Raw genomic sequence first — 144,179 nt, forward strand, 5'->3', positions numbered from 1 at the left:
GGCCTAGTGATAGAGTGCTTGCCTAGCATGCATGAAGACCCGGGCTCGATTCCTCAGTATCACATACATAGAAAGAAGCCAGGAGTGGTGCTATGGCTCAAGCGGTAGAGTTCTAGCCTTGAGAAAGTCCGAGTACAGTGCTCAGGCCCTGAGTCCAAGCCCAGGATTGGCACACACACAAAACATTGATAAAATATATAAATGCAATTGAAATTTATTACTTTCCAATTTGAATACACAGCATTTTTTTTCTTTTTGTCAGTTGTGGGGCTTGAACTCAGGGCCTGGATGCTGTCCCTGCGCCTCTGTGGAGCACGAGTGCCTCTTCAATGTTTTAATTTTGAATGGTAAATTGGAGACAGTCTCATGGGGACTTTTTTTTTTTTATGGAACGCTTCACGAATTTGCGTGTCATCCTTGCGCAGGGGCCATGCTAATCTTCTCTGTATCGTTCCAATTTTAGTATATGTGCTGCCGAAGCGAGCACTCATGGGGACTTTTCTGCCTGAGTTGGCTCCAAACTATAATTCTCAAGATCTCAGTCTCCGGATTACAGGCATGAGCCACTGGTGCCCAGCTCAGGTTTTTTTTTTTTTTTTTTGCCAGTCCTGGGCTTGAGCTCAGGGCCTGAGCACTGTCCTTGGACTTTCTCAAGGCTAGAGATCTACCACTTGAGCCTGAGCACCACTTCCGGCTTTTTTCTATGTATGTGGTACCGAGGAATCGAACCCGGGTCTCTTCATGCATGCTAGGCAAGCACTCTACCACTAGGCCAAACTCCCGGCCCGTCAGGTTTTTGTCTTTGTCTTTTTTTTTTTTTTTTTGGTCTCAGGGTTTGAAAAGGCCTCAGCACTGTCCCTGAACTTCTTTTGCTCAAGGTGAGCACTCCACCACTGGAACCACAGCCCATTTCTGGCTTTTCCTTTTTATGTGGTCCTGAGTAGAATTCAGGCATTTATGTATGCTAGGAAGCACTCTATCACTAAGCCACATTCTCAACCCAACGTGCCCATATTCTTAATTAGCGGTAACAAAATATATTGTAGTAATATATTAGCAATTAAGGTCAGGCACCAGGTGGCTTACATTTGTAATCTTAGCTATTCAAGAGGTTCAATTCCTCAGTATCACATAAAATAGAAAAAGCCAGAGGTGGTGCTGTGTTTCAAGTAATAAGAGTGCTAGCCTGGAGTAAAAGAAGCTCAGGGACAGTGTCCAGGCCCTGAGTTCAAGCCCCAGAAATGGCCCCCCTCCCCCAAAAAAAGGAATATGGGTGTGTAATTAATTCCCTACTTTCCTTATATTTAATTAGTTTTTAGTGTCTTTTGTCTCCGGATCACGTCCAAGACAATTTCTAAATTTTCTTTTTTTTCTTTTTTTTTTTTTTTTGCCAGTCCTGGGCTTGAGCTCAGGGCCTGAGCACTGTCCTTGGACTTTCTCAAGGCTAGAGCTCTACCACTTGAGCCTCAGCACCACTTCCAGCTTTTTTTTTTTTTTTGTATGTATGTGGTACCAAGGAATCGAACCTGGGTCTTCGCGCATGCTAGGCAAGTATTTTAACCACTAGGCCAAACTCCCAGCTAATTTTCTTTTTCTTTTTTTTTTTTTTGCCAGTCCTAGGCTAGAGCTCTACCACTTGAGCATCAGCACCACTTCTGGCTTTTTTCTATGTATGTGGGACCGAGGAATTGAACCCGGCTCTTCATGCATGCTAGGCAAGCACTCTACCACTAGGCCAAACTCCCGGCCCCAATTTCTAAATTTTCTTATATCTGATAACATTAAAGGTCTTTAGTACTTGTCAGGCCTTTTCAGTATTTCTCAATTTTGGATTTATCCAATATCTTCTTTCACCACTTGGCTGAGGGAGTTCCACTGCTCTCTACATTCATATATAATAGTTTCAGAATTGTTAATCTGCCTCTTCTCATGTATAATGTGTGTGTGTGTGTGTGTGTGTGTGTGTGCACACGTGCACCAGGACTGGTGCTTGAACTCAGCTTCAAGGCTCTCTACCACTTGAGCCACATCTCCAACTTCTGGCTTTTGGCAGGTTGATTGGGGATAAGAATCCCTAGGATGCCTGTCTTGGCTGGCTTCAAACTTGATGGGATTCTCAGTCTTTAAAGTAGCTATGGGATAAGGAATGTGGCCTAGTGGTAGAGCGCTTGCTTAGCGTGCACAAAGCCCTAGGTTGGATTCCTTGGCACTACATACACAGAAAAAGCTGGAAGTGGTGCTATGGCTCAAGTGGCAGAGTGCTAGCCTTGTCTTCATGGACAGAGCCCAAGCCCTGAGTTCAAGTTGCAGAACTGGCATGCACTAAATAAATAAACTAAGTAGCTGATTACTGGCATGCACCACGAACTTTTAACCAACCACATGCATACACTATCCCACTAGCCTGAACAGTTTGATTTCTTTTGACACTGTAGTTGCTATTTCTTAAGCTTGGGAACTGTCATGTACTTGATTGCTAACTTCTCTCAAACAACTGGCAAATAAACATGATCGTACATTTCCCAATGGCAGAAATGCATTAGAATTCTAGATGGGGGATATTCTCAAAGTACTAACACCTCTTCCAGTCTGCTGCACTCCTTTCACTACTTGCCTGTTTCTTGGGTTTTTACATAGTTTTTGACTCCTCAACAACAAAAACTTGTGATTTTTCTTTTTGGTTGGTTGGGAGATTTGAACCCAGGGCCTGGGCACTATCTCTGAGGTCTTTTGCTCAAGGCTAGTATTCTACCACTTCGGGTTTTGTTTCGTTTTAGAGTCATAGGTTTTTATGTCTATATAGTTATGTTTATATTTCTATTACCATGTCCATAGCATTGGGTATGCAGATATTGAGTCCTCACTCTTGTACTCTTTGGATTTAATAGCCACATATTAAGGATACCATGCGCCTTTTGTTCCTTAGGTCTTGACTTGTCTCACTCAACATGATTCGCTCTAGATTCATCCACTTCCCTGCGAATGCCATTATTTTATCTTGTCTGTTGGCTATGTAGAATTCCATTGTGTATATATACCACATTTTCTGTATCCATTCATCTGCAGTAGAGCATCTGGATTGTTTCCATTGCCTGGCTATTGTGAATAGTGCAGAGATGAACATAGCTGAGCAGGTGTCACTTCTGGTTTTTGAGTAAGTCTCACAGGGACTTTTCTTCTCAGGCTGGCTTTGAACCACAATCTCAGATCTCAGCCTGAGTAGCTAGGATTATAGTTATGAGCCACTGGTGCCTAGCTATCAAGTTCTCTGATCTTTGTGTTGCAGTAGCCAGTTGTAGAGTTCAATACAGGACCATGCCATGTTGCTATAACAAATTCCTCCAAAGCCCTGCCAGGATTTCTCCTACTAGTGGCCTTTGTGGACTCTGGTGACCTCTGCTGGTGTTTTAAGTTAAACTCACTGATGCTGTGCCCCGACAATGATTACTCCTGGAGCCTTGAAGTCCTCTTTCCTTTCCAAGGACTCCTCATCCAGTTTCCACTGAAATATTCCTTTAGCTCAAGACTCTTTTTATTCAGCTTTTGAACATCAAGAACATACCCCATTTTCAGTCTGCGTAGAAGACATTACTGGTTTTACTCCCCCCCCACAGGTACATTCTTAGAACCTTCCAAAAATATGATCATTTACTGGTCATATGTTCAAACATATCCTTCAAACCAAGTGTTTCTTACTGAATAAAAAATTTGAATTCGGCCGGGAGTTTGGCCTAGTGGTTAAAGTGCTTGCCTAGCATGCATGAAGACCCAGGTTCGATTCCTTGGTACCACATATAGAAAAAAGCCGGAAGTGGTGCTGAGGCTCAAGTGGTAGAGCTCTAGCCTTGAGAAAGTCCAAGGACAGTGCTCAGGCCCTGAGCTCAAGCCCAGGACTGGCAAAAAAAAAAAAAAAAAAAAAAAAAAATTTGAATTCTTGGGTGCTCACCTCTATAAAATGATTCACTGAACAGGGCCATAACTGGTCGACATAGTACATCCATACATCCATGCAATTGATCACTTGAAAGCATATATCCTACTGTCTAAAATTTCAGGTGCAGCTGGCTGACATGCATGCACAGAAGACATACTACTGCCACTGAATTGGACAGTATCATATAAGAAACAAAGTGGTAAGACTACATCATGATCAGTGCACACACTGCGGCCACAGCCATGTTTTACTCAGACCATGGATAAACTTTTAAAATAAAACTGTACTGGTTTTAATGTGGAAAAGAATAGTTCTTTCAAATCCATTGCAGTGTGGTTCCAAAACTCAGGCTCCAACTTTCAAAGCTAGAGCTGTAGAGACATTCCTGACATGAAACGCAATCCATGAACTAGTACTCAATGGCAAGGCAGGGTTGAATTAAGCCTTCTATATGTTTTGCAATCTTAAGATAATTTTCTGTTTTTTGGTCTTTTAACTTAGCTTAAAAAAGTTATATTTCAGGGACTCAAGGTTGGATTAGGCTTAAGTTTATTGTTTTAACAGAGCATCAGAGACATGGCAAGAATGGCAAGAGTAGTATGCTGACTCCCTGTATCTCATAATCTTTCTAACCACTCTTCTGGGTTCGTTTTTGTTCTCCTGGTAATGCCTCTAGACAGCAAACCCCTGAATACTACCTATATTAGTTCCACTAAAAGGCTTGTCTTCTCGACGGCAAATATTGCTTAGCTCAGCAGTCAGGGTTACTGGCTCAAAAGCCAATGATAACATGTTTGATATCAATTATTTGAAATTCTCAAAAATGCCTATGAATCTACAGTGGCACAAAGTAGATCTGCAGTGCAGGAGGAAGGAGAGTTACCGGGAGCTCAATGAAACTTCTATGTACTGGGTCTTATGCGTGTATCCCCTCAAACTGCATACCTTCAAATGTGTTTATTGTCAGCTATATTTCCCAACAGCTGATATCTTATCTGCTTGTGCACACACCTATGTATGCTATTGAGTATATATAGACATACATGAAAGACAGTAACTTTGCCCTAGGAACAATCCATTGTACTCCTAGACAGTGATGGTACCGTCACATCACATCTGTTTGCTATGGAGTGACCACTGAAGAAGAAGAAAGAGTGAAATACAGCATGAGGAGTTTTAGAGTGACCTAAAAGAAGATGCAGCAGAAACATTTCCCAAAGAGTCTGTGGTATAGGGCAGGCCTTTTAAACTCTGTATCCAAGGGCCAGGGGGTATCTCAGTGGTAGAGTGCTTGCCTGGCATGCACAGGCCCTGGGTTCTGTCCTCAGCACTGCCAAAAATAAAACAAAACAAAACAAGAAAGTCCCACCACTCTGTGTCTGCTTGGGTACCAACTAAGGCAGTTCAGTTAATTGGGCTAGCTAACCATTCTAGTTCAAGAGGCAGTGAATGGAAGTAAAAACAAACACTGATTAAATTTTAAAAATTGTTTTTTATTTCTCCCCCCCTTTCTTTTTTTGCTGTTGATTTGTTCTTGAGATGGCTAAAACAGCAGACAGAACAGGGCCCTCATATCTAATGGCTGTGCAGGACTGTTCCCCTAAAAACATTAAGATCTGTTCTGAGCTTCCACTTCATCCTCATCCCTCCCCAAATCAATCAATTCCCACACTCCTTAGTAAAACACAATTGGCCCTGTAAACATTTATCCACACCCCATTCTCTTTTGCCCCCTTTTTTCTCTCCTATCTGTAGGTAAGTCACTAAGGAAAAAGAGGCCTAAAAAACAGAAGACACATTTTTATCCTTCCCCATCCACCCTAATTTTGGCTCTTTACCCCAAGGCTGGTGACAAGGCTGTGTGGATTGTAAGTAAATTTAGAGATTAGATAGGGTCAGGGTTGGGTTATACACTGAATATAAATTTTGACTCTGAGGAGGTCCTGAGTATCACTGATGTGACCATGATACAATAGGCTTCTTGTCTGAACAACTAAAGGTGAAAATAAACAGTGGTGTGGGTGTGGGTGGTGGGGGGAAATTTTATCCATAGAAAAGGCAAAGAGGAAGGGAAGAATAAGGAAGAATAGAGAAAGAAGATAGAACATCTCAAGAGATGCCCCTGACCCTTTACTTCCAACTGTAGCAATTTAGTGCACCGGAATTCTCACCTTCCTTACAGGTCATGAGTGTATGTGTATGTCATTTGCTACCAGGGAACACTTCAGTTCTGGTTTTAGATTTCCTCCCCCTCCCCCCTTTTTTATTTCATTAGTTATTTCTCCTTTAAGAAACAAGTTCATCAGGAAACCAGCTCCCCTCCCACCATGCTGGACAGGCTGCAGCCATCTCTTTAAAACCGCACTGATTTTCCCTCACACCCCAAACAGGAACTCCTCGGGATGCCTTGGAAGGCTGGAGTCTCTCCTTGTCTGAGGGATGCCTTGGTGGCAGTGAAGGCCCCTCTGCCGCAACGGAGGTTTCTGATTGTGGGACACAGTCTGGGTTTTGTTTTCTTCCTGTCTTCTAATTCAAAAAGACATTCCTGACCAAAGAGAGTAGACAGTGAATAACAGCTCCAGAAGATAACGCTAAGACTATAGTAATTATCGTTTCAGCCTCAAAGCACAGCTCTCTACCCTTACTTAGGCAAAAAGTTTCATTCTTCTTTGTTAAGAAACTGGCACCCCTCTGGGCACCTGTGGCTCACATCTGTAATCTTAGTTACTCAGGAGGCTGAGGTCTGAGGACTGCAATGCAAGATTGTGATGTAAAGCCAACTAAAGCATGAAAATATGTAAGATTCTTATCTTCAATTAAACAGAAACACACACACACACACACACACACACACACACACACACACACACACACACACACACACACACACACACACACACACACACACACACACACACACACACACACACACACACACACACACACACACACACACACACACACACACACACACACACGGAACTGTGGCTCAAGTAGTAGAATGCTAGCCCTGAGCAGTTCAAGCCCAAGAACCAGAAGAAACTGGTATCTAAACTGTACTCCTCCACTCCTCCTTGGTTCTTCAGCTAAGCCACTTGCTTTCATTTTTTTTTTTTTGGTGGCAGTCCTGGGGCTTGAAGTCAGGGCCTGGGTAATGGAAAATAAGCCATAAACTGCTTTCAAGCTGACCCTGCTGAAACGAACAGCTGAAATATTAACTCTCCTTCTTCCTCTAAAGCAAACTCTTCCAGATAAACATCTTGTCACATCCTGAGTTCTCACACTGGTGGTCAACTGACTCTGTGATCTTTGATCTTACAAAACTCTGTCACTTTGCTCTGGACAGATACTTGTTGATGCAGATGTTATGGCAACTCACAGGCTGCAGCCCAAGATAAGGCTCTCTCACTGCTTGCAAAGATCTTTCTCCCCTTCCCCATCTATATGAGGAGATCTCAGCCTGTAATAGAATATACCACTTTTTCTCCAATTTGGCTAGAAGACTTTGGCATCCCACTCAGGCTTTTACTCCCAAAATAAGTCTATTTGTCTGCTTGTTTTCTGCCCTTCTTACATTCTCATGACTCAGATTATCTATCCTGGGTATTGTCTCTGAGTTTCTTTTGCTCAAAATTAGTGCTCTACCATTTGAGTCACATCTCCACTTTTCTTTTTTTTAATTAGGGGTGGTTGGGTGGGGGGGAGTAGGTTAATGGTGGAGATAACCTGCCCAGGCTGGCTTTGAACCTCGATTCTCAGATCAAAGCTTCCTGAATACCTAGTATTACAGGTGTAAGCCACAGGCGCTGCTTAGCTCCTGCTTTGCTTCTAAATCCAGACAGAAAACTGATAATCAGGAGCCACTTGAACAGACTAAGTCCTTTCCTAGGTACCACCTGCCTTGGTCACAACTTAACATTTCAGCTTTCAGTAATAAAAATGGCAAGAGTGAGCTCTTCAGATCGTTAAATCTAGGACTTAGTATTAAGCAATTGGTGCCATGCATCATACTCAACTTTAGTATAGTAGCCAGGTTAAAGTATTTGTAACCATCCCATGTATCACCTTAGAAGTACTTGAAGGGGAAGAGGGAAGGAGTGTTTTCTGCAACACTTTTCCTATATTCCCCCGCCCCCCGCCCCGCATTCTCACTTTCTTTTTTTGGTAATAGTAGTGGGGCTTAGTTCAGGTTCTTGCTTACAGCAGGCACACAACTATTTGAGCCATGCCCACTGTTTTTTTTTTGCTGATTAACTAGAGATGGAAGTCTCACATTTGTTTTGCCTTAGCTGGCTTCAAATCTCAATGTGTGTGTGCATGTGTGCACACGTGCATGCGTGCTTGTACTGGGTTTGAACTCAGCTTGGGTACTGTCCCTAAGCTTTGTTGCTCAAAGCTAGCACTTTACCACTTGAACGATAGATCCACTTGTAGCTTTTTTGGTGCTTAATTGGAGATAAGAGATAACAGACTTTGGGGGCCGGGAGTTTGGCCTAGTGGTAGAGTGCTTGCCTAGCATGCACGAAGACCCGGGTTCGATTCCTTGGTACCACATACTTAGAAAAAGCCGGACATGGTGCTGAGGCTCAAGTGGTAGAGCTCTAGCCTTGAGAAAAATCCAAGGACAGTGCTCAGCCCCTGAGCTTAAGTCCAGGACTGGCAAAAAAAAAAAAAAAGAGATAACAGACTTTGTTGCTCAGGCTAACTTCAGACTGTGATCCCCAGATCTCAGCCTTCTGAGAAGCTAGGATTATAGGCATGAGCCGCCAGCACCTATTTTTCCTGAGCTTTTTTGCTCAAGGCTAGCTTTCTACCACTGGAAGCACATCTCTATTCCCAGCTTTCTGGTGGTTAATCAAAGAGTCTCATTGACTTTCCTGCAGCTTTGAACAGTGATCCTTAGATCTCAGCCTCCTGAGTAATTAGGATTACAAGCATGAGCCATTAAATCTCAATTCCTTAGGCTTTAGCTTTCTGAGTAGCTAGGATTATAGGTGTGAACAACTGGTGTCTGGCCAACAGTTACCTTATTAATGAAGTGAAATGGCATCCAAATATAGTAACAATCATCTGATTGTCTTGGCTCAAGAAACTCAGCTCTTTTTTTTTTTTTTTTTTTTTTTGCCAGTCCTGGGCTTGAGCTCAGGGCCTGAGCACTGTCCTTGGACTTTCTCAAGGCTAGAGCTCTACCTCTTGAGCCTCAGCACCACTTCCGGCTTTTTTCTATGTATGTGGTGCCAAGGAATCGAACCCGGGTCTTCATGCATGCTAGGCAAGCACTTTAACCACTAGGCCAAACTCCCGGCCCCGAAACTCAAGCTCTTATGCCTCCCAGCTGCTCAATATATCTAAACTGTAAGTCCTTCCCTGACTCTAGCAATGGGATCAGTTGCATTACGGGAATTAGACCTATCTTCACCCCAAGCCTCCCTGAAAGCCTGAGGAAAATTGGAAGCATGTACTACTCACCTTGGTGACAGGTACAGTGCAGAAATGTGAGCTATCGAAACAATCTTGTGAAGTCTCTCAAGGCCCAACAAACTTGCTTGCATTCCTCAGCACTAGAAGAGAAAAGATCGATGGCACTTGACTGATGAAAGTGATATTCCCTGAGAAATAACCCCAATAGTGAGGCAAGACGAGTATGGTCCCAACTGTCAGAAGTTATTCGCTGTAAACTCTTTTTTTGCCTCTTGCACTACCATGCCCAGCTTCTCTTCAGTCAATCACAAATCACTTTCTCTAATTAATGTAAATCTTTCTGTAACTTCATATAAATTAACTATTATGGGGTTAACTCCTGGATCTTGTAACCTCGTGCATGTTTCTAATCTTTGCCTCCTTTTCCTCATCTATTATCCACTTCCTGTTGTTCCAAGTATTAAATCTCTTCATACATGTAAAGCATTATAATAGATAAGTGACAACAATACTACTCAATAAAGTAGGATGCTCTAAAACCATAACCAGTTTCTGACACAAATACAAGGCACAAGAACATGCAAAGTAAGATAGCCGGCATGTTGAGAGCTCTAAGCATTTTAACTCTGAGCTGCATTAACTTAGGTTCCTTATTTTTTCTCCCAAAGACAGATTCAGTTTACAAGTCCAGCAACTAAGTACCCATCAATCATTGATTTTCCAGCTAAACAGTCTGCTCAGGGTTTCCTTGTGGAAAGAGAAAAGAGATATATCATGTAGAAAAGTAGGAAAATGAACAGTACGTGGTTCTCTGGACATCACTGAGATGCCTAGGTGGTCTCAAGATCCTGATATTCATCTATCACCATTTTTTTCAAGATTTCTTTTGTCTAAAACCCACCAAAAAATTCATTTTTCTTCTTTTTTTGCCAATTCTGGGGCTTGAACTCAGGGCCTGGGCACTGTTCTTGGACACTTTTGCTCAAGGATAGTGCTCTGTCACTTGAGCGACAGCGCTACTTCTAGCTTTTTCTGCATATGTGGTACCGAGGAATCCAACCCAGGGCTTCATGCATGCTAGGTGAGAACGCTAGCACTAGGCTACACTCCTGGTCTCTTTCTCCCTCTCTTTTGGTTGGTCGTGTAGCCTCAATTCTGAGCCTAGGCATTGTCCCTGAGCTCTTTCAGATCAAGGCTACTGCTCTAGCCCTTGAGCCACAGTGCCACTTCTGGTTTTCTGGTGATTATTGGAGATAAGAGTCTTACGGACTTTAGTGCCCAGGCTGGCTTTGGACCAGGATCCTCTGATTTCAGCCTCCTGAGTAGCTAGGATTACAGATGTGAGCCACTGGCACAATTTCATTCTTTCATGAATGAAATCATAATTTCACAATAATTGCTAACTGAACCTTAGGCTAAGCAAAGAACGATATTATAAAAGAGCAGTGTAGCCCCCTCTCTGGCTCAGAAAACTCAGGCTATCAGGGTTTATAACCTAGAACTTTTGTTTTTCTTTAAGATGGGGTCTTATTATGTGCCTAGACTTGCCTAGACTGGCCTTGAACTCACTCTTTTTATGCCTCTACCTCCCAAGTGCTAGGATCAAAGGTATATGCTGCTACTTCTTGCTCTAGAATTCACTTGCAGAAAATGATTCACTTTCCTGCTTTAATGGTTAGATAGATAACAGAGGAAGGAACTACTAAGAGTTGTCTAATAGAAAAGAAAAGTACTATTTGGGCTACTCCTTCATGTACCCATTTCTGGGTTTCTCTGTGTATTTATAAGGTCCAAAACATCACTAAGAACCTTGATTTGGACTCTAGGACTTATTTGACAGAATATTCTAGGAACTTTCTCCTAGTTTCTCTCCGTCCTAAAAATGTAATGAAAATGAGGGTATTTTTCTACTTTTATTGAAATTCTTCCATTTCTTCTTTATGGACATACCAAATGTCGACAGAAGCATTATATTTTCAATCTATTTCCAAAGCAACACTGACTTCTATCTACAGAAGCAGCCAATTGTGAGCAGGCTGCTTTCATTCATGTTTCTACTGTCAGGACAGAGGAAGAATATGACCCAGGAGAGGCTGTGCAATGTGTAATTACAAAAGACACTTAGAAAAGTGCTTGTGTTGCCAGGCACCAGTGGCTCCTGCCTGTAATCCTAGCTACTCAAGTGGCTGAGATCTGAAGATCACAGTTCAAAGCCAGCCTGTGAGACTCTTATCTCCAATTTGAACCACTGTGGTTCAAAGTGGTACAACTCTAGCCTTGAGCCAAAGAGCTGAGAGACAGCACCCCAGTCCAGAGTTCAAGCTCTATGACCAACCAAAAGGGGGGGAGGAAGGGAGGAAGGGAGAAGGGGAGAATGGGAGAGGGGGAAAGGAGAGGAGGAGAGGAGGAAAGGAGGTGGGGGGAGTGGGGAGAAGAGGAGAGGGGGAGGGAAATCCAAGTGCTAGAGTCTTTTGCTATTCCAATGTCCTACATTATTATCTTTTTGAGGGGATGGGAAGTAAGCATAGGATTTAGAACTCAGGGCCTGGATGTTGTTCCTGAGCAATTTTGCTCAAGGCTAGTGCTTTACCACTTTGAGCCACCGGGCTACTTCCAATTTTCTGGTGTTTAATTGTAGATAAGAGTTTCAAAGACTTTCCTGCCTGGGCAGGTGTTGAATCATGATCCTCAGATCCCAGCCTCCAGCAATCCTAGCTAGGATTACAGGTATGAGCCACCAGCGCCCAGCCTGCATTTTGGTTTAATCTGGAGAAGTAACTCCATTGTTAGCCTCATTTTTGGTACATGAGAAGGAGTACTGAAATAAAAATCAAAGAATTATACTGAGACATCGAAATGAGATAGGCCATAGTGTTTCAAATTACCTCCACATCTGCCTTGACACTATCAGTGATTGCTCTGTTGTCAAGAGTTTTGGCCAAATGTTGAACCAATCCTTGGGGTAGAAGCCCACAAATATGAGCCAGAAAGTTCCTTGAATGTTAGTACTATTCTTTATTTCCTGCTTCATTTCTCTCATATTTCCTAGTTCCTGCTTTTTATTTTTTTCAACCGCTACTATTTTTTAGGTTCTATTTTCTGGCTTTTAGTCTCACAATTCCAATTCTACCATCATGTGTGTATGTGCACGCGTGCACACGTGTTTGTGAAATGTGCTGGTACTGAAAATCAGGGCCTTGTGCTATAACTTGCTGTTTTTGCTCAAGGCTAACATTCTACCACTTGAGCCACACAACCACTTTAGCTTTTTGATGGAAAGAAGAGTCTAAATGGGTTTTCCTCCCTAGGCTGGCTTTGAATTGGAATCCTCAGATCTAAATCTCCTGAGTACTTATGATTCTAGATGTAAACCACTGACACACTTTTTTCCCCCTTCTTATTTAGTTTATTTTTTTGGCCAGTCCTGGGGCTTGAACTCAAGACCTGGGCACTGTCCCTGAGCTTCTTTTACTCAAAGCTAGCACTCTACCACTTGAACCACAGGCCCACTTCAAGCCTTTTCTGTTTATGTTGTTCTAAGGAATTGAACCCAGCTTCATGCATGCCCACAAGCACTCTGCCACTAAGAAACATTCCCAGCCCATGTCATTATTTCTTAAGCTTCATAATCCTAAGGATGGTCTGAGAAATGTGAGAACCTGAATGCAACTAATGTCCTGATGGGTACTGGTGAATAGTATAGCTTTAACTGATGGCCCAGCTGGGGAGATACTCCTATACTGGTCTCAAATTCCAACATACCTCCCCATATTCAGCATTTTTTGCCTTTAAAGATATTCATGTTAGTGATGAAAAGTTGGGCCAATACAGAGAAATGAGAAACAATGGTAGGATTTCTTCTAATTCAACTGAGTCAATGATGGGGTCATCTGGTGTTCTGAAAACAAATATGATATTCTAGAAATGAAAAGATCTATCTTACTTCATGGTGACCAACTAAAAAAGCCAAGGATGTAATTACTAGTATTTTAAAAAGCAAGCTTGAACTTGCCGCAATAAAACTGAACCAGTTTGTCTTCTTGGTAGGATGGCAAACAAAACAGCAAGTTGTAACAGGAGCTACAGGACCTCAAGACCAAAAGGAGACTGAGTCATAGACAGGTTCAAGGGCAACAGGCACGCTAGAGAAAGAATTACTAAGCCATCTCAAACTCTCTTTTGAGCATCTAAATGTAACCTCTTACTTCTGTTCAGTTCCTACCATCATGTCACAGCCCGTCTATAGGAGAAGCTGCAAAACTTGTTTAGTAGCATAGATCACATATACTAGGTTGGTAGAACACTTTATCTTTCTGCATCTTAGGGCAAAGATCACAGATATATTTGTTCACAAAGCACCACTGCTTTGAGACCTTTTTTCTTGCCCCTTTGTTTAAATTAAGAAATCTTGCCCATAATTGGGACCTCAGATTTAACCCGTTGTTCTGTCATACATCTATCCTACTAAAGCAATCTGAGTTTGGTGGACACTAATTCTAGAATGTGTGGGTGGCTGCCTTCAGAGCTGGTAGGAGACATGTCCCAGCTAGTTTCTGCAAGCACACAGGACATTCTGGCAGTTTCTTTTCTAAGGAGAAAGGAATTCAGACTCACTTGCTTACCTACTATGCGCAAGAAACTTCTTCAGAGATTTCCACTTGGTACATAAAAAGTTGTAGGGTGATCAAATTCAAAGAATCTCCAAGTAGAATGTCAATTGCTAGTGTGTGAAAGGAATGGCGAGCAGGAAACTGCTTGCAAATGGGTACAATTTAAGTTTTGCAAGATTAAAATGTTGTGAAGTTAGGCTGAACAATAACTTAATATTACTGAATTGTAGTTTGGGTATTAAGTACACCCCCAAAGGCTCATTTTTGAAGACTTGGGTCTTAGCTGGTGGTGCTAATAAGAGGTTACTAAATTGCCAGACAATTTTGACTTCATCAATGGATGAATTTACCAATGAATTCCCAGGTAAATGGGATATTGGAAGGAGGGCTTAGATGGAGGAAACAAGTCTTTAAAGGGTGTATTTTGTCTTTGCTCCTTCTACCCCTACTAGGCCATGAGGTCTCTGTTTCTCCACATCTTTCTGCATGATGTTGTGCATCACCACAACCCACCCACAAGAGCCAGTCAATCACGACGGAACTGAAACTATGAGCCAAAATAAATCCTTCCTCTCAAGTTGTTTTCTCAGATATTTTGTCACAACAATGTCTAGCACAACATTTGAAAATAGTTGCCGACATAGTGTCTCAGGCCTGTAATCCTGGCTACTCAAGAGTCTGAGACTTGGAGGACTATAGTTCAAAGCCAGTCAAGTTAAATTTTTTTTTTTTTTTTTTTGTGAGCTCACACCTGTAACCCTAGCTACTCAAGATTCTGAGACTTCAGGATTGTGGTTCAAAGCCAACTCTGGAAGGAAAGTCTGTGAGACTCTTATCACCAATTAATCACCAGAAAACTGGAGTGTAGCTGTGATTCAAAGTGGTAGAGTACTAGCCTTGAGTTAAAAAGTTCAGGGACCGCACCCGGGCCCTGAGTTCAAGCCTTATAACCAAAAAGAAAAAAGTCAGGGCCGAGTGTGGCCTAGTGGTAGAGTGCTTGCCTAGCATGCATGAAGACCTGGGTTCTATTCTTTCGTACCAAATATATAAAAAAAGCCAGAAGTGGTGCCATGGCTCAAGTGGTAGGGCTGTAGTCTTGAGAAGGCCCAAGGCTCTGAGTTCCAAGACTATAGGAGTATCAAAAAGAAGAAGAAGAAAAAAAAAAAGAAAAAAGTTTGTGAGACTCTATTCCAACTAACTAGTAAATATGCTTATGCTGGACTAGAGGCATGGCTCAAATGGTAGAGAGTCAGTTATTAAAAGAACAAATCAAAGGTACTGAGATTTCAAGTTCCAAGACTGGCGCATGCATGCATACACACACACACACACACACACACACACACACACACACACACACACATATCAAGATGCTAAATTTTATGCTTATGTGTATTTACTATAAAAAGTGTTTTAAAACTGTTTTCAAGTTGGGCTAAATGGTACTACTTTTCCCCATTTACAATGTATCATTTAGACTTTTCTTTGTGTGTGTGTATGTTTGTGTGGGTATGTGTGTGTGTGTAGTACGAACATCTCAGGAATTACTTGACCATTCTTTATTGATGGGCGATTAGAATACTTCCATATTTCCCTCGTAATGCTCATTTTGTAGTTCACATTATCTTCCCACAACTATATGAATGAGTCATTGCCTCAAATCTAGCCAAAATTCTAGCCTAATAGCTATCTTTTTTTTTTTTTTTTTTTTTTGCCAGTCCTGGGCTTGAGCTCAGGGCCTGAGCACTGTCCTTGGACTTTCTCAAGGCTAGAGCTCTACCACTTGAGCCTCAGCACCACTTCCGGCTTTTTTCTATGTATGTGGTACCGAGGAATCGAACCCGGGTCTTCATGCATGCTAGGCAAGCACTTTAACCACTAGGCCAAACTCCCGGTCCCTAATAGCTATCTTTGCCTAAATTCAGGCATTTGCACTCTTCATTCCTGAAGCTAAGGACTTAAGAGACACAAACAGATCCCTTAAAGGGAATTGAGCTAGCTGCCTAATGCCTATGCCTCCACTAACCTTTAAGCCAGCTAGTTCATATGTAGACGGGATATAAGTACATACAGCATGCGGATTTCCCCCTCATATTGGCTTTTTGTGTCAATTTGTGCAATTCAAGGCCAAACAGACGCTAAACTGTGAATTTACAAGGGCACTTAAGAAACATAGATGGTTTTTCTACACACCTCAGAGGTGTTCATAATCTTTTTATACACCCCAGCACAACTCACCTAGTAACTTGCTTGTGGAAATCCGTAAGTTGTTTGTGTGTCACTGTGACAGCTCCCACAGTTGTCTCCTTTGGCAAGCCTTTCAAAGAATTCTCTAACCATCGACAAAAAGTCTGTGAAGACAAGAAGGATAAAAGTTTTAAAAGGAAAATTTTAAAAAAGTTTTAAAAGGAGTTTACCTAGGGTACTAACAAAATCCCATAGGTTTTTCAAGTAGAATTTATTCCTATAGAGTTGAAACAAATAAGGAAATTAGCAAAAGGTGCAAAACTGAGGAAGGGGGGGTGTTGAAGGCAACATTTTGGATAGAAGTTTTCTTCATCTTGGAAGTTCTTTCTACATGGGGCTACCAATTCTGTTCCTATCATTAAAATTCTATTTTAAAAATTGCATGAAGTTCTGATGTAAAACCCCAGTATTGTCTCTCTCTCCAAAATATAAAACAGATGGCAGAAAACTCCTGCTAAGGCTGGGAACGTGGCCTAGTGGTAGAGTGCTTGCCTAGCATTCACGAAATCTGGGGTTCGATTCCTTGGTACCAAATACACAGAGAAAAAGATGGAAGTGGTGCTGTGGCTCAAGTGGTAGAGAGCTAGCCTTTATCAAAAGAGCTCAGGGACAGTGCCCCAGACCTAGAGTTTAAGCCCCACAAATGACACCACTCCCTAACTCCCCCCCCCTGCAAAAAAAAGTAGAGGCCAATCCAGGCCAGCCTGGAATGTACTCACTTTCTTTCTTTCTTTCTTTCTTTCTTTCTTTCTTTCTTTCTTTCTTTCTTTCTTTCTTTCTTCCTTCCTTCCTTCCTTCCTTCCTTCCTTCCTTCCTTCCTTCCTTCCTTCCTTCCTCCCTTTTTCTTTTTTTTTCCCAGTCTTAGAACTTGAACTCAGGGCCTGGGCACTGTCCTTGGGCTAGTACTCTACCACTTGAGCCACAGCACCATTTCCTTCCTTCCTTCCTTTTTTTTTTCCCCACAGCACCATTTCTAGCTTACTTTTCTCTTTCCTAAATATGTAGTACCAAGGAATCAAACCCAGGTCTTCATGCATGATAGGCAAGCACTCTATCATTAGGCCAAACTCTGGGCCCTGTGCTCACATCTTTTTCTATCTCAAGATCTTCTCCTAAATAAATGAATAAACAAATGTAAACAAACAAACAAGAAAACCCCCTAACAGACTACTGAAGGAAGGTATGAGTTGAGTACTGATATTTCTAAAGCAACAGTTTCCACAGAAAAACAGGAAATTTAGAATTCAGTAGATAAGAAACTTTTCTTTTTGAAAATCATGACCAAAATGTGACAGTTAATGCCATGTATCATGCATAATTTTTGCTATTAGAATGAACTGTGACAGTTAAAAATATGCTAACAAAAGTTAATTTAACTTTTTTTTTGGGGGGGGGGGTGGATGGTTTGTCCTGGGGCTTGAACTCTGGGCCTGAGCACTGTCGCTGAACTCTTCAGCTCAAGGCTAGTGTTCTACCACTTGAGTAACAGCTCCACTTCTACTTTTCTGGTGGTTAAAGAGTCTGGACCTTCATGCCTTTGCTGGCTTTGAATCTTGATCCTCAGATCTCAGCCTCCTGAGTATCTAGGATTACAGGCGTGAGCCACTGTGCTCTGCTCTAAAGTTTACATTTTTAAACCAGATGATTTTAAAGGTTCTGTGTTTTTTTTTTTTTAAATTTGAAAATGCTAAAAACAGGTTACAGCTACATAAGTAAGACAAAGAACACATTTCCTTTTGGACAGGTTCTTTTAAATAATTATTGCACTAGTGAGTTGGACATCTAAATGATCAATTATTTGTTCTTTTGGAATGAATTAGTTACTAGGATACTAGTATCCCAATTGTTAGATGATTTTGTTAGAATACTAGTCATTAAAAAAAAGCATACTAGGTAAATTTAACGGATTGCATACATATAATACGAACCCAGAATCTTTTAAGAATGTTAAGGCTCTATCTCTGTAGAAGTTATATCCATTCAGTTGCCTTATACTACCCACTTATTCTCTGGGTCACAAAAATTTCATACTTATCATTTCATTCTTACTGTTAAATATAATCTTATATCTGAGTAGTCTCTAAATCTTTTTTTTTTTTTTTTTGCCAGTCCTGGGCTTGGGCTCAGGGCCTGAGCTTTTGTCCTTGGGTTTTTCTCAAGGCTAGAACTCTACCACTTGAGCCACAGCACCACTTCTGGCATATTTTCTACGTATGTGGTACCGAGGAATCAAACCCGGGTTTTCGTGCATGCTAGGCAAGCACTCTACCACTAGGCCAAACTCCCAGCCTCACTTTAAATCTTTTTATTACAAACGTGGTATGGTGATTCGTATCTTTAATCCCAGTAGAAGGAAGGCTGGGGCAAGAGAATCCAAGTTTGAGGATATATACCTAATCCATTATCACACACACACACACACACACCTTTTTTTTTTTCCTTGTCTGTCATGGGGCTTAAACTCTGGGCCTGGGCACTGTCCCTGCGCTCTTCAGCTCAAGGCTACTGCCCTACCCCTAGGCCTGGGCATTGTCCCTGAGCTCTTTAGCTCAAGGCTACTACTCCTCTACCCTGGAATCTCAGCACCACTTCTGGTTTTCTAGTGGTTAATTGGAGGTAAGAGTCTCATGGACTTTAGTACCTAGGCTGGCTTTGAATTGTAATTCTCAGATCTCAGCCTCCTGAGTACCTAAGATTATAGGCTACCAGGAGTGGCTCCAAAACTTTTTAAAAATAAAATGCCAACCCCCAGCGTCTTCTTCTTCAAATTAATCAAAATTCTAGAAATCGCCAGGTGTTGGTGGCTCACAACTGTAATCTTAGCTACTCAGGCAGCTAAGATCTGATGCTTTCAGTTCAAAGACAGCCCAGATAGCAAAAGTCTATGAAACTCTTTATCTCCAAGTAACTACCAAAAATCCAGAAGTGTAGCTGTGGTGCAAGTGGTAGACCATTAGCCTTGACTGAAAAAGCTGAGTGAGACGGGGTGGGGTGGGGGAAGGCTGGGCAGTGGGTACTGCTGCTGAGTTCAACCTCCATATTGGCAATCAAAAGGTGTTAAAGCAGAGCAGAGTACAGGAATTTTATTTCTCAAGTAAACCACTTTTGGCATTAAATTTGTCAGTCTTCGAGGGAATCAGTACTTTCGTATTTTTTAACAAATGACAATAATTTTACTGTATTATATTGAAAAGAACAAATACCCAATAAACAGTAGTGGGAACCATAATACTATCATGTTATCATGTTATTATTCACTTTGACTAGGTCTAATTGTAACCCCTTTGGTACATCACCTTTATAACAATAAAAAATTAAATTAAGAAATAATTTATAGGCTATTATACTTTGCCACTATGTTCAAAAGCTTGACACAATCAGATAATTTATGATTGTGTCAATACATTGATGTAAGGTACAATTTATTTGGATATTACAATTACACATCCTGAAAAAATAATCCAAAACAGAACATATAGTTCAGAAGTTATATGCTTAACATGCTGAGGCCCTGGTTTGTCCCTTGTACTAAATTAAATTTTTTGTTTTCATATTAAGGTGGAAAAAGACCAGAAGCAATCAGATTCCAAGGGAGAAATTAATTCAAGTGATTAATCCAATATATAGCCTACTGCCTACTGTAGGGTATATACTGCAGGGTAGTTTTTTTTTTTTGTGGCCAGTCCTGGGGCTTGAACTCAGGGCCTTGGCACTGTCCTTGGGTTTTCTCAAGGCAAGTGCTCTACTTGAGCCACCACTTCTGGTCTTCTCTGTGTATGTGGTGCCAGGGTTCATGCATGCTAGGAAACATTCAACCGCTAGGCTGTACTCCAGGCCTTTAGGGTAGTTTTGACACTTAAATTTCTGCAAATGGGGCCAGGAGCATAGCCTAGTGGTAGAATGCTCACTAACATGCACAAAGCACTGGGTTCGATTCCTTGATACCACATACACAGAAAAAGTCAGAAGTGGTCCTGTGGCTCAACTAGTAGAGAACTAGCCTTAAGCAAAAAGTGTTCAATGACAATGCCCAGGCCTTGAGTTCAAGTCCCAGGACTAACAAAATAAACAAACAAAAAACTACAAATGCTCTGCCATACAGGATCCAAAGCGAGCACTTCCTGAACAGTTTGTAATTTGACATAATTCATATATGGGAATCTCAGAAGTGAACTAATTTCTCACTGGCCAGCCACACTTCTGGTAATAAACAATATAAATCTTGCAACAGTGATACAAACATGCTTTCAAGAACCTAATAGTTGGGGTTAGAAGCCTGTCTCAGTGGTAGAGTGCTTAGCCAATGAAGGAAAGTGCCAGGCACCAAGTGATGGCATTGAGTTACTGGCATTCTATGAGATCTTTCACCTACTCTTTAAACAGCAATGTCTAAAGTGGATTGAAAAGATATACACAAAAATTAGTTTCAAAGTCAGCTTCGATCAATGCCAATTAGGTTTATGAGACCAATGAGAGTAGAGATCTCACAAAACAATCTTACCGGTCTGTCAACCTGCATGATCTCCCAGAGGACTTCAGCCACATCTGGTAGGGTATAAGGGGGGAGGCAAAAGCAGCAAGTGTGGAGAAGCTGGCTTACAAGCTGCTGCCCAAGCTGGTTCATCACCTGTCCAATCAGTTCTTTCCGTAATTCAAAATCTTCTTCATGCTGTTAAGAAAGCAAGAGCATTAGATGACTTGTAGTTCCAGTCTTTCCTTTGTAAAGTCCAAATATTCTTTCCCCTTTAGTTACAATTTCTTTTTCTAAGGAACAAAGTATATGTGTATGTACATTTATATGTATATATAATAGCTGAATTATAGTATACACAGATAGAAAAAAGTTGAATTTATACAGTCTATTACATATTTTATTAGAAATACATAAATTTAGGGCTGGGAATGTGGCTTAGTGGTAGAATGTTGCTTAGCATACATGAAGCTCTGGGTTCGATTCCTTGGTACTACATAAACGGAAAAAGCCGGAAGTGGTGCTGTGGCTCAAGTGGTAGAGTGCTTGAGCAAAAGAAGCTCAAAGACAGTGCCCAGGACTCGATTTCAAGCTCCAGGCCTGGCAAAAACAAATGGAAGGAAGGAAGGAAGAAGGGAGGAAGGAAGGGAGGGAGGGAGAGAGGGAAGGAGGGAGGGGGGGAAAGGGAAAGACAGGACCACAGAAGAGAAATGATCATTTAAATTAAGGGTAGTGGCCAGGTACCAATGATTTACAATCATAGCTACACAGGAGGTTGAGACCTAAGGATTAAGGTTTGAAGTCAGCCCAGGCAAGAATGTCTGGGAGACACTTATCTCCAATTAACCACCATAAAGCTAGAAATGGAGCTGTGGCTCAAGTAGTACAGCGCCAGCCAAGTCAGAATGTGAAGTCTTGAGTACAGACATACACAAATAATAATAATAATAATGATAATACCAGTGAGTAATTTTCTTAAATTTATTTATTTTTCTGCTACTCCTGGGGCTTGAATTCAGAGCCTGAGTACTGTCCTTGGACTTTCTAAAGGCTAAAGTTCTACCACTTAAGCCCCAGCACCACTTCTGGTCTTTTTTATGTATGTGATACCGAGGAATCCAGCCTGGGTCTTCATGTATGCTAGGCAAGCATGCTATTCCGGGACCAACTGTGTCAAGTTTTTACTTTTTTTTTTTTTTTTTTTTTTGTGGGTTGTGGGGCTTGAATGGCGTGGGAGCTGTCCTGAGCTTTTTCAACTCAAGGGTACTGCCCTACCTGTGGGCCTGGGCATTGTCCCTGAGATCTTCAGCTCAAGGCTACCACCCTACCCTTGAGCAAAGCCCCACTACCCGGTTTTCTATAGTTTTCTAGTGATTAATTGAAGATAAGAGTGCCTTGGGTGGCTTTTAACCTTGGTCCTCAGATCTCAGCCTCCAGAGTAGCTAGGATTACAGGCATGGCCATCTGTCTGGCTAATTGCCACACAATTTTTTTCTGGGGGAAAAATAATTTGTCTCTATTTCTTTTAAAATTTCTCCTCTCCTTGCCATTCCTTGACAGCTTACTTTTTTAAAAACCTTAAGAACTGAAGTCTTCCACCAAATATATACTCTTTTCTATAAACCTTGATTATTCTCTTCCTTCTTGCAGTCTTTAAGTATTCATGTTTCTACTGTCTTAAGAAAAATAAAAACCTTATTAAAATAGCCTCCAGCTGGTGTCAATGGCTCATACCTGTAATCCTAGCTACTCAGGAGGCGGAGATCTGAGGATCAAGGTTCAAGAACCAGCCCAGGCATGAAGGATCAGACTCTTATCTCTAATTAATCTTCAGAAAACCACAGTGGCTCAAGTGGTAGAACACTAGCCTTGAGAATAGCACTAGCCTTGAGCTGAAGAGCTCAGTGCCAGAGTTCAAGCCCCACCACAGACCATCCCCTCCCCCCCCAAAAAGTCAACTTTCTGAAAGACAGATCTCTTGACCAATGGGGAGTGAGAGGAACAGGCAGGAAGCCTCGACTTCTAATTATTTTCTTCTCTTCTCTTCCTGCCAAACTTGTTCAATAATTAGTTCGTTTACATCTTTACTCCTCTCCCCAATTTTAAATTCTACTTCCCATCTAGCCAAATCTACCTTTGCAAGCAGTCTGCCAGTCTCTCTCTGAAAGTCTTGTGAATCGCTTTACTACTATAAAAAGTCTTGTCTTTTTTGGATATGGAACCTTGTACAGGCTAACCAAAAGTGCTTCACTACTGAACCCCATCCCCAGCACCAAATCAATCTCTTAATTATGTAACACCCTTAATTCTATCCTGACCTTTCTCTCTTGTTGTTGTTGTTGATAGTGGGCTTGAACTCAGATTCTGTCCCTGCACTTTTTCACTTAAGATTAGCACTCTTTATCACTTTGAGCCATAATGCTCTTCCAGAAAATTATCCCAAATCCATTTATTTCTCTCTTCTGAACTCACATCAACTACGAGCTATGTAAGCATTCTATCACTTGAATCTCACCTCTATTCCTTTTCTAAATTTCATGTGTTTTGTTTTTTTCCCCTGTTGGCCGTGGGGCTTGAATTGTGGGCCTGGGCATTGTCCCTGAATTCTTCAACTCAAGGCTACTGTCCTAACCCTTGAGCCACAGAGCTAATTCTGCTTTTCTAGTGGTTAATTGGAGACTCACAGACTTTAGTGCTGGCTTTGAACCGTGATCCTTAGATCTCAGCCTCCTGAACAGCTAGGATTACAGGCATGAGCCACTACTTAAACTTCATTTTTTTTATACATATTTATGAAATGCCAAGTGATTTAGAAGCAGGGATAGTTTTAGAATGCTTTATAAAGCCTACAGACAACATTATCATAGATATTTTAGATATAGAAGTTGATAATTTGACTAGTAAATGATCCACTATGGCATGTCCACAAATACAAATCAAGTAAGAATATTCTATAATACTGATCTTCCCTTTAAAATTAGTGGAGTAGAAAAGGTAAACTTTTTTTTTTTTTTTTTTTTTTTACCAGCCCTGTCCTTGGACTTTCTCAAGGCTAGAGCTACCACTTGAGCCTCAGCACCACTTCTGGCTTTTTTCTATGTATGTGGGACCGAGGAATTGAACCCAAGCCTTTGTGCATGCTAGGCAAGCACTCTACCACTAGGCCAAACTCCTGGCCCCCAAAGGTAAACTTTTTATACTTACATCATTGGCTACCCCTGTGTGGATGAGATCTCGTAGGAATCTCATTACACTACAATTGGCATCTCGGTGGTCCAGAGTGGTGGAGGCAATCGCCCACTGTAAGATTGGGATGACAACCTGACTCCTCAGTAAGGTGACAGGGCTACGCTGAATAAACCTGGTATAGAGTACAAATGACACAAGTGGTCAGGATAGAGGACAAAGCCAGAGAGATAGCAAAAAGATGAGGTTGTTAGGGAGAAAGGGATAAATAGAACACGGGAGTTTTAGAGCAGCAAAAATGTTCCATGACATTGTAATGGGAGACAGGTATTATTATACATTTTTCAAAACTTACAGAATGTACAACACTAAAAGTGAAATCTAAATGTAGCACACTTAATAATGAATGTGAATGTAGCTTCACTGATTGTAACAATCGTGCCACTCTGTAGAGGAATGCTGATACTGGGGGAAGCTATGTGTGGAAGGTTCACAAGCAGAGTGCAATTCTGCTGTGAATCTAAAGCTGCTCTTTAAAAAAAAAAAAAAGCCAATGCCGGGCGCTGGTGACTTATGCCTGTGATCTAGCTACTCAGGAGGCTAAGATCTGACGACTGAGGTTCAAAGCCAGCCCGAGACTCTTATCAGGAATTAACCATCAGAAAATCAGAAGTGGCCCTGTGGCTCAAGAGGGAGAACTCTAGCCTTGAGCTGAAGAGCTCAGAGACAGTACGCAGGCCCACAGTTTAAGCCCTACAACTGACGGGGTGGGGAGGGGGGGAAGGCTGTGTTCCCCTAAGTTTGAGAAATATTGGACTATGAAATATTTTTTGCTTATTTAGTTTTTATTATCCAGGGAAAACTTTTGAGGACAAATCCCCACTAGTTTTCTAGCTTATTTTACCATTTATTTGAAGGGGATCTCTAGGAATTAGTTTGTCAAGAAAGACTTTTTCGGGAGGGGTAGGGAGGGAAGGATACTGGGAGAAAAACAAAGGAATGGGTAACAATGTTCAACAATAAATGTACTCATTACTTAATTGCAATTTTAACCCCTCTGTATATCACCTTTTCAAAAAAAGTAATAAAAGACATGTTCTCTTTGGTGTAGGAACTAAGCTACTTTTCTCACAGCTTTTACCCAACATCTCCTCCTCACCTTTGGGTATACTCTAGCTCATACTGTAACTTGGAGTTATAAATCATTCATGTACTTTCTCTAATTACCTTATTTTACAGAGAAGAAAACTGCCAAGTGTCACATGGCAAAAATAAGAATTGAGAAGGAAAAATGATTTTAAAAAGTTTGCTCTTTAGAAGGGCTTACCGAGTGGCTAGCCTGAACAGGTCATCTACAGTATCAGGGTGATTCTGCAGGCCATTCTGCTGCTCTAGTAGCTGAAAGGTGGGGATGCACAGTGCCTAGAAATAAATACCACAAAGAACTTAATATCACTAAGTAATGAATACTAAGCAAATAAAAAATGGAAGCACAGGTGGAAAAAGAAAAAAAATCAAAAGAATTAAATCAGGAAAAGGCAATCTTTCCCACTTGAAATAATCAATTTTCACATATGAAATCCACATTTCAGATTTCAGTTGATGAAAGTGGATGTCATCTCAAAGCTATATACATATAAAATATACACGTATATGTATATTATATATAATATATACATATATTATAATGTATACATATATACATATATTTTATAATATACACACACACACATATATGTATGTATGTTTTTGGTTTTTTTTTTTTTGCCAGACCTGGGGCTTGTTCTCAGGGCCCGAGCGCTGTCCTTGGATTTTCTCAAGGCTAGAGCTCTACCATTTCAGCCACAGCACCACTTCTGGCTTTTTCTATGTATGTGGTACTAAAGAATCAAACCTGGGTCTTCCTGTATGCTAGGCAAGCATTCTACCACCAGGACAAATTCCAAGCCCTATATGACATTTTATTTCACCATTTTTTTTTTTCGCCAGTCCTGGGGCTTGAACTCAGGGCCTGAGCACTGTCCTTGGGCTTTTTTAAGCCTAATGCTCTACCACTAGAGCCACAGCACCACTTTCAGCTTTTTTTTTTTTTTCTATGTATGGACATTTTAATATTAACAAAAGACCAATTTTAGATGAAAAGCTAACTTGAAAAGGTATAGCATACTTTAATTCTCTTATAAATTCCTTCTAAGAGACCAGGAGGGAAGAAAAAAGCATTTATCAAAAAGCTTTCCTGTTGTCTATTAACCCTAAGGACTTAATAAATTAGTTTATTGGCTAAACATATATACAATTACACTTGAGTTTGAAGAGCCTCCACCTTAAATCCTTTTGTCCTCACCTCCTCCATAAAACCTCACTCTAACACTGAGGAAAGAAAATTAGGCAATAATATCTATAATAAATATTACACTTGAGCAATCTCTTAACCTTTCTTCCAAGTAGGTACTTCTAGAAAACAGCTACCAAGATTCTATCTCCCTTTTACTAGAGAATCAACATGCCTGGGGGGGATTCAGGAATAAAGACACAGTAAAGAACACACTGCTTTGTCCTTTAGAATCCTCTAGGCCTGATGCATCTATACACGTAAGAAAAACATACCTGGAGGCTGGGATATGGGGAGGAAATGGGGACCAAGACATGAGAAGGGGTATCAACGTTTGTGAAGTAATGCACCTTCTATCTGGTGAATATAATGTAACCCTTCTATTAATTACAATAAAAATATATGAAAAAAAAAGAAAAAAAAACATACCTGGAGCATATCTAACAGTCCCTGCCTACAGCCTTCTTCCATGCCATACTCATCCACAAGGATACTGCCAAGATACAGGAAACAGGAATGCTGATGTACATGGTACACATTTACCATCTGCCAAGGGAAAAAGAATCAGTTCAATTATTCAACCCATAAAAAATTATCAACTTAGGAAGCTGTCTTAAATTTGGTCTCTTCTGAGTAAAGCTTGTTGGTAGCAACTTGTGAAACATAGGACTCCACTTCTCAGTAATTTTCTTTCTTATTTTTTTTGGTGCCAGTCCTGGGCCTTGAATTTAGGGCTTGGGCACTGTCCTTGGACACATTTTGCTCAAGGCTAGTGCTCTGCCACTTGAGCCACAGAGATACTTCCAGCTTTTTTTGTGTATGTGGCACCAAGGAATTGAACCCAGGGCTTCAGGCATGCTAGGCAAGCTCTCTACCACTAGACTATGCTCCCAGACTTCTCAGTAATTTTCAAGTTCTCTCTTTAGAGTTCTTTTACCCAAGTAACCCAATATTGTCTAATACTTCGAAGTAGAAGCTGTTTATGGGTCTGGGTAATACCTCCAAAATTCTAGAATAGGATACTTAAAATTTTCATCTCGGCTTCCTACGAGCTGCTTTGTTTATATCATAGACAATATTATATTGCCAGCATATGTCCCTGCTTCTCTTGAAGAAGCGCATGAGAGCAGTTTAAATTGAGCTGCTTTTAAGCTCATTTATCTAAATATTTAAAAAAAAAATCTTTCCGTGGTGCTTGAACACTGGGCCTGGGGTGCTGGCCCTTAGCAATTCAGCTCAAGGCTATCATTTTACCTCTTTGGGCCACTTCCAGTTTTCTGGTGGTTAACTGAAGATGAGAGTCTAATGGATTTTCAATTTTTTTAAAAAAATAAATTAACCCATTTATTGTAGGCTAGGGATATCTTAGATGGTAGAGCTTCTACTGGTCTTTTAATTCCTTCTGTCTTCTAATAGCAGACTTGATTGTGACGGCAGAAGTGGTGTTATAGGTCCAGGCTCTACCAGCTACTGTTCTCATGCAAGAACTACAGTGCCAGATGCCCACAGCTCGCCTCTTCATCTTAGTCTTGCCACAAAAGGGGCAGGTGTACTTGGCATGCTGGCTGATTTCAATTTTTTTCACCATCTTCTGGAGTGAGGCACCATAGCGAGTGCCATATCTTCTTGGTGCATTTGCCCATGTTGCCACAACTCAGGTCCAGGAAGAGAGCACACAGACTTTCAACTTTTGAGCCTGGGCTGGCTTTGAACTATGATCCACAGATTTTAGCCTCCTGAGTAGCTAGCATTACAGATGTGAACCATCAGTGCCTGCCTATTTTTTCTTTTATTAGCATACATAAGTTGTACAAAATGGTTCACTGAACATTCCACAATGTATCTCACTGTTCTTTATCACTCCCTTATGTCTTGTTCTTAAAATAATTTCAACAGTAAATTCATCTATTTTATCTTTTAAATAAAAATAGTATTTCCAATCATGATATCTAAAATCTCAATGAAATGAAAGTTTTAGTATAATACACACTTAAATTATTTGCTTATAATTGATATGTGTACATTCTAAGAGTCATGCCATCATAATAACATATCAATTTTAGTGGCTGAGACAGTTATTGTTTGAAAAGTGACTTAAGAATAAAATTTAGAATAAAATTGTACCAGCTGTTATAGTACATACTTATAATCCCAGTTTTTTAGAAGTAAAAATCAGAAGGACAGGGGCCGGGAGATTGGCCTACTGGTAAGAGTGCTTGCCTAGCATGCATGAAGACGAGGGTTTGATTCCTCAGTACCACCAACATAGAAAAAGCCAGAAGTGGTGCTGTGGCTGAAGTGGTAGAGCTCTAGCCTTGAGAAAGCTCAAGGACAGTGTTCAGGACCTGAGCTGAAGCTCCAGGACTGGTACCAAAAAGGAAAAAAAAAAAAAAAAATCAGAAGGATCAAAGTTTGAGGCCTACTCAAGCTAATCAAAATTGCATCATAACCAGGAAGCTTGTCACAATTGTGTATGCCTCTGGCCTCAGCTATTATGGAAGGATGTAGAGAAGAGCACAATTTAAGGCTGACCCTAGATTAAAATGTTAAAAAAAACTCTGGAGCATGATTCAAGTGGGTAGCAAGAATAAGATCCTGAGTTTAAACCTCAGAACTGTTCCCCAACAACAACAACAACAAAAAGTACAAAATCTCACTGGGAAGCTGGGTGTGGTGGCTCACGCCTGAAATTCAAGCTACTCAGGAAGCTGAGATCTGAGGATCTTGGTTCAAAGCCAGCCCTGGCATTACAAAACTGTGAGACTCTTACCTCCAGTTAATCATTGGAAAATAGGAAGTGGGGCTGTGGCTCAAGGGTAGGGCAGTAGCCTTGAGCTGCAGAGCTCAGGGACAGAGCCCAGGCCCAGAGTTCAAGACCCATGACCTACCAAAACAAACAAACAAACAACAACAACAACAAAACTCAGCACAGTGGCAAAGTGGCTTACGCCTATAATCCTAGCTACTCTGGAGGCTGAGATCTGAGGATCAAGGTTCAAAGCCAGCCCAGGCATAAAAGGACCTGAGACTCTTACCTCCAATTAACCTCAAGAAAACAGGAAGTAGGGCTTTGGTTCAAAGGTAGGGTGGTAGCCTTGGACTGAAGATCTCAGGGACAATGCCCAGGCGAGTACAAGCACTATGACCCATAAACAAAACAAAAACAAAAAAACTGACGGGGGGGGGGGGGGGGGGGGGAGGGACGGGGGACGGGAGGCGGCTGGGAGTTTGGCCTAATGGTAAGAGTGCTTGCCTCTCATGCACAAAGACCCCAGGTTCAATTCCTTGGTATCACACACATAGAAAAAGCTGGAAGTGGTGCTGTGGCTCAAGTGGTAGAGCTCTAGCCTTGAAAAAACACAAGGACAGTGCTCAGGATCTGAGTTCAAGATCCAAGACTGGAAAAAACAAAAACAAACAAACAAAAAAGAAATCTCATTGGGATAGGAAAAGGCAAAGTTAATATGATACTTTTTTTCTTTTTTTTTTGCACCACTACTGGCTTTTTTTTTTTTCTATGTATGTAGTACCGAGGAATCGAACCCAGGTCTTCGAGCATGCTAGGCAATCACTCTACCACTAGGCCAAACTCCCGGTCAATATGATACTTTTTACCAAAGGAAATTAGTATGAAGAAAATGTTTACCGTTGGTAAATGAAGGGTGAGCATGAGTCATTTTCTTCACATAATTTCACACTTGAAAATATTGCTATTTCTACTACTAGATATAAGATATTACAGATCATTTCTCTTTATTTTTCTTTCCTGCAATACTGGGGTTTGAACTCAGGACATCACATTTGTTCTTTTGTTGAGTCACACTTTCAGCTTCTAAAAAAAATTCTAGTTAATTTTGAGGTAAGGTCTCACCTTCTGCCTGGGCACTTAACTGGGCCGCAATCTTCCTATTTATACTTCCTGTTCCAATGAGGTGAGAAGGCACATCCTTACCATGGTCAGCTTTCTGTTGATAGGAGTTCCTGCCTTAGCTGGTCTAGAACTTTGATCCTTATATCATCTTCCCAAAGACTTAGAATTACAGACTCAAGACACATGCTTTTCTTATAAAAGGTTTCTACCACAGGCATTTATCTCTTCTGAATTATTTATTTTGTATTTAATCATTCTTTTCATTAACATTTATTGTTCTATGGAATCCAATTTCAAAATTTGTGCACATGGGCTGGGAGCATGGCCTAGTAGTAGAATGTTCACCTAGATGCATGAAGCCCTGGGTTCAATTTCTCAGCACTGCATACACGTACAAAAAGCTGGAAGTGGCGCTGTGGCTCAAATCTAGCCTTGAGAAAGTTCAAGGACAGTGCCCAGGTTCTGAGTTCAATCCCCAGGACTGGAAAAAAAAAATTGTGCATATAACTGTCTCTCACGGGAAACTTACCTGTGTGACTAGTGGCTGGAGCAAGGCTGCAGATCCTTTGCCTACACAACGAACAGCAAAGCGCAAACATCTGCAACAACGTTCTACAATGCGATTATCAGCCCGGTGCTTATTTAGAGTCTCGGATAAAACTGGCCATATCTGAGTTAAAAGTTAGAGATTAAAAGAAACAAAATAATCAACCAAGAGCTAATAAAATTACCCTAAATTGCTGGTAATACCTGATTTGGATAAAACCTGCTTTACAGAAACATATCTGGCCTGATTCTGGCCAGGTTCAATATACTGCTAACTACTAAAACTCAACCATTTGTTAAAAGAAACAAAATGATTCTTAAGATCGGAAAGAATGGGCTGGGACTGTGGTTTAGTGATAAGAGTGCTTGCCTAGCATGCATGAAGCACTGGGTTTGATTCCTCAGTACCACATAAACTGAAAAGGCCAGGGGTGGTACTGTGGCTCAAGTGGTAGAGTGCTATCATTGAGCAAAAGGAGTTCAGGGAGTTCAGGGCCCTGAGTTCAAGCCCCAGGACTGGCCAAACAAACAAAAAACAAAACCCAGAAAGAACACATATAACTTTATTTTAAGGCAAACATACACTTTCCTAAATTTTAGACTTCTTGAGTGAAGATGAATGAGATAGACAAGAAAGTGTTAAAAGTAGGTCCAGGAAGGTTTTGAACAAAAGGGCTAAATTAAAGAATTGTTGAACAAGAAGGATATTTATTTATATAATTTTCTCTCTGAAGTCTGAAAAGCATTTTTCAATGTAATGACTCTTGATACTCACATTATCTCAGTGATAAAAGTAAAAGGAAGTATGAAAAAAATGGAGAAATGAAGCTATTAGCTTTATCTGAAGTATTTTGCTAGATTGATCATTCTCTCTTAGGTTTCTCAGTGCATTTCTCACATCCTCTTTTGTTATCAAATATAACATTAAGAATACTTGAACAGCCTGGAACCAATGGCTCATGACTGTAATTCTAGCTACTAAGGAGGCTCAGATCTGAGGATCACAGTTCAAAGTCCAGTCACAAGTCTATTAGAAAGCCTGGTATAGCTTACACCTGTAATCCTAGTTACTCAGGAGGCTGAGATCTGAGGATTGCGGTTCAAAGTCCATGAGACTCTTATTTCCTATTAATCACCAGAAAACCAGAAGTGGCGCTGTGGCTCAAGGGGGTAAGGCAGTAACCTTGAGCTGAAGAGCTCAGAGACAGCACCCAGGCCCCATAGTTCAAGCCCAATGACTGATACCCCCCACCCACAAAAAAAAAGTCTATTAGACTCTAAATCTCTAACCACCAAAAAGCCAGAAGTTGAGCTCAACGACAGCTCCAAGGCCCCAAAGTCAATCCCCAGGACCAGTAACCCCCAAAAAGAATTAATTAAAAAGAACCTGGAAGACCCTTCTCAAGCAGTTATCCAAAAAGCCTTGTAAGGAAAAGGAAGGCATTGATTCCATGGTAGCCATTAGCACTTACTTCCTGTATGACTTTTTGGCACGGGTGAGTCTGTCCATTTTCCACAATGGGATTGGTGTGTCTGGGAAAAGACAATGGTCCCAAGTAGTAAAAGAGCAATTTCACCAAGGACCCACTATCACTACATCAATCCCTACTTGCTTGCTTAGTATTATTCTTACCAAATAAGATGAGTCATTTACTTATATCAACACCTTCTCCTTCTACTCCATTCACACAAAAAAAATTAAGAATGTAATTTAAATCATCCTTATCATTTTTTACAACCACTAGAATATGCAAAATCCATCCAATTCTGGTTACATGATCTATGGGGACACTATTGCTACTTTTTCCATTTTCTCTCATTTCTAAACCTAAGTATGTACTTTCTTTAAACTTCATAAGAAAAAATAAACAAGCTAACTTAATTCACTATAAGAATCTATCACCCAGTGCTAGTGGCTCATATCTGGAAGCCAGTTTACGCAGGGAAGTTCACGAGACAGCTCCAATTAATCACAGAAAAAACCTGGAAGTGGAGCTGTGGTTTAAGTGGTAGGGCACTAGCCTTGAGCAAAAGAACCTCACGGATGGGGCCGGGAGTTTGGCCTAGTGGTAGAGTGCTTGCCTAGTATGCACGAAGACCCGGGTTCGATTCCTTGGTACTACATACATATAAAAAAGCCGGAAGTGGTGTTGAGGCTCAAGAGATAGAGCTCTAGCCTTGAGAAAGTCCAAGGACAGTGCTCATGCCCTGAGCTCAAGCCCAGGACTGGCAAAAAAAAAAGAACCTCAGGGAGCTGGTGCATGGCTCATGCCTGTAATCCTAGCTACTCAGAAGGCTGAGATCTGAGGATCAAGCTCTAAAGCCAGCCCAGGCACAAAAGGACCTTAGCCTCAAGGAAACAGGAAGTGGGGCTTGGCTCAAGGGTAGGGTGGTAGCCTTGAGCTGAACAGCACAGGGACAACAACCAGGCCTAAGGGTAAGGCGGTAGCCTTGAGCTGAAGAACGCAGGGACAGCATCCAGGTGGAGTTCAAGCCCCATAACCCACAAACCAAAAAAAAAAAAAAAAAGAAGCAGCAGCTCAGGGGCAAGGCAGCAGTCCAGGGAGTTCAAGTCCCAGGACAGGAATGGGGTTATGGGGGAGAAACTGACTATTGCTCCAATCTTTGTATTAACAGACAATAATTTATGAACTGCAGTGCGCTCCAGAACAGTGGCCATCACCTGGGAACTTAATGGTGACACAAGTTTTAGTTCCTACCCAAGAACTAATGAATCAGATAACTGAGCATGGTACCTACCAAACTGTATTCGAACAAGCAAATCCTGAAATGATTCTGATGCATGCTAAAGTTTAAGAATCACTAACTAAGAAAACAAAGTGATAGATAATATTCATAAAGGGTCTTTGACCCCAAGAGTAAATCTTAGAATTTGCCTTTGCTCCAGAAGTTAACATAACTAATCTAATGGAGGGATAAAGAAAATACTCAGAAGTTCAAGGAAAAATGTATGCTTGTTTACTTCAATTATAAAGGTTTTGTTTGAGTTTTTAATCCGTCAAGAATTCAGTCTTCCTTCTTACCTAAATATAACGGCCAGACGATCTAAGAACACAGTGGGGTCTGAGGAGATTCCATTGCTGGGCTCCTGAGATAACAGCTGAAGAGACAGACAGATATTAACACACATAGACCTATGGCAAATACCTTAACATATTCCTTCCCCCCCCCCCACCAATCCCGGGGCTTGAACTCAGGGCCTGACCATACTTGGGCTTTTCCTCAAGACTAACGCTCTACCACTTGAGCCACAGCACCATTTTTTTTTCCCCCTTGGTCATGGGGCTTGATCTTGGCCTGGGTGCTGACCCTGAACTCTTCAGCTCAAGGCTACCGCTCTACCCCTGGGCCTGGGTGCTATCCCTGAGTTCTTCAGCTCAAGGCTACCACCCTACCCCTAGAGCCAAGCCTCACTTCCCATTTTCTAGGGGTAAGAGTCTCAGGTCCTTTTGTACCCCGCTGGCTTTGAACTTTGATCCTCAGATCTCAGTCTCCTGAGTAGCTAGGATTGCAGGCATGAGCCACTGTGCCACACCGGCTCACAGCACCACTTTTGGCTTTTCTATGTATATGATACCAAGGAATCGAACCTGGGTCTTCATACATATGAAGCAAGCACTCTACCACTATGCCAAACTCTGGGCTCCATGTTCCCTTTTTTAATAGTGGGGGATGGTACTGGAGTCCCCAGGCATCATTTTTCAGAGATGACCTTGCTTTTGTCTGGAGTCAGCTCTGACCCACAATTATCCTATTTTCATCTTGGCCTAGCTGAGATTACAGGTGTGCACCACCATCCCACGGCTTAACTAGGTACTCTCAACCTTTGCCTCAATCTTTGTGTATTTCCTAAAGGCAAATCAAATGCTGCAAACTTTATGCTGTCTACTTAATTTCCTCATTTCCTGCATCTTGGCCACCACAGCATATACTATATTCTACTATCAGTTCATATATATGTACACACACATATGTATGTGTATATATGCGTGTGTGTATGATGTTGTTTCGTTTCTTACTCAATTAGACTTACTTTTTTCAGTGCCATAACTTGAACAGAACACAGTTCACTAAGACATTCAGTAATTTTATCCAAAGGTAATCTTGCTAGGACAAGTGCTGTCCCTGAAAAACACAGAAAGAAGCAAATAAGAAAATAAAGACTGCATTGAGGTTAATTCAACTGAGGTCAGTCTCTATCAGATTAAGAGAAAAGGTGGGGTCTATGCTTTTTAAAAGCTTAGCACTATTTCATCTTTCTCTGATTCTGATTCAGTAAGTCTCTCACCTTTGATTTTTTTTTTTTTTGCCTGTTCTGAGACTTGAACTCGGGGCCTAGATGTCCCTTAGGATTTTGTTTTTGCTCAAGTCTAGCACTCTGCCACTTGAGCAACAGCTTTATTTCTCATGAACTTTTCCGCCTGGGCTGGCTTCTAACCAGATTAGAGTCTCATGAGTACCTAGAACTACATGTATGAGCAACAGGCACCTGGCTCCCCTTTATTTTCTTATTTATTTTTGCCACTCCTGGGCCTTGAACTCAGGGCCTGATCATTGTCCTTAGGCTTTCTCAAGGCTAGAGCTCTACCATTTGAGCCACAGCACCATTTCTGGCGTTTTCTATGTATATATGGTACCAAGGAATTGAACCTGGGTCTTTGTGCATGCACTCTACCAGTAGGCCAAACTCCAGGCCTCCCCTTTATTTTTTAACAAATACCTCACCACAATTCTATCAGAAGAGTTGGAGAAACATTGGCATAATAGTTTTAGAAAGAATGAGCCACTCTTGTTCTACCATAACGCATTTTATGAACCTATGTGAGATATACTGAGTCTCAGTTTATCTTAAAAAAAAGTGATTTGAACAGAAATTTAGCAAACAAAATTGCCTTTCTTTTAAAAAAAATTACCTCAAGTCTCCTTTGCTCCATCTCATCTCTAATAAAATCTTAACTTCAAACTCAATAAGTTGAAAACAAACAAAAAGGAGATAGTAAGTAGGACTAGAAGGTCTAGACTCTTCCTACTTAATGTTTCCTTTGTTTTAATCCCCACTGTTTTACCACCAACCACTAACTGTACCCTCACAAAGGATTATGTCTTAATGCCAGTTTCTCCTAAATCAAGATCTCTTTCACAGTGGTTTTATCTCCTTCAATTTGATTCAACAGAACAGCAACTAATCCTTAAATCTCTAAATATAAATAAGAAATGAAGTGACAGGTACATTAGACTTTTCTTTAAAAGTAGGGAATGTGGGAAGGGCCCAATTTCAGTGCTATTCCTTTAAATTCACTTCAACAGAAAAGGATGTTATTTAAAAAGTTCCCTACACATAAACAAGGCATGGTGTGGCTCATGTATCTGGGACAGTCCTGGGGAAAAGCTCATGAGACCTCATCTTTTTTTTTGCCAGTACTGGGCTTGGGCTCAGGGGAGCACTGTCCTTCGTTTTTTCTCAAGGCTAGTGCTCTACCATTTGAGCCACAATACTACTTCTGGCTTTTATCTTTTTATGTGGCACTGAGGAATCGATCCTGGGTCTTTGTGCATACAAGGCAAGCACGCTACCACAAGGCCAAACTCCAAGCCCTGAGACCTCATCTTTAAATTTTTTAAGAAATTATTATAAAGGTAATATACAGAAGGGTTACAGTTAAGTAAACTGTACCTTTCTGGGGGCCAGGAGTTTGGCCTAGTGGTAGAGTGCTTGCCTCGCATGCACAAAGACCTGGGTTCGATTCCTTGGTACCACATACATAGCAAAAAGCCAGAAGTGGTGCTGTGGCTCAAGTGGTAGAGCCCTAGCCTTGAGAAAATCTAGGGACAGTACTCAGGCCCTGAGCCCAAGCCCAGGACTGGCAAAAAAAAAAAAAAAAAGAGTACCTTTCTGGAAGCTGGGAGTTTTGCCTAGTGGTAGAGTGCTTGCCTAGCATGCACAAAGACCCAGGTTCGATTCCTCAGAACCACATACATAGAAGAAAAAAAAAGCCGGAAGTGGTGCTGAGGCTCAAGTGGTAGAGCTCTAGACTTGAGAAAGTCCAAGGACAGTGCTAAGGCCCTGAGCTCAAGCCCGGATTGGCCCCCTCCCAAAAAAGAAAAGAGTACCTTCCTTCTTTGCTCTCTCCCAGTTTTTCCCATCTGTCCCCACCCACAAGTTGTATTGTTCATTTTCACATAGTATCTAGTGAGTACCACTGTTGCGATCATTTGACCTTTATCCCTCCATTTCTGTGGTCCCTTTCCCCTCCCAAAGACAAATAAATGAACAAGACAAAAAGAATACAAAAACAGTAACGAAGAAAAAAACCTCTTGTTTCCATTTCCTGGAGTTCATTTATGATCAGATGCACACAGGCATTGTGCCCTTCTGTTCCTCTCCTAAGAGTATCCTCGTTTGGTCTTACTGAGTGTGAGTGAATGCTGTATAATTTATCAGATCCCTGTGTATTTTACTTTCCTTCCTTCCTTCCTTCCTTTCTTTCTTGCCAGTCCTGAGCTTGAGCTCAGGGCCTGAGCACTGTCCTTGGACTTTCTCAAGGCTAGAGCTCTACCACTTGAGCCTCAGCACCACTTCCGGCTTTTTTCTATGTATGTGGTACCAAGGAATCAAACCCGGGTCTTTGTGCATGCTAGGCAAGCACTTTAACCACTAGGCCAAACTCCCAGCCCCTTTACTTTATTTTTTTTTTGTCAGTTGTGGGGCTTAGAACTTAGGCCTGGGCTCCATCCCTGAGCTCTTTTGCTCTACCACTTTGAGCCACAGTGCCACTCCTGGTTTTCTGGTGGTTAACTGGAGATAAGAGTTTCAGAGACTTTTCTGTCTGGGCTGGCTTCAAACTCCAGCAACTACACAGTAGCTAGAATTACAGGCAAGACCCGCTGGTGCCAGGCTCTGTGTATTTTAGATTAGCTTCTACATTTAGAGAAAACATGTATTGTTTGTATGAGACCTTTGTGAACAGCTACACATAGTGGTATGCATTTGTTATCCCAACCCAGGCATCAGACTGGTGAGATCCTGTATGCAACACAGTCTATGTTTTAGCATATCTGTTACCTAAGCTATGTCAGAAAGTGCTGATGGCTCACGCCTATAATCCTAGCTACTTGGGAGGCTGAGATCTGAGCACTGAGGTTCAAAGCCAGGGCACAAAAGGCAGTGAGAATCTTATCTCCAATTAACCACCAGAAAACCAGAAGTGGCTGTGGCTCAAGTGGTAGAGCACTAGTCATGAGCCCAGGTACCCCAGGCCCAGAGTTCAAGTCCATGACCAATTAAAAAAAACAAAATAAAACAAAAAAAACCCCAAAACATAAATAGTACAATTTTGAGGTTGAAAATGAAATCTCAAGTTCAAACTCCATGGGAAAAAAGTCCCTACATCTAGAAAATATCAGTGATAAACAGGAGACCACATTCTGTTGTTGTGTGGCTACTTCAAGGTTAAACTTCACTGAAAATAGTAAAACTATTTGATTGTGATGATTAATAGCTATGAAGAAAAACATGAACTACAGCATAAACAGACAATTTGAGAAAAAGGTATAGTCACCCTAGCTAGTGAGGAATCTAAGAGAATAAAATTAGTTTGCATAAAGGTCATCTACTCTAACAAAGGCTGCTTAAATTCAATGGGACTTAGAAGACACTACCACTATATTGGATACATTGTAACTAAATTTTTTGATATAGTCCAACCATATGAATTTACCAGCTACCAGAATTTTACTATGTCATAAAGCACCCCAATTTCTCTTCAGAAAGTTTAGTTATCAAGTATTTTCTCTCTAGAACCCAGTAAGTGCTTCTAGGTAAAGTGACTGAAAATGGATTACTAACAAAATAAATATATTTTTTTTCATTTTTAAAACTGTGTTTTATTAAAGGGGCAATGTATAGAGGGGTTACAGTTACACTCATCCATTGTAGGTGCATTACTCCAGTTCAATTTTTTTAATGAAAAAAAATAAAATAAAATCACAACCGAGGTGAATATTTTTTAGATAAGACAAACTGTTCATAGCAATTGCATGCTTAGCATATACATATTAACAAAATAAATATTATCCTTCTTTTTTCTTTTTGCCAGTCCTGGGGCTTGAACTCAGGGCCTAGACACTGTCCCTGAGCTTCTTTCGCTCAAGGCTAGTACTCTACCACTTGAACCACAGCACCACTTCTGGCTTTTTCTGTTTATGCAGTACTGAGGACTCAAACCCAAGGCTTCATGCATGCTAGGTAAGCACTCTACCACTAAGCCGCATTCCCTATGTCCAACCCCACCTTTTTAAAAAGTAAGAGAACCTGGACCGGGAGTTTGGCCTAGTGGTAGAGTGCTTGCTAGCAATGCACAAAGACCCAGGTTCAACTCCTCGGCATCACTTATATAGAAAAAAGTCAGAAATGGTGCTGAGGCTCCAGTGGTAGAGCTCTAGCCTTGAGAAAGTCCAAAGACAGTGCTCAAGCCCTGAGCTCAACCCCAGGACTGGCCAAAAAATATACATAAATAAAAAAAAAAATAAGAGAATCCTGAAAGTGTTTAATAATAGGTGTAGTCCAACTCTTTTCTATCTCTTTTCCTTCAACTTACAACTTTGCTTCTATCAGTTTGATCCCATCAACAATTGGCTGTTTGGCTGTACATAGGCCATCTTTCAGTAGAAGTTATTTGGTAATGACAAAGACTACCTAGAGACCAGATTGTGGATTTTGATTTAGCAATGATCCATATATACTTTCCAATCTCTATTTACCACTTTCATACAGCATTGCCAGTTTACTTAATCTCCCTTTGAAATCCTTCCTCAAGTTTAAAAAGCAATGCTGTTTGGTTCAAACGTATTCTCAACCCAAAACCTAGATTTAAAAGTGGTATTAATCCATTAAATATCCTTAAAACATCATAAGAACACATAAATATATAATTAACATTCTACCATGAATAGAAGAAAAGTCACCTTCACCATCATCAAGCATATTTCAACTGAAAAACTATGATTGATGTAAGATAAGCCCAAATAAGTGGCTTAGGAGAGACTTACTGGTTAGCATCTTAAGTAAATACCTTTTAGCAAGCCCACAGCAGCTTCTGGAGACAACATGAAGGAATCAAGGGAGCGAGCAATCTCTAGGAGTCCATTAAAGTGCTGAGCCATATGATCCCGACAAACCGAGCAAATGTTATGAATGGCTTTGGCTGCAGCAGAAGCCAGTGGTTTTTCACAAAGGCCTTTCATCAAATAGCCCAACACTGGGTCTAAGAAGTCAAAGTAGAAATTACATATATGAAATGAAATTTGCACAACTAGAGCTGAAATTTGCACAACTAGAGCTGATCTCACTGACACAGTATCAGGCAGCTCTGGGCCCTATTTTCATCTTTCATGTCTTCCCTCACATCTAACCTTATGGATTCATGAAACAGCTTGAAAGACACAGAGTTAAGAGCATATATGACCATTTAATTTCAAGAATATAGTGATATATATAAGTATGCAAAGCAGAGTTATCATTATACTTAGAGATGAATCACTAGGTAAGATAAACTACATTAACCATGACAGTGATAACTTTCTAAAGTTGACCCTTATATTTGATTCTGTCTAGTTAGTCTTTTAAAACATGCAAATGAATCTTCAGCACTTCTAAATAAATTAACTCAGTATTTTATTTTTACCAATGTGTTTCAAAAAATCAGAATGTTTTTCTACTACAGAAAACACTAAGAATAGCTAATTTTCTGGGTATTTTAAAGTAAACTTGTAGTATAATATTAAAAAAAAAACATTTAAGAAATCAAAAGAACAATGCCTTTTTTTAAAACTACTATGGTTCTTGGCACTATTAAAAAATTAGCTTCCTAGTCATCATCTAGAAAATGCATGTTCTAGGGGCCGGGAGTGCTTGCCAATCATGCACAAAGACCCAGGTTAGATTCCTTAGTAGTACCACATATATAGAAAAAGCCAGAAGTGGTACTGTGGCTGAAGTGGTAGAGCTCTAGCCTTGAGAAAGCCCAAGGATAGTGCTCAGGCCCTGAGTTAAAGCCCCAGGACTGGCCAAAAAAAAAAAGGGGAGAGAGAAGAAAATATTCTAAAGTAACATGAATGCCTAAGGATAGTGTTCAGTCCCTGAGTTCAGTCCCCCAATACTGGCAAAAAAAAAAAAAAGCATCAATAAAACATAGTCAATACGGTACTACTATGTATCATAAAATAGCTCTTGGGTACTTTACATTTCTAGAGATTACAATTAAAGTTATTATGTGAGTGAGGGAAGGGGTGACACTACCCCCCAAAAAACGTATTCTTTACCTGACTTACTTAACTATGACCCTTCTCTCTCTCTCTCTCTCTCTGTGTGTGTGTGTGTGTGTATATAAAAATTGTTTAAGTCGGGCCAGGCGTTTGGCCTAGTGGTAGAGTGCTTGCCTAGCATGCATGAAGACCTGGGTTTGATTCCTCCGTACCACATACATAGAAAAAAGCCGGAAGTGGTGCTGAGGCTCAAGTGGTAGAGCTCTAGCCTTGAGAAAGTCCAAGGACAGTGCTCAGGCCCTGAGCTCAAGCCCAGGACTGGCAAAAAAAAAAAAAAAAAAAAAAAAATGTGTTAACTTGTTAACTAAGCAACATACACACACACATACACACACATATGCATGCTTGCTCTAGTGTATACAAATATTCTACCTGTCAATAAAGAAGAAAGCAAGGAGTAAAAGAAAGAAAAATATGCGCACGTGCACACACACACGCACGCACACACACACACACACACACACACACACCCCAGAAGTATCAGCAGCAGATGGGAAGCAGTAACACATACCAAGGAACTGAGGATTTCGATCAACCACTTCACTCATTTCTCCAACCAATTCAATGCTGGTATATCGCACAGCCGTATGTACAGTCTCTGGGAGACGGACAACTCCTTCTAGGACTTCCACAAGTGTAGGATTGTTCTCCCTAAGAACAGAAAGCAAACACTAATAACAATTTTCAGACTGTCACAGAAATTCCAAAAGATAGCAAAATGGGTTTAAGAGAAAATACCATAGTATGCAATTAAGGAGAATAGCTTTTGTTATGGCGAGGATATTGGGGCTTGAATTCAGGACCTGACACTCTTGCTTGGCACTCTACCATTTGTGTGACACTTCTATCACTGAAGATAAGAGTCCTCATAGATTTGTCTGCCAAGGCTGGATTGAGCCTCAATCCTCAGATCTCAGCTCCCTCAGTACCTAGAAATTACAAGCATGAACTACCTTCGGCTGGGTAAGAAGAACCGTTTTTACTAAAAGCAAGTTATCTCCTTGAATATTCATTGAATCAGAAACAATGTACTATTTCACCCAGTAACTAAGAAAAGTAGCTAAATTAATATGCTTTTTTTTCGGGGAAGTGGGGAGAGATAGTACTGAGGTTTGAACTAAGGATCTTGTGCTTGCTAGGCAGGTGTTCTTTTTATTTATTTATTTATTTTTTTGGCGGGGGGTCAGTGTGGGGTTTGAACGCTGGGTTTGGGCAATGTCCCTGAGCTCTTCATCTAAGGCTAGCGCTCTACCTCTTTGAGCCACAGCACCATTTCCTGGACAGATGCTCTTACCACTGAAGTCACATCTTTGTGGCTTAGATTTTTGCCCAGGCTGGCTTGACCAACAATCCCCCTATTTACATTGCCTTTGTAGCTGGAATATCTCGTGTCCATTACCAAGTCTACTTTTTTTTTTTTTTTGGGCCGTTGTGGGATTTGAACTCTAGGCCTAGGCACTGTCTCTAAGCTCTTCAGCACAAGGCTCGCACTCTACCACTTGAGCCACAGCACCATTTCCGGTTATTTTTTCCTGGTGGTTAGTTGGAGATAAGATAGTCTCATGGACTTTAGTGCCTGGGTTGGCTTTGAACCACGATCCTCAGATCCGGGTCCCCTGAGTAGCTAGAATTACAAGTGTGAGTCACTGCGCCCAGCTTCTATGCTTACTTTCTATTGGTCAAGATGAGATCCTTGTCAACATTTTTTGTGCAGCATGAATTTTTTGTTTTTGTTTGTTTGTTTTTTGCCAGTCCTGGGCTTGGGTTCAGGGCTTGAGCACTATCCTTGGACTTTCTCAAGGCTAGCACTCTACCACTTGAGCCTCAGCACCACTTTCGGCTTTTTGCTATGTATGTGGTACCGAGGAATCGATCCCGGGTCTTTGTGCATGCTAGGCAAGCACTCTACCACTAGGCCAAACTCCCGGCCAACAGCGTGAATTTTTGTTGCTGTTGATCATGGGGCTTGAACTCAGGCCCTGAGCCCTATCCCCAAGACCTTTCCTCAAAGCTAGCACTCTACCACTTTCAGCCACAGTGCCACTTCAAGTTTACTGGAGGTTAATTAGAGATAAGAATCCCATGAACTCTTTTCATGGCTTGGAACAGTGATCCTCAAATCTCAGCCTCCTGAGATTACAGGCTAGGATTACAGGCCTGAGCTATCAATGCCCAAGACCAGTTTGATTTTGAACTGAGTTCCTCTTGAATCCAAGCTAGGATTGTAGGACTGAGGCATTGTACCTGGCAATATGCTATTTAAATTTACAGTATATATAATTTCTACCTGAAGGACTCAAGTCATAGAAATTAAAAATCAAATTGACATTCAACAAATTTTAGTGGCAATAACTAATAGCTATGTTAAACATAACGAATAACATAAACATCTATAATGATAACTAACCCAAGGCCACAAAAGCAGGAGGTCAAAATTAATGCCCACTCAATTGCTTTTAAGCAAATACTAACAAGTTAACAAATTCTTAATCATGACTAGTTTCAAAAGGGAGCCTCAGGTAGAAAAATAAATCAGCAATCTATTCCTAACAGCAAGGGTAAAATGATTTTTTTTATTAAAGAATTTATTAACATTGATTTTTACATCATATTTCAAATGACATATTTAACAAACAAGTATTCAAGAAGGGAATCTACATACAATCACTGGCACTTAGATTTTAGAACATAATTAAAATTAGGCTGAGGGTTTGTATGCCATAGATACATATTAATCTATGTAAAATGATTTTTTAGGGACCACTTTTTGTTTTTGTTTTTCTGGTGCTGGAGGTCAAACACAGGCACAGTACTTGCTGAGCAAGCACTTTGCTCCTGAGCTATATCCCAGCCAAAGGGAAAAAATGTTTTTGGGGGAGTTTTTTGGTCAGTTGTGGGGTTTGAACTCTGGGTCTGGGCACTGTCCTGACCTCTTCAGCTCGAGGGCCCTACCCTTGGGCCTTGGGTGATGTCCCAGGGTTCTTTAGCTCAAGGCTACCGCCCTAACCCCTTGAGCCACAGCTCCACTTCCCGTTTCCTAGATGTTAATTGGAGTCTCAGGTCCTTTTGTGCCTGGGCTGGCTTTGAACCTCGATCCTCAGACCTCAACCTCCTGAGTAGCTAGGACTACAGGTGAGCCACCATGCCCAGCTGAAACAAACACTTAACTCTAAGAAGTATGCTAAATCATGACATCAGTAATTCAGGCTATGCTGAACTAGACCATAAAGCCAGAAAACTAGACAATACTATAGAAATAAGAAGTTCTCTAACTATATACCCTGTAAGAGAACTATGGTATAATTTTCCTTTCTTTTGATATTTAGAGATCCCAGTAAAAGATTTATCAGAGACTCACGGATCAACACTCTTCGCTATAGCAGCCATGATAAACAGAACCGCTTCTGTCACTTCCCAGGGTGGGTTGCCTTCTTTCAGAGTAGAATATAACTAGAGAAGATGAGGTAAATTATGGATTCATTAAAAGAAAAACAATTAAAAATTTTTAAAAAATGTCGTTAGTTGTAAGAAACCTAGCTCCTTGTTTCCATATCTGTCAGAGCAAGCCAAAAAAAATTCCTAGCAACTCAGGAGGCTGAGATTTGAGGATCACAGTTCAAAGCCAGTCCAGGCATTAAAAAGTCCGTGAGACTCTTACCTCCAATTAATCACAAGAAAACCGGAAGTGGCATTGTGGCTCAAGGGGTAAGGGTGGTAGCCCTGAAATGCCAAATAACTCTTACTAGGAATTAGTATCTAATTATGAAAGTAGAAAACCTACTCTATTTTTCCTGCTAGATCCAAATTTCTGTGTTTCCAGGGAGCTTTAAAAGTTACCTCTGGCCTTCCATTCCATTACAATAGTAGAACAGCTTTCAATGGCAGAAGAGATAGGGAAAGCCACAACCAAATTATCCACAGATTGAAAATGGCTTCTCAGACACTCTTAAGTAAACATAGCTATTATATGCTAGGCACTTGAACATCTAATATCTCATCTAGTCACTGAGCTTCAAAAAATAAGATGGAACATTTACTGAAAATACAGAAGTAAGCACAATTAAGGATCAGTAAAACTGGCCCAAGAACCTCCAAGTGAGCTTACCTGAGCAAAACACTCCATAGACCCAATCAAGAAAATCAAGTCCTTCACCAGGTCTGAAACTCTCATCCGAAACTCCCCAAAGTCATCAGTCTCCTCAGGAACTCCTTCCTGAAATTTCAAATCAGGTAACATTTGTTTTAAACTTACTGAAGCTTTCAATGACCTCCATAAAATCAGTAAAGAAAAAAATCATTAAGCAGTAAAGTCCTAATGGACTAGAGTTGTCCAAATCACAAGGACATTTACTTTACTATAAGAGAGGAGCTCCCAGAGACGTAGTAAAAGAAGTTATAAGTCTGTGAAGATACGATCAGCTATTTAGTACTAACCAAGTTTCTGAAGCTGTTTGTTCAAGATCTATAAAAATCAACCATTATCATCAATTCACATGGAAAATAAAATTTCAGACTTTTAAATCTGTTTTATCCAAATTCTCTTCTCTATGTATACAAAGGGTATCAATTAAATTTGAGATGGTTAAAGACATGTAAAAATCTTCGGCCATTATAGATTCCCTTCTTGAATACTTGTTTGTTAAACACGTCATTTGAAATATGATGTAAAAATCAATGTTAATAAATTCTTTACTAAAAAAAGAAAACAAAAACAGCAAAAAGAATCAAAAAATTATTTAAGAATTATTAAAGAATTAAAAAAAAAAACCTTCGGCCATAAATACCTAGAAAATGGTCCTCAGAACTTTTTTGTTGTTGTTGTTAATGGGGCTTAAACTCTGGGCCTGGTCACTGTCCCTAAGCTCTTCAGCTCAAGGATAGTGCTCTAACACTTTGAACCACAGTGCTACTTCCTATTTTCTGCTGGTTATTAGAAAATAAAGAATGTTATAGGGACTTGTATGTCAGGCTGGCTTCAAACTTCGATCCTCACATTTCAGCCTCCTGAGTAGCTAGGATTACAGGCATGAGCCACTAGCACCCAGCTAGTCTACAGAACTTTTTTTTTGCGGGGGGGGGGGGGGGGGGGGCCGGGAGGGGAAGTCAGTTGTGGGGCCTGAGCACTTTCTCGCTCAAGACTAGCACTCTACTACTCTGAGTCACAGCACCACTTCTGGCTTTTTCCGTTGATGTGATACTGAGGAAATCAACCCAGGGCTTCATGCATGTTAGGTAAACACTCCACCACTAAGCCACATCCCAGCTTTCAAAACTAATCTAGTTTAACTATCTTGCTCTAAGACAAAGAAAATAAGGCTTTGGAATAAAGAGGAAATGGCTTTCTCACATAAAGTAATGAGTAAAATTATAAACATTATATAAATTATATAAAGTACTACACATAGAAGTATGAGAAATACTTATAAGAAAATAATGCTACTAAATCACAAAGAAGGAAATCAAGAAAATAGAGTCAATTAATGTAACAGCCTGGTTTTATTTATAATCTGATCTTCTAAGTAAGATATGGTTAATAAGATTTCTTAGTTTAACAATAATTAATGGAGTGGGGACACACAGGACACAGGACTACTACACTAGACATTCCTAAAGTTCTATGGAGATCCAAAATGCTCAAACACATTTTAACATTAAAACTAAGAAATGAGCATGTCACTGGGGCTGGGAATTTGGCCTAGTGGTAGAGTGTTTGCCTAGCATACACAAAGACCTGGGTTCAATTCCTCAGTACCACATACTCAAGTAGTAGAGCATTAATCTTGAGGAAAGCCTAAGGACAATACTCAGGCCCTGAGTTCAACTCCCAGGACTGACAAAAAAAAAAACCTAAACAACAACAAAAAAAACCCGAAAACAGGTGTGGTGATGAAATGTATGTAATCACAACAGTTGCGAGGCTGAAGTGGAATTGCAAGTTTCAGGCCAGTCTAGATTACATAGAGTTCAAGACTAGTGTGAGTTACATATCAAAACACTGTCCAAAAAAAAGAGGATGAACTGGGATTGGGAATGAGCCATATAACTCAGTGGTAGAGCACCTACCTAGCTAGCATGAAGGTCCTGGGATTCAATCCCCAGACCTCTTCCCACACATGGGCAGAATTTTTGACTTATTTTTCTCAAGGCTAGGGCTCTACCACTTGAGCTACAGTGCCACTTCTGGCTTTTTCTATGTATGTGGTACTGAGGAATTCCAACCCAGACCTTTGTGCTTGCTAGGCATGCACTCTACCACCAGGCCAAACTTCTGGCTGTATTTTCTACTTTTATAGATAATGCTTGATACATATAATAGCTATTATTTTTTTCCTTCTATTGGAATATTCAAACAAATTATTAGGAGAGCCAGGCATGGTGGATCACACCTGTAATCTTAGCTACTCAGGAAACTGAGATCTAAAGATCGCAATTCAAAGCCAGCTGTGGTACTAAAAAGTCTCCAATTAATCACCAGAAAACTGGAAGTGGCACTGTGGTGCAAAGGGTAGGACAACAGCCTTGAGCTGAAGAGCTCAGGGACAGCCCCCAGGCCAGAGTTCAAATCCTATGACCAACTCTCCCCCCCCCCCAAAAAAAATTAGGGGGCCAGGAGTTTGGCTTAGTGGTAGAGTGCTTACCTAGCATGCACAAAGACCCGGGTTTGATTCCTCGGTACCACGTACATAGAAAAAAAAAAAGCCAGAAGTGGTGCTGAGGCTCAAGTGGTAGAGCTCTAGCCTTGAGAAAGTCCAAGGACAGTGCTCAGGCTGTGAGCTCAAGCCCAGGACTGGCAAAATGGAAAGACTTAGAAAAAATCATATTAAGTGAAGTAAGCCAGACTCAAAGGAACTTAGGCTCAATGGTTTCCCTCATTCGTGATAATCAGTAGAAACCTTGGGCTCTACTAGCAGAGATCTGCAATAGAGCAAAATCTTGATACATAAGGCCATATAATGTGAAGCTAATTGAAAGGACCTCCAGGATAGTGAAACAAAAGCCATATAATGAATAATTGTTGTCCTTAATGTACTATGTTGTCTCTCATCTCCTTTGCTATCCCTTGGTTATCTCATATTGGTATAGTATCTCACTTTGTTATCTGATATATTGAATTTATTTGTATTTAGATATTTGAAATTTGATAGGGAAGGGGGGAAAACCAAGACGGGAGGGGGTGTGGGGGGGGAGGGAAATGGGTACCAAGACATGTGAAAGGGTATCAATGTATGTGAATTAATGCACCTTCTATCTGGCAAATATCATGTAACCCTTTTACTAATTACAATAAAAAACAAAAAAGGAAAAAAAATTAGAATTACTGGCAGCAGCTGCAATTTCTTCCTAAATAAGCCAAGTCTTTATTATACTGGGAAGATTTCAATATAAGCTAAAGCTTTTTTTTTTTCTTGCCAGTCCTGGGTTTGAGCTCAGGGCCTGAGCACTGTCCTTGGACTTTCTCAAGGCTAGCACTCTACCACTTGAGCCTCAGCACCACTTCCAGCTTTTTTCTATGTATGTGGTACCGAGGAATCAAATCCGGGTCTTCGTGCATGCTAGGCAAGGATTCTACCACTAGGCCAAATTCCCCGCCCCTGTTTTTTGTTTTTTTTTAAACAGCTTTATTTCTACCTTTTCAAAGTAGCTCTGAAAAGTGGAGAAAATAAGGACCTGAGGTTGAGGGGGAACTTACATGGTCTGGTTCCATCTGGCAATGTCGGGCCAAAGCATGAAGCAGCCTCTGAATGTAAGCTTTAAAGATTCCATGAATAACTTCATCATTAGTTTTGTATAAATGCTCTCCTAGTCGATACCAGAAGTTAAAGGAAATTTCTACCACCTGTCAAAAGAGAAAAGCTGTTTTATTCGAATGGGAAAGAACTGGAATAAGAAAATAGTTTATTACTAAGGCTAGACAAAAGATATACTTTTATATGTTATGTGGAACATTTAAAGAGCCACATTTTTTTTCTACTAAATTACCCTTCCAAATTGCCCCATGCATGGTTAGCCCAAAAACCCACTTAGAATGACAGGTTTTATATCCTTATTTACTTCTCAGATAACTAATTCCCTGAAGTTAATTTCAGAAAGATAGAAATTGAAGAGTTAAGACATTTTTGTCCAATTCTGAAATAATTTCATGATACTGGGAATCATTATTAGGAGTAAGATTTCAATGCTTTCATGTAACTTTAATTTGATTGCTTTTTTGAAAAGAAAAGGAGAAAAAAAGATTAGGATTTTACTTATAGCTGATCTTCCTTACAGCACCATTTATAAGAGTGATTGCTATTGTACAGTGCTATGCTTCTCAAAATGCTTGGGTTTTACTCAAATCTAGATATCCTTATAAAACAAATAATGCCCAACTCAAGAGCACATCACACACACACACACACACACACATTTATATTTTTTGGGGGGGAGGGGCATTGAACTCTATGCTGTCCCTAAGTTTGTTGTTTTTTTTTTTTTTTTTTTCCAGTCCTGGGCTTGAGCTCAGGGTTGGACTTTCTCAAGGCTAGAGCTCTACCACTTGAGCCTCAGCACCACTTCCGGCTTTTTCTATGTATGTGGTACCATGGAATCGAACCCGGGTCTTCGTGCATGCTAGGCAAGCACTTTAACCACTAGGCCAAACTCCAGGCCCTGTCCCTAAGTTTTGTGTTCAAGGATGGTGCCCTATTACTCAAGCTCTTTTGCTTTTCAACTTTTTTGCTTGTTAAGCAGAGATGGGTCTTACGGGTGTTTCTGTCTGGGCTGGCTTCAAACTGCAATCTTCACATCTCAGCCCCCTGAGCAAGATTATAGGAGCGAGCCACAGGTGTCCAGCTCTCACTGTAAGGTACAAACTAAAATCTGGCAAACTTAAAAGCACAGGGTTGTCAGGAGGTTGAGGCAGGAGAATTATGAGTGTTTGAGGTCAGCATGGGCTATATACAGCAAGTTCCAAGTTGTCCGAAACTACATATTGAGAAAAGGTTTCAAAAACTTCATGGACTAGGTATGATACAGTTCAGTAGCAAAGAATTTTTCTAATATGTACAAGGCCCTAAGTTCTTTCCTCAGTAACACACACACACACACATACCACACGACAGGTATCTTGAAAAAAATTTAAAAAAACAAATAAAGCAAGTAACTCAGGCTGACTTGAAACTGATGAGTTTCTCCTGCCTCAGTGTCGGAATGCTAAGCAGGAACCACCATACCCAGCTCTAAAAGATTTGCAAGAAATTCTGAAGTTTAAAATCCCTTTCTCATTTTCCTCATTTGGAGAAAAATTTGAGGTATGAAGACTTGTAGGGGTAAAGTTAGGAGAACTGGTACATGCTACAAGTTTGGGTCTTCAAAGTACTCTCACCGGTCCCTTTTGAGCTGGGAATGTGGTTTACTAGTAGAGTGCTTGCCTAGCATGCATGAAGTCCTGGGCTCATTTCCTCAGTACCACATAAACAGAAAAAACCTAGAAGTGGCACTGTGACTCTCAAGTGGTAGAGTGCTATCCTGGAGCACAGAGAGGCTCAGGGACAGTACTCAGGCCCTGAGTTCAAGACCCAGGACTGCCAAGAAAAGAAAAAAAAAAGAAAAGAAAAGAAAAGGAAGGTTTTTTGTTGTTGTTTTGGTTGTGGAGCTTGAACTCTGGGCCTGGACACTGTCCCTGAGCTTTTCAGCTCAGAACTACCGCCCTACCCCTGGAGCCCCAGCGCCACTTCCAGTTTTTTGGTGATTAATTGGAGATAAAAGTCTCATGGACTTTTTAGTGCTCAGGCAGGCTTTGAACCTTTGAACTAGGATCCTCAGATCTGTCTCCTGAGTAGCTAGAATTACAGGCGTGAGCCACAGTGCCCAGCTAAGGAAGGCCTTTCTATCTGAAGGCTATGGCGCTGATGAGAAGTGGTGAAATCTTTATGGCATGGAGCCTAGTGGAAGAAAATCAGGTTATTGAAAGCAAGTCCTTGGTGGTGATACTGGGACCTAGCCAACCCCTCCTTTTCCTCTTTCACACCTGCCAAGAAGTAAACAGGTGTATTTTCTTCTACCACTCTCTACTATGATTTATTGTCTCCTATAGGACCAAAACAATGGATTCAATAAATCATGGATTAAAACATTCCAACTATTTATCAAAATAAAGCTTTCCTGGGGCCAGGAGTTTAGCCTAGTGGTACAGTGCTTGCCTAGCATGCACAAATACCCGGGTTCAATTCCATGGTCTACCACACACACAGAAAAGGCCAGAAGTGGTGCTGTGGCTCAGGTGGTAAGAGTGACAACCTTGAGAAAGCCCAAGGACAGTGTCCAGGTCCTGAGTTCAAGCCCTAGGACTGGCAATAACAACAATAAGTAAATTAATTAATTAATAAAGCTTTTCCCATCTTTAGGTTATCTCAGGATTTTTGTTTTGTTTGTTTTTTCTGATACTGGGGCTTGAACTCTGGGCCTAGGCACTGTTCCTAAGTCTCTATGCGCTCAAGATGAGCCCTCTACCACTTGAGCCACAATGCCACTTCTAGCCTTTTCTGTTTATGTGGTACTTGAACTCAGGACAGCTAGGCAAGCACAAAGCCACCTTCCCAACCTGTTTGTTTTTTAAACAGGAAAGGACAGTTGTCTAACACAGTATAGTTTTTAACTGTAAAACTCTAAAGAGTAAGTTGAGTAGACAGGGAGTTTATTGGTGGTCCAGAGATTGACTCAAGTGGTAGAGCACTTGCCTCACAAGCTTAAGGCCCTAAGTTCAACTCCAGTATAGGAAGAAAGGAAAAGAAGGAGGGAAGTAAACAGGCTCACTGAATAGTGGAAATGTAATAAACTTGTTTTTCTAATAGATTCTTTGAAGTGTCTAAACACCTCAGAATATCAAATGAGAATGCAAAGTGAAAACCACATACAAACTTTAAAATTATTCTAACACAAAAAATTTTCTATACTTACTAATTAAAAACAAGATTATAAATTTCTCAAGAATATAATAGAATATAGACACTACACGATAACTTGGAGAATGGTCTTAGCACAGTAAGAAACACTACCTCATACTGGGGGTGCCCTGCACAGATAAGAAGCAGTTCCAGAGTTCGTAGATCTCCCAGACCTTGGCCTGGAGTACAAACAATTTTTTCAAGAAAAGTTTCACATAGTTCAGTAAAAATACGGCAGTAATTCAGAACTCTGTAGAAAATAGAAGAATGAGAACACCAAGTCAGAAATCTAGATATACTCACAGACACCATAAATCAAATAAATAAAAACATTCCTCAGGAAATGGTGCTGTGGCTCAAGAGTGGTAGAGCGGTAGCCTTGAGGTGAAGAGCTCAGGGACAGCACCCAGGGCCAGTGTTCAAGCCCCAAGACTGACAAAAAAAAAAATCCTTAGTGTTAAGTGATATTTAGTGGTTATTCACCATGCTATATCACACTCTATGTAGCAGATCACTTTACTGGGATTATCTACTTTCAAACTGATAAGTAAAATGACTTGTAAGTTAGTTCAAATTCTCAATTTTCGAAACATAAAATTTCCCATCAAGTCATATTTGGTATTTCAAAGTTTACTTTTAATTCTCAGTCTTATGTATGTAACTGAAAAACATTAGTACTTTCCCTAATTCTACTTCTACATCCATCTTACCACACTTGATTCAGGTGAGAATATTAGAGCTATAGGATGTACTGTTTATTAAAGTCACTGAGAATCACAAATGGTGAATAATAACTCACTTGTCTAAATCCTCACGTGCCACAGCCATATGATAAGCAGTCTCTAATGTCAAGACTCCCTGAAAAAGTTGCATGGCTAATGGTAAGTTAGTCTCCACATTCTCTATGGCATAAAGAGCTGAGCACACACAATCTGAAGCAGCTTCATGTAAATTAGATGAGGTCTTGTCCTGTTGCTGGAAGATAAAAGGAATACAAAAGCAAGAAATATGGCCTTGTAATCCAAGTAGCATAAACAATTATAGGCTCCTTTGGGATCCTCCACAAGGATCTCGATTTGAGGCTAATTGTAGATCTCAATTGGAGGCTAGTCCTAGGCCAAAATATGAAAGGCTCTGCTTGAAAATGTAACCTATAAAAAGCAAAAGAATGCTCAGATAGGTAGAGCTCTTGCTCTACTGGGTTCAAACCCCAGTATCAAATAAATGAATTTATTCTAAATTAAATAATATATATTATTAAATTTATCATAAATTTTACTAAAAATAAAAATATAGCTAGACACATCTATAATCATAGCTACTCAGAGGATGAGATATGAGGCTCACAACTTGAAGCCAGCTTGGGCAGGAAAGTCCATGAGACTTTTATCTCCAAATAACCACCAGAAAACTGAAAGTAGACCTGTGGCACAAAGTGGTAAAGTGCTAGTCTCGAAAACAAAAGCTCAGCAACAGTGCCTAGGCTCTGAGTTGAAGCTCCATGATCAACAAAAAAATAAAAACGTAAATAAAAATATAAATGTACCATTTTATACTTTTATACCAAAGAAAGGGATCAATGGTTGTTATTTGGCTCTTAACATGGAAATCATTTGTCTGTATGTAAGAATGTTCTTATTTTATTTTCTAAACTCTGAATAGTAAAACTAATACCCTGAGTATGGTACTTGACAGCAAGTCAGTTGTTCAATACACCTGTACTCATAGTGCAAAATATAAGAAAACATTGCTAATGTCATAAATTACTAATACTCTAATAAACCATTACTTACCAAAACCTCAAAAAGGAGTGCTAGTAACTTATTGTTAGCCATGAAGTTACTGTCCAAAACTCCCAAATTAAACCAACTTCCCAAACAGCGAAAGACCTTTATAAGCATTTTCTCATCTGTTCCAGTTTTTTCTACGCAAGTCATCTGAATGGAATAAAAAAAAAAAAATTTAACATTACATATAATACTATTAAATCGTTAAAATTACCATGCAAGTGTTATATAATGTGCCACTGTTCTGCTTTCTCAATAGAAAAAGAGGCATGGGGTGGATAGTCACCCCCAAATAGACATAGTTTAGAAATAATTTAGAATAATTCTTTTTTTTTTTTTTTTTGCCAATCCTGGGCTTGAGCTCAGGGCCTGAACACTGTCCTTGGACTTTTTCAAGGCTAGAGCTCTACCACTTGAGCCTCAGCACCACTTCTGGATTCTTTTTTTCTATGTATGTGGTACTGAGGAATTGGACCCGGGTCTTTGTGTATGGTAGGCAAGCACCCTACCACTAGGCCAAGCTCAGGACCTAGAATAATCCTTTGTTTGTTTGTTTGTTTGTTTGTTTTGCCAGTCCTGGGGTTGAGCTCAGTCAGGGCCTGAGCACTGTGCTTGGACTTTCTCAAGGCTAGAGCTCTACCACTTGAGCCTCAGCACCACTTCCTACCTTTTTCTATATATATGCTACCGAGGAATCGAACCTGGGTCTTCATGCATACTAGGCAAGCACTATACCGCTAGGCCAAACTCCTGGCAAGGGCCATTCTTTTCTTTTTTTAAAGATCTGAGTCTGGAACTAGAACTTGGGACCTGCTGTTTTTGCTCACTGGCTAGTGCTCAACCAACTGAACCACACCTTCAATCCTCTTATTAGGTTCCATATTTCCAACTACTGTAATATATACTCTTACAAATACAATTATTTTTAAAGTGATATTTATTCATTTACATACCAATAAATTAACTTCGCATTCCACTGTGTATTTTCAGGTTAATTGTTATCTCTATGTTCTAACAAGTGTCATAACATGAAAAGTGACACTACTATAAATAAGCTGCCACTGGTAGCTCACATCTATAATCCTAGCTATTCAGGAAGCTGAGATCTAAGGATCATGTTTTGAAGCCGCCTCCCCCCGCCACAAAAGCCCGGTTAAGACTCTTATGTCCAATTAACCACTCAAGAACTGGAAGTAGCAGTGTGACTCAAGTAGTAGAACACTAGCCTTGAGCACAAAGAGGCTCAGGGATAGTACCCAGGCCCTGAGTTCAAGCCCCATAACTGACCCTTCTTCTCCAAAACAAAAGCAAAAACCAGAAAAAAACAGAAATGGAGCTATGGCTGAAAGTGGTACAATGTTAACCTTGAGCAAAAGAGATCTGGAACAGTGCCTAAGCCCCTGAATTCAAGCTCCACAAACAACAACAAAAAGAATTACATTAACTCACTGCTTTTCTTTCTGTGCAGATTGTTTTGGTTTTTTTTTTGGCCAGTCCTGGGCTTGAGCTCAGGGTCTGAGCACTGTCCTTGGACTTTCTCAAGGCTAGAGCTCTACCACTTGAGCCTCAGCAGCACTTCTGGCTTTTTTCTATGTATGTGGTACCAAGGAATCGAACCCGGGTCTTTGTGCATGCTAGGCAAGCACTTTAACCACTAGGCCAAACTCCCAGCCCAATGTGCAGATTGTTTTTGTGGAATGTTTTTGCCCACGTAAAGTATAAGATAACTTCTAGATAAAAATGTTTCATGATGGGACAGTGGCTCTTGTCTGTAATCCAAGCATACTCAGGAGGCTGAGATCTGAGGGTTACAGTTCAAAGTCCAGGCACTAAGGGAACTAAGGTCCTTGAGACTTTTATCTCCAATTAATCACCAAAAAAAATGGAAGTGGCACTGTGGCTCAAGGGGTAGGGTGGAAGCCTTGAGCTGAAGAGCTCAAGGACAGAGACCAGACCCAGAGTTCAAGCACCATGACTACCACCACCACCACCAACAAAAAGTTTCATGACAATTTTGCAGGCAGTGTGTTAGAAACATAACTGCCATGTGGTTAAGAAGGGACATATAAGGGAAGAGTAGATCCCATGTTACTCAGATCATCTCTAAAGGCTGATACTTATTACTTCCAAGGAAGCCCTCTGTTTGCATTATCAGGAAACAATTATTACACAGTATTTAATTAACTTAATGAAAAGAAGAAAAGGAGGACCAGGAATTTGACCTAGTGGTTGAGTGCTTGCCTAGCATGCACGAAGATCCAGGCTCAATTCCTCAGTACCGCATACATAGAAAAAGAAAAAAAGCAGCAGCAGCAGCAGCAGCAGCAGCAGCAGCAGCAGCAGCAACAGCAGCAGCAGCAGCCAGAAGTGATGCTGTGGCTCAAGCAGTAGAGCTCTAGCCTTGAGAAAGCCCAAGGACAGTGCTCAGGCCCTGAGTTCAAGGCCCAGCACTGGCAAAAAAAAAAGGAGAAGAAGAAGGGGAAGAAGAAGAGGAAGGAGAAGGGGAAGGGGAAGGAGAAGGGGAAGGGGAAGGGGAAGGGGAAGGGGAAGGGGAAGGAGAAGATGAGGAGGAAATGATTTACATAAGTTTATAGCAACCAGTCTAAAGAATAAGACTGGGCCAGGAGGGTGGCATAGTGGTAGAGTGGTTGCCTAGCATGCATGAAGTCCCAGGTTCAATTCCTTAGTACCACATACAAAGAAAAAGCTGGAAGTGGTTCTGTGGCTGAAGTGGTAGAGCACTAGCCTTGAGAAAGCCCAAAGACAGTGCCTGGGCTCTGAGTTCAAGCCCCAGAACTGGGAAAAAAAGAAAAGGTAAAACTTATATTTACGTTGTAGATAAAACCTACACAGGAAAAACCTGACTCAATGCTTTCACAGTAATACAATCTACATTGAAAATGACCGCTAATTTTAAGAAGTACTAGATCAAGTGAGGGTTAATATGCAACTATGAACCACACAATTTTACCACAGAACACTACTGAAAATATTAAGGTCTGAAGAGCTACCAAAAAGAAAGAAAGAAAAAAAGAAGAAAATAATCTTTAAACCCATCGTTTCTTTTAATAATGAAAAAAAAGCAAAGATAGAAAAGTAGCACATATATTAAAGTATATAAAGGCACAAATGTGGGAGTGGGGAGAAGAGACATGCATAAACCTGGCTGGGGCACAAATATACTAAAAGATTATTAGGATGCCCGGGTACTGGTGGCTCACATCTGTAATCCTAGCTACTCAGAAGGCTGAGATCTGAGGATTGCAGTTCAAAGCCAGCCCTGGCACAAAAGTCTTATCTCCAATTAACTACCAGAAAACTGGAATCGGTACTGTGGCTCAAGTGGTAGAATACTAGCCTTGAGCTGAAAAGCGTAGGGGCAGTGCTCAGGAGTAGAGTTCAAGCCCCATAACCCACCAAAAAGAAAGTATTAGGATGGATGGACCTTACAAATATTATTTAAAAACATTAGGGCTGACTGCCAGTGTTTCACACCTGTAATATTAGCTTCTCAGGAGACTACAATCTGAAGATCATATTTCAAAGCCAGCTAAGGCAGGAAAAGTCAGAGACTCTTACCTCTAATAGCTATGTTGTAAGTATTAGAGTACTAGCCTTGTGTTTAGAGACAGTTCGTAGGCCTTAAGTTCAAGCACCAGAATCACAACAACAGAAAAAGACATTAGTTTTTGTCATCTGTTTAGCTAGTTTTCTTTACTGTAAGTTTTTCTGAGGCTCTTTGTTCTACTTGTAATCAAGACACAAATATTTAGAAGTATTAGAAGTTGTCTGAGATCACTAAAATGTCCAATTTAAATACTCTTAAGGGAGGAACACAAAGGTGCGATGCCTCTGCCTCTATCATATAACATATTAATGAAGCGAATTCCAGGAAACAGGAGGGGGAGGGAGAAAGACTAAGGCAGTAATATTTTGTAGTAACGAATGTACCAGAAAAAAATTATCATAGTAGGATCTTTTTGAGGTACAGCTCCTGGGTCTTGAACTCAGGATATTTTACTTTCCCTTGGCTTTCAATACTCATTACTTAAGCCACAAATCTATTTCTGACTTTTTTCTGGCTAACTGGAGATAAGACTCTCCAAACCTCAGACTTCAGATCTCAGCTCCTATTAGTATAGTCTACCAGCATGAACCACTGGTGCTCATGTGTAAAGCCTTTTTTTTTGGCCAGTCCTGGGCCTTGAACTCAGGGCCTGGGCACTGTTTTGGGGCTTTCTCAAGTCTAGTGCTCTACCTCTTAAGCCACAGCACCACTTCCAGCTTTTTCTGTTTATGTGGTACCAAGGAATCAAACCCAGGGTTTCATGTTTGCTAGGCAAGCACTCTACCACTAGGCCATATTCCCAGCATTTCAGCTTTAGTACAATGTGGTATTTGCACATAGGATTTGTTTGTTCTAACTACTGAATCAAATTTAAGTATGGAACTCTAATTAGCTGCTATTAAAATAAAAAAATACATCATAAAACTTCTAAGAGGTATTTTCAGGGTTTTTTTGTTGTTTGTTTTTGGCCAGATCTGGGGCTTGAACTCGGGGCCCAGGCACTGTCCCTGAGCTTCTGTTGCTCAAGGTTAGCACTCTACCACCTGAACCACAGTGCTACTCCTGGCTCTTTTAGTGTATGTAGTACTGAAGAACTGAACCCAGAGCTTCATGCATGCTAGGCAAGCACTATCCCCAAGGCACATTCCCAGTTACTCTTCAGTTCATTTAAGTACTTAAAATACTGACTCTTTGAAATAAACCCTCAAAAACTGCCTCATAAGTAAACACATCAGTCCAAAAAAGGCTACCAATAGAAAAAGAATATTAGAAGGGATAAATAAAAATTGAGGCTATGTATTAAATAAACTAAATAGGGAATGGAGAAAGAAAAACAATAATGGCCAGGCCCAGGTCAGCCATAAAAGCAAGAGTTCAATACAGCCAGGAGTCAGTGGCTCATACTTGTAAATCCTAGCTACTTGGGAGGCTGAGATGTGAGGATCACAGTTCAAAGACAGCCAGGGCAACAAAGTTCATGAGATTCTTATCTCCATCTAACCACAAAAAGCCAAAGGTGGTAGAACACTAGCTTTGAAAACAAAAATTCAGGGGCAGCACTTAGGCCTAGTGTTTAAGCCCCAGGACTGGCAAAAGAAAAGAAAAGTGAAAAAAAAAAAAAAAAAAAAAAAAGGTCAGTACAATAGACCACCTTAGCATTTATGGTTATATGGCTCCAAAGAGACTGTGCTGAGGCTAAATTAGTAAATGCTTAGAATGCAGAATTCAATACATACTGTGACTCAATTTCCTATAAAACTACCCAACTTTTGCTAAAGACACACAACCTTTTGACAAATATAAAATTTTTACTTTATCACTTCAGTACATTATATTTTTCCTTGCAATTGGGGCACAACTTTGCTTTTTAGGAAACATATTTTCACCAAATTAATGGCAGGAAAGTAGTCATCCAATCCTACAATTTAAACATACTGATGATAAGGGAACTGAGCAGTAGAGCAAGAATTAAAATTATTTTTAAAATTTCTTTTGATATTTAAAAATGTTATTTGGAGGGCCATACTGGATCATAACTGAATGTAATACAGTAAGTCAATGAACAGGTAGATTTACTACATACTACTAGGAGTGGTGGCACATGCTTGTTATTATGGAGATTAAGGGAGGCTAAGACAGGAGATCCACTGAGCCCAACAGTTTGCAGCCAGTTTAGGCAAGACCCTTTTGCAGGGTGGGGGGTGGGGGGGGATGGTGGTAGAAGGGATTGTCATAGGAACAGATACCTGGATATGTTTACAATTATACTTTGAACCCAGTAACTCACTTTACTGACCAGTCTGCTTTCAGCTAAGCAAATTTTTCTTTTTGCCAGTCCTGGGGCTTGAACTCAGGGCCTGAACACTGACCTTGGGCTTTCTCAAGACTAGAGCTCTACCACTTGAGCCACAGCACCTTTTCTGGCCTTTTCTATGTATGTGGTACCGAAGAATTGAGCCTGGGTCTTCATGTATGCTAGGCAAGCACTCTACCACTAGGCCAAACCCCCAGCCCAAGTTTTCTTTTTTTTTCTTTTTTTTTTTAAATTTAATTTTATTGTCAGGGTGATGTATAGAGGGGTTACAGTTACATACGTAAGGTAGTGAGTACATTATTTCTTGAACATTGCTACCCCTTCCCATGTTTTTCTCCCCTTTCAGTTAAGCAAGTTTTATTTTTATTTTTTTCCAGTCCTGGGCTTGAACTCAGGGCCTGAGCACTGCCCTTGGACTTTCTCAAGGCTAGCGCTCTACCACTTGAGCCTTAGCACCACTTCTGGCTTTTTTCTATGTATGTAGTACAAAGGAATTGAACCCAGGTCTTCGTGCATGCTAGGCAAGCACTCTACCACTAGACCAAACTCCCAGCCCAAGTTAAGCAAGTTTTTTTTTTAATTTTTTTATTAAAGAATTTATTAACATTGATTTTTACATCATATATCAAATGACAAGCTTAACAAACAAGTGTTCAAAAAGGTAATCTCTACATACAATCACTGGAACTTAGTTTTTAGAACTTAATCCAAATTAGGCTAAGGGTTTGTATGTCACAGAAACATATTAATTTTTGAAATAAAACATTATGTCTATGGAGTCATAGGTTTTTATGTCTATATAGTTATGTTTATATTTCCATTACCATGTCCCAAGTTAAGCAAGTTTTTTAAAAACGTTTTTTCTTTCTGCCATTCCCGCAAATGCTCCAGGCAAGACATACCCCCTTCCCCCACTTATCTCATGACCAAAGGGAAAGAAAAGAACATCGAGACCCAGCACAAGGGATACAACTCTGGGTATTAATCACAAGCCATTGAGAAAGTACCCAATCCAACATTCACCCATCCCACCCAGTCATGCCTAAACATAACACATACATTTGTGCACCCTGTTGGGGGTGGGTGTTTGGTTGCTTTTTGGTTTGTTTGTTTGTTTTTTTAATCTTTTTTGGTGGCGGAGGGCACCATAGGGAAGTTAGGACATATATCCCCATCTGCTATGGTGCAGATCTACAAACTGTTGAATATCTTGCTCATAGCTACTGAGCATCAACTTGTAATGGACAAGGCATAGCTTCCATGATGAGAATCCTAAGTCCCCTTACCTGATGATGCCACACCAATGGTGGAACCAATTGGGACTGTAAGACAGATGCAAGAAATACCAGGATAAATCATTATTGGAAGTGCATCCTCGCAGGACTCTGTAGGGAGTGCCCAAGCAGAGGAGCCTAAATAAGATCCAAACAAAAGGCTAGTAAGGACCCTTCTGAATTTTGAGACATTTATCAGGTTTACAGGAAATACACAGATTCTGACCCAGGGCCTCTAAGAACCTACATATAGTTAATATAACTTTTGGCGGGGAGGGCTGTACTGGGGCTTGACCTCAGAGCCTAGTTGCTGTTCCTGAGCTTTTGTGCTCAAGGCTGAGATCTGAAGATCCAGAGTAGCTGGATTTACAAGTATGAGCCAATGCCCAGCTTAATAGGACCTTTATTAGAATGAGTGCTCTGGCATTTAGAAAATTTTAATAGGTGGAAAGAACAATTAGCATAAATTGTTCACAATTTGGTCACTGCTTCAAGGAACAACAGAAATGGGAACCAATTCAAAGAAAGTGGGTCCAAAAAAAAAAAAAAAAAGGCTAACACTGGTAGCATACACTTGTAATTCTAGCTACTCAGGGGTTTGCAATCTGAAGATTACAATCTAAGCTAATGTGGGTAGAAAAGTCCATGAGACTCTTATCTCTAGTTAATCACCAAAAAGCTAGAAATGGAAACTGTGACTCAAGTAGTAGAATAACAGCTTTGAGAGTAAAAGCTCAGGGACTATACCTAGGCCCTAAATTCAAGCCCCAGTACCAAAACAGCACCCAGGCTTTAAGTTCAAGCTAAACCAAACCAAATAAACAACCAAAAAAGATGACAACGACTAACCCAAAAGGACACTGGAGGATTTACCCTTCCCCAAAAAAGACCAAAAAAAAAAAAAAAAAAAAAAAAAAGAAGACCTGAGATCAAATGGCCTTCAGAAGGTCTGATGAGTTCTAGAGCCAAAGACTTGGATGATAAATGACCAAACCCAAGGCTTCAAATTAAATATGGCATCTACCATCAAAATAGCTCGGTAAGAACCCTGGGAAACACTGAGAGTGGGACCACAATTAATTGACAACCTACTAGATAACATCACTTAGTAACATTACCATTGTCATGGTAGAGATAATAGCATAAGTCCAAGAACAGCCCATGCTACTTACTGTTTCTGGAATATAAATTAGGATAACAAACTCTGAGATACCACTTTCTGTCCATGTTAGATTGTCTTATTCCTAGACAAGATTTACTATGTAACTTAAATACTCAAATAAACTTTCCACATAGAGAGCAACAGCTCCACCTGTAGGTACCTCCTGAGAAAGTCGGCTGCCTACCAACACTAAAATCCTGCAGACTGAGTTTGGTTGTCTATAAAAATGTAGACTTAACCTGACCAGTCTATTCAGACTAGGATTTATTTACTAATGGCAGCAACTTTATGAACAATGGCCAACAGTGGGTTGCATATACAGTAGTCACTAGACAGTAGATAAGAAAGCAGCTATTCCCAGAAATTGGTCCAAAGACCGATCATTGTAATGAGATCCTACATCTCTCATACAAACGATAAAACATACTAGTTCAAAATATGCTTTAATGATGGTACACTGATGGAGACATGGGAAAAAGAGGACTCAATGACAGGGAACAAAGTCATTGAATATGCTTCAGAAATCTAAGCTCTAATACAAAGCTATGGTTGAACCTAAGTAGGTTGTAATTATGCATTGTCCTGTCCACCAAATACTGGATATATAAGTGCTGGTGGGAATCAGGTTGCTGACAAGGCAGCCAGTGCCAAATATAAAAGAGTCCTTGACACCCAACTATATTTAGATCTATATAAACCTCAGTATACTAATGGAGTTTGGTTTGGGGACAATACCTCAATACAGAACAAAAACTCTCAGGGGAGGCTAGCAGTGTAGCCTAGTGATAGAGTCCTCACCTAGCATGCACGAAGTCCTTGGTACCACATATTCAGAAAAGCTGGAAGTGGCACTGTGGCTCAAGTAGCAGAGCACTAGCCTTGAGCAAAAGTGTCCAAGGACACTGCCCAAGCCCCAAGTTAAAGCCCCAGGACTGGGGAGTAGGGAGAGGGGAGGAGAAGGGAGGAACCTCTCAGGGGCTTACATTTTTGCATAGGTCACTGAACTCAGCCACTGGTAAAACATCTATCTGCATGAAGGTATACATTATGGTTATGATATACTCAAAATTTACCTCACCTTATTTGTAGGGACCTAATTACAATAATGACACAATAGAGGACTTAAAAACAACCTCTTATTTGACCAGAATAACACTAAAGGAAAGAAAACCTTTAGAAAGGGGAACAGAATACATAGGAGAATATCCCTTTGAAGACTAGAAAGTAGACTTCATTCAAGATGCCAAACTACTGGAAACTTTAAATATCTGTTAATATTGCTCATCTATAACTGACACCTTTTACAGATGATTGAAGGCTCTCCTACTCAAAAACATCAAAGTAATAAAGATTTTGCTAAAAGAGATGATTCAAAGATATAGATTCCCATCTTCAATTCAGAATGACAATATACCTTCCTTTGTGGCTAAAGTTATTCAACAAGTAAAGTCTTAGACATAAAATAGAATCTACATGTATCATAGACATCTCAATCCATTAAAACAACTGAAAAGATAAATCATATGTTTAAAAAAAACAACTCTTATCAAACTGTGCCAAAAAACTCACTTAGAATGGGAAAAGTACTGCCAACTGCCATTCTTCAAATATATTTGGGCTCTAGTAATAAGTTGAACCTTTCTTCTATGGAACAGTACATGAGAGCCCCTTATTTGCCTCTAGATTAAGAATATATACATGTAAATCAAATACTAACTACTGACACAAGTTTGCTTCTTCCAGATTACCATCTCAGCTAGAAATACCCATCCTTTTTTTTTTCCCTTGCCAGTCATGGAGCTTGAACTCAGGAACTAAACAATGTCCTTGGACTTTCCTCAAGGTTAGTGCTCCACCACTTGAGCCACAGCACCACTTCCAGCTTTTCTAAGTATGTGATACCAAGGAATTGAACCCAGCTCTTTGTGCATGCTAGGCAAGCACTCTATCACTAGGTCAAATTTCCAGCCCCCCATCCACCCTTTTAAAACAAGAAATTGGGTGCTTCAAAAAATCTGGAAGGAGCAAGGCCCTAAATAACTCACATTTTGGAAACTATCTGGAATCAAGCTGTAGATACACCTCATATGGGTAAAAAGTGTCTTAACAAGAACTGGAATCATGGCTGAAGTGATAAAGCACCAGCCTATAGTGAAAAAGCCAAGCAAGACCAAAAGGCCCTGACTTCAAGCCCCAGTATATACATACATGTACACATATGTACATACACATGTACATACGCGCGTGCACACACACACAACAACATATACATCCAGCAGAGGCAACTCCACCAATCAGAAAACCTGTGGGACAGCCAGTCACTACAGACCTGATTTCTAATCAAAGGAATGACATAACTTTCTAAGTCTATTATTTGTCTTTGTAGCCCCCTACAGGATAGAAAGATAAGTCACTGTTCTGTATTACTCAAACACTGGCTTCTTCAATGCAAACGATCAGCTCACAGGGCAAACTCTCTGAAGCTCTTTTCTAGAGTAATGATTCACCCAGAATTATGCCAGATGGCTTGAGTCTCATTTTGTCTTCTCTCTTTTTGCCCAGTGATATGTGGCTGCTCACCAAAACTTATCCTAAATTCTATTATAGCTAAATAGCTAATGCAACTGCCTAATCCCTTTCCAATCTGTAAAACTAGTGCTGGGTAATCAAATGGCTCTGAACTATTTTCTGCCTGAACAAAGGGAAATGTGCTATTGCTAATATGTCTTCTTGTACCTGTATCCTTACTTTCAGGTAAAAGCTAACACAGAAAAATATTAGACAAGCCAGGCACAGTGGCTCATGCTTGTAATCCTAGCTACTCAGGAAGTAGAAATTGGAGGATTATTGTTTGAGGCCAGACTGGGCATAAAGTTAGAGAAACTCCATCTCAACAATTGGTGGATGTAATGCTACTTGCATTTCATCACAGCTTCAAGAGGATGCACAAATGGGAAGATTGCAGCTCAGGCTGGCCTAAGCATAAAAGCAAAACCTTATCTCAAGAAATAACTAACGAAGCTGGGCACTGGTAGCTGGCCCCTGTAATCTGAGCTACTTAGGAGGCTGAGATCTAAGGGTCATGTTTCAAAGCCAGCCCAAACACTAAAGTGCACAAGACTCTTATCTCCAATTAACCACCAGGGGAAAAAAAAAGGTACTGTGACTAAGGTGGCAGAGTGCTAGCCTTGAGCTAAAGAGCTCAGGCAAGGACAGCACCCTGGCCCAAAGTTCAAACCCCGCAATTGACCTACAAAATAAGTAAATAAATAACTAAAAGGGCCTGTAGAATTGCGCAAGTGGTAGAGTACATGTCTAGCAAGTACAAGGACATGATTCAAACTTCTATTGACACCTAAAATAAGATGAGACTGATAGCAGGAGTAAGACTGATTGGAATATATTGTCAGCACATGTGGGAATGTAACAACCCCCTCACCACATAACTAATGTAAGTGGAAGGTGTATGTGTGTGTGTGGGGGGGGGGTGATTAGGCAGCAGGCAAACCAAGTAAGTTAACAATAATATTGAGCTCCCAAGACATTCTACGTCCAAGTTTCTGTTATCAAGAGAGGTAACTTGTCATAGTGTCTAAAGAGAACAGTCTTCTTCAACTTAATAGCCCTCTGATAATCTCATCTGACAAAGTGCTTGAAAGGGATGTCCATTCTCAAAACCTCATAATCACACATCACTATGCTTAAACCTCAACAAGTTGCAGAGGACAGATACCCAGAGAAGCAAGCAACTTACACACAAAGAAAATTGTTAAACAGTGCTAATTTTATGAGGTAAGTTGAGGTTATAATATCCTGTGTAAAGGAAGGAGGAAATAGTTATGTAAGAGACTGTTCATAAAGGTTTAAAAGATAAAAGTAAACTGCATGAATAGGTGATTTAGACTTCTTTGAAACCATCTCTCCTTGCAGTGACTCTTGTTCTTAATCCATGCCTATCCCCCTCTTAGAGTGGTCCCTATGACCTAAAAAAGAAAACAATTCAAGATCTGTTTACAGATGGGTATGTATGCAATGCTGGTACCACCTGAAGTGAATAGCTGAGATGTTATTAAAGGCCCACACAGGAGCTTTAGGTGAAGGACCCCTCAGATGACGAAGAAAAATTTTCCTAATAGGCAAACTCCAACCAGCCTATTTGATTGTCTATCATGTCTGAATGAGAGATAGCTGCAACTATGACCAACTAATAAACTGTAGTTTATTAACTAGTAACAGTTGGCTAAATGGTGAGGCACCAGGAAACAAAGTGAAGATTACTAACAAGTAAGTATGAAGAAATAGTTTATGAATGGAACTCTCTGAATGGGAAGATTATGGAATATTTATACCTACTGCTCATACCTATACTAAAGGAGATCTAATACAAAGGAATTTCTCAGTTATCAGACAGACAAATGATAAACTGATGTCAGTCTGTGACATCATTCAGTGCTTGCTCACTGGCTTGTGACCAGAGTGGTTACAGTGGCATGGATAGAGATTATACATGGACTATAAGTATACCAAGGCAAACCATACTGCCAAATGTCTATCTGACATTTAAAGATCAATGCTGAGTCCCTTAATGGGTACCATTCCACTTGGGGACCAGGTTGATTATACTGAACTTCAGTCATGAAGGACAGAGAATTGCCTTTACAGTAGTGAACTCATATTCTAGATAACAATTTGCCTTTCTTGCTTAAAAGAGCTTAAAGAAAACTTCACCCATCCTTATAGTAGCTGATTAAAGGATTAACACCAAAGTATATCAAAAGTACCACTATGTCCAGTTATTGAGAAGGTGGAGACAAGAGGATTGCCAGTTTCTTTTCTTCCTTTTTTTTTTTTTTGCTGTTGTGAGACTAGGACTCAAACTTAGTACCTAACACTTTGTTCAATGGCTGCAGCTTTACCAAGAGCGCCATGTTTCCAACCCAGAATTGCCAGGTTCAGGTCAGCCTCGGCAAAATTAGTGCAACCTTACCTCAAAACAAAAAGGGTGAGGGACATGGGTTAAGTGTTAGAATAATTGCCTAGCATATGCAAGGCCATAGCTTCAATTCCCAGTACAGGGGTGTTAAAAGAGGAGTGAGCTGGAGATGAGACTATAGTCTGAATATGGGGTTTCTATGATCTAAAGCCACGAGAAGAATTTAATCTACAGGAAAGGTTAATCTGAAATCCAGAGAATTTGGGGGGGAACTGCTATCTAATTCTGCACGCATGCATTCAACACTAAAGAGTAATAGAAAAGTATGCAAACAACATCAATAACAAAAAGCAGGATGATTGAGGGCTAAGATTCTTTGCGAATAGAAATTTGATTACTAATGGGTGCCAGTAGCTTGTTCCTACACAGGAGACTGAGATTTGAAGGTTCCAATTTAAAGCTAGACTAGGTAGGAAAAGACCAGGAGACTCTTACCTCCCATAAACTAGCCCCTCCCTGCAAAAAAAAATGGAAGTGGAGCTGTGGTTCAAGTGGTAGAGCACAAACCTTGAGCACAAAAGCTTAGGGACAGTAGGAGTTGTTGGCTCACGCCTGCTGAGCACTAGCCTTGAGCAAAACAAGGCTCAGGGTATGAGTTAAAGCCCTCCAACTGGTACCAAAACAATGAGTCTCTTGACCAAGTAAGAACTATGACCATAAAAAGTTCTTATCCATGCATAAAGATGAAATGTGTTGTAGTATAAAAACATACACATCATTCCCTAGGACCCAGCCATACCATTCCTAGGCATCTACCCTGAGCAACATGAACCAGGATATAACATGGACATATGCATATCTGTGCTGCACTATTCACAATAGCCAACCCAGATGCCTCACTACAGATGAATGGATCCAAAAAATATGGTACCTATACACAGAAACTATAAAATAATGGCATTCACAGGGAAACAGATGGAACTAGGACAAATCATGTTGAGAATACATGCCAGGATCAGAAAGACAAATTACACATGGTTTCCTTGACATGTGGGTGTTAGATTTAAAATGTTAACGAGGAGCCAGGAGTTTGGCCTAGTGGTAGAGAGCTTGCCTAACATGCACGAAGACCTGGGTTCAATTCCTCAGTACCACCTACATGGACAGTGCTTAGACCATGAGTTCAAGCCCTGGGACTGGCAAAAAAAAATTTTTTTAATTTAAAAAATGAAAATGTATTTGTGAGTGATAAGGGGCCTTGGACACCACGTAGTCTCACACCAATATCATGGAAAGGATAGAATTGATATTTAGCCTTTTATGTAACAGTTTATGTCCCAAATCAAGATTTAATGTTTATCATGTTCTAAAATTGAAAAGTCACTAATGTTTGCAAAGCAACTACATTTTGCAATTTAAATGATGCAAATCATTGAGAGTAAACTGGAATAAAATTTAAATACTTATCATTGCCAGAAGGAAGTGTTATGATTTATACAAATGTAAAACTTTTCATGTATGTGTCAAGTTCAAGCACAATATAAAAGGAAGCACTGTAAGTGTTTGTTTTTGGCTTCAAATAATCACAACATAATGACACTGGGAGGCTCATTACAAATCTATATGATCTTTTATTTTATAGCTAATGAAAAGAAGACACAGTGAGGCTGAGACATCTATCCAAGATCATATTGCTGATTAATTGCTGTGAATAGATTAGAATGCTGTAATATGTAATGTGATCACATAAGATGGTGATCTATTATGCTATGTGGTTAGAAAGTATATTTTATAGAACCAAAATAATATGTAAAACCATCAGCTTTGTCATAGATTTGAAGGTGTACTCTTATTAGAAGAAAAAATATTTCCTGGAAAAATTAACTCCTAATGGAAGATTTTATATGTGCTATTTTGACAAAATTTATTGTGTTAGCTGCAATTCTTTTACATGGTGTAATTGTAATGCCTCTGTATATCACCTTTACAATAAAAATTTAAAAATTAAAAAAAAATGAAAATGTAACGAGACATAGCAAAGTAAACAGGACTCAAGACATACATACACAGTGAGACCAAGAGGACAGTCTCAGGAGAAAAACACAAAATTATAATACCCAAGTACCCCTTCATATGTACATGAAATATACAGAGTGAAAAGTACCCCCAAAGATAAGACAACAAAGGACCTCCTCTTAATTTGTCCTACTGTTTTTAGATGACTCTGTATTTTTTACCTCATACATGGTACAAACAGGTGCACATCCAAAGGAAGATGGGAGGGCACCGAAACAGCAGAAAGCCAGTGAAAAAGTAGGGCCCATCAGTTGCACTAGACATCGATGAAAGTGAACTAAGCAACTCAAGGGCAGCAAGGGGAGGGAGGAAATGGCAGAGAAAGAGGAACATCTGAAACTAAATAACAGGAAAGAAATGTACACATAATCAGATCAGGAAGACATTTTTTTTCTTTTCGGCTTGTCCTATGGCTTGAACTCAAGGCTTGGGCACTGTCCTTGGGCTTTCTCAAGGCTAGTGTTCCAACACTTGAACCATCACTTCCAAACAACTTTTTTTATCATCAGATTCATGAAGTACTCTTTCTCCAGCACTCTCAGTGAATAACAAGCAGCAGCTTCCCCTGGGTATTCTGAAACTTAAAGCATTTTTCTTTTTAATCTACTTTATTGTTATTACAGAGGTGATACACAGAGGGTTACAGTTACATGTATCAGGTAGTAAGTACATTTCCTTTAGTACAGTGTCATCTGTTCCATTCTTTCCCATTCCCTCCCTCCTATCTCCACCCAAGAGTCGTATAGTTCACTTTCATTAATGTCCAGTGCACTCCACTGCTGCACTTTTTAATCCTTGTTTCCCTTGGTTTCTGTGCCCTACCATTAAGCATTTTTGCAGAACTATTTGATAAGACATTTCAATAATTTTTGTAGGCTTCCTGAAAAGCAGATTGCTGGCAAACTCAAGAGTGTAGAATTTTAGCAACATGCAACACAGTGACTACTTTACCATTCAGTAAGCCATGGCCCTGGTATAAAAGACTCTTCCTTGGAGTCTATCTTGACCCAATACCCACCATCTTATTTCTGTATTCTTGACATTACCTTTCTTCTTTTTCGCCAATCCTGGGGCTTGAACTCAGGACCTGGGTGCTATCCCTAGCCTCTTTGTGGTCAAGGCTAGTACTCTACCACCTGAACCACAGCACCACTTCCAGCTTTTTCTGGGTAATTTATTGGAGATGACAGTCTCACAGCCTTCCCTGCTTGGGCAGGCTTTGAACCATCATCCTCAAATCTAAGCCTCGTGAGAAGCTAGGATTACAGACATGAATCCCTGGCATCCGGCTTCTCTTTAATTTTTACTAGACAATCTCTCATTGTTACAGTTCTCATTATAGTTAATAATTTTTCATATATAAGCACTCAACAAAAACCCTAAGTCTACACTACAAATAACTAAGTCACACCAAAAAAGTAACATCTGATACAGCTTTAAAACTTTATCTTATACCTGGGAAATTGTAAATAAACATTCTTCCTATCTTTCTAATAGGAAAGAAAGAATACCAACTAAGCCATATGGATACTAAGACAAATATAGAATGCCTGAGTAAAATATTATTTTGAAATTATAGTTTTCACGAAATTAAGGTAAAAATTGTCAACTAGAATTTAAAACATCCAAGTAAATTAAAAACTGAATAGTTACAAAATATCAAGCTACAACTATACAAATTATACAAAAATGGGAATTATACAAATGGAATTATACAAAAGGAAAAGAAACTTTGGTGGTTTTTTTTTGGCCAGTCCTGGGCTTCAACTCAGGGCCTGAGCACTGGCCTTGAGTTTTCTCAAGGCTAGTGCTCTACCACTTGAGCCACAGCTCCACTTCCAGCTTTTTCTATGTATGTGATAACCGAGGAATTGAACCCAGGTCTTCATGCATATGAGGCAAGCACTCTACCACTAGGTCAAACTCCTGGCCCCAAAAGGAAAAGAAATTTTTAAAAGGGGAATACTCAAAGTCAGGTGCCAGTGGCTCATGCCTACAAACCTAGCCTGCCACTCAGGAGGTTCTGATCTGAGAATTATGGTTCTAAGAACTCAGGACCTAGGCCCTGTCTCTGAGCTTCTTTTTTCTTTTTGCCAGTCCTGGGCTTGAGCTCAGGGCCTGAGCACTTTTCTTGGACTTTCTCAAGGCTAGAGCTCTACCACTTGAGCCTCAGCACCACTTCCGGTTTTTTTCTATATGTGGTACCTAGGAATCGAACCCAGGTCTTCGTGCATGCTAGGCAAGCACTTTAACCACTAGGCCAAACTCCCAGCCCATCTGAGCTTCTTTACTAAAATCTAGCACTCTATCATTTGAGCCATAGCTTTATTTCTGGGTTGTGTTTTTTGCTTTTTATTTTTTTTCTTCCTCCTAGTGGTTAATTAGAGGTAAGAGTATCATGGACTTTCTGCCCAGAGTGGCTTCAAAACATCATCTTCAGATCTTCAGCCTCCTGAGTAGTTAAAACTACATGCATTAGCTACCAGCGTCAAACTTGTTTTCTCTCTCTTTTTTTTTTTTCATTCTTTAGTAGTAAAGTTTAAATTGAAGTCTTCACATTTCCTAGACAGGTGTTCTAGTGTAAGTCACATCTCCATACATATGATATTATATAAAATTTTATTTTAGCCAAAACTATTCAACATTTTAAAACTAATCCACCAGGCCTCTCGGTTTTTCTCGATTCTGGGAAAGAATTAAATCATGAAGAAAATATCTGAGTGATTATTCTCATTTAGCTAAAGATGGTGTACAGTTATTACGATTATCAATGAAGAGTAAAGGATGCATTATATATGATGGATGCTTTGTGACAGTAAAAGCTAATGCTTTCAAGGAATCCTCACCAAGAAGACAGCTTTGGATATAATTCCAAACAGAAAAAAATAAAGGTAAGAGAAGCATTTCTGAGAAAGGAAGGAGAGCTATGACTATAGAACCAAAACAAAGGCACTATTCTCCACCGGATGGTTTGTAATAATTCTAAATGATTTTTTTATTGGAGGAACAGTGATACTAGAGTTTAAACTAAGTGCCTTTTGCTTGCTAAGCAGGTATTCTAACACTAAGCCTTACCTCCAGTGCAGACTTTCGTTTCTCAAAACTTGTTTATATAACTTGAATAGTAACTTCAATTTTTTCAGTCCTGATATTTGCTTATTGTTTTGATAGGCAATCACTTCCTGTCTGGGCCATGAACCAACTATTTTAGGGTTCCTGTCCTTGCTGAACAACAGATATGTGTAATTCTTTCCAGCTTCTCCCCATGGATAGGCAATTTCATAGACCTTTCTACATAGGCTGGCCTGGAACAATGATCCTCTCAATCTCAACCATGTAGCTTAGGATGATAGACAAACAACACTGAGCCCAGCTATGGATTGAGAAAAGGTTTTTCAAACTTTTCTGTATGGACTGATTTGAAACTATGATATTTACATTCTCAGCTTCCCAAGTAGCTAGGATTACAAGCATAAATTATGAGCACCTGGCTGAAAGGTATTTTAAAATCAACTGAGGAAATGTAAACATGTTCTGAAAGATAAAAACATGTTCAAAAGGAGAGATGTTTATAAAGGACATACATTTCAGGGTTAACCGTAGTTATTGATATGAAATGCCTATAGTTGCAGCAATCCAGGAGGCTGAGGCAAGAGGATCACTTAAGCTCAAGAGTTCTTTACAATAACAAACCTAGGAAACATATTGAGAACCAATCTCAAAGAAGAAAGAAGTTGCCAGGAGTTGATAGCTCACGCCTACAATCCTAGCTACTCAAGAAGCTGAGACCTGAGGATTGTGGTTCAGAGTCAACCTGGGCAGAAAAGTCTGTGAGATTCTTATCTATAGTTAACCACTAGAAAACCAGAAGTGGAGCTGTGATTCCAAGTGGTCAAGCACTATCCTTGAGTAAAAGAGCTCAGAGATAGCCCAGGCCCTGAGTTCAAGCCCCATGACTGACCCAAGAGAGCGAGAGGAGAACAAGGGGGAGGGAGGAGTGAAAGAGCAAGAGAGAAGTTATAGCTCAGTGTTAAAGCACTTATCCAGTACAGGAGGCCCTGGGTTCAGTTCCCAATACTATAAAATAAAATACACATAAACAGGATGTGATATCAAAGTAGTTCGAATACAATTGCTTTATATATTTTTTTAAATTTTCTACAATTCTATTCTGTTACAATAAAAGAGCAATCTAAAAACTAAATATACATTTCACTTAAAATAACTTCCATTTCAACACTAAACTGAACATAATTTAATCAATTTTGTTTTTTCACACAAAAAGATATGTTGCAGACACACTGAACAATCTCTGAAAAATAATCTACCCTAACCATATTACTGAGAAAGTTAAGCTAGACTATAAAGATCTAAAAATAGGTTGGGCTATGAGTATAGAAAGATAAGACTGTTCACTGAGCATGTATAAAGCCATAGCATCAATCTCCACAACAAAAAGGGACAGTGCCCAGGCCCAGAGTTCAAGTCCCACAACAGACCAAAAAAAAAAGAAAGTTATCAGCTAATGTACAACATTAGTCAGACAATGACTTCCCTATATCAAAATTTCAATGTATTGCAGAGTGATGACTGCTCATGCCTATAACCCTAGCTACTCAAAAGCTGAGATCTAGACGGCCCGGTGGGCCCAATGGCTCATGCCTAAAATCCTAGCTACTCAAGAAGCTGAGATCTGAGGTTCAAAGCCAGCCCTAGCACAAAAGGACCTGAGACTCTTATCTCCAATTAACTTCTAGAAAACAGGAAATGGGACTTCATTCAAGGGTAGGGCCGTAGCCTTGAGCTGAAGAGCTCAGGAATAGTGCCCAGGCTGAATTCAAGCCCCAAGACCCACACACACAAAAAAAAAAAAAAAAAAAAAAAAAAAAAATCTGATACCTGAGGATTGTGGTTCAAAGCCAGACTGAGCAGGAAAGTCCACGAAATTTTTATCTCCAATTAACCACTAGAAAATCAAAAGTAAAACTATGGCTCAAAATAGTAGAACACTAGTCATGAACAGAAAACCTCAGGGTCAGCATCCAGGCTATGAGTTCAAGCTGCCTCAACCTATCAAAAAAAAAATTCAATGTGTCTTTATGAGAGGATCACATATCAGCTGGCATGAATTACTAGATGAATAAGATCAGAAGCCTAAGTTAAAATTTAGAATTAATGGTAAATCTAAGCCTATTTATTGTTATAGAATGAGAGATACCAGAAACCTCATAGGATTATGAAGAAGTAAAAACCTTGAAAACAGCTTATGCTATCAAGTATTGTATAACTGCCAGTTTATTATCACTGCTAAATTTTGCAAAAAAAAAAAAAAAAAAAAAAGATATTATACAAAAAATCCAAATGAATTACATAATAATCACCATGGTTTTCTGCCCACACCAACTGGGTATTTCAACTTACCAACAAAGATACTACTGTGCTAGAGTAGAAGGCCAAGTCTTCTATAATTTCTGTGCGCCGGTTCGCTCCAATCCGTAATGAACGACTGTGTACTTCTTCAGGTAACACTGTAAGGATCTCCAGCAAAAAAGGCAGAGAAGTTACATCATTGCTATATCTAGAAAAGAAAGGGGAAAGGATATATATATCCTAAGTTATTAAGAGCCAGAAAACATAATCTCAAAGATACCAGTCACAGTCTAGCCCATGAGAAAAACAGCACTCCCACTATGGTTAAGAACAAGAGAAAAAATATACAGAGAGAGACAGAGAGAGACAGAGAGAGACAGAGAGAGAGAGAGAGAGAGAGAGAGAGAGAGAGAGAGAGAGAGAGAGAGAGAGAGAGAGAGAGAGAGAGAGAGAGTGTGTGTGTGTGTGTGTGTGTGTATGTGTGGATTTAGGGTCTGGGCACGAACTATCCCTTAGCTTTTTCACTCAAGGACAGAAGTCTACCACTTGAGCCACAGGTTCACTTCGAGCCTTTTAGTGATTAACTTGAGATTGGCCTCCAGAAAAGTCCAGGGACTTTCCTGCCTAGACAAGCTTCAAACTGGAATCCTCAGTTTTCAGGCTCCTTAGTGGCTAGGATGACAGGTATGAGCCACTGCTGGTGCACAGGAATAATACTTACTCTACAGGTGTAATCTTTTAGAATAGTATCTAGAAATTTCTTTCAATTAAAATTTCAAGTCACTTAACAATTTTACTTTCACAAAATATTTATGCAAAAAAGTTAAGATATTATAGAGATTCCATTCGTGAACACTTGTTTGTTAAACATGTCATTTGAAATATGATGTAAAAATCAATGTTAATAAATTATTTAATAATTTTAAAAAGTAAAGATATGTACTACAGTACTTTTATAAATGCAAAATTATGAAAAACATAAATGTCCTCCATTATTAAGTAGAATTACAAAGGTTACAGATACTCAGTGGATCATAGCTGTAGTCATTAGTAATGAAAGTGACATCTGTGTATGAAAAGGTGATCACCAGGGTATCAGTGTGTGAGAAGTAATGCACCTAACTATCTGGCAAATATAACAGTAACTACTCTATACATTACAATAAATTTTTTTTAAAAAAGTGACCATCATGTTTTAAGTTAAAAAAAAAAAAATGTATATGAAGCCAGGCACGGTGGCTCACATCTGTTATCCTAGCTACTCAGGAGGTTGAGATCTGAAGATCAAGGTTCAAGGCCAGACTGGGCACAAAAGCCCATGAGACTCCTATCTCCAATTAACCACCCAAATCCAGAAGTGGTGCTGTGGCTCATGGGGTAGAATGCTAGCCTTGAGCTGAAGAGCTCAGGGACAGCGCCCAGGCCCAGAGTTCAAGCCCACAACTGACAAAATAAATAAGTAAACAGATAAATAAAAATATCTGCATTTGTTTGTTTCAAAACAATAAAGAAGCTGTGGTGGCTCACGCCTGTAATCCTAGCTACTCAGGAGGCTGAGATCTGAGGATCAAGGTTCAAAGCCAGCCTGGGCATAAAAGGACCTGAGACTCTTATCTCCAATTAACCTCTAGAAAACAGGAAGTGGGGCTTGGCTCAAAGGTAGGGCAGTAGCATAGAGCTGAAAAGCTCAGGGACAGCGCCCAGGCTGAGATCAAGCTCCACAACCCACAAAAAAATAAAGAAAGAAAGGAAAATAAAGAAAAATCCAGGGGGATTTTTAACCAGTTATTAACAATGTTTATATATAATGTATAAGAAAAAGGAGGATGGTGTTTTCTTTGAACTGAAATTTCTACACCGAGAAATTTTCCGAGAAGCTTGTTTTTGTGTTGTTTTTTTGTCAGTCGTGGAGCTTGAACTCTGGGCCTGGGCGCTGTCCCTGAGCTCTTCATCTCAAGGCTACCACCCTACCCCTTGAGCCATGGTGCCAGCCACTTCCAGTTTTCTGGTGATCAACTGGAGTTAAGTCTCACAGACCTTTTAGTGCCCATGCTGGGTAGGCTGGCTTTGAACTGCGATCCTCAGATTGCAGTTCAAGCCCAGATAGCTTGTGGTTTTTGCTTTTAATAAAAAATTTTCCTAAAAATAAATTTTTGGGGGCTGGGAGGTTGGCCTAATGGTAGAGTGCTTGCCTAGTATGCACAAAGACTCAGGTTCGATTCCTCCGTACCACATACATAGAAAAAAGCCAGAAGTGATGCTGAGGCTCAAGTAGTAGAGCTCTAGCCTTGAGAAAATCCAAGAACAGTGCTCAGGGTCTGAGCCCAAGCACAGGACTGGCAAAAAATAAAATAATAATTATTCATGGCTGTGCCTGGTGGCTCACGCCTGTAATCCTAGCTAGTTAGGAGGCTAAGGATGGCGGTTCAAAGCCAGGGTGGACACAAAAGTTCAAGAGACTTTAATTTCCAATTAACCACTAGAAAATTGGAAGTGGTGCTGAGGCTCAAGGAGTAGGGTGGTAGCCTTGAGCTGAAAAGCTCAGGGACAATGCCCAGGCCCAGAGTTCAAGTCCTGCAATCAAAAAAAAATTATTCATATAAGTATTTTAAACTATAATCTATTTGGAAATTTTTTAAAAGGCCACCAGGGCCAGGAGGTTGGCCTAGTGGTAGCATGCTTACCTAGCATGCACAAAGATCTGTGCATGGGCTCAGTCAAAAAAAAAAAAGATACCTAGTTTGGTTAAAAAAAAAAAAAAAAGCAATTTTCCAGCTAGAAAACAGTAATTCACAGATCTAATCCTAACTACTCAAGAGGCTGAGATCTGAGGATCATGGTATGAAACCAGCCCAGGACAAGTCTGAGGCTCTTATCTCCAATTAACTTGCAAAAAGCCAGGAGAGCATCAACATTGAGTGAAAAAGCTGAGGGACATTACCCAGGGACAGTATTCAAGCCTTATAGTACTAGCACAATATATAAATTAATTCCCAACCAGATGCCAAGTGAAAACAAGTAAATATTAAGGTTATCTGGGATGGAGGAGAAAACACAGCACTACAGTATTTGCATAGCATAGTGTCCTGGGTTAAGTTTTTCCTTGTGAATATTCATAAGGAAATTCTTCGTATAAAATGTCAGGCTCTGTATACCTGAAAAGAATAGTTTCTATGACAGACACAAAATAAACCCCAACAAGACCCTACAATTTAACATAATCTTTGATAAAATGATAGTTTTACAAAATTTCTGCCCGTTAGGAGGTAATGAAAGCCTTTGTTATTGTTGATTTAAGAGGGGAGAGAGGGGAAAGTGTATATAATTAAATTGTGAGGTCTTTTTTTAATATCTTACATGATGTATTTCTTCTATTATCCTACATGATGTACTTCTGTAGTATTTCTATAGTAAGTGATTTTCTTTAACAAAAGTTAGTAATATATGGCTATATGTTAACAGGTTAGGAAAATAATTAGATGTATAGCTATGCTATCAAATGTCTCTGTGTAGCTTAGTGGTAATTTTCAGTTCTAATATACTTCCAACAGAAATAACTTACTTTTCCACCAATGTTTGTACACAACCTTTCCAGGAAGACATCTGTAGGGCAAGGTCTGCTATTGCTAAAGCCAGCTGAATAAGAAGAAAGAGTGAATAAACCAACAGAACACATAAACAAAAACAGGATTCCACCAATGCTACCTGGAAATGAACTGAATTTCTTCCAAACAGTATGACAATTAAGACTGTCTTGTCCCTTACCTTTTTCTTACCCCTAGCTCTACAACTATCTCCCATCTAGGTTACTTACCAATTGTTGTTGGTTGAAGAGTAATTTTTTTAAACGGAAAGCAAAAAAATATAATAATAATCAAAATAAAAATAAACCACCGGGGTGCCGGGAGTTTGGCCTAGTGGTAGAGTGCTTGCTTATCTTATCATGCATGAAGACCAGGGTTCAATTCCTCGGTACCACATACATAGAAAAAAAGCCAGAAATGGTGCTGTGGCTCAAGTGGTAGAGCTCTAGCCTTGAAAAAGCCCAAGGACAGTGCTCAGACCCTGAGTTCAGGCCCCAGAACTGACAAAAAAAAAAAAAATATATATATATATATATATATATGTAAATAAAATAAATAGAAAAAAAAAAAGAAATAAACCACCAGGCATGGTGGCTCATGCCTATAATCCTAGCTACTCAGGAGGCTGGGATCTGAGGATTGTGGTTCAAAACCAGCCTGGGCACTAAAGATCTTAAGACTCTTATCTCCAATTAACCACTAGAAAACTGGAAAATGGCACTGTGGCTCAAGGGGAAAGTGGTAGGTAGCCTTGAGCTGAAGAGCTCAGGGACAGCATCTAGGCCCAGAGTTCAAGCACCACAATCCATCAAAAAAAATAAATAAAATATCTTTATTTTTTTGGTGGTACTAGAGTTTAAGCTCAGAGAGACTCATACTTGCAAAGTAGGTAAGTGCTCTATCACTTAAGCTATGTCCCCAGCTCTTTTTGCTTCAGTTATTTTTCAAGGTCTTACATTCTTGTTGGCCTGGGCCATCCCACACCAAGTGTTTTCCTATTTTTAATTTTTGTCCAAGATTGGAACTCAAATTTAGTACCTGATGCTTTCACTCACTGGCTGACACTCTACCATGCCTCCAGCCCCCCTATTCTAGACCATGATAGCTGACAGGCATGAGCCACAATGCCAAACCCCAATATTTACTTTTATTTGCCACTAGTACAGAATTTGAAAAGATAAATTATACTTTACTAAGGTCAAAGCTATTGACAAAGTCAAACCTATGATTCAGTCCTGAAATAATGAATTATAATTTCTCTTTTCTATCTTTCATCCTGAAAGCTTAATGCAAAAGACTCCTCTACAAGGACATTTCTATGCCAGGCAGAGAACACATGTATACATTTACAGAGGCTTCCTGTTGTCCTTTCTAATACATTTATTTCCATGTTTAAAGAAGGAAAGATCCTTGTTCTGGTTCACTGCTTTATATTAGCCAATCTGCTCAGACAGATTTTTTTTTAACAAAGTAACTACATAGACTGCTGACTTAATATAATACAAAAATTTGTTGTCATCTGCAGTTTGAATAGTAGAGGCTTAGAGACTATATACATCTCAGTGAAAAAATATATTGACCTCCCTACCTTTCAGTCTTTTGAGGTTAGTTTGAAACCTAATAAGTACTTTTTCTCCACTTAATGAGCTTTGATCACTCTGAGAATTAATCTCTTTTTCATATAGGAATATCTATTTCATATTGATCTCAGCAGGCTTACATTTCAATCTTTAGTAAAACATAAAGCAGCAGAAAAGTGTTGGTACAGGGGCTTGAACTCAGGGCCTTAGAATTTTTCACTCAAGGCCAGTGTGGCTCCTTTCACTGGAGCCACATTTACACTTTTGGCTTTTTGCTAGTTAACTAAAAGAAAGAGTCTCTCCAATTTCTCTGCCCAGGCTGGCTTCAAACTGAAATCCTCAGATCTCAACCTCCTCAGTAGCTAAGATTACAGGTATGAGCCACTACTAACTCACTTTTTAAAACACTTTCAAGAATAGCACAACGTGTCTTTGACAATCTTATATGACCTTGCAATGTTAATCCAAATAAAGATGATAAATTCAGATGGTGAAATACACGATTTACCTGTGTTACAATGACAGGTGACAAATCTTTCAAGTTCTGGATATGGGTTAGCAATGAGTCCCGTAAAGAGGCATGAGAATCTGTAGGGAGCTCATAAAATGAGGTCTGAATCTTCATTTTCATGGTCTGTGCAGCAAAATAGCATGATTCCACATCCTGTCGGATCTGTAATAATTGGTCAGAAATCTCCCATGCATGGACCTGAAAGTAAATCAGAGGTATCTTAAAGAATATTTCTTTTCTAACTAAGTATTTTTTTTTCTTTTGGTCAGTTGTGGAACTTGAATTCTGTGCCGGTAACCCTGAGCTCTTCAGCTCAAGGCTGCCCTACTCCTTGAGCAACAGTGCCACTTCCAGTTTTCTAGTGGTTAATTGGAGCTAAAAGTCTCATGAACTTTAGTGCCTGGGCTGGCTTTGAACCATGATTCTAAGATCTCAGCTTCCTGAGTAGCTAGGAATACAGGCGTGAGCCACCGTGCCCAGCTTAAGTAAATTTAATGACACACAACTTCATTATATAAGTAGACTAAAATACAATGGAGAAAAAAATCTGACAAGCAAAATTACCTGATTAAGCCAATATACCAAATTACAGTGTTATAGAGGCCCTATCCAACTAATGTCTTGCATAATGTGACTCACTTTACTGAAGGCCTGAGAACCTGCTATTGAATCAAACACATAATCTTGAAGGATAGAAACATGAAGCGCAGGGGGAAGGCAGGAAGAAAAATACTCCAAAAGTTTTTATTAAAACAAACATGCTACTATGTAACTTCTAGCCATATCTCTTCTAACCACAGATGTTTCTACTTTTTCCCCACTTAAATAAGCTTTGTTCATCCTGAGAACCAAGTTTGGTACATGTTATATTATACCTTAAAAAAAGCACATTTATTACATCTTGGTCTCAATAGTCATACATTTCAATCTTTTTACTTCATAAAATAACAGAGAAGATATCTTAATTCAAGTAAGTATTTCACAGACTATTGTTATTTTCTTTTCACACAAGTCTTATTAGATAAGAAAAATAACTACAGTCTATGAAGTAGAAATTAGTCTTGTCAAGGGGGCTGGGAATGTGGCTTAGTGGTAGAGTGCTTGCCTAGCATGCACAAAGCCCCAAGTTAGATTACTCAGTACCACATAAACAGAAAAAGCCTCAAGTGGTGCTGTGGCTCAAGTGGTAGAGTGCTAGTCTCGAGTACAGAGAGCCTAGGGATGAAGCTCAGTGACTGAGTACAAGCCCCTGGATAGGCAAAAAATACCTCCACCCCCCACTCCCTGCCCAAATACTAATAGATGTTCTTCAGGCAGAAGGAAAATAATCCAGGATGTAAGTATAACAAACAAGAAAGAACAAAGAGCAATGTAAAAGCTACGTATGTGTATAAATTTCAATAAACATTGATTATATAAAGCAATAATGAAAGAACATTACTCTCAAATTAACAATACACAAAAGCTAATCAATTACAAAGTAATAATTAGCACTCATCAGTTGTATAAGAAGATTTCATTGTGACATTTCCACACAAGTATAACAATGTATCCTAATCAGCCTCATACCTTCAACTACTTCTTATCCCCTTCCCTTTTCTTAAAACAATTTCAACATAGGGACAGGGGGTTTGACCTAGTGGTATAGTGTTTGCTTAGCATGCATGAAGACCTGGGTTTGATTCCTCAGTACCACATACCTACATAGAAAAAAAGTGAAAGTGGTATTGTGGCTAAAGGGGTAAAGCACTAACCTTAAGGAAAGCCCAAGTTTAAGCCCTGAGTTCAAGCCCCAGGACTGGCAAAAAAAAAAAAAAAATCTCAACATGGTTCACTGTTCTATTTTCATACATGGAAACAATTTTGACCATAGTCATCCTCCCCGCTCCTTTTTCTCCTCCAACTAGAACACTTGCTAACCGAACCTGTTTTACTTTATCAGGCACAAACTAATTTCTTAAAAAGCATCAGAAAGCCATGGTCCCAGGATAACCAAATAAAGTAAAATGTAAAGACAGATCACTCCATGGAAAGTACTGGCTAATGTACAGCAGAAAGAAAGGGACTCAGAGCACTACACAATAAGACAATAAAACCTCAACTGAAAGTCAGAGTGATAATGGTTCACACCTATAATCCTAGCTACTCAGGAGGCTGAGGTATAAGGATCATGGTTCAAAGTCAGCAGAGGCAGGAAAGGTTTTAAGACTCTTATCTCCAATTAACCTCCAGAAAATAAGTGGTACTGTGGCTCACTTGGTAGTGTTAGCCTTGCACAAGGGTAGCATCCAGTTCAAGCCCCAGACCTGACTCCCTCCCAGCCCCACACACATATGCACACACACAAACACGATGTACCATCAGAAAATAAAATCAAAACCAAAATAAGATGTCACTTCACGGGGCCGGTAGCGTCCTAGTGGTAGAGTGCTTGCCTCGCATGCAAGAAGACCCGGGTTCGATTCCTTGATACCACATACATGGGAAAAAGCCAGAAGTGGTGCTGAGGCTCAAGTGGTAGAGCTCTAGCCTTGAGAAAGTCTAAGGAGAGTGCTCAGGTCCTGAGCTCAATCCCAGGAAGGCAAAAAAAAAAAAAAAATTAAAATTTTATATATATATATATATATCACTTCATATTCACCAGGAATGCTATAATGAAGATAGACAAGAAGTACTGATGAAGGTATAGGAAGACATGAATTCATATATCACTGATGTAAAATGGTATGGCTGTTTTGGGAAGTAGGATGACTTCCTTCCTTCCTCCCTCCCTCCCTCCTTTTTTTTTTGGGGGGGGGTTGTATGGCTTGAATTCTGGGCCTGGGTGCTGTCCCTGAGCTCTTCAGCTAGCACTCTACCACATTGAGCCTCAGTGTCCCACATCCAGCTTTCTGGTGGTTAACTAAAGATAAAAGTCTCATGGATTTGTACCTGGGCTGGCTTTGAACTGTGATCCTCAGATCTCGGACTCCTGAGTAGCTAGGATTATAGGCATGAGTCACCAGCATCTAGCTGGGATGGCTCACTCTCGCACTCCCTGTGGGGGGGAGGAAGGACGGGGGTGGCGGGGGTCATGGGGCTTGAACTCTGGGCCTGGGCACTGTCCTTGAGCTCTCCAGCTATAGGCCACTTCCTTACTGCTGGGCCTGGGCATAGTCTCTGAGCTCTTCAGCTCAAGGCTACCTCCCTACTCCTTGGAGGCATGAGCCACCACGCCTGGCAATGGCTCTTTCTTGAAAGGTTAAAACCAGAGTTATGATATGACCTAGAAAATCCACAACTATATAGAAACGTTTATTTCAGATCTATAACATTGCAAAAATGGAAATACTTCAACTATTCACAAATAAATGAATAATATGTAGTATGTAAATAGGATGGAAGGCCAAGAGCTTGGCCTAGTGGTAGAGTGCTTGCCTAGCATGCATGAAGACCCGGGTTTGATTCCTTGGTACTACATATATACAAAAAGCTAGAAGTGGTGCTATGGTTCAAGTGGTAGAGTGATAGCCTGGAGAAAAAGCAGCTCAAGGACAATACTCAGGCCCTGAGTTCAAGCCCCAGGATTGGCAAAAAAAAATAAAATACACACACACACACACACACACACACACACACACACACACACACACATATATAATGGACTCTTATTCAGCCAGAAAAAGGAATAAAATCAGCTATGGATATAGCTTAGTAGTACAAAGCTTATCTAGTACATTCAATACCTCTGGGGCTTGATCCCTATTACTGAGGGGTGTGAGAACGAAGTGACACATACTACAGCATGTACTAACCTTGAAAACATCATACTATAAGAAAGAAGTCAATCACAAAGTATCACAAATTATACAATTCCATCTATGTGAAATGTCCAGAATAGGCAAACCTTTACAGAGACAAGGCAGATTTCTTTTTTTTAATGTCTATTTTCAGGAGTTCATTTTAATAAATATGATTTTACATGATGAGATGCACATAGGCATCGTGCCTTTGTGTTCCCCTGACAAAGCACATTTCTTAGGAGTGGATGCAAGGAAGGAGAAGCAGGTCCAAGTATGGTGTGGTTTTTTTTTTTAATTATTTTTATTTTAGAGTGCTGAAATTGCTCTAAATTTCACTGTGAAGGTACATGCATATTCCATGAATACTTCGAAAACTTCTACACTTCAAATGGATAAGCTGTAGTTTTAAGAATTTCACTAGAATTTCTTTTCAACAGGTAATCTATGGTGATAATAAGTTACAAGAACAGTTTTGGGGGAAGCAAAAAATGACTTACTGGGAAGAGGTATCAGCAAGCAATCTACTGAATTAAGTTAGATGCTATTATTAATCACTTACATAAGTTAAAACAAAAACCAGGTGCTGGTATTTCACGCTTATAATCCTGGCTACTCGCAAAGCCAGATCTAAGGATCTTAGGCAAAAAAAGATCTGGTCAAAAAGCCAGAGTAGAGCTATGGATCGAGTGATGGAGTATTAGCTTTGAGCACAAAAACTCAGGGAGAGGCCAGGCCCTAAATTCAAACCTAGGACTGACACTTAAAAGGCCGGGAGTTTGGCCTGGTAGTAGAGTGCTTGCCTAGCATACATGAAGACCTGGGTTCAATTCCTCAGCACCACATACATAGAAAAGCCAGAAGTGGTGTGGTGGCTCAAGTGGTAAAGCACTAGCCTTGAGGAAAAAGCCCAAGGACAGTGGTCAGGCCCCGAGTCAAGCCCCAGGACTGTTTCCCCCTCCCCCCCAAAAAAAGCTATACACTTACGATTGTGCCCAGAACACATTATCTTTGGATTTAAAAAATGTTTCTTTATAAACAGAAAGTGAATGAGACTATATGCCATTACTTCTACACAGCCTACCAGTTAGTATATGAGATATACACACTACAGAAAACTCTTTCAGATAGTCATGATGGGGCAGAGGGGAGGCAGGGGCTTAATGGTAGAGTATTTTTCTAGCATCCCAAAGACCTGTGTTCAATCTCTAGTACTTGAAGAAGAAAAAGAGCTAATATGGGAAGCACTGAATACATACAATGATAAAAGTTAGCAAACACAAATCGTAATTATTGATTTTACAGAGTAAACCAAAGTTTAGTTTGAATTATTCTCTAATAACATAAATCTAACTCAACCAACTTAGAAAAGATACCTAGCAAAAGTTCTTTTTTATTTTGGTCAATCATGGGGCTTGAACTCTGGTCCTGTACACTGTCCCTGAGCTCCTCAGCTCTAGGCTAGAGCTCTACTGCCTGAGCCACAGTGCCACGACCAGTTGTCTTTGCCTGGTTTGACTTTAATCCTCAGATCTCAGCCTCCAGAGTAGCTAGGATTATAGGTGTGAGCCACCAGGGGCCAGCTAGAGTAAGTTCTTTCACCTTTCTATCATAATACCCTTAACTCTTAGTAAAACTGTTAAACTCTGTAGTGTAATCAGTATAGTCTTTGTCCACATTTTCCAAGAGATTGAAAACATTTTTCAAAGCTTAGATAAAAAGATAAAATATGCTAAAACTTAATTATCTCTGTATATTCCAAAAGCACAGTAAAATCCTTTGGCCATAACAGGCACTTTACAAAGTACTTATTAAAAATAATGACACAAAACAAAAAAGGGGGGGTTATGCATGGTGACTCACACCTGTAATCACTACTTGGGAGACTGAGATCTGGAGAACAATGGTTTGAAGCCAGCCAGAACAAAGTCATGACAAAATTCCATCTCAACAAGGGAATTAGGCTTGGTGGCTCACATCTATCATCCCAGCTACAAGATAGGCATAAAGAGAATCAAGTAAGGACAGATGGTCCAAAACAGCTGAGCAAAGAGCAAGAACCTACCTAAAACATAACTAAAGCAAAAAGGGCTGGAAGCATAGCCAGGTGGTAAAGCATCAACCTAGCAAATGGTAAGCACAAGGTCCTAAGTTCAAACTCCAATACTATTAGGCAATTAATCAAGCAAATTATTCATGATGAAACTACCAACACTAAATGTTAAAAAGTTACAATTTATCATTCTTTATTTTGAATTCAAAGTGAAGATATAGTTTAAGAATTGCTGACATCCAGGAAAGTGTCACTGTGGCTCAAGTGATAAAGTGATAGCCTTGAGCTGAAGAGCTCAGGGACAGCGCTCTGGCCCAGAGTTCAAGCCTCATGATCGACCAGGGAGGGGGAAAAAAAAAAAAGAATTGCTGACACACAAAAAATAAAAAGTAATCTTGCTTTGGTGATTGAGTCAAAGAAAATAGGGCCAGGAGTGTAGCCTAGTGGTAGTGTCCTTGCCTAGTATGCACAAAGCCTTGGGTTCAATTCCTTGGTACCACATATACAGAAAAAGCAGTGCTGTGGTTCAAATAGTAGAATGCTAGCTGTGAGAAAGCAAGAACAGTGCCCAGGCCCTGAGTTCAAGCCCCAGGACTCCCCCCTTCAAAAAAAAAAATCCTAATAACCTTGACACAATAGTGCATTGCTCACCATTCCTCCCCTCTGCTAAACTCCAGAAACAAAGAGAAGAAAGACTAAAGGAAGGAAAAAAGATTCTTTACAAGGAGAGAATAAAGCACTTACACTTTATAGGACTTTCTAGCCACAGATGTCAGGTGCTACCCACTGAAATCCAGGCTTGGACTAAGCACATTTCAAAGGACCATCTCAACCGAAGCCTGGGGCTTAGTCAGCAGGAGGAAGCTGCAGCTCCCACTAGCAGCTCATTTCAAAGAGGCTGCAACGAGAACATTTTCCATTTAAACATCTAATTCCAGTCTGCCAGTTCACAAAGCAGTAGATCAGAGATTCCTGTCAGTCTTTTCTTTTCAAAAGATTTATCTATGGTTAATGGTTATGTGATGCACAGGGCAGGTTATGTCCTCCAAATCCTTTCCGAAACATGCTGTAAATCCTTCATTAGCACTTGTTCCTTTTTCTTCTTTAATGGTGTTCTGTTACTCTATGACTCCAAAATTTCTAAAACTGCCAAATCAACCAAAATCACCGACCAGGCCTCAACAACCCAAGTACACCCAGAGAGAGAGGGAGTTACTAGCTGTCAAGAATTAGATTAGAGCTGCTAGTTTATACTACTCAAAAACTCCTTAGGTGCCCAGAGTGTGGCCTAGTAGTAGAGTGGTTGCCTACCATGCACAAAGCCCTGGGTTCGATTCCTAGGTACCACATACACAGAAAAAAAGCCAGAGTGATGCTGTGACTCAAATGGTAGAGCACTAGCCTTGAGAAAGTTCAAGGATAGCACTTAGTCCCAGAGTTCAAGCCCCAGAACCGGCAAAAACAAAACAAAACAAAACAACAACAACAACAAAAAAAAACCTCCTTAAATTACACAGAAATTAGTTAAAATACATCTCAGAGGACAGGAGAGTTCAGGCAAACAGAGCAACAGAAACTTTGGACTAAATATTCAATGAGAAACAAAAAGCAACATAAAAGTATCAGGTTGTAGCAATTTTAAACTTATAAATGATACATCTATTATAGTACACAATGGGTAAAGGCTATTTCAATATAAATAGAACTTATAAAAAGGAAAGTATATACCAAACAAAATTATTTTTGACACATGTTCTTCAACCTGATATAGAACTAAAAAGCTGACTTTTCAGCCAGGAGGGTAGCCTAGTGGTAGTATGCCTGCCTAGCATGCGCAAAGCCCAGAGTTTGGTTTCCTGGAACCACATTCTCAGCAAAAGCCAGAAGTGGCACTGTGACTCAAGTGGCAGAGCGCTAGCCTTGAGCAAAAAGTGTCCAAGAAGGACAGTGCCCAGTCCCTGAGTTCAAGTCCTAGGACTAGCCAAAAAAAAAAAAATTACTTTCCTAAATGAAGAAAAAGAAAAACAAAGCCAGACACAATGGCTCGCCACTTGTAATCCTAGCTACTCAGGAGGCTGAGATCTGAGGATCACAGTTCAAAGCCAGCCTGGGTACTAAAGACCTGTGAGACTCTTATCTCCATTTAACCACTAAGTGGCTCTGTGTCTCCAGGGGTAGGACAGTAGCCTTGAGCTGAAGAACTCAGGGACAGAGCCCAGGCCCAGAGTTTGAGCCCCACCATGGACAAAAAGAAAAACGAAACCTTTGTGACAGAAATCTAGTTTAGAAGCTGAAAAAGTAATCTTAACTACTCTCTTTTTTTATTAAAGAATTTATTAACATTGACTTTTACATCATACTTCAAATGACGTGTTTAACAAACAATACAATCACTGGCACTTAGATTTTAGAACATAACCAAAATTAGGCTGAGGGGTTTAATTACTTTCTTTGGAGAAGGTTCTGGTCACTAAAGGAAGGACTTGACTACCTACTCAGGAGGCTGAGATCTGAGGATTAAAGTGCAAAGTCAGCCCCAGCCCAAGCAGGGAAGTCTGTAAGGCTTTACTATCTGAAAATCAGAAATGGTACTGTGGCTCAAAGTGATAGAATGGTAGCCTTGAACAAAGGATATCAGGAACAGCCCTGAGGCCCTAAGTTCAAGCCCTACAACTGACAAAAATTTTAGGTAGGCAAGTACCATTGAGGTACAATCCCAGAACTAATCAACTGTTGTCATATCAACTGTCTTAATTTTTTTTTCCCCCCAGTCTTGGGGCTTCAACTCAGGGCCTGAAGGCTAGCACTCTACCTCTTGAGCTACAAAGCACCACTATCCGGCTTTTTGATGTATGTGGTACCGAGGAATCAAACCCAGTAGTCTTCTGGCATGCTTGGCAAGCACTCTACCACTAGGCCAAGCTCCTCCTGTCTTAAATTTTTTTTTTTTTTTTTTTTTTTTTTTTTTTGCCAGTCCTGGGCTTGAGCTCAGGGCCTGAGCACTGTCCTTGGACTTTCTCAAGGCTAGAGCTCTACCACTTGAGCCTCAGCACCACTTCCAGCTTTTTTCTATGTATGTGGTGCCGAAGAATTGAACCTGGGTCTTCATGCATGCTAGGCAAGCACTTTAACCACTAGGCCAAACTCCCAGCCCCCTGTCTTAAATTTTTATATGTAAAAAATTTATTTGTGCACTGGAGATACATTGTTAAGATGTTACAAAAATTAGTTGCTGACAGTTTACTTGGACAGTGAGAGAAAAAAAATGTTTTAAAAGGCTAGTAAAGGGACTGGGAGTTTGGCCTCATGGTAGAGTGCTTGTCTAGCATGCACAAAGACCCCAGGTTCGATTCCTCGGTACCACATACACAGAAAAAAGCCAGAAGTGGCGCGTCGCTCAAATGATAGAGCTCTAGCCTTGAGAAAACCCAAGGACAGTTCTCATATCCTGAGCCCAAGCCCAGGACTGGTGCGCGCGCGCGCACGCACACGCACACGCACACGCACACGCGCACACACACACACACAGCTATTAAGAAAAATATAAGCTGATGAACACATAAGATAACCATTACCTAGTAAGTGGTGCTGTGGTTCAAAGTGGTAGAGCACTAGCCTTGAGCAAAAGAAATTAGGGACAAAAGATTCAAACTCCAAAATCAGTTACAAAATAAAAATAATCATCAAATGCCTTGTAAGCTTTCAGATCCTCAAATATCTTGTATAGATTTAAGAACAGTGAAGCTGGGAGTTTGGCCTAGTGGTAGAGTGCTTGCCTAGCATGCCAAGACCCGGGTTCGAATCCTCAGTAGTACATACATAGAAAAAAGCCAGAAGTGGTATTGTGGCTCAAGTGGTACTTAGCCTTGAGAAAACCCAAGGACAGTGCTCAGGCCCCTGAGCCCAAGCTCAGGACTGGCAAAAAAAAAAAAAAAAAAAAAAAGAAAAGAAAAGCAACAACAACAAAACACCTTGTCTAGAAGGGCAAAAAAGCTTATATACAGTGACAGGTTCAGGTCACCTAAAATTTCAGAGCCATCTCCACTGCGTCTGAACAAAAAAAAATTTCTCCCATAGGAGAGAAAAGACTTTTGGCCAAAACCAATTCTTGAAATTATAGCCACTTAGATTTCAGAAGAAATACTTTGATTCTCCAAGTCTTCGAAGACGATCTGCTTTTATGCACGGACCTACCTTAACTCAAAGGAAGTAACTGAGAAGACCAAAAGTCAGCACTGTAAGATGTTGTCTCTCCAATTTCTGAGGGAATCCCTATGCTTCTTAGACAGTAATTTTCAAACAATTATGCATTCTTTAATGACATCTGTCAAATAAACATTGGCTCAATTTTGTGCAGCTGGTTACATATAAAAATGGTTATAAGGTATCTTGTCCAAATTTTTTATGACTAATAATTGCCACACTGTGAACCTTACTAATTACATTAGGCAAATGTGCTTTAAAAGTAGAAAATGGCACGTGGAACCATTTCAAACCAAAGCAAATGAGTTATCTAGGTGAGGGCTTCCTAAAAGCCAAAAGCCCAGAAAATGTCTGGTGTTTTTTTGGTTTTGGTGCTGGGGCTTGAACTCAGGTCTTATGCACTGTTACCTTAGCTTTTTTGTTCAGGTTGGAGCTACAACTCTTCTAACCTTCAGGTGGTTACCTGGAAACAAGAATCCCATGGTTTTTCCTACCCAGACTGGATTTAAACCATGATGTACAGCTCTCGGTCTCCACAGTAGCTAAGATTACAGGTGTAAGCCACCATGCCCAGCAGAGAATGTTTTTTTTTTCATCTCTAATCTCAATTTCCACCTATATGAGCAAGTTTTATAACAATTCATACAAACCACATAAAATTTTACTGGACATCTAAAGCATATATTAAAATCATGATTCAAAGCCAGCCTAGGCAGTAAAGCCCATTAAACTTTTGGGGGGGGCGGGGGGCTCCATGGGGCTTGAACTCAGCCTGGGTTCTTCAGCTTAAGGCTACCACCCCCCTGTCCTACCCCTAGGTCGGGGGCGGTGTTCCTGAGCTCTTCAGCTCAAGGCTATTGCCCTATCCCTGGGCCTGGGCATTGTCCCTCAGCTCTACAGATCAAGGCTATCACCCTACCCTTGAGCTAAGCCCCACTTCCCATTTTTTAGAGGTTAATTGGAGATAAGAGTCTCAGGTCCTTTTGTACCGGGCTGGCTTAGAACCTTGAACCTCAGATCTCCAGAGTAGCTAGGATTACAGGCATGAGCCACTATGTCTGGCTCCATAAAACTTTTATCTCCAATTAACCACCAGAAAATCAGAAGTGGCTCTGTGATCCAAAATGGTTGAACACTAGCTAGCTGTGAGCAAAAATGCTCAGGGTCAGTGCCCAGGCACTGAGTTCAAGCTCCATGATCAACAAAAAAGGAAAAGACCCCAAAATATGGAATTACTATGTGGTCGAGGAATTTCACTTCGGGGTATATATCCAAAAGAACTGATAATAGATACTCCAACATGCATTTGTATACCCATGTTCACAGTAGTAGTTAGTGGTCACAATGGTCAAAAGCAGAATAAGTATTCATCCATGGATGAATGAATAAACAAAACTTGCTCTATGCAATACAATATTGACTAGAGCACAAAAATAAACAAAATTAAATCAGTAACTACAATTGCTAGAGAAAAACCAAAGACTTTAGGTATTAAAATTAGACTAAAGAGTCAAAACATTTTGAAGAAGAATCTGGGTGGCAGTGGTTGGCACCTATAATCCTAGCTACTCAGGTAGATGAGCTATGGAAGATGGTGGTCAGGCCGACATGGATAGAAACGCCGATTAGATTCCATCTCCAAAATAATCCCCAACAAGCATGAGCTAAGAGCATGGCTAGAGCACAAAATGAGCAAGCAAGATGAGTAAGTCCAAGGCCCTAAGTTTAAACCCTCGTACAGGTACACATATGCGTGTGTGCACGCGCGCGCGCACGCACACGCGCACACACACACACACACACACCCCAAAGGAGAAAAGAACTAGAGAAGAAATTGGCTGATATCCATGGCACAATATTTAAAATTTCCATAAACATGTTATACATCTTGAAAGCCTTACTATTATATGATTTATGCTTTTTATCATGCTTTTTCAATTTCCACATTAAATTATAAAACTCCCCCCCCTCCTGGTTGTGGGACTTGAACTCTGAGCTTGGGCGCTGTTTCTGAGCTCTTCAGCACAAGGCCACTACCTTACCCCTTGAGCCACAGCATTACTTCCTGTTAAAACTTTTGAAATGTCTTCTAATCTAGATTCTCTAAAAATAGAGAACTGTAAAACTTATTACAATTGAGTATTATAATCATTATACCTAAAAAGAGACATTCTTTCCTTCTGTAGCTTGCTTATCTATTGGTTTATCTTCAATTATTTTTATATTTTTATGCACATACATTAGCTACACAGGAGTGTCCTTATGACATTTCTATGCATACACACAATGTATTTCAGTCAACACCATCCCTTCTACCACTCTCTTACTCCTTTCCCCTCTTCCTTAAACAAATTTAACAGGTTTTATTACTCTGTTTTCTGTGTATGTGTGTGTGTGTATGTGTGCACACTTGCCTGTCCTTGAGCTTGAACTCACTCAGGACACAGGCACTGTCCTTGAGTTTTCCATGCTCAAAGCTAGTGCTATATCATTTAAACCACAGCTCCACTTCTTGCTTTATGGTGGTTTATTAGATATGAGTCTCATAGACTTTCCTGCCTAGGCTGGCTTCAAAGCTGGATCCTCAGATCTCAGCCTCCTGAGTAGCTAGGACTACTGGCATCCCAACCCCTTTTTTGACCAACAGTTTTCCTTGAGATTCTTTATGCAGTCTTCCTTATAGTTCTCCCATAGCTTTCTACATTGCCTATAAGTTTAGGTTGGGGTTGGAGAGGGAAGCAGAGGAGCAAATGGCCAAAGGAAAAGAAAAGGAAGGAGAGACAAAGAGAGGAAGAGGAAGAGGAAGAGGAAGGAAGGAAGGAAGGAAAGAAGGAAGGAAGCAAGCAAGCAAGCAGGGAGGGAGGGAGGGAGGGAGGGAGCAGAGGAGCAAATGGCCAAAGGAAAAGAAAAGGAAGGAGAGACAAAGAAAGGAAGAGGAAGAGGAAGGAAGGAGGGAAGGAAGGAAGGAGGGAAAGAAGGAAGGAAGGAAATAAAGACTGACACAGTAGATGGGTCCTGGCTCCAGTGGTACAGTTCTAGCCTTGAGAAACCAAGGACAGCTCAAGGCCCATGACTAGCAAAAAAAAAAAGTGATTCCAGGATGCGGAGAGGGGAAAGGCCATTGAGAAGACAGTAACAGGACAGAAAAAAAAGGGAGGAATAGAAAAGGGAGAAGGAGGGCTGAGAGTTTGACCTAGTGGTAGAGTGCTTGCCAAGCATGCACGAAGACCTGAGTTCGATTCCTCAGTACCACATACATAGAAAAAAGCCAGAAGTGGTGCTGAGGCTCTAGCCTTGAGAAAGTACAAGGACAGTGCTCATGCCCTAAGTTCAAGCCCAGGACTGGCCAAAAAAAAAGAAAGAAAAGAAAAGGGCGAGGGAAACACAGGAGAGATGAGGGGAGAAAAGGGAAAGGAAAGGAGATGAGAGGAGAAGGGGAGGGGAGGGGAAGACCAATAATAGGAATAAAGTGAAGGTGCTTTCCTCAATTATCCACCAAAATAAGAGTCATCCCATATAAAATTACTTGGCTCAGGAATCAGTAGCTCCAACATTCTAATGGGAAGAAAATTCCCTAGGGCAGTGCTAAGTAAGGATCAAGGAACGGAAGATAATAATTATGCAGCAAAGAACCAAGTGAGCTTAGACAAAGAAAATTAGAATTGGCCAAAAGATGGAGGGCTCCCTAGTTAGATGCTTCTTTGGGAAAAGAAAAAGATCAACAGTCTCAACATGGAACTAGGATACTTAATACTGACACCAAGATTTGGGGATGGATCACTGTAGGCATTTAAATATCCCAAATAAATGTTAAAGCTGTTGATTATCATTAAGGGAAAATGGTTATACAAACTGTTAAGTTTAAAAAACCAAACATTTAAATTTTGATTAAAATATTTCAAAAAAAATTCCTAGCATAGGGTTGAGATTACTGAGCCAGCAAACTGGTTTTTAAAAAACCAACAACAACAATAAAAAAGTAGACTGTTATCAGAGTAGAAAGTCTGTATAAGTGATTTGGAGGGTTGGTGACTTTGTCAGTCATGACAAGATCCAGTATGTGACTGTGTGACCAGATAGCTGAAGAAAATGAAGTAAAGGAACCCAGAAGACCTAAGTCTTGGCTGAATCATAAATTCAAATACTGAATGGAGTTGCCAAAAACAATGTGTAGGTGTTCTAGATATTTGCCACCTCCACTTTTCTATCCTTTTCTACCACCTTTTCTGTTCAAGTAGGCTGACCTATATAGATGCAGCAACAGTTTACCCTGGCTTCTGGTTGGTTTCCCCAATAGGAAATCTCAGCAAGAAAGTAGGAGTGTAGGAATATAAAGTCAGGACAATTCTTCTAGCTCTCTCCCTGCAGGACAGTTCAAGTGAGCTGTGTCCTTCCCCAGGAAAATCACCATTCAGTCACTCAAGTATCCAAATAGCCATTCTCTTTTATCTGTCCAGCCTAAGGATATTAACAATTTGACTACAAGTTATTACACCATTTCTTGTGAAGCACTACCTTCACCTTAAAATATACTCTTCCTCAAATTATCCTGTCAAGTATGTCATCTGTTCCAGTTGAGACCATGACTGTTAATAGTGATAGTGATGACGTAAGGTTGTAATAGGGTAATGGAAATGAGGGAAAAGTGAACCGCATTTAAATAACACTTTAAACTCTATGTTGAAGAACTTCTCTGAGCTCTGTCACCATTTAATCATCACAACTACCATCTGTGGTAAACGCAGATTTTTTGTGTGTGTTTCATTTCCAAATACAAACAATATCCAGCAGAGATACAGGTTCATAGTATGCACTTAAATACTGAGTTTAAAATGCATATAATTAGCAGGTTTAGTAAGAAAGAGCTGACTTTTGCAGTACTGCTCAGCATTTCTTCTGTTTTTATTTTGGAAAACTACATTGAGACCAGGAAACTGTAGCTCCTCGGATCAGAGATTTAACAAATGAAGCAGTATGTGAATGACTTCCTTGTGTAGCCCCTAGTGAAATCTTATTACTTTGCCTTTCCACAGGTAAAGGAGGAACTATGAGCTCCAAAGTCAAAGGTGCAACTTAAAAAAATATTGCAACCTGGGGCTGGGAGTTTGGTAAGAGTGCTTGCCTAGCATGCACGAAGACCAGGGTTCGATTCCTCAGCACTCCATATACATAGAAAAAGCCAGAAGTGGTGCTGTGGCTCAAGTGGTGGAGTGCTAGCCTTGAGAAAGCCCAAGGACAACACTCAGGCCCTGAGCTCAAGCCACAGGACTGGCAAAAAAAAAAAAAACATTGCAATCCAAGGGCTTACTTACAAGATCAGAACATCTTTAGATATCCATTGTGAGTTAAACAGATAAAAGGGAAAGGGAGTAAATAAATTGAAAGTGTGGCTTGTAGCTCAGGATGCTTGCCAAGGTTGGATGCCCAGCACCAGAAGCAGGAGGAGAAGAAGGAGAAGGAGCAGCAGCAGCACTACCACTACCACTACCACTACCACTACCAGCACCAGCACCAGCACCAGCACCAGCACCACCAGCACCAGCACCACCACCACCATTAAAAAAAAAGGTAACATTGAGTGTTCAGTCAATCAATACATGCTCCCTCAATTTTCGAAATACTTCATAAATTGCATTTAGGACCAAGGTCAAGATCACCAATTGTACACACTTATGGAAATAAAGCACAGCAAATATGAGTAGGAAAATTAAAGGAAGCAAAAATATAATAAAAAATACAAATTGCTAAAACAAACACTTCATCAAATGCTCAGGCAGCTATAATAACATCTTATGAAGACCTACAAATGAAAACTTTATTTCCTTGAAAATAAGGTTCAAGGGCCAAAATGAAGCAAAATGAAAACTCTATTATAAAGATTTTTCTGAAACCAGAACTCTGGTTTCCTTCTATTTATGTTGCACTCAAAAGCAAAAATCACGTGTTTACAAATCTGGAAACCTGAGAAGCTTCGAGAATAAATGACTCAAACTGGAATGCAAACCGGCAGTGAGATGTAAGGCGACAAGAAGGAGAGAGAACTGCTAGCTGCCAATACGGAAGGTAGACAACCAGCATCTGTAAGGGGAAGCACTGGGGTTGCACTTATTGGAAGGAAGACAAAAGCACGGCCTAAGAGGCCTGCAGGGAATTCAAACGAGGATGTTAGGTCGGTGTCACCGGGGAGAAGTACAAGACTCACAGATCCGATTCTACGGGATGGGGAAAGGGCCATTGGTGACCGCGCCGTTCAGAAAAGAGGCGTAGGAGCTTCGCAGCCCCACCCGACAGCCGCAGCTCCTCCCCAAGGAGAACCTCGCGAGGCCGACGGTCGGGCTCGGGACCCCGAGCTCGGGAGCCGCTCCTCCCGGGCCCCGCGGCGCAGCTCGGCCCCTCCGGGCCCCTCACCGAACGCTGCAGCTCCCCAAGCCAAAACGAAGCGCGCTCCTTCCCGCTGGGATCCGGGTCGTGGTAGAGCGCCTGCACGGCCTGGTACACGAGCTGCAAGGTTGGCTTGGCTCCTTCCATGGTGGCGGTGGCGGCGGCGGCGGCGGCGGCGGCTCCGATTCTTCTGCCCAGGTGTCGGCTGCACCGCCTTCGCGCTTCCTCACTGCCTCGGCCACGGCCGCTCCCTGACTGGCGCCATCTCCTCCTCTCCGGCCGTTACCAGGGCAGAGGGGTCCCCCTTGGAAGTTGGCCCCCGCGGAAACAGCGGATAGGTCGTCCTCGAGTTCCTGTTCTTTATTTTCCCTCTCCCTCGCTCTTTCCACTAGAATCCAGACTCTTGAGTCTGGAACCCGGCTCCGGCTTCTTCGCCCGCTGGCTTGGAGGAGAAGCCTATTTCCGCACGGCACAAACCACGCCACGGCCCTCGGCGGCGTTTGGCCGGACCGGAAGCGGCAATCCGGATGCCTTTGGCACACTTCCGCCTGGTGCGCCGCAAACGGCCTCCTTCCCGGCACGCCTCCCGTTGTCTCCCCGCCCCCTCCCGGAAGTGATCCCAAAGGGCCGGGACCCTGCGAGCGGGAGCGCCATGTGGGTGTCTGTTTTACCTGTCACTTGTCTCCAAGCAGCCCTTTTCTGTCTTCCTCCCTTCGTTCTGTAGTAACCGGTCAGGACCAGCTGTCTCATTGGCTTTGTTTTACCGTAAAATGCTCAGACTCCTTGACCGCCTGCGTGTGCTCTCCTTTAAAAGCTCAGCCCCGGGAAGGGCGGAGCTGCTTGCTATCATCCTGAAGATGGAGGGTAGCTGCTGCGCTGCTGTTAGGCTGACTCCTAGCTCCATTCTCTGAGGGCTGGTAACTCGATTGCTGAGGGAGGGAGGCTGGGATATAACATTTTCTCTGTCCTCCCTCCTCTCCCTCTCCCTCTCCCTCTCTCTCTCTCTCTCTCTCTCTCTCTCTCTCTCTCTCTCTCTCTCTCTCTCTCTCACACACACACACACACACACACACACACACACACACACACACACCATTCGAGCAGTAACACTGTAAACTTGAAGAAGTTTTACCTCTCCGGAACCAGTACTGACTGACTCTCTTGTTTACCAAGAGAAGGCCACACTGCCTGACATGTCCCGACATCAACTTTCAGGGCACATACTTCGCAGAATTCTCTGCACAACCTGAGATAGCTGTAAACCCAACATAATAAGTCTTTTTTTTCTTCAATTAAACCCACTTTCCACAGCTGGGCTCTGGCCCATGCCTTTGGCTCTTCAGTTCAGAACTTCAGTGAGTCACAGCCAGCTTTTCCCTGGATTTCACTTACAAAGGTAACACAAACTGGAAGGAAGGCCAAGCCTTGAGGATGGTGAACAGACACTGGGAATTTCTCTAGAACGAATTAACTGCCTTCACCAGAAAAGCAGTCTTGAAGGGTTTTTTTTTTTTTGTTTTTTTTTTGCCAGTCCTGGGCTTGAGCTCAGGGCCTGAGCACTGTCCTTGGACTTTCTTAAGGCTAGAGCTCTACCACTTGAGCCTCAGCACCACTTCCGGCTTTTTTCTATGTATGTGGTACTGAGGAATCGAACCTGGGTCTTCATGCATGCTAGGCAAGCACTTTAACCACTAAGCCAAACTCCCGGCCCCGGGGTTTTTTTTTTTTTTTTTTGCCTTTTCTTTTCTTTTTTTTTTTTACTATTGGGGGCTTGATTCAGGGGACTTGCAGTTAGGTGCTCTACCATTTGAGCCATGCCTCTGGCCCTGCTCTTCGCTGATGATTTTGGAGATGGAGTCTAATAGACTTTTCTGCTGCCTTCAAACCGAAATCCTCTGGATCTCAGCCTTCTGAGTATCTAGAATTACAAGCTCAAGTCCCTGGGGCTTGGCTGCTTAAAGATTTTCTGAGAGATAGTTGTGAAATACTGGATGGGCAACACTAAGTAGTTTTGAGGTTCACTGAACACTAACTGAACCCAAAGGAAAAAGAAGAGAACACACATAGTTCAGTGGAGCTGTGGCTGCAGTATAGAGTGCCAGCCTTTAGTAAAACAGCTAAAGGAGAGTATGAGGCACTGAGTTTAAGCACCAGTACACACATGTACACACACACACTACACAGCTGAATGAAAGCACTGTGGGTCCTTTCTCCATTATATTCAATAGTCTCCTGAAAGCTTTTCTCTTTGGAAACTTGACATAAAGGAAACCAAAAGCCGCTCTCTCCAATAAAGTTTTTATTTTTGTGGTGCTGGGGATCAAACCCAGAACTTTATATATGCTAGATATAATGTTCTAGCACTGAATTATACCTGTTGCCCAGGATTAATTTTTTATATGTTTACATCTAGTTTAACTGACACTTTCCCCTGTTTTCTGGACATTAAGCAATGCAGTATGATAAAGGTCAAACTGTTCTCAAGCAATGAAGTTGGTGAGTGATGGACTTCCCTCACAAATGATAAAAAGACTGATGTATGTAGAGAAACAGCTTGGTCTTTGTCTCCTAGCAAGGTGGAAAGAGAGTTGCCCTATCAATTTACAAGATGGGAGAAAATCTTTGCCGACTATTCAACATATAAAGGATTAATATCCAGAATTTACAAAGATCTCAAAAATTTGGATTACAAGCATAAAACACTAGCAATTGGCTTAACTTTTTTTAAAGGACAGCATCCAATTTTACCCAATTTTGTCTTCTTTTTAAAAGGAAGAGCAGATTCAGCTGAGCCTCATACACTTCCTTGGTTTAATTTCTGGAAATGTTTGATGATCCTCCAGGGACTTCTCTTCTCTGGGATCATCCTAGTCTTCAGGTAAACATTAAGCCTGAACTAAAACAGAGTGACTCTCAATGTGTTTCTGTCATAGCACATAGACCTTTCTGGATCATCACATGGACTTTTAGCAGGAATGCTACTCAGCATAGATTACTGATTCAGTTTCATTAAGGAAAGGGAAATTTTAGAAGACTGAATCATCAACCTTCTAAAACATGTTCTTATTACCCTTCAGGGAGCTGTACTAGGGTCAGCTCCCCTGCTGGATGCTGTACAGAAGGAAGAGATATTGGCTATATAAAGGGATATTCACTAGTCTGGGCGTATTGCCTCACACCTATAACCCCAACTATTCAAGAAGTGGAATCAGAAGAATCAGAATCTGAGACCACCTAGCAAAATTATCAGGAAACATTAAAAAAAAGTCCTTGGGCTGGGAGTTTGGCCTAGTGGTTAAAGTGTTTGCCTTGCATGCACGAAGACCCGGGTTCAATTCCTTGGTACCACATACATACAAAAAAGCTGGAAGTGATGCTGAGGCTCAAGTGGTAGAGCTCTAGCCTTGAGAAAGTCCAAGGACAGTGCTCAGGCCCTGAGCTCAAGCCCAGGATTGGCAAAAAAAAAAAGTCCTTGAGGGGCAAGGCTCAAGTGGAAGAGTGTTTGTTCAGTAAACAGGAGGCCTTGAATTCAGTCCTCAGTGGGGGTGGAGGGGACGGAGAGATAGAGACGAGAGAGAAAAACAGATATACAAGCCCAGTGCAGTGGCTCATACCTCTGTAATCCTAGCTACTCAGGAGGCTGAGATCTGAGGATCGAGATTCAAAGCCAGCCCAGGAACTAAAAAGTCTGTGAGACTCTATCTCCAATTAATCACCACAAAACTGCAAGTGGAGCTGTGGCTCAAGAGGTAGGGAGGAAGCCTTGAGTTAAATAGCTCAAGGACAACGCCCAGGCCTAGGGGAAGGGTGAGCTAAAGTGCTCAGGGACAATGTTCAGGCCCGGAGTACAATTCCCACGACTGACAAAAAAAGTGGAAAATAGATATACAGAGAAAAGAATAATACTGGGGGGAAGGCAAATATGATATGTATGCATGGTAGATACTTGAGTGATGGATATATGGCAGTTGCCAGGTTTTCAGAGATGTAAGGATCTCCATCTTCCCAGCATGCTCTGTGGGGAGGTATAGTCACCTGTGGCAGCTGCAAGCCTTCTTTTCTTGTGGAGGAAGAGATTCGTTCTCCTGGGAGTTCACCCAGTTCCAGCTGTCGGTCCTAGACAAATATTCCTGAGTGAGCTTCAAGGCTACTTCCAGGCTGAAACCACAGGTTCTGAATGCAGATATCCACATAAAATACATTTGTATTATGTGATGTTTTTTAGAGGTCTCTGCTTCTTTCAACTTGAAGAATCAATAATTTGCCTACTATAATTACCTGTGTCTGGTGTCGTGTTTTTTTTTAAAGTAGCTCTTACAAGGGAAATGAGCATCCTGTTAGAAAAATGAAAATGGGCAATAAATACATGAAAAGATGTTAAGCCTCAGTAGTGCCCAATGAAATGTATTAAGAAATACAAAATAGCACTTTCCAACTAGCATATTGGAAAAGGTTTACATATTGAAAAGGATCCATCTATGTTGTAAAGTATGGGATGATATCATCTTGCAGCTCTCAGGGGCATTCTGACAAGTTTTAAATATCTATAACCTCCAATCAATAAAGTATAATACTATGAATTTATTCCAGCTACGTGATCTAAGCAAGCAATGATATATTGGTAAAATTATTTCACAATACATTGTCTATATCAGTCAGCATTAATAATAGGTAAATTATGATGCCCTGCACAGAACGGAATACCATACAGTCATCTGGATGTTTTGGCACACTTCTGTAATCCCAGCATTTGGGAGGCTGAGGCAAGAGGATTGCTAGTTCCAGGCCAACTTGAGCTATATACCAAGACCCTGTCTTGGGGTAGAGTTGTGGTTTAAGTGGTAAAGGCCCTATGGCCTGCCTAGCAAACTCAATGCCCTATGTTCAAAGTCCAGTTCTAAGAAGGGAGGAAGGAAAGAAGGGAGAGGGGGAAGGAGGGAGGGAGGGAGGGAAAAGAAACATTGTAAGACTGTCTAAAATAGAAATTTGTACTATGGAGTCACAAGAACAAATGATACATATTTTATTCTAAGATGGTTATTTTATACATTTAGTATTTTGAAATTAGGATGGTATCACTATTGAGAGCATGTCATAGTTTAATTGACAGTACTTTTTTTTTTTTTTTTTTTTTTGCCAGTCCTGGGCTTGAGCTCAGGGCCTGAGCACTGTCCTTGGACTTTCTCAAGGCTAGAGCTCTACCACTTGAGCCTCAGCACCACTTCCGGCTTTTTTCTATATATGTGGTACCAAGGGATCGAACCTGGGTCTTCATGCATGCTAGGCAAGCACTTTAACCACTAGGCCAAACTCCCGGCCTTGACAGTACTTTTCTTCCTTAACTGCATCGAAAATAATAGCATATAGAGCTGGGCATATGGCTCAACAGCCAAATGCTTGCAAAGTAGTCATGAGGTCCTAAGTTCAATCCACAGCACTGTAAAAACAAACTGACTAAATAAAATTATATCTCACAGTTGATAGCACAGTATTTCTGATGCATTATTGTGTGTTAGTTGACATATGTTTGAATGGGAAAAGCAGGTTACCTTGTAGCACTTAAGGTATATTTAGATTTTTTTTTGAGGTTTCATTTCAATTTTAATTGACATTTTGCTCAAAAGCACACAACAATGAATCTCTGAATAGCTCCTACTATCAAGCAGTTACAACATCCTTATTGGTTATTTCACATTAAGTGCAGGTTATTTCACATCAGTGCTGGGCTTGAGTGGAGCACAAGATAAGCATTTTAGATTAATGACATTAATTCTAGCACCTTTCAATAAATACTAACCACCTTTTAAGTATGGAGGTGTAATTTCAGTAGGGGGAAAGAATCCATTTCACCAGCAGCACAAACAGCAGCAGCATTTTCAAAGTTGGGATTAAATCTGTAAACACTCCTGGCACGGCACTCGTGCCCTCCTCAGCCCAGCCCTCCACGCAGGCTGAGTGTCAGCTCCCACAGGATTTAGGCAGTGGGCTACAGAGACTTGCATAGAGTACAGGGGAGCTGAAGGTTGGTTATCTGAATAGGGTGGGACCTTTTGTAACAGGTCATCTGGTAGCATTTCTAATTCAACTTGGCCTTCAAGGCCAAAAGAACACTCCAGGACTCCACCTGATGAGACCCTACCTTCCGTGGGGGCGTCTGAGTGCAGAGCTGGTGGGGTGAGACAGTATTAGCAGAGGGAGAGAATGAGGGAGAGGGGATGATTTTACTCAGAATACACCGTGTGCATATATAGAATAGCACCATGAAACGCTCCCTATTACAAATGTGTGTTGATTCAAAAAGAAAACAGAGGATGCCCCCTCCCTCTTGCTGTTTCAAGATTAATGGTTAGTCCCTTCCAGTGTGGGTCTCACAGACATTTGTTTTCTTTTTTGTGAACCCTCAACTTTGCATCTAAACCTTGCAGCTTTGCGTCTCACTCTTGAGGACATCCTGACATAAAAATGAACACTGAGAGTAGACTGGGCAGCCAAGAATTAGTATGGAGGATCTACACTGCTTAGTATTTACTAACTGTCCACACCAAAGGTCGCTTCTAAGTAGAAAAGTCCTGATTCCAAATCCTCCTCTGGCCCACGTGCACCACCATCAACACCAGGTTCTGCCCGCGCAGCCCCCCCTGCTCCGCTCCGGGGAGACCTCTGGGTTCGGGGCCTCAGCCTGCGCCGCCAGGACGCAGTACAGGCAAAGAAGCCAGCGCCACACAGAACGCCGCATCTCGTCACCTCGGTATGTTTAATGTATATATTCATTAACAGCATAGTAGTTGGCAGAGACCTCCCAGTTCTAGGCAGAATTTCCAGATTCCCTGCCTAGACTAGAGACCTAGACTATAAAGTCCAAAACTAGCCCTGCAGATTTTTGTCAGTTCTCAGGGTTCCCTTTTCACTTTCTCTCTCGCTGCTCTGGGAGCTGCTTGCTTGCAAGGACTCCCACCTGAGACTTCCCGCCACTAGAGCACTTTCCATGGAACTGCTGGGCACTCAGGAGTTATTTTTGGAAATCTTCAGTCACATGTGCAATCACAGATTTTCTCTTTCCAATACCCTCTTCTTGCCTTCTTCCCCCCTTTCAGGTGTAGAACTTCTTCTCTTTATCTTACTCAAAATGTTCAGGACATTTTTTGGAGTTATTTGTTCTTTTTTTTTGGGTGGGGGAGGGTCTTGGGGCTTGAACTCTGGGTATTTTCCCTGAGCTCTTCAGCTCAAGGCTAGAGCTCTGCTCCTTGAGCCACAGTGCCACTTCTGGTTTTCTGGTGGTTAACTGGAGATAACAGTCTCGTGGACTTTTGTGCCTGGGCTGGGTTTGAACCTCAATCCTCAAATCTCAGCCTCCTGAGTTGGTAAGGATTACAGGCATGAGTCACTGGCACCGGGCTGCTCCATTTATGACATCGTTGTTAAGTCTATTAAGACAGTATTTGAGAATCGTAATGGTTTATGTCTATACTCTCAGCCCTTAGGATCCTGTGATGGGATGGGCCTGAGTTCCACCTAGCTCATAGCTTCAGCTACATAGCCAGACCCTAAAAGGAAGACACACACACACACACACACACACACACACACACACACACACACACACAGAGAGAGAGAGAGAGAGAGAGAGAGAGAGAGAGAGAGAGAGAGAGAGAGAGAGAGAGGAGGAATATGAATCAGAAGGTTGAGATCTCAGGATCCTGATTTGAAACCAACCCTGGTAGGAAAGTCCGTAAGAGTTGTATCTCCAAATAATTGCCAAAAAGCCTGAAGTGAAGCTGTGTTCAACTGGTAGAGTGCCAGTCTTGATGGGAAAATGTTAAGGGACAGCACTCAAGCCCCAGTAATGTATCAAAAGACTTTTTTCATTATACTTAAACATTACAGACAGAGGAATGCAGGGCTTGCTCTCTCACGTTCTGATTATTACAATTTTCTCCCCTTCCTTACATTCCAACAATGGATAAACATGGCTTAGCTGGACCAAGAGCTTATGCCAATTACCTCTAAGTAATGAGATTTAAGGTGAGTTTTATTTTCTTCTTGTTACTTTTCTGGATTTGTCTGTTTTTTCCCTACAAGTGTGTGCTCTGCTTATAATTTTGTAAAAGCTATTTTCATTTTGGTAAAAAGAAGAGAGAAGGAAATCATAGGTTCATAGAGAATGAAAGTCAAGCTTTATACCTATCTGTACTACAAGCTTTTTGTCTGACACGATGCAGCCACAGGCTTTATGTGAAATAAAAGATATTGCCTGAAAGTAGCAAATAAGTTATAACTATTTTGAATATCTATTATCTTACTTCATATCCAATTGTGAATGTCCCATATTCATAAAACGACGAACCTACCTTGGACAATAGCCTTACCGTCGTTTACTTCAAGGCTTCAAGACAGTAAAGGTACCTCTAACTATGCTCAACTTATAAATGAAGTTCAGAGGGACAGTCTTGCAGGAACAGAACTCTCTTAATGCTAGCATATAAACACTCTGGAACTCTCATAGTATGACTTGGCAGTTCTTGAAGAATTATGAACCCAGTATGGTGCTACGTATAGTAATCCCAGCACTTGGCAAGAGGATCATGAGTTTAAGACAAGCTTTTACTATAGAGCAAACCTTTGTATCCCAAACCAAACCAAACCAAAAACAGCAATAAAATAAAATAAAAACAGCTAAGCACTAAGATGAATCGAGTCATCAATGTAGCCTAGAAGCCAGCTGAAAGCTAATGGCGATGTCATCTGAAGGAAATGATCGTTAGTTGGGAGAGACTTCCTGTGAGCAGTCATCACTGCCCAGGATCTGCCCGCGCTGAGAAATGCCCAGGGGAGAGACAGACTTATACCAGGGTGGGGTCTAAGGCACCTATAGGGCACATGCGTACAGCAAAAGATGACGCTGAGAGGAAGTAAGAAGGGCGAGACCTGAGTTGTTTGTGTCCAAACCCGATTGGGAAAAAAGATCTGGCAAAGATAGTCAACGCATGGACAGAGCGTGAACACCATCGACACCTGTTGAAAAGTTAAAGCATGCCAGGGTGGCCTTTAAGATGATTGGTTAGTTTCCTTTTTTCTTTTGTGGTTTGTGGCTTTAAAAAGATTGTGCTGTATGCTAAACAAAGGAGTTCCTGCTTGACGTGACTCCCCGCTGCGTCTGTGTGTCTCGGGAACTGTGCAGAACGTGCTGGCGCCCTTTTCCTAAGGATCCAACATACCAGAAAAAAAAATAAAGTGAGAAAGAAAGAAAAAAGGAGCTGCCAATTTACTCTTTGTCAATAAGAATCAAACTTTTACTCTTCTCCTTCAAGTGTAAAATTTCTCCCTGCTAAAAAGTTCACCCCCAAAATGAGCAACTTGGCTGCCAAGTGGCAGTGGACAACACCAGATAAACTAGATGAGCCAATATTAATTGGTAACAAGGTAGCCTAAGACAGCTGAGATCAGTCTTCATTTAGTAAAGGGTGTTTTTCCTAAGGACATAGGATACTGCAGGCACTGGTTCCAACCTACTGCTTCCCTACTACATTCTGAGTAAAAGGCTGAGATTTCCTTCCTCCTAGAGAGTATTTGGAAGAGGTGCAGTTATCCCAGAGTTCATGCTAAGCAAGACCCCGTGTGAGAAATAGAGTTTTATTCAGTCTCGGAGTTTGAACTCTGAGTCTAGGTGCTGTCTCTGAGCTCCTTTTGCTCAAGGCTAGCTCTCTACCACTGGAGCCACAACACCATTCCATTTTTGTGTGTGTGATTAATTGGAGATAAGAGTCTCATGGACATTCCTGCCTGGGTTGGCTTTGAACTATGATCTTCAGATTTCAGCCTCATAGATAGCTAGGATCACAGGCATGAGCCACCGATGCCCAGCTTAGATATTTTCCTTCAGATCTTTTTGTCAGTCCATCTGTTTTCATTATGTTGCAATTAATTGTTGATCTCACTATTTAATTTTCTGTCATTATGTGGTTGAGACTGTCTTCCTGAGCTCAAGTCCTAGCTTTACTTCTTCATACCTGTTTTATTTGAGGTAAGGTCCTTGCTTCTTTGCAATTCCACTATCTATTCATCAGATTGAGGTAATAGCTGGGCACCAGTAGTATATGCCTGTAATCCTAACAATGCAGGAAGCTGAGATCTGACGACTGAGATAAGAAAAGTTTGTGACACTTTTATCTCCAATTAACCACCCCAGAACTGCAAGTAGGCTGTGGCTCAAGGGCAGAGCACTAGCTTTGAGCACTAAAGCTCAGGTAGAGCACCCCATAATTCAAGGCTCAACACTGGCAAAAAAGAAAAAAAAAATAGAGACTGAGATAATAATAGTACCAGACTCATGAACAGGGATGCAACTAAAATAAAATAATGCATATCATGTTGAAAAGCTGAAAATATAAACAATGCCTAGCATGGGACAGACATGAACCACCCAAAAAGGATCTAGAACAGTGGGATGCTAGAAAGGAGCCTCACAGCAAAGCCAAGCAAGGCATACAGCAGCCCGGGGCTCATACATAGCTCCACAATTAAAAACGAAACAGGTAGAAGCTGGTGCTACACACTCAGGAAGCCACGATCGGAAGATCAAAGTCCCAGAAGACCGGTCTATGAGATTGTTACTTCCAATTAAACAAGAAATAGAATATGGTTCACTGGTAGAGTACCAGCCTTGAGTAAAAAATCCAAGAAAGAGTGCAAGGCCCTGAGTTCAAGTCCCAATGCCTTCACTAAGAAAACAAATAAAATAAATACAGCTACAAGCACATCCTACAGAACCAGATGCTACCTATAAGTGAGTTCAGACATTGAGCAGATTCTCTTTGCAGTTTGAACCCCTTTTTGATGGCAATGCTTCCGATTATTAGCTACTCCTTTTCTCTTGTTTGAGGAGCCACAGCGTGAGCTGAACTTTATCAGAGTTGTTCCTCATCTAGTTTAAACAGACATCTTAAGAAAGCCTTGTGGGAATGTGGCTTAGTGGTAGAGTTCTTGCTTAGCCAGCATCAAGCCCTGGCTTTGATTCCTCACTCCCACATAAACAGAAAAATCCAGAAATGGTGCTGTGACTTAAGAGGTAGAGTGCTAGCATCAAGCAAAAGAAGCTCATGAGTTCAAGCCCCAGGACTGGCAAAAAACAATAATGACGACAACAACAACAAAAGCCTTGTCTAGTTTCCACCATTTTTTCACTCAAGAGGTGAAGATCATGTCTGACCATGGAATTCTGACCCACTTCAGGAACCATCAGGAAGCCAAACCACATCTGTAGCAACCTGCCCAAAACCTGACCAAGTCAATGACAAATGCCAACTTCTGCTGGGCGTGGTGGCTCACACCTGTAATCCTAGCTACTCAGGAGGCTGAGATCTGAGGATCAAGGTTAAAAGCCAGCCCAGGCACAAAAGGACCTGGGCTCGGGCTCAGGGGCTGAGCACTGTCCCTGTACTTTCTCAAGGCTAGAGCTCTACCACTTGAGCCACAGCACCACTCCTGGCTTTTTTCTATGTATGTGGTACCAAGGATTCGAACCCGGGTCTTCCTGCATGCTGGGCAAGCACTCTACCACTAGGCCAAACTCCCGGCCCCTGAAGTCTACCTTTTAAAAAGAACTCAGCTAATCTGAAGCTCACAGCCCTAGGGCAGAACTTGAGAAGCACAGGAGTAAGTGGTCATTCATGGCCTTTGGGCTTTTAAGTGTGTTATCCATGTGAAGCTACTGAAGTCTATCCGGGCTGGTTTTCACCTGCAATCCTAGATCTCAGCCTCCTGAGTGGCTAGGATTACAGGCCACCAGCACCCAGCTGAATTCTTTAGCTTCCTCTAGGAAATAAGAAGCTAGTAAAACTACAAAGGAGTTTAGTACAATCTCAGAATAAAAACTAAGTATTTAAAAATTAGATTTTATATCCTTGTGGGAACTGAAATGAAATTAAGATATCTAAAGTTGATTAAGCATAATGCTCAATGTACATATGTGAAAATGGAACTAGATAACTCGGGACAGATGGGGTAAAAATGATGGAAAGGGAGACAATGATCAAGATTCATTGCATTCATAAACTCAGGTGTTGAATTAAGACTCTTTGAACAATTACTTATAAATATTATAAAATGATGCCAAAAAAACCAAAGTCTACTATAGAAATAATTTTTTAAAGAGCCTATTGTGAGCCAGGTTCCAGTGACTCACGCCTGTAAACCTAGAGACTGAGATCTGAAAATCACAGTTCAAAGCCAGCCCCTGCAGGAAGGTCCATGAGACTTATCACCAATGCATCACCAAAAAGCTGGAAGTTGAGCTGTGACTCAAGGGGGAAAGTACTAGCCTTGAGCAAAGAAGCTCAACACCCAGGCCCTTAGTTCAGACCCCAGAACTAACAAGGACACACACACACACACACACACACACACACTGTATTAACATACCCCTTTGTAAGCCTCTATGGGCAATGCATATTCTACCAGTGAGCCCACAGAATAAGCTCCCCCCACAAATTTCCCACCTCCTTGCTCTATATTTCAACACACCATGGGTGAAAAATGTTTGGATGCCCTCCTGCCCCATAGTTGGAGTCAAAGAGCATCTGGCAGCATTCAAGGCCAGCTTTCATTCTGGTTCTCAATACTACACTTGGGGCTGCAACTCGGTGTGGCTATCCTGCCCTCTCGTGGCAAAGAAAGGGACTTCTCCTAGTTAGGCGACGTACTGGGAGCGGGGCGGGGCCGCGTGAGGGGGGAGGGGGAGGAACTTGCACACAACTCTAAGCTCTTCCTGATGCAAGTTCATAAAAGAGAATAAAGGCATCACTCAAGGGCCATTTTAGTCTTCATTGTTGCCCAGACTGTTTGAATTCTTTTTTTTTTTTTTGTCAGCCCTGGGGCTTCAGTTCAGAGTCTGGGCACTGTCTTTGGACACTTTTTTGCTTAAGGCTAGTACTCTGCCACTTGAGCCACAGCGCCACTTCTGGCTTTTTCTGAGTGTGTGGTACCAAGGAATAGAACCCAGGGTTTTGTGCATGCTAGGCGAGCACTCTATCACTAGGCTATGCTCTTGGCCCTGTTTGCACTTTTAAAATTTTAATTGCTTGTGATAAAAATAGAAAAGTGTATAAATCACAAATGTGCACTTCAAAGAGTTTTTGCAGTTAGTGTGGGGCAGGATAGATCAGAAAAAAATGAGGCAGAGAAAACAGCAGTCAGAAATTCAGAAACAAGTTTCATTACAAACACACAGGGCCAGGCGCTGGGGGCTCACTCTAATCCTAGCTACAGAGGAGTTGAGATCAGAGGATTGTGGTTCCAAGCTTGCCAGGGCAAAAAATGCCATTGAGACTTTTACTTCCGATGAATCACTATTAAAAGCTAGAAGTAGAGCTGTGGCTCAAGTGGTACAGCACTAATCTCAAGCATAAAAACTCAGGGGCAACTCAGGTATGTCAATAATCTTAGTGACTCAGGATTCTGGGATACAAGGGTTGCAGTCCAAAATTACCCAGGCAGGAAAGTCCAGGAGACCCTTATTTTCATTTGAGCACCAAAAAGCTGGAAGTAGAGCTATGACTCAAGTGGTAGAGCACTAGTCCAGAGCAAAAAAGCTAAGGGTCAGCGCTTATGCCCTGATTTCATTCAAGCCCCACTACTGTCACACACACACCAAAAAAAGCACATGGGAACTATTTTCTTTGCTTAAAGCGGTACATTCTCTCATAAACTGCAACATTTAGGAAGATGGAAAAAAATGAGAAAGTGGGGAAGGGAGAGAGAACAACTTTTCCCTCTCACCTAGTCTACTTGCTCCGGTGAATAGTATGCTGTAGCTGAGCAAGGATATCTTAAAGAATCGTACTTTGGGGCACAGAAGGGACTTGAGGATGATGCCTCTGGGCACAAAATGTGTTAAAAATATTTAGCTCAAAAATGTTTATCTCCTCCAGGCCCCAGAGTTCAAGTTCCTACGACCAACAACAACAAAAAAATGTTTATCGTAAGGATAGATACCTGTGTCAGAGGAAGTATGTGGCAGAATCGATCATTTGAATGGATGCACAGACATCTGTGAGCCAAATTTAGTGAGTAGGCCAACCTTGAGTTAATAAAATGTAGCAACAAAAAAATTAAATGTACCAGGTGTCAGTTCAAAAGGGAATACTTCCCCTAAAGTGAATTTAAATCATATTTTAACCTACTTTTTTTTTTACCATACTCACCCCTACCCCCCATGTTTAAATTGTGTACTATCTCCCTATCTTTTTTTTTTTTTTTGTATCAATCATGGTGCTTGAACTCAAGGCCTGGGTACTGTCCCTGAGCTTTTTTGCTCAAGAATATTACTCTACCACTTGAGCCACAACTCTACTGCCAGCTTTTTTGGTGGGTAATTGGAAAAGTCTCATGGCCTTTTCCGCCTGGGCTAGCTTTAAACTTCAATCCTCAGATCCAGAATAGTTAGCATTGTAGGTGTAAGTCACCAACACCTAATTCATTTAGAGAATTTTTTTTCGGTCATGGAGCTTGAAACTCTGGGCTTGGGCATTGTCCTTGAGCTCTTCAGCTCAAGGCTAGCACTCTACCACTTGAGCCGCAGTGCCACTTCTGATTTTCTAATGGTTAACTGGAGATTAATCTCAGAGTTTAGTGTCCCAGCTGGCTTTGAATTGAGATCCTCAGATCTCAGCCCTCTTAGTAGCTAGGATTACAGGCATGAGTCACTGGGCCTGGCTTAGAGTTATTTATTTATTTATTTTGTCTTGAACTCTTATTTTTCCACTGGAGCTTGAACCAGTGCCTCAGACTTGTTAATCAGGCACTCTACCACTTGAGCCCTCTACCAGTGCTGTGATATTAGATAAAGTCTCACTCTATGCTCATGATCATCTGGACTATAATTTTATTTGTGTCTCCCATCATCAAGTGGTAAATCCAGCCAGATGAAAAGTCCCACAGACATCCCTGCCCAGGATGTGTTCAAACCAAAATCTTCAGAGCTCAGCTGTTAGAGTAGCTACCATTATAGGCATGTACACATAGCGCCTGGCTGCTCTACACTTTCTAGTAATGTCTTTAGTACTTTGGCCAGAAAATTAGGGATTACGTATGGCTTTTTTGTGGCTTGAATTCACCAAAAAATTACAACTGCATCCAGCCATCATGTTTTCCTTGCACCTTGGGATGGCAAAGTACACATAACCATGCTTAGCTTCTGAATGAGAGGGAGTCTTGCAATCTTTTATGCCTTGGCTAGCCTCAAACCATAATTACTTGATCTCTGCCTTCCAGGTAGCTAGAATACAGGCTTGAGCCACTGTGACTATAGCTGCACATTTTATAAATAATGTTTGGAAACTACGTGGACAGCTTTTGATTTTTTTGGGGGGGGGAGGTGAGGATACCGGAGATAGAAAGCAGAGCTTCTCAAATGCTAGGCAAGTAGTCTACCACTAAGCTCCACTCCAGCCATCTATACCTATTGGCTTTATAACTAGGGTGGAGTTGCTGGGCCATACAATCACTATAATTGTCCCACCAGCTTTCCCAGTGTGTTGGACTAATTTATCCCACCAGCAGCAATGTATGAAAGTTTCCATTGTTTCATGTTCTTGACAACAATGGGTATTATTTTTCATTTTAGTCATTATGGTACGTCGATAAGGGTATTACCTGATAGTTTTAATTTCCATTTCCCTGATGAATAAAGCACCTTCTCTGGGGCTTATCAGCCATTTAGTTTGAATATTTTCTTTTGTCAAGTATTTTTTCAAGGCTTTTAGGCAAATAACTGAAAGCCTAAATTTACCCAGGGTGAGTGATAAGAACATTGTTAAGTATGTGGGTCAATACCTCAGTAAGCAAGTTCTATTCAAGAGCTACATTGAGACCTGGTCCTTGTTATTTGTAAGGTATTTATGATCTTACCTGGCTAGTGCAACATGTAGAAAGTGGAGGTTTTTCCATGTTTTGCAGAAGAGTAATTGATCTTGGGGAATTTTAATTTTCTTTTTGATGTGCTGGGGTGCAACTCGGGGCATTGTGTATGCTGGGTAAAGACTTTACCACTGAGCTACACTGAGAGAGAGAAAAAAAATGCTCAAAGACAGTACTTAGACCCTGAGTTCAAGTCTCAAGACTGGAATAAAATAAATAAATAAATTATTACATTTATACACAAAAGCAAGTTAGTTTTTAAGCTTAGAAAATTATGAACAGGGATTGGGAGTATAGCTTAGTAGTAGAATGCTTGCCTAGCACGCATGAGGCCTCTGTTCAATTCCCCAATACCACATACACAGAAAAGCCAGAAGTGGTGCAGTGGCTCAAGTAGTAGAGTGCTAGCCTTCAACAAAAAGAGCTCAGGGACAGTGCCCAGGCACTGAGTTCAAGTTCTAGGGATGGGGGTGTGGAAGAAAGAAAGAGAAAAAGGAAATTATAAAGTTTTTCCCCTCACATAAATTCCAAAGATACGTACCTTAGTTGGATGGACAGTATCTAGGACAATTCTTTGCAAGATTGTCACATTTTTTGGAAGACAATTAATCAGCTTGTTTTTGTGCCCTCTAAATGGCAATATTGTTGTTCAATCATTTGATCTGGGAAAGACCCCTCTGTAAGACATTCAGAAAGTCCCTTAACCTCTCTTAGCTTCAGTGTTCCCAGCTACAAGGCTAGCCTCTGCATTTCATGGCAGCACCTGTGCCTCCTTGCCCCTGTGGCAAGCTGTAGGGGAAAGCCTCCATCTCCCACACTTTATCATTTAGTCTATGCACCACTCTGCCCAGCTGGTTATCCTGCACATAATTCTTTAGTATTTCTCACTTCCTGTTGATAAGTATGCTGAGCACTAGATTACATGGAAGGCATGTGTGAACTATCAGAAAAGAAATGGCGAGCCAGGCATGATGGTACATGCCTGTAGCCCCAGCATTCAGGAGATAGAGGCAGGAGGTTGAAGAATTTGAAGCAGGTCTGGTCTCCACAGTGAGACCCTGTCAGAAAGGAGGTGGCAAGGGGAGAGGGGAGCAGAAGGGAAGGGAGAGAGGGAGGGAGGGAGGGAAGGAGGGCAAGAGAAAGAGAGGAAGAGAAAGGGTAGTGTATATCTATATCAAAATTACTGCTTCAATAAAAAGAAATAAATCCTTAAGGTCTTAGCTATCAAAAAAAGAATACTCTATTTGATGCTTTCCCAAGTCCAAATCCAATACTTCATCGTGACCGAGATCTTGGCTTAATATATCTTCCCACTGGATCCAAGTGTAGACCTTGGCACAGGCTTTTCTAAAATTGGTGATAATTGACTGTTTGGAAACTAGAAATCAAATTAGTGCCTATGTCAAAGAAAAGAAAAAATTATGACTAGAGCTTATATCCAAAGGCACAAAGGTGCAGAATATGAGCATAACGTTGTTAAAGGGGAGTTTTTAGTTATTAACATGCTGGGCTCCAGTGGTTTACACTTGTCATCCTGGCTATTCAGGAGGTTAAAATCTGAGACTCATTGTTCAAAGCCAGCTTAAGAAGCAAAAGTCTGTGAGATTCTTATCTCCAATAAACTACCAAAAAGCTGGAAGTAGGCCAGGAGTTTGGCCTAATGCTAGAGTGCTCAAAGACCAGGGTTTGATTCCTCGGTACTGCATACCTAGAAAAAGCTAGAAGTGGTGCTATGGCTCAAGTGGTGGAGCTCTAACCTTGAGAAAGCCCAAGGACAGTACTCATGCCCTGAGTTCAAGCCCCAGGATTGGCAAAACAACAACAACAACAAAAGCTGGAAGAAGAGCTGTGGCTCAAGAGATAAAGCACTAGAGCAAAAAAGCTCAGGGACAGCACCCAGGTCTGAGTTCAAGCATGTGCACACACACAAATACACACACACACACACACACACACACACACACAAGCTTAGTTAATAATGCAGAATTTATGTAAACATGTGCCAAGAATTGTATTCAACTTATTAGCACAAGGGAAGCAAAAAATATTAAAACCAACTCAAATGAGAATTTGATCTTCAGAAATTCATATTGTCTACTGACATTTCCTTTCCTCTCTATCTCTTCCTTTTCCTTTCTCCTCTCCTTCCCTTCCCCTGGCACATTCCCTCCCCTTCCCACCCCAGATCAAACCTAGGACCTTGGCAATACCACAGTATTTTTTTATTTTTTATTTTTTGCCAGTCCTGGGCTTGAGCTCAGGGCCTGAGCACTGTCCTTGGACTTTCTCAAGGCTAGAGTTCTACCACTTGAGCCTCAGCACCATTTCCGGCATTTTTCTATATATGTGGTACCGAGGAATGGAACCTGGGTCTTCGTGCATGCTAGGCAAGCACTCTACCACTAGGCCAAACTCCTGGCTCCCAACCACAGTATTGTTTAAGCTCTTGGAACAGAAATAATTGATTACAGTGGACAAGCAACCTGGTATCCGTTTCCTATTGCTCATCTCACAAATTATCACAAATTCCATAGTTTAAAAGTGACAAAAAATAGCCACGCACTGGTGGCTTATATCTGTAATCTTAATTACTCAGGAGGCTAAGATCTGAGCATCCCAGTTTGAAGCTAATTTAAGCAGAAAACTCCAAGAAACTCCACCCAACAATTTTAAAAAAGAAAAAGAAAAAGCCAGTAGTAGAGCTTGGCCCAAATGGTAAAGCTCTAGCCTTGAACAAAAAGAAAACAGTGCCCTGAGTTCAAGCCCCAAGACTGCACCAAACATAAAAAATAAAAGGATGAATATTTCTTTTCATACTGCTTTTAGAAGTAAGCATCTATTATCTCATTAGACAAGATATCTTGCAGTTTAGTTGAAATGTCTTCCAATTGGAGGTCAGAAATCCAGAGTGGGTTTACATTGCTAAAATCAGTGTCGGCAAGGCTGTGTTACTTGTAGAGGCACTTAGGGAAGAATCACTTTCCTTGCACTTTTCACCTTGGAGATTGGAGGGACCTCCCATATTTCTTGGCTCATGGCTCCATTCCTCATCTTCAAAGCCAGAAATGGTTGGTTGAATCTTTTTCACTCTGCATCAATCCAGTTCTCTGCTTTCCTTGTCAGTCTCCTTGGATTCAAATCCTCCTGCCTCCCTCTTCTCCTTAAAGGGACCCTCATGATTACATTTGATAATCTAGGATAATCTTCCCATGTCTCCACCAGACAAAATCCCCGTAGATGCAGATTCTCCTTGGGAAATCCCTGAGACTACATGGTGCAATAATCCACCCAAATCATTTACCATTGATGATCTCTTTTGCCCTTCTAATGGGATTAGACAGTTATTTCTCATAAAAGCAAAACTAGTAGCAACAGTGATTGTACAAAACATAAGATGAAGTCACTCTGAGCTCCAGTTCCTGTGAACAGTCTTCCGACTGAGCCAGGAAGTAGCTGCCCCTTTAATCAGGGCCTGATCACTTTGTCCCTGCTCAGGCAACTTGGCTTGCTTCCTCTGCAAGCATTAGAGCTTTCTACCCCTGGTTACTGATTGATCAAATTTCCTTCCCTCCATTTTAGAGGGATGGGAACAGAGCTGAAACAGTGCATAAATGGGCACAGAGAAGGAGAGAGAGGGAAAAGAGGAACATGAGCCTTAACCACGCAACAATTTAGTGTAAACCTAGCATTATCCTCCAGATGGGGTAAGAAAAAAGGCATTAGAGCGAGGTGAGGGCATCTCTCCACAATACCCTCTTTTCCAGGCTTACTTGCCTTTCATGGAATAAGGGGGAAGCGTTTCCTGATAGTAATACAAGATGGGCTTCTTGCTGTTTACAAGATAACTCCAATAAAACAAGATGTAGGTGCCACTCTTGATTAACCCAACACCAAAGGCAGGCCTGGGCATATTCTTCAGACCAAGATTTAATAAACTGAGTGATGGAAGTCAGAATATCCCATCAGTAAAAGTTGAAGTAGGGGCTGGGAGTTTGGCTTAGTGGTAAGAGTGCTTGCCTTGCATGCAAGAAGACCCAGGTTCCATGACCACATATATAGAAGAGAAAAAAAGCTGGAAATGGTGCTGTGGCTCCAGTGGTACAGTTCTAGCCTTGAGAAAGCCCAAGAACAGTGCTCAGGCCCTGAGTTCAAAGCCCAGGACTGGCAAAAAAAAAAAGTTGAAGTAACACATTCCTTCCCTGGGCAAAAACCCCAAACAAGCCTGTCGTGGGTTCAAGGACCTGTGTAGACACTGGAGTAAATACAGGTAAATCAAAGTCCTGAGCTCAAGGTGGTCCCACATCGGTGAGTGAGTGAAGAGGTCAGGGGCAAGACATAAAGAGAAAGAAGAAGAGAGTTTCAGTGTGAGCATAATTATAGAGAAGGCACAAAGAGGTGAACACAGTATGAGTTATGGGGTGAGGATTTGGATGGAAAGAAGTGGCTGAAGCTAAGGATGAATGGAACCAGGGCAGGGAAGTGGGACTGAAGAAAGGGAGGAGATTAAAATATGTAGGCTTTGCCGAGCACAGTGGCTCATGCCTATAATCTTAGCTACTCAAGGAGGCAGAGATCTGAGGATCAAGGTTCAAAGCCAGGCACAAAAGGACCTGAGACTCTTATCTATAACTAACCCCTGGAAAACAGGAAGAGGGGCTTGGCTCAAGGATAGGGTGGTAGCCTTGTGCTGAATTGCTCAGGGACAACTCGTAGGCCCAGGGGTAGGGTGATAGCCTTAAGCTGAAGAGCTCAGGGACAGCACCCAGGCCAAGTTCAAGCCCCACCAAAAAAAATTATATATATATATATATATATATATATATGCTTCCAGTTTGGGATGGAGTCCTTTCTTTGTTATGTATTTATTTAGTCCATCTTATATGGCAATATTGAGACAAGCCATGTCCAATCTTTGCTATTGGGAACACTGAGATCTGAGGGTCATTTGTCAGAGATAGCCCATGTAGAATAGTCTATGAGCTCTTTTGTTTTGTTTTTTATGTGCCAGTACTGAAGCTTGACTCGGGATCTAGGTGCTGTCCCTTAGCTTTTTTGCTCAAGGTTAGCATACTATCACTTGAGTCATAGGACCATTTCTGGCCTTTTCTGTTTATATGATACTAAGGAATCAAACCCAGGGCTTCATGCATGCTAGGCAAGCACTCTACGACTAAGCCACGTTCCCAGCCCTGAGATTGTTATCTCCAACAAAAAGCTGCAAGTGGAGGTATGGCTCAAGTGGTGCAGAGAGCAAAAAAGCCAAGTGAGAACATGAGTTTAATATCTAGTACTAGCACACACACACACACACACACACACACACACACACACACCTACACACACCAACTGAATAAGTACATGGTGTATGTACATGGTCAAACATGCCTTAATCTTAGTCATTTAGGAGGTAGAGGTAGAAGAAGCACAGTCAAGGCAACACTGGCAAAATCTGAGACCTAATCTGATAAGGTCTAAACTAAAAGGGAAAATACTGAAGGGTGTGAATCAGGCGGTAAAGTACCTGCTTACCAAGTATTGAAAACCATAAAAAAAAAAAAAAAAAACCTGACCATGAGCCAGGAGTTTGGCCTAGCAGTTGAGTGCTTGCCTAGCATGCTCCAAGACCCAGGTTCGATTCCTTGGTACCACATACATAGAAAAAAGCCAGAGGCAGTGCTGTGGCTCATGTGGTAGAGCACTAACCTTGAGGAAAGCTCAGGGACAGTGCTCAGGCCCTGAGTTCAAGTTCCAGGACTGGCAAAAAAAAAAACTGAACATGACAGTCTACTGAATGGGAAAGAGTTACATAAATAATTAGAGCAAGGTATGTACAAAGGAATTGAGAGTTTAAGTAATGAGCAAGAGACCTTTGAACTCTGCCTTCAGAAGTTGGAAGAGGAAGGAAGGCCCAGTGGAAGATTTTGCAGAGAAGCCATATAAATAGAAACATATCTTTAGGTATATCAGACTTAGAAGAGGAATCAGGAAAAGACATCATATGGTCTACTCTGAGGGTGGTCTATGCTTACAGACAGTCCAAATACCCAAAACTCATAATGCCCTGCGCATTGGGTCATTGGTGGCTCAAATCTCCATTGCACCAAGACAATCTGAGAGATTTAAGTCATGTACAAATTGTTTTCTTCTCTTCTGTTCCATTCACTTTTCTACTGTCATGACAGGCTTTGGATTCGTCCCTCTGTGCCCCAATAGCTCTTTAATTTCTCTCCTCTTCTGACCTTGGAGTCACAGTCTGTTACAGCTTTGAAACTGCTGATTGTATGAAAGGCCCTAGGGTTACTTCAATTGCCCGTTATTCAGTAACTAGCTCTGAGATTCTCAGTCAAGCGAGAAGGAAGGGTTCACAGGCACTCTGTTTTTGCTCTGCTTGGCTAAGTTGGCATTAGAAAGAAAGTCTCTCCTTCCAGAGGTGAATTCTGTGGTGGTCAGCTGGCAGAGCCAACCATTACAAGCTTGTGCACACTCTCTCTTCCCATCTGCCCGAATACAGGTCAAGTACAGTGTCTTCCTCCCTTCTCAACACTGCATCTAAGACTTCGTCTCCTACCATCTGCTTTGGCTGAAAAATTTGGGGCCCTTCAAAAAAAATGCATAGTGTGGGGCTGGGAGTTTGGCTTAGTGGTAGAGTGCTTGCCTAGCATGCACAAAGACCCGGGTTCGATTCCTAGGTACCACATACATAGAAAAAAGCCAGAAGTGGTGTTGTGGCTCAGGTGGTAGAATTCTAGTCTTGAAAAAGCTCAAGGACACTGTTCAGGCCCTGAGCTCAAGGCCCAGGACTGGCAAAAAAAAAAATACATAGTGTGTGTGTATGTATGTGTGTGTCTGTGTTTTCCCCTTTCCAGTACTGGAAATGTAACTTAGCCCAGCACTGTACCATGTTAGCCCTACCACCAGGCTGCTTTGTGTTCAGGGTCTGGTCTGGTTTTGTCCTGGCTTGATCAATAATGATACTTCTATCTCTACCTCCTAAGTAGCTGGGATTAGAAGTGCTGTGTCACTATATCTGGCTTAAACTGTATGCTTTTTAAAAACCAATTATTGGTTGCGAACCTTGAACTCAGGACCTAGGCTCTATCCCTGAGCCTCTTTTTGTGCAATATTAGTGCTCTCCCACTTATATCCCATTTCTAGTTTTTGAGTGGTTAATTGAAGATAAGACTCTCACAGAGACTTTTCTGCCCAGATTGGCTTTGAACCGCAATCCTCAGATCTCAGCCTCCAGAGTAGCTAGGATTACAGGTGTGAGGCACCAGTGCCCAGCTTTAGACTTTTTAGGGCAAGGAAGATGATAGAACAATTTCTGAGAAGAGAGGGTTTGAATTTGTTTCTTGATGGTTACTGAGGTTTGAACTCATGGCTTTGTGCTTGCTAAGCAAGTACTTTACCATTTGAGGCATGCTCCCAGTCCACAAATTCTGTTTTCTTGACCTATAAGGAAATACTAAAAACACTTATACCTAACTCATGTAGACAGAAAGAGTCCACATAGAGTCTATGCTGCCAGATTTCCCCAGAAATCCGGGGGAATTGGAAAATATGAAGGATTCTGACAAACATCAGTCATCTCCCACTTTAGTTAAATCAATAAGGAACCTCTTTTTCATGGAATTATACCTTTCTGCTTTGGATTTGACCTACATACAGATTTCCAGGATGGGTAAACATATATCATAAAACCCAGCATGGATATTTGTTGAGGTCATCTGTTCTTAAGTGGTAGCCTATGTCAAAAGAGAAGCTGACCATCTGTCAACAGCTACTCACCAGTTTGGCTAACCCCTGACCTGTCTTGGCTATACCCAAAGGCCTATGGAAACACCTATATCTGTGTGTGTATGACTGTAGAAGTGAGTGTCATTTGTGCTATGGGGTAAGGCTCATTACATACCCCAAAACCTACCAGTTCCAATACTATTTATGCTATCTCCTTGTCTTCATGCCTGAACATTTTTCTGCAGGAGTTTATCCAAGAGCCATACAGGAAAATTCTAGAGTATTAACATAGGTGCCTTCTTAAAACTCACACAAAGAACAGTTTGGGCTAAGAAAGTCCTGCATATCACTATTTACCATAGTGAAGCTATGGAACCAATTCAGATGCCCCTCAGTAGATGAATGGATCATGAAGATGTGGTATTTATACACAATGGAATTCTATGCTGCCATCGGAAAGAACGACATCACCCCATTTGTAAGGAAATGGAAAGACTTGGAAAAAATCATATTAAGTGAAGTCAGACCCAAAGGAACATAGGCTCAATGGTTTCCCTCATTTGTAAGAATTAGTACACATGTAAGACTCTCCTAGCAGAGGATTACAATAGTGCAAGACCTAGCTATATAAGGCCATATAGGATGAGGCTAAATAAAAGGATCTCCAGGATATGGAAACAAGAGCTTTATATTGTGTGACTGTTGTTGTTAATGTACTATGTTATTTCTCTTCTCTTTTGTTGCCCTTTGGTTAATCTCATGTTGTTACACTATCTGTCTTTATACCTGGCATATTGTATATATGTTTATTTGAAACAAGAAAAGGAAGGGGATAAACGGGGAGGGACAAAAACATGAGGAGTATCAATGTGTGAGAAGTAATGGACCTTCTATGTGATGAATATAACTGTAACCCTCTATACATTACTAAAAAAAAAGAAAGTCCTGAGTATCTTTGTAACATTCTGTAAATGGAGGCAAATTGTTTCAATGAAATAAGCTTTACTCCTAAGAAACTGTGTTCTCTCTTTTTTTTTTAGTTGTCAGGGTAATGTATAGAGGGGTTACAGTTACATTAGCCAGGTAGTAGGTACGTTACTTCTCACACATTGATACCCCTTGTGTTCTCTTTTTTAAAATACTGCCATCTACATATTACCTCTATGTGTGTTATTAATTCAGCAATATATGGTTATAATTATTAATTTTAAGAAGGCTAAGAGGAGGAGAGCACATTTATGTATTTATCAAATTTGTTACATTAATTTTATTATTTAACCTTCCGGTTTCTATTTCTTCTTATGGAGTTGAGTTGCCATCTGCTGCCACCTTTGTGAGTTTGGACTCAGGACCTGCTGACTGAGCCCTGCCCCAAGTTTGTTTTACTTCTTTTTCTAATAGGATCTCTCACTTTTGCCTAGATTAATATGGACTGTCATCCTCCTGTTTGTGCTTTCTATGTTGTTGGTATGACAAGGGCATGCCACCACATATTACTTTCCATTGGTATAGATGAGGGTCTTGCTATTTTTTGCCCACTTTGGCCTAAAACTATGATTCTCTCAGATCACCTTCTCAGAAGCTTAGATTACAGGTTTTGAGATGAGTTCCCACTAGACAGTGTAGGTTAGCCTCAAACTTGAAATCCTTCTGGCTCTGCCTCCCATGTACCACCACATTTCACTAAACAGTTATTTGTGAAACTCTGGGTTTCCCTGGGACAGCATTGCACAGCTCAGAGAGTTTACTTTCCTGTAAAAGTAAACTTTATGTTTAGCAAGGCCTAGTGGCTAAGAGATCCTTCTGTGATCATTCATGACAGAATGTAGCTGCAAGCCTCTCCCCAATCATTTCAGCTCCTGAGGCATAAGTGTGAGTTTGCTTTCAGTCCTGCTTGGTAAGAGATAGCCCCCATTGAAGTACTCTACTGCTTAGTTAATGTTGGGCAGAGGCTCTATTTAAGGTCTTTGTGATGATGAGGCTTCTGCCCTGTGTTTTCAAGCCTGTGTGTGGCTTCTGGTCTGTTTTCAATTCTATTCCATATAGCCAAAAGGCATGTGCATAATCTTCTTCTTCCCCAATTCCCCCGCCAGTGCTGGGCTTTCTCAAGGCTAGAGTCCTATCACTTGAGCTACAGCACCATTTCTGGCTTTTTCTATGTATATGTGGTACTAAGGAAATGAACCCGGGTCTTCCTGCAAGCTAGGCAAGCACTCTACCACTAGACCAAACTCCCGGCTCCATGCACAATCTTCTTGAGCCCTAGCATTGAATATTCTTTCAGGTGGTTTCTCCTTTCTCTTTTCGGGGTGTCTACTAAATTCCCAGCTGGTCTGCCATTTTTCTGCCTCATGATGCTACTGGTGTCTTTGTTGTACATCAATGTCTTGACTGTTTTCCATGACACCTTTAGGCAGTTCTCTAGGCTCTCTTTAAATCTGTGCCCTCAAGCAAAGATCTGAAGCTCTATACCATGCCTTTCTTCCTGGGCAGAAAGTCTGCCATCACAACAGGGCTGGTATGGAGCCCCTTATTTCTGGAATGACATCTGACTCAGAGTGGGCAGTAGAGGAGGATGCTGGGAGCCACTGGTCTCTGCTTGTCCCTCTAAGTATAGAACCTCCACTCTGGAAATTGGCTAGGTGGAGAGAAGTGAAGGGATATCCTCTTCATCCCTGACTCCCAGCCTTCCATACCTGGAATAGAATTCCTTCCCTACAGGTGGGGTTGAGTGGAGAAAAGGACCACTTCTGCAAGAGGGCACTGAGAGATGAAATGCTCTGACCACAGCAGCCTGTCTCCTAAAGTAAAACTGAGACTGGAAGCAATCTTGTTGAGAATAGAGATTAGGCAATGCTTCTTCCACAAGGAGCTGATGCAGGAGGGGCAAGCGAACCATCAAAGATCAAATGCCATGGATTATTTATTCATACCCAGAATTGAAAAAAAACTAAACAAAACAACAGTACTAACAGCTGGGCCATACTTCCCGCTTCTCCTATTTTCTTTAATTTTTATCTAATTATTTTTATGGGGGTTTGAACTCAGGGCCTAGGAACTATCCCTTCTCTCTCTCTCTCTCTCTCTCTCTCTCTCTCTCTCTCTCTCTCTCTCTCTCTCTCTCTCTCTCTCTCTCTCTCCCCTTCCCTCTTGCCAGTTTTGGGCACTGACTCTGAGCTTCTTTTGCACAGGCTAGCTAGCACTCTACCATTTGAGTAACTGCACCACTTCTAGCTTTTTCTGTTTATATATGTAGTACTGAGGAAACCTTGGGCTTCATGCATGCTAAGCAATCACTCTATCACTAAGCCAAGTTCTCAGCCCTGTCTCTAATCCTTTTTGTTTGAGGCTGCAGCTCTGCCACTTTGAGCCACAGACTCCCTATTATCTGGTGGTTAATTGAAGATAAGAGTATTTTGGACTACCTGCCCCCCAATCTCAACTGGCTTTGAACTCAGAGTCCCGAGTAGCTAGGATTACAGGTGTGAGCCACCAGTGCTCAGCTAAATTTTTTAAATTTTTATTTGAAAATGCTAAAAACAGAGGGGTTACAGTTACATTAAGTCAAGCAACGAATATATTTAATTTTGGACAATGTCATCCTTCCCTTGCTCTTATAATTTATGTGTGTGTATATTTGTCTCTGAAGGTTTGAGCACTGTCTCTGAGCTTTTTTCCTCAAGGCTAGTGTACTACCACTTGAGTCATACCTCCATTTCCAGCTTTTTGGTGCTTAATTGGAAATAAGCAGTTTCCTGGACTTTCCTACCCAAGCTGGCTTCAAACAATAATCCTCAGATCTCAACCTCCCAAACAGCTCAGATTACAGGCATAAGACACTGGTGTCTGGCTTATCTTATAATTTTTTGAACAGTTAAATTGTTGTTTTGCTGGGAAGAGCCTCTGCCATTGTAGAAATCCTAGCTCCATGTACTGAGTTTAGAATATTGCCTGCCTTGGTGAGTGCTTAGATGTGCTTTATTTTTGTTTCTCTCCAGTTATTCTTCAAGATTCAGAGGCTTCTTTTTTTTTGCCAGTCCTGGGCTTGAGCTCAGGGCCTGAGCACTGTCCTTGGACTTTCTCAAGGCTAGAGCTCTACCACTTGAGCCTCAGCACCACTTCCGGCTTTTTTCTATATATATGTGGTACCGAGGAATCGAACCCGGGTCTTCATGCATGCTAGGCAAGCACTTTAACCACTAGGCCAAACTCCCGGCCCGATTCAGAGGCTTCTACCTTGTCAATGATGCCTTCCTTAGGATGCACAGTCTGACACTCAGTAGCATTTATTTTGTGTCACTTTGCCCTCTTAAGTCATCTTCTGTACAGGGCTGCAGCCTCCATGGCTGGACCATGATATGCTTTTACGTTTTTTGTTGTTTTTTGTTTTTTTTTTTTTTATATTCCCAACACACCTGATACCATACTCTGGAAATATGTGTTCAATGATGTAAAACACAGAACAGAATTAATAATAGAGGAAACTATATAAATTACCTCATTGATACATCCACTCAACAAGCTAGTGTTTTTCTGGTTTTGCCAGTGCAAAACTTGAACTCAGAGTCCTAAAAGCTTACCTAGCTTGCTTGAGACTCATCTCTAACTGGTAAGATTTTTAAACCTAGAGATGATAATAAAGCTCCCTCAAGGTTAGAAATGTAAATTATAAACAAAGACTATTTGGTCACTCTGCTTTTGTTGCAGAAGAGGATCTGTCTGGATCACACATAGCACAGGCTGAGGGAGGGTCCAGAGCCAAAATAGTGCTGAATGAAGCTGGGAGCCCTCTGACTTATCACAGTCTCTGATCTCAAAGAATACATAATGTATCCATAATTCAGGCATTAGCAAGACAAGATGAACCACTGACATCCTAGTCTCACAAAGCAGACACAGACAATGGAAAGAAAAGCAGGATGTATTTGGAGAATATAGTGACACAGAGAGGGGTTAAAAAGATAGGGGTGAGAAGACATTTGTCAGAGGAAAGCCTTATAAAGAGAAGGTTAAAAAGAAAACTCAGGGGGCCGGGAGTTTGGCCTAGTGGTTGAGTGCTTGCCTGGCATGCACAAAGATCCAGGTTCGATTCCGTGGTACCACATACATAGAAAAAAGCTGAAAGTGGTGCTGAGGCTCAAGTGGTAGAGCTCCAGCCTTGAGAAAATCCCAAGAACAGTGCTCAGGCCCTGAGCTCAAGCCCAGGAGAGGCAAAAAAAAAAAAAAAAAAGAAAACTCAGCCTAGAGCCAGTGGCTCACATCCACAATCCTAGCTATTCCAGAGGCTGAGATCTGAAGATCATGGTTCAAATAGCCTAGGTAGGCAAGTCAACAAGACTCTTATCTCCAATGAACCATTAAAATGCCAGAAATAGTACTGTGGTTCAAGTGGTAGAATGCTAGCCTTGAGCAAAACAAACAAACAAAACAACAATAACCAAAAACAAAACAACAACAACAAAAAAAAACAGGAACAGTGCCCAGGCCCTGAATACAAGTCCCAGGACTGGCTGGAAACACATAAAGACTAGAGACAGAGATAAATGGGGAGAGGAGGATGGGAGGGGGAAGGATTGATTTAGCAGGAAAATTGTGTTCAGTTAGTTTCTCTAGGACTATGTAGGGACCACCATCCTGGCCTGTTAAGCCCTATACAGGCTGTCTTCCAGGAAAACACCAGGGATCTGTGCATGTTTTATTCCAACAACCAATAAAAGACCTGCTCTGTCTCTCCACATTGGTGACAGAGTTTCCTGATCTATCAGGAGGCAGCACTTAGGGACTAGCCAGGCACTTATCCCTTCATCTAGCCACTAACCACCAACCAACATCCAGCACCTTGGAGTCCAGGACTGTGCTCAGCTTCTCATCATACTGCTTCAGTGCCTCTGCCACCAGGTCACGACTCTCCCCTGGACACATCATTAGCGGCTGGGCTTATAAAGCATGCCAACTTGTTTATAAATCAGTCCCTTCAGACTCTACAATTTGCTAAGCCACAACACCTCAGAACTTCAAGACCTGCAGGAAATATCAAAGGCCACATGCACTAAGAATCAACGCTACCTATTTTACAAAGAAAGATTAAGGGGCTTGTCCAAGCAAGGCACAAGGCTACTTAGTGACAGATTTGGAGCTCAAACCTCGGTTCCAACTCTCACTCAGTATTCTTTCCTCTAGAATCTATACTCTGCACCCCCCCCCCACTGTTATTTTTGGCATAAGGGAGAAAAGATTATATCCAAGTCTCTAGAAAAGCTTCACTTTTGGATTGAATTCTCATTTTTCTTTTCTCAATGCTCATTGAAAGCCAAACAAAAAATTTCTCTGCTGGATTTGAGAGTTTTTCAGGTTTTTTTTTTTTTTGAATCTGAAATAAAAAATAGCAAATCTGCTATCCTAATGAGATAATGAATGCACAAGTACTTTGAAAGACATTCAGCACTTCGGGGCTTTCATATAAGGTATTATTCTGCTCTTGAAAGAAATGTAAAGCCCTAGCTAAACGAGAGCCGTGGGTGGGGCCTGGCAGAGATGATGAATAGCAGACTGTGGGAAGTAAGGTCTTTTCCAGAAGGCTGACTCGTTTCATGGCTCTCCATAGCTTGGAGAGCCACATTTCTTGGCATTATTTCCCACATCATCGGGAACTAGTAGTGGTGGTGTGTGTGTGTGCCAGTACTAGAGATTGAACTCGGGGCCTTGTACTCTTGCAAGGCTGGTGCTCTACCACTTGAACCACATCCCACAATTATTACTTCCAGCTTTTGGTTGTTTAGTTGGAGATTAAGAATCTCAGACTTGGGCTGGGAGCATAGCCTAGTGGTAGATTATTTGCCTAGCATGCATGAAGCCCTGGGTTTGATTCCTTAGTACCACATACTTGGAAAAAGCCAGAAGTGGTACTGTGGCTCAAATGGCAGACCACTAGCCTTAAGCAAAAAGTATCCAAGGGCAGTGCCTGGACCCTGAGTTCAAGCCCCAGGACTGGACAAAAGAAGTCTCAGACTTTACTGGCTAGGCTGGCTTGACTCTGATCCTCAAACCTCAGCGTCCTAAGTAAACAGGATTACACACGTAAGCCATAGGTATCAGGCTTATCGGTGGGTTCTTTCTCGAGTTAAGCTTTGAGGAAGAGCTCTCCAGTATAGAGTGGCTCTGGTCTGGCTCCATGATCACTGTGGTTGTACAGTTATCTTTGGTCAACTGTCACCAGCCTACAGGATCCACTTTGAAAAGATCCCCACTGAGTAGCTCCCTGCTGGAGCTGCTGAAAGCAGGTCAGTGGCCATTGCCGGAGGGAAAGGTAAGTCAAGAGGTAAGCTATAAAAACTGACGGCCTAGATCTGGCTACCTTATGGCCATTTTTCTTTTGCATGTGGAATGAACTTCTAAGAGAAGGTGAATCCTATTAACGTTTATAGCACACAGCCATAGGAATGCTGTACAGGCAGCACTTTTTTTTTCAGTTGCAAAGTGACTGCAAATTCATTTGGGACTGAGGGCAATAGCTCAACTGGTAGAATACTTGTCTAGCAAATATGTGCTTAATTCCCAGTATTACTGACAAACAAATATACAATAAAAGACACACATGCACACACACACACACATACACACACACACGTGCATAACACACACATACACACCCAGGAACTTGCACCAATGATTTTGTCAATTGACTTAATTAAAAAGTGTAAGATTAGGATAATCTGGGGCACTACTAGATCTTGTGCCTCAATAAATGATACCAGAACTTCATTTACCCTGACTCACAGCTTGGCCTCTCTACGGTGACCTTCCCTTTCACTTTCCTTGTGGTCCTTCTGTGCAGTAGTAGGTCAGCTGTAATGCACAACAGAAGAGACTCCTCACATTCCCCATACACATACACACATAAGATTCAAGGCTTCACTTTCAGTGGACCAACTTGGATAACATGTTCATCCCTATGCTCTGATTGGCCAGAACAAGTCCAGTGCCCCAACTCCAGAACCTCAGGGTAGGTCTGCCTCATATTTTACTTAGCCTGAGATGAAAGGTGGGGTATTTTTCAAAAGAAATCTAGTATATTGATAAACAAAGATTCAATTCTATGCGAATAAGTATTAGAAACAATCTCACTCTCAAATCAAAGTGACCAAATCTCAAATACATAGATTGTATTTGAGCTCTGTCATCCTTTGATTTCTGGTGGCTTGAATGAAAATGTGAAATAAGTATGTTGAGGCCAGGCACTAATGGCTCACACACATAATCCTAGCTACTCAGGAGACTGAGATCTAAGGATCCTGGTTTGAAGTTAACCTGGGCAGGAAAATTCCTGAGACTGCAATTAGCTACTCATAAAAGCCAAAGTGGAGCAGTAGCTCAAGTGGTAGAGCACGAGCCTTGAGCACAAAAAACTCAGGGACAGCCCCCAGGCCCTGAGTTCAAGCCCCAGAACCAGTATACACAAAAACAAACAAACAACTGGGTTGATTAATGTATCCTGGTAACATCCAAATGCTGGTGATTCACACTTGTAATCTAACTACATGGGAGGCAAAGAATAGGAAGATCATTATTCCAGCCTGGGCAGAAGCATTCAAGAGACTCCATAGCTAGCCACAATGGTTGTTGTCCCAATCTATGTAGAATTGCAGCTCCTAGGTAACCCAGACAGAAAAGTCCATCTCCACAGAGGGAAGCTGGACATTGTGGCATATGACTGTCATATCAGCAATGATAGGAAAGCTAATATAGAGGTGTCACAGCAGAAAGTAAAACCATATCTCACAAAGAATCAGTGCAATCTGGGTGCCAGTGTCTCACACCTGTAATCTTAGCTATTCAGGAGGCTGAAATCTCAAAAACTCACTTTAGAAGCTAGCCTGAGATGAAGTCTTCTTCATCTCCAAAATAGCTATCAAAAATCAGTGCTGGGGCAGGCAAAAAATCCTGAACAGAACCCCAGGGTCACAACAGATTGGAGAGAGACTTGATAAATGTGACTACCTAAAAATAAAAAGTTTCTGCACAGATAAAAGCATAGTCGCAAAAGTAGAGAGACAACCAACCAACTGGGAAAAGATATTTACCAATAATACATCTGACAAATGCTTAATATCCAGTATCTACAGGGAACTCAAGAAACTAATCCCCCCTAAACCCAACAAACCATTCACTAAATGGGGAAGGGAACTAAAGAGAGACATCAGAAGAAGAGATTAAAATGGCAGAAAAGTATATGAGAAAATGCTCATTATCCATGGTCATGAAGGAAATACAAATAAAAACAACCCTACGATACCACCTTACCCCAACAAGAATGGCTAAGATTTTGAACTCAAACAATGACAGTTGCTGGCAGGGTTGTGGAGAAAAAGGAACTCTACTACACTGCTGGTGGGAATGTAAACTAGTTCAGCCACTCTGGAAAGCAGTGTGGAGGTTTCTTAAAGAACTGAAAATTGACCTTCCCTATGATCCCACCATACCACTTCAAGGCATCTACCCTGAACATCATAACCCAACATATGATAAGGACACCTGCTCAGCTGTTTATCTCTGCACTATTCACAATAGCTAGGCGATGGAAACAATCCAGATGCCCTACTGCAGATGAATGGATACAGAAAATGTGGTATATATATACAATGGAATTCTACATAGCTAATAAACAAGATAAAATAATGGCATTTGCAGGGAAGTGGATGAATCTAGAGCGAATCATGTTGAGTGAGACAAGTCAAGACCAAAGGGACAAAAGGCGCATGGTATCCTTAATATGTGGCTATTAGATCCAAACAGTACAAGAGCAAAGACTCGATATTTGCATACCCAATGCTATGGACATGGTATTGAAAATACAAACACAACTACATAGACATAAAAACCTATGACTCTATAGATATGTTTTGTTTCATAAATTAATATGATATATCTATGTTAATATGTATATCTATGATATACAAACCCTTAGCCTTATGTTCTAAAAACTGTCAGTGATTGTATATAGAGATTCCCTTCTTGAACACTTGTTTGTTAAGCATGTCATTTGAAATATGATGTAAAAATGGATGCTAATAAATTCTTTAATAAAAAAAAATCAGTACTGGGGGCTGGTAGTTTGGCCTAGTAGTAGAGTGCTTGCCTAGCATGCATGAAGACCCAGGTTCAATTCCTCGGCACCACATACACAGAAAAAAAGCCAGCAGTGGTGCTGTGGTTCAAGTGGCAGAGTTCTAGCCTTGAGAAAGCCCAAGGACAGTGCTCAGGCCCTGAGCTCAAGCCCAGGACTGGCAAAAAAAAAATAGTGCTGAAAGCTAGGCACAGGGGTTTATGCCTATACTCCTAACTACTCAGGAGGCTGAAATTAGAGGATCACGGTCCAAAGCCAGCCTGGGCATTAAGGACCATGGGACTGTTATCCCCAATTAACCTCTAGAAAATGGGAAGTGGCACTGTGGCTCAAGGGCCTTGTGCTGAAGAGTACAGGGACAACACCAGGCCCAGTGGTAGGTTGGTAGCCTTGAGCTGAAGAACTCAGGGACAGCACCCAGGTCCAGAGTTCAAGACCCATGACCAATAAAAAAAATCAGGCTGGAGGCATGGCTGAAGGGGTAGAGGACCTGTCTAACAAGCACAAGGTCTTCAATTCAAACCCTGATACTGCCTAAAGAATAGCCAGTGCAAAAAACAGGCTGGAAGTATAGCCTGAGTGGTAGAATGTCTTTCTAGCAAGTATGAAAACTTGAGTTCAAACCCCAGTATCAACAAAAAATTAAAATGAAATAAAATGTATCTTTCCTTGAAACAGAGCAATTCCAAAGGGTTGCTCCAAGGTAGACAACAAAGTTAGCAGAAGACCAGGATTCAATCCCTAGCTTCAAAACAAATGACAACATGGAATTGTGCCAGTTAGGTCTGTGGCTTAGAATCCTTCCCTTTCCTTCCCTCTGCTTCCGTCTGCCACTGTTTATGCAGACTTAACCCCCTTTTCCCTGTCATTGGTTTACCCACAGTAAGCCTGTATTTTAAGACATTCTTATGGCCACAAACAAATACATCCTGATGATAAATAAAGCTTGAGATTCATAGTGTGAAAAAAACCCTAAACAACAGCAACAAAAAAATGACAACAATAACCCAAGCAATTCCATACCTCAAACCAACAATGATGGGATTACAGAATGGACAGACAATGGCCTTTTCGATTGTGGATTTGAATCTTTCAGTAGGAAATGTTCCAAATCGCCTTGTTTGCAACATATAACTGTAGTGATAATGCCCCAAAATGTGTAGTCACAATCAGGTTGGACAGTTTCTTCTCTGACCAGACCATAATCTACAAAGATTTACCTCTCTTCTCATCTTAGTCTCTTTTTCTGCTACAATACAGAACACATAGATTGGGTACAAAATAAACAATGCAAGTTTATTTGGTTTATGATTGTGAAGGCTGAGAAGCCCAACATGAAGTAGCTGTATCTGGTGAGGGCCTTCTTCCCATCTCTAGCATCACGGAGGGGCAAGGAAGAATATGAGACAAGCCAGGTGCTGGTAGCCATCCTAGTGTCCTGAACACCCTGGTTTTCATCTTTTCATGGTTCCTACATGTCCTGTAAGTCTTACCACTCGCCACTCTTACCTCCATTAGTAATATGACTCCAAATGTCTTGAGACATGCTTCATTGGCCAGTCATTGTGGCTTTATCACTCAATCAGTACAAATTGTACCTGCCCACCTCTGCCTGCCCTGTGCTTAAGACCACACTAGAGTTCCAGCCCTGAGCCTATAATCTCAAGTGACTACTAGAGCTAAGTAAGTGATGTCACTTGGAATGATAAAAGTGATGGCTAACTGGAGCTTGCCAGTTGCTTTGTTCTCATTGCTGTGACAAAATAACTGAGAGAACAACTTAAGGGAGGAGTTATTTACTTCAGCTCACATGTTCACAGAATTCTGTCCATCACAGCAGGGGAACGGGGCATGGTGAAGCGGCACTGATAGGGAGCACAGGAAATATTTGCAGTTTTAATGTTTATTAAGAATTGTTCTTGCCAGGCACGTTGGCTCATGCCTGTAATTCTAGCTACTCAGGAGGCTGAGATCTGAGGATTGTGATTCAAAGCCAGCCCGAGCACAAAAGGACCTGAGACTCTTATCTCCACTTAACCTCTAGAAAATGGGAAGTGGGGCATGGCTCAAGGGTAGGGTGGTAGCCTTGAGCTGAAGTGCTCAGGGACAATGCCCTGACAGAGTTCAAGCCCCATAACCCACAAAAAAAAAAAAAAAAGAATTGATCTTAAAATGGCGATCTCAATAAAATTAGCAGGGTAATCAAAGATGATGATTAGCAAAATGATCTCTGGTTCTTTATATTTTTGTTGTTGCTGTTGGCTCTTTAATTTTTTTTTTTTTGTCATTCCTCGGACTTGAACTCTGAGCCTGGGTATTGTCTCTGAGCTCTTCATCTCAAGGCTACTGCCATACCCTTGAGCCACAGTGCTACTTCTGATTTTCTGGTGGTTAACTGGAGATAGGAGTCTCAGGTCCTTTTGTGCCCAGGCTGGCTTTGAACCACTGGTTTTTAAATTTTTTTTTTCTCTAACATTTCTCATTGATGTTTCTAAGTCTCCAGAAATGCCAAATCTTGGCATTTGTGTACGTATGTATGTAGGTGATAAACTTTGAACAGTGGGCTTCTGGATGACTTCATTTGCTTATTTTATTGAGCTTTTCTCTTTTTTTCATAGTCCTGGTCCTTGAAATCTAAGCTTACTCACTGTCCCTAAACTCCTTTTGCTTAAGGCTACCGCTTGAGCTATAGCACCACTCCTTGTTTTTTCTATGATTGACTGGAGAAGAGTTTCACAGATCCTGCCCAGGCTGGTTTTGAACTGTAATCCCCGGACCTCAGCCTCCTGAGTACCTAAGGTTATAGCCATGAGTCACCAGCACCTGACTTTTTTTTAAGGTTTTAGAAGCCAATCATGTGCTGCGGCCTGTAATCCCAGCACTCAAGAGGCTGAGGCAGGAAACTCTTGAGTTCAAGGCCCTCTTTGCTACATAATGAGATCTTGCCAAAGATGTTGATGTACTGTTTTCAGAATTAATTTGAGGTGTTGTTTTTTGTTTTTGTTTTTGTTTTTTGCCAGTCCTGGCTTGAACTCAGGGCCTGAGCACTGTCTTTAGGCTTTCTCAAGGCTAGAGCTCTACAACTTGAGCCACAGTACCACTTCTGGCTTTTTTCTGTATGTGGTACTGAAGAATGGAGACAAGCACTCTACCTACCACTAGGTCAAACTCTCAGCCTTAATTTGAGTTTTTACAAATTTATTTTTTCCTCCCCAGTAAAACAGGGCCCAATTTTCTGTTTCAAATCTAAATAATTTAACAAAAAGTATAATTTAACAAAATCTAGCTAGATTGTGTGCACCTAAATTTATGATTAAACCTATGTCTCTTACTGGGTGCTGATGGCTCATATCTGCAATTCGAGCTATTCAGGAGGTTAAGAACTGAGGGTCCTGGTTCAAAGGCAGCTATGCCAGGAAATTCTGTGAGATTCCTATCTTCAATTGACTACCAAAAAGCCAGAAATGGAGCTCAGGGGCAATGTCAAAGTCCTGAGTTCAATACCCAGTATCAACACAACAAACAAACAAAAAGCAACATATGGTGGGTACTCACAGCACATTTGTGGTTCTATTTGAACAGTTCTATAAGCTTAGCTTCCTTCTGAATACAAGTATCTAAATTGTTTGCAAGGATTTAATAGTTTAAACCTCCTATCATAGGTTTTCATTCATAGTGAGTAGTCACAAAAAGTACTACAGACAACAGTGGCCTGTAACAAATATATCACCTTGGAAAGGTGATTCACAATTCTCCTATAATCAGTGCCACAAATGCTGTAGCAAGCACATCACAAATACATGCATTTCATAACAGAGTTAATGTAGTCCATGAAACCCAATTTATATCCAGCCTCTCTTTCAAACAGACAAATCCCATCTATTTTGGTATAATGAAATCATATCTGTAAAGAATGGATCATATCTGAAATGTAAAATTCAATTATCATCCACTATTTTTATTTATTTTCCCTATGTCATTCTATTAAGGATTTGTGACAGATCCTCTTTGCCTGAAGAAATCATAATGGCCTTTCTCTGAGACTGATGCTTTGCAGGGAATTGCAGTTCTCCCAAAACCCCAAACCCATCACTTCTAGTGCTCCTAGATCTGTAAGATTTGAGGTAGAACAGGCCCTGCAGAATTAAATTTAAACTACAACCCATGAAAAGTAAGCTACACATCCAGGCTGGATCAAGTTCACAATTTATAACAACTTTGGGAATGGTTTCTCTGAGTATGGAATTGGAGCAAAGGAAACAGAAAGTTGAACCAAGTCCAATATTAATGTGAGCTCACCAAGCAGAGATTCTGGGTTTAATGTGTTAGTTCAACTTGCTACAAATGACTCTGGTTGTTTGATTAGTTAAACTGAAATCTCATTTCAGACTGGCTGACACTTCCTTAGTGTGCTACATAGCAGTGTTTTTCCATCTTAGCATTATTGATACAATACATTATCATGGGGCCTGTGCTATTTATTGCAGAGTATTTAGCAGCAGGGACAAAACTGGAATTAGACAAAACTGCATGAGATATCTAGTTTTGTGCCCCCAAGTTCCTCACTCACCTCTTCCTAGCCCTGCTCCATTAGCAGTAGCCCTGGCCAGTAAACACCAGTGGCATCTTCCTGGATTTAACAACCAAAACTGTGGGCCTGTTATCTGTGGCTTATTCCTGTAATCCTAGCTACACAGGAGGTTGAAATCTGAAGATCAGAATTCAAGACTAGCCCTGGTAGAAAATTCTGTGATTCTCTCATCTCCAATCAACCATTAAAAAAAAAAACAACAGGGTGGGGAGTTTTGCCTAGTGGTACAAGTACTTGCCTAGCATGCACAAAGACCGGGTTTGAATCCTTGGTTCTACGTCCATAGAAAAAGCTGAAAGTGATGCTGTGGCTCAAGTGGTAGAGTACTAGCCTTGAGAAAGCCCAAAGACAATTCAAACCCCAGGACTGGCAAAACAAAACAAACAAACAAACAAAAAAACCAAGCTAGGTGCAGTGGCTCATGACTGTAATCCTAGTTACTCAGGAGGCTGAGATCTGAGGATCATGGATCAAAGCCAGCCAGGCACTAAAGTCTGTGAGACTATTATCTTCAATTAATCACTAGAAAACCAGAAGTGGTGCTGTGGCTCAAGGGGTAGGGTGGTAGCTTTGAATTGAAGAGCTCAGGGACAGTCCCCAGGCCCAGAGTTCAAGCCCCACAACCAAAGCACACACACTCACAAAACAAAAACACATAGGTGGAGGTACAACTCAAGTGGCGGAGAGCTAGCTTTGAGTGAAAAAGGCAAGCAAGAGCATGAGGTCCTTAGTTCAAGCCCAGTACAGGTCCAAACAAACAAAAAGTACAGACGTTGCCAAATGATATTGAGGATGACAAAATTGCCTCCTATAGAGAATCACTAATTTAGAGGCTTAGAAATATTGGAATGAAACTGAAGGTTTATTATATAAGACATTTTCGTCCAACCTTTTCTAATGTTCCCCCATGAGAATTTCTAAAGCAGAAAAATTATTCCTAAGGAAGGCATCCTCCATAGACAAGAAATGATGACATGGCTATCAGCAAATTACTCTTCCTGAATTCAGGGGAGATGATGGGACGCTGGGTAACAAAGACCAAGTAGTAGCACTTAATAAGCAGAGAAAATATGGTTGTTATTGTGAGGGACAGTGGAACTAAGGCAGTAATTAGAATATCTGAGCTACAATGGTCTATTGTTGCATAGCCCATTGATTGTCATGTTTCTAGAGCTGAAACAGATGAACACCCTACTAAAGGCTTGTGGGGTATTTTGAAGGTGCTGGTGATGGAATCCAGGGACCTGAACATGAAAAGCATATGTACTACCACTGACCTGTACCTTTATACCTCTAAAGTGTTTTTTTTTTTTTGTGAGACTTGAACTCAGATGCTATACCTGAGGATTTTGTTCTGTTTTGTTTGATCAGTCATGGGGCTTGAACACAGAGTCTAGGCACTGTCCCTGAGCTTCTTTTGCTCAAGGCTAGCACTTTACCCCTTGAGGCACAGTGCCAATCCCAGCTTTTTCTGTTTATCTAGTACTGAGGAATGAAACCCAGGGTTTCATGCAAGCATTCTACCACTAAACCATGTTCCCAGCCCTCTTCCTCAGCTTCTGAATACTGGGCTAACAGGCATGCATTACCATACCCAGCTTCTCCTAAAGTCTAAATTTGTATGAAAATGCTTTGGGTCTAGTGAGAAGAATCCTGACATGAATTGCCACAAGAGAGAATCCTAACCCTTTAACCAATTTCTGGACAAGAAGGTCACAGAGTCCCCTTGCATGAAGGGGAATCCCATTCAGAAAAAAACCACTGCATCCATAGCTGACCATTTATAATATAAATCTCCCTAGTTTCTTCTGTACAAATTGCACGCCTTTTGCTGCATGACTATGTTTTAGAAAAGAACTACACATGTGGACTTTAGTCACTTACCAACCTCTTATTTAGAGGTACAGCCACCCCTTAGGACCTACAAAGGGTTCGTTTAAGCACTCGCCTCCATGCATACCAAAATGCACAAATTACCAAGTCTCTTAAGTGAAATGTCATAGTATTTGCATATAATTGACACCTTTCACTGTATATTAAATCATCTCTACATTACTACCTACTTCGATATAAATAGTAGTTATATTATTGAGAACAATAAAAAGAAAAAAAAATCTGTAGAGGGGCCGGGAGTTTGGCCTAGTGGTAGAGTAGCATGCATGAAGACCCGGGTTCGATTCCTCAGTATCACATACATAGAGAAAAGCCAGAAGTGGTGCTGTGGCTCAAGTGGTAGAACTCTAGCCATGAAAAAACCCAAGGACAGTGCTCAGGCTCTGAGCCCAAGCCCAGGACTGACAAAAAAGAAAGTCTGTAGAATGTTCAGCATAGGCACTTTTTTTTTTTTTTGTCTTGGGCTTGGACTCAGGACCTGAGCTCTGTCCCAGCTCTGTGTGTGTGTGTGTGTGTGTGTGTGTGTGTGTGTGTGTGTGTGTGTGTGTGTGTATGGTTAATTAGAGATAAGAGTCACAGGGATTTTTCCCACCCCAGTTGTCTTTGAACTGCAATCCTCAGATCTCAGCCATCTGAAAAGCTAGAATTAGAAATGTAAGCCACCAGCATCCAACTACAATTTTAATTTTTTTTTTTTTAGGTAGGGTCTCACTATGTAGCACAGCATGGTCTTGTTGAACTCATATATATATATATATATATATATATATATATTTTTTTTTTTTTTTTTTGGTCAGTCATAGGGCCCTGACCTCTTTAGTTCAAGAAGCACTCTACCACTTGAGCCACAAGTCACTTCCGGTTTTCTGTTGGTTAATTGGAGTCTCAGGGACTTTCGTGATTGGGCTGGCTTGTGATATTCTGAGTCTGATCACACACACACACACACACACACACACACATACACTTCCATCAGCAGTTGGCTAAACTCATAGAACTAGCAAATATAGAACCCAACTGTCATTTTGTATAAGTTAATTTTTTACCCAAATGACATAAAAACATTAATTTATATTCTCTTATCACAGTAACAGTCAGAGACCAAGGTTATCACAAGGATTATCTGGCTACAACTGAACAATTCATTCTCTTCTCCATTCAACTGCGTTTCTAGAAAACTCATTACATAGAAGAGTTACAGAGCTCTAGCAAGATGATCTACATTCTTTTTTTTTCTTTTCAATCATGGGACTTGAACTCAGGGCCTGAGCACTGTCCTTAGACTTTTCTCAAGGCTAGAGCTCTACCACTTGAGCCACAGCACCACTTCCAGCTTTTTTCTATGTATGTGGTACCAAGAAATCAAAAGGGCCTTCGTGTATGCTAGGCAAGTACACTACCACTAGGCCAAACTCCCGGCCCCGATAATCTTCATTCTTATAGAGATCATTCACTTCTCAATCATTGATTAAAGTTATGAAATGATTTTTTTTCTTTTTTTTTCTTTATTTTTTTATTATTGTAATTAGTAAAAGGGTTACATGATATTTGCCAGGTAGAAGGTGCATTAATTCACATACATTGATACCCTTTCACACGTCTTGGTACCCGTTTCCCTCCCCCCCCACACCCCCCATGATTTTTTTTCTTTTTGGTATTAGTACTGGTGCTTGAACTTCTGGCCTGGGTATTACCTCTTTGCTTTTATGCTCAAGGCTGGTACTCTACCATGTAAACCACAACTCCATTTTTGGCTTTTTATTGGTTAATTGGAGATAACAGCCTCATGGACTTTCTTGTCTGGGCTGGCTTTGAACTTGGAGGTTCAAAGGTATTTTGAGTAGCTAAAATTACAGCGGTGAGCCACAGATGCCCAACCAGAATGATTTAAGAATAACATCTCCTGGGACAGGAAGGTGGTCTAGTGGTAGAGTGCTTGCCTAGCATCCATGAAGTCCTGGGTTCGATTCCTCAGTACCATATGCAGAAAAAAAAAGGAAGTGGTGCTCTGGCTCAAGTGGTAGAGCTCTAGCCTTGAGAAAGTTCAAGGACAGTGCCCTGGCTCTGAATTCTAGCCCAAGGACTGAGAGGGGAAAAAAGAGTAACATCTTAATGATAAAAAAGGGAATTTGGAAAATTTCAGAGTACTAAACACAGTTTTCCTACCAGACTCTCCAAGTAAATACTGTTTTGATAGCTTTAAATAGATTGTGATAGTCTACTATCTCTGGGCAAAGTCACTGCTTGATTATTCTGAGGTGCCTTTCTTTCCTTATCACCATCAGTATAATCATGAGTGCAAGTTTCCAATTGCTATCATCTCTTTACCTGTCATTATGGTTAAAAGAGACCAAAGCTGCTGAAATAAAGCAGATGTATGTTGAAAATCCAGCCCACCCCACCCCACCACCTCCAGACCACAGAATTAGTTCTTGAAAGAGACAGGCAATAGCCAACAGCAGAGAACACAGTGGAATAATGAACATGGATGTGCAGGTGTCGTTATCATATCCTGGCTCATGTTGTTCAGGGTGGATGCCCAGGAGTGGTATGGCTGGATTGTAGGAAAAATCTATGTTTAGTTTTTTTGAGGAACTTCCAAGACTGCTATGCAGAGTGTGAACTAGTTTACATTTCCACCAACAAAGCAGTGCAAGTCTTTTTTCCCCACATCCGTGTTAACATTTGTTGTTAGAGTTCACAATATTGAAATTCACAATATGAAATCTGAGTTCTTTTGATTTGCATTTGATTTGCTCTGTGTGTGTGTGTGTGTGTGTGTGTGTGTGTGTGTGTGTGTGTGTGTGTGTGTGTGACTACTGGGCCTTGAACTCAGGGCCTAGCCACTGTCCCTGAGCTCTTTTGCTCACAGATAGTGCTTTACCACTTGAGCCACAGCTTCACTTCTCCAATTTGTGTGATTATTTGGCTTATAAGAATCTCTCACACCCTGGGCACAGTGGCTGATGCCTGTAATCCTAGCTACTCAGGAAGCTGAGATCTGAGGATCAAGGTTCAAAGCCAGCCCTGGCACAAAAGGACCTGCGACTCTTATCTCCAACTAACCTCCTGAAAAAGGGAAGTGAGGCTTGGCTCAAGAGGTAGGGAGGTAGTCTTGAGCTGAAGAGCTCAGGGACAGCGCCCAGGCAGAGTTCAAGCCTCATGACCCACAAAAATAAAAGAATCTCTCACACTTCTCCCCAGGCTAGCTTCAAACTTGACCCTCAGATCACAGCTTCCTAAGTAGCTAGGATTACAGGTGTGAGCCATCAATGCTCAGCATAAAATCCTACCTTCTTAGCAAGCTTAGATACAGAGAATTGAGGTTGATGCCAGCCTGGTAAGATAACTTTGTCTGTGAAACTTATCTCCGAAATAATCAGCAAAAATAAATAAGCTGGAGGTGTAACTCAAGTTGTAAAATGTCACCCAAGTAAGCAAAGCCTCAAAGTGCTGGGGTCCTGAGTTCCAACCTCGGTGCTGATCAGAAAAAAATTAAACATATACAAAATAGAGCTGGGTGTGGTAGCTCTCACCTGCAATCCTACTTACTCTGGAGGCTGAGATCTGAAGATCAAGGTTCAAAGCCAGCCCGGGCACAGAAGGACCTGAGACTCTTATCTCCAGTTAACCTCTAGAAAATGGGAAGAGGGATTTGGCTCAAGGGGAGGGTGGTAGCCTTGAGCTGAAGAGCTCAGGGACAATTCCCAGGCCCAGGAGTAGGGCAGTAGCCTTGAGCTGAAGAGCTCAGGGACAGCGCTCAGGCTGATTTCAAGCCCCATGACTGCCCCCCCACACACACAAAAGAAAAAAAAACCAAAACAACAAAAAACCCCCACAAACTTATTCTTACTTATTCTTTATATACTCTTCCTCGAAATATGCACTGTAATAGAAATTATTCTACTTTCCTGTCCATGTCCTTCTTTCTCCTCTTGAAAATAGAGGCCCACCTGGGCGAAGTGGCTCATATCTATAATCCTAGCTACTCAGGAGGCTGAGATTTGAGGATGGAGGTTCAAAACCAGCCTGGGCACAAAAAGTCCATGAGACTCTTATTTCCAGTTAACCACTAGAAAACCGGAAGTGGTGCTGTGGCTCAAGTGGTAGAGTGCTAGCCTTGAGCAGAAGAGCTCAGGGACAACGCCCAGGCCCAGAGTTCAAGCTGCATGACAGACTCCCCACCCCCCTCCAAAAAAAAAAAAAAAAGAAAACAGAGGCCCACTCCATATCCTCCGTGGTGAATTAGCTAGCTAAGGTGTCATTGTATGGCCCAGACTGGTCATGAATGAGTAGGGTCAAGTGATCTTCCTGCCTCAGCCTCACAAGTAACTGGTACTACAGGTATACACACACTGGCTTGCAGTAATACATTTACTTGGCAATGTTAATACTTTTCCCACATTGGTAATGTGACTGAGTTCTGCCCAATGAGATATTAGTAATGGTAAAACATCTACCAGTATGTTGTTAAAGGAATTACTGTATCTAGCTAATACATTTTGCTTCTCTGTTTTCCTACCAAGAATATGAACATGATGTGCAGAAGTATAGCAGTCATTTTGTGACCATGAGAATGAACGCTCTTCCTGCAGTAATAGTAAAAGGATAGAAGAAGCCTGATTTCTTGAGACTTCTATAAAGTCTTACAGAGGAAAGGATCAGTCCTAGACAGCTTACCTCTATGCTTCCTGTTGCCTGAAATAAAAAATAAAAGAAGGGCCGGGAGTTTGGCCTAGTGGTAGAGTGCTTGTCTAGCATGCATGAAGACCCAGATTCGATTCCTTGGTACCACATACTTAGAAAAAGCCAGAAGTGGTGTTGAGGCTCAAGTGGTAGAGCTCTAGCCTTGAGAAAAATCAAAGGACAGTCCTCAGGCCCTGAGCTTAAGCCCAGGACTGGCAAAAAAAGAAAGAACGAAAGAACGAAAGAACAAAAGAAAGAAAGAAAGAAAGAAAGAAAGAAAGAACGAACTACGTGATTAAGCCACTATTGGTTGCGTATTCTGTTTCCTGAAGCTAAACATAGCCCAGATCTTAAGAGAAAAAAAAAAACAAAACTAAGCACAAGTCATATTCTTAACCATGATAAATGCTAAAGTCCTGGAGTTTTTCAAATTATTGTTCAAACTGAGTGTTAGTGGTGACACCTGTAATCCTAGCTACTCAGGAGCTGAGATCTGAGGATAGGTGTTTAAGACCTGTCCAATCAGAAAAATCTATGAGATTCTTGTCTCCAATTAACCAGCAGAAAAGCTGGAAGTGGAGCTGTGGCTCATGTAAGAGAGTGCTTAAGAGAAAAATCTAAGCAAGAGCTCAGGCTTTTCACACAAGCCCTAGTTCTGACACAAAAATAAATGAATAATAAAAATAAGTATGCGGCCTACATTTTTTGTTTGAAGTCAATGCATTTTTATTTTATCCTTTTCACATGTTGTGAATTCCTTCATTGCCCATCCAAGTAAGTCATGTTCAAGATTTCTCTTGAAATCTAGCAGCCCTTTTTGACAGAATTCAAGGCACACCAGTGGTTGTTATGTCCAAATGGCCAACAAAAACCTGAAACTCGTGAAAAAGTACCAGGTCAGCAGTTCAATCTCCAGTGCCCTGTCACAAACATTTTCTTAGGGCTTCTTTTAGTGTCATTATAGAAATACTGGTGACAACTTCAAAGTCCCACATCTAAAATCTTTTGAGATGTTCATTTCTCACATAATTTTGGGATTTTTTTTTTTTTTGTGGGTCATGGGGCTTGAACTCGGCCTGGGCGCTGTCCCTGAGCTCTTCAGCTCAAGGTTACTGCCCTACACTTGAGCCAAGCCCCACTTCCCATTTTCTAGAGGTTAGTTGGAGATAAGTCTCAGGTCCTTTTGTGCCCGAGCTGGCTTTGAACTCTGATCCTCAGATCTCAGCCTACTGAGTAAGTAGCTAGAATTACAGGAGTGAGCCACCTCGCCCAGCTTGGAATCACTTTTAAGGTAAGTCCAACTGCTTGATTCAGCTGCTAACTATCCTCTCAGTTCTCTTACATATAGGTTGGCAGTATAGTAATTTCTCTGTAAATACCATCCCACTCACAGTAAGAAATTTATCTTGAATTCCAGAACTCATGTTTTGGCCTACATATTTAAGTAAATTTCCACTGTGCTGTTTTGCTCAACCTGACAAAGACTTAGAATCACTGTCAATGAACTTTCTTGCCTGGGCTGGCTTTGTACTTTGATCCTCAGATCTCAGCCTCCTAAATAGTAAAGATTGTAGGCATGATCTATCTTTTTTGTTTTTTTGCCACTCCTAGGACTTGAACTTAAGGCCTGAGCACTATCCTTTCCAAGGCTAGAGCTCTACCACTTGAGCCACATCACCATTTCTGGCTTTTGTTATGTATGTGGTACTGAGGAATTGAACCTGGATCTTCATGCATGCTAGGTAGGCACTCTACCACTAGGCCAAACTCCTGGCTTGCTTGCTTGCTTACTTTTCTTCCTTCCTTCTTTTCTTTCTTTTTTTTAAAAAAAAAAACAAATTTCACAGATGATCTTTGTGCTTCAGAAGTCATAAGAATCACTGACTAATCATCTAACTTGGTGTGAATACTTGCTGGATAGCAGAGCAGAGATAAGAATTTTGTTTTGATTTTCTATTTTTCCTAATTGGGCACCCATCCCCACTCGTAATGAACTTAATTCAAAGATCATCAATGAAGGTCCAATCTCCTTCTAGAAGAAGATAAATCATTATGATTGAATGAAAGCACCCAATTTCCAACGTGAAGTTGCAAATGTTCTGCTTGCTTTAGTAATTTTATTTTAACAAAGTTTGCTAAGCTTCCTTTAAATGTCATTTCAGCCCTACTCCTTTTCTTATTTGAGCACTGTCAATCATATACCAATTTCATATATACAATTGCGCTCAGTATTCCAATTGTCTAATGAAGTTGACATGAATATAGTCCAATATAACTCTGATTTAATATTCTCTTGTTTAGGCTCTCGGGTTATTCTTTTTAGACACAGCTTCTTATCCAATTGTGTATATGTGTGTTTTGTGTGCTAGGTATTACTCTCAAGGTTTTAGTCCATCATTGAACTCCAGACCCACTCCAATTTTTGTCTGATTTCCTGGACTCAACTTTCATGCTTTTATTTGAAAAAAATATGTAAGTAAATACAATTTCTAAATCCCCATCTTTTTGAGTATGATTAAAGGTTATTAAGTAATACCACAGATTATTAAACAGCTCTGGGACCTTGTAAATGATCCTGAATCTATCTATCTTTTGGAATCTCATTTCTAAAAACATCTCAGAGCAAAGTCTCCTCACTAGTCATTTTGTTGAGCCCCAGCTCTTTCTTAGGGCTCAGCCTTTGCTTGAGCTGTTCCCCTCCTCCTATCCCCCTCCTCCTCCTCTACAAAGCTAGTTCCAATTCCTTCTGGCCATTCCACCTGTTTCCGTCTCAAA

General features: G+C 41.0%; 1 protein-coding gene and 1 non-coding gene across 3 annotated transcripts; both read right to left on the bottom strand.

Moving 5' to 3' along the window:
* Window positions 1-380: 380 nt before the first annotated feature.
* On the bottom strand, window positions 381-487 carry LOC150063555 (U6 spliceosomal RNA). The gene has a single exon (XR_016535778.1). It is a non-coding gene; the product is annotated as a U6 spliceosomal RNA (small nuclear RNA).
* Window positions 488-5,406: 4,919 nt separating this feature from the next.
* Window positions 5,407-96,955, bottom strand: Tnpo3 (transportin 3). 2 transcript variants are annotated; one of them, XM_090333272.1, is made up of 24 exons: window positions 96,490-96,562; window positions 86,623-86,776; window positions 80,044-80,244; window positions 77,934-78,007; window positions 74,423-74,579; window positions 53,681-53,824; window positions 52,687-52,862; window positions 51,999-52,137; window positions 48,653-48,799; window positions 45,068-45,175; window positions 44,321-44,412; window positions 41,474-41,613; window positions 39,711-39,902; window positions 34,673-34,764; window positions 33,663-33,739; window positions 32,091-32,151; window positions 30,602-30,742; window positions 26,631-26,747; window positions 25,197-25,291; window positions 23,888-24,044; window positions 20,714-20,881; window positions 16,204-16,316; window positions 9,404-9,495; window positions 5,407-6,479 (listed from the first exon to the last, which is right to left on the bottom strand). In XM_090333272.1, the coding sequence occupies exons 3-23, from the start codon at window positions 80,164-80,166 to the stop codon at window positions 9,435-9,437; spliced, it is 2,574 nt and encodes an 857-aa protein (XP_090189398.1). In that variant the 5' UTR covers window positions 80,167-80,244; window positions 86,623-86,776; window positions 96,490-96,562; the 3' UTR covers window positions 5,407-6,479; window positions 9,404-9,434. The 2 variants fall into 2 exon arrangements, with proteins under 2 accessions (XP_090189398.1, XP_090189397.1); XM_090333271.1 differs by lacking the exon at window positions 86,623-86,776 and having other exon boundaries at window positions 96,490-96,955.
* Between the last annotated feature and the right edge of the window lie 47,224 nt (window positions 96,956-144,179).

Source organism: Megascapheus bottae, chromosome 5 (genome assembly GCF_031878675.1).
Source record: "Megascapheus bottae isolate mThoBot1 chromosome 5, mThoBot2.hap1, whole genome shotgun sequence".
NCBI lineage: Eukaryota > Metazoa > Chordata > Mammalia > Rodentia > Geomyidae > Megascapheus > Megascapheus bottae.

Excerpts from the sequence above, each read along its gene's own strand:
- Tnpo3 (XM_090333271.1), bottom strand. The coding sequence starts at position 96,609 with ATGGAAGGAGCCAAGCCAACCTTGCAGCTCGTGTACCAGGCCGTGCAG. Across the intron at positions 45,176-48,652 it reads GCCAGATGGAACCAGACCAT|GAAGGAGTTCCTGAGGAGAC; the intron begins GTAAGTTCCCCC and ends TTGAAATTTCAG. Across the intron at positions 9,496-16,203 it reads TTCCACAAGCAAGTTACTAG|TGCTGAGGAATGCAAGCAAG; the intron begins GTGAGTTGTGCT and ends TTTCTCTTCTAG.